General features: G+C 44.8%; 3 protein-coding genes and 1 long non-coding RNA gene across 4 annotated transcripts; 3 read left to right on the top strand and 1 right to left on the bottom strand.

The window, feature by feature from the left end:
• Window positions 1–15,061: 15,061 nt before the first annotated feature.
• Window positions 15,062–54,658, top strand: LOC137084890 (cadherin-1-like). The gene is made up of 13 exons (XM_067451471.1): window positions 15,062–15,160; window positions 40,986–41,100; window positions 47,441–47,676; window positions 49,590–49,730; window positions 49,814–49,969; window positions 50,342–50,489; window positions 50,578–50,750; window positions 50,834–50,962; window positions 51,053–51,238; window positions 51,325–51,569; window positions 53,375–53,520; window positions 53,596–53,820; window positions 54,223–54,658. The coding sequence occupies exons 1-13, from the start codon at window positions 15,113–15,115 to the stop codon at window positions 54,402–54,404; spliced, it is 2,130 nt and encodes a 709-aa protein (XP_067307572.1). The 5' UTR covers window positions 15,062–15,112; the 3' UTR covers window positions 54,405–54,658.
• LOC137085069 (uncharacterized) lies at window positions 16,565–21,650 on the bottom strand. The gene is made up of 7 exons (XM_067451653.1): window positions 20,023–21,650; window positions 19,595–19,714; window positions 18,243–18,457; window positions 17,525–17,840; window positions 17,247–17,415; window positions 17,034–17,166; window positions 16,565–16,858 (listed from the first exon to the last, which is right to left on the bottom strand). The coding sequence occupies exons 1-6, from the start codon at window positions 20,204–20,206 to the stop codon at window positions 17,037–17,039; spliced, it is 1,134 nt and encodes a 377-aa protein (XP_067307754.1). The 5' UTR covers window positions 20,207–21,650; the 3' UTR covers window positions 16,565–16,858; window positions 17,034–17,036.
• LOC137085336 (uncharacterized) lies at window positions 28,948–29,572 on the top strand. The gene is made up of 3 exons (XR_010906970.1): window positions 28,948–29,013; window positions 29,096–29,181; window positions 29,340–29,572. It is a non-coding gene; the product is annotated as an uncharacterized lncRNA (long non-coding RNA).
• Window positions 54,659–71,141: 16,483 nt separating the features above from the next.
• Window positions 71,142–132,506, top strand: LOC137082367 (cadherin-1-like). Its single transcript, XM_067447712.1, has 16 exons — window positions 71,142–71,245; window positions 84,260–84,374; window positions 90,045–90,280; window positions 95,105–95,116; window positions 104,719–104,859; window positions 104,945–105,100; window positions 105,464–105,611; window positions 105,715–105,887; window positions 105,967–106,095; window positions 106,183–106,368; window positions 127,751–127,995; window positions 128,349–128,494; window positions 128,570–128,794; window positions 129,209–129,363; window positions 132,164–132,294; window positions 132,458–132,506. The coding sequence occupies exons 1-16, from the start codon at window positions 71,198–71,200 to the stop codon at window positions 132,504–132,506; spliced, it is 2,295 nt and encodes a 764-aa protein (XP_067303813.1). The 5' UTR covers window positions 71,142–71,197.
• Window positions 132,507–144,179: the final 11,673 nt, after the last annotated feature.

Raw genomic sequence — 144,179 nt, 5'->3', positions numbered from 1 at the left:
AAGTGTTACCATTTTTTCTTTAACAAAGTACTACAGCTGCCCAGATGAAAATGTATAATGGTTCAAAAAAAAGTATTATCCGGACCTTCACTGAGAAGAGAATGAAATTTAGAGACCGGACCTCTTGGAACTTTAATCGAATACCCCTGATCTAAATCATATCATCCGTATTGCTGTGAGTGTCATTCTGATTTCAATCGCCAGAGGACACAGAAACGAACCCCCCACCCCCTTATTTTACTTAAATCAGTCTTTGTCTATGCTGACACTGGAGAAGTGTTGAGTTCTTCCTCTTTCAGGAGCAGAGCTGCAGATTATAGCCCATTTATCAGGGCAGGTGTTCCAGAAGCATCTGGTCTCGTCTAGAATGGGAACACTGAGAAAACCACATAAATCAAATTTTACAAATTCTGACCACAATTGTATCTGATCGATCTATTTAGAGTTTAAATTCCTCTTTTCAACCATCTGGTGGACAACAGCAGTTCCTCCATCTATTTTAATATGGCAAGTCCTTCTTTGAAAAACAAGCATTTTCTTGTCAGAATGCAGTGGAGCTGTGCGATTGTGAAGAAAAATTTGATGACTTGATAAATTATGAGATATGCTATATGATATTATTATTAAGTGTGGTAAATATATGTAAACTATATATAGAAACTAATAGTGATAACCTTCGTGTTTCACATTCATTCTGGGAAAAGAAAGCATCGCTACAACTTCTGAAAGTGAACAGCAGTTAAACGTAATGTCTCAAATCTGACAATATCATTTCAACATCAATGTAAACAAACAAAAATGCCAATATTTAAATACCAAAAACTCAAAAAGCTCAATTTGGTAATATATATCAACCTAAAACTTAACATCAAGACCATCCAGGTAAACCAATACACCTGATACTAGGGGGTTTATGATTATTTTTTGTCATTTTGATTTATCTTTAATTAAAAAATAACTACAAACAATAGGAAGAATGCAATAAAACAAAGATCCAAATTAAATTAACAGTGCTTTTAGTTTTTCAGGCAGGCCTACAATAGATATATTTTAGCATTCAAGTAAGAAACAATTCAGAAACTGAATAATAAAATGTAAAACTAATACCCTGCAAAGTCTTCATATTAATGACTTTGATCTATCAGTGAAAGGTGGTAAATAGTGCATTGTGTGAAGGGGTGGATGACGTCTCCATTAATTCACACATGTAGTATAATCTAATGTGTATTTTAAAGCACTGAATCACAGATAATTTGATTCTAAGCATTTTCAGTCAATAATCGATTTAAATCAACAATTTACGATTTTCAAGATGCATATGCATCGTCAGGATTTGTAATCGATGCATCAAGAAAACAAGTGAATCGTTACACCCTAGTCAGCTGCAAATATGGCTTGACCCCAAAAAAGTTCTCAGTGGTTTACAGTAGTAACAGATGTACTGAAAAACATACTAAAAGTTTACCAAAGTTTGACTCCAAGAAAGTCCCCATTTTCAAAATGGCGGCTGTCAAGTCCTCAAAATGACCATTACTCATTTGTATTCCTCCAAGACCAGGAATACTGGTGCCTGATACATGTTTTGGCCATGTAATATTCTAATTAGCATATATGCATGATTTATATTTGATTATAAGTACAATTATATATTAAAGCAATTGGTTGCAAGCATATTTATGCGAAAAATAAGTACAATTAAGTAATTGCATATTTCTCCTTTCTCATATTATTTTGCCTACACAGCAAACTCCACACTCAAGTGTGTTAAAATAACTTTGAAGCAGTGTTAAAGTTAAGGAGATAATTAAATTATTGAATGGTGATTGACAATTAGTGATGAACACCTGCTGTTAACAAGTAAATTAGCATATTATGATTATTAGTGTTTGCTTTAGTTGAGCTTTTGAACTTTTGAACTTTTTTTGAACTTTAGTTTTACTTTTAAAACATTATTTTTTTTCTGGCTGCTTTAACTGTGTTTAGAAAAACAAACTTGTTTTGCAAAAGAAAGCACAGAGAAAATGTCTTCAGGTGTCATTATATTTTGATAGTGGCATAATCATCATATAGTTAACTGGGGCCATTCTTGGCCCAATCTTTGATAATATTTATGTCACAACATAACCAACAACACCTGGTTTGGATACATTTTCTCTTGTTTTGTCTCAGACACAATCTAATATTAAAAACTAAAACTAAAGTAAACACTGAACACCATAATGGTGACCTAAAAAGGTGACTCTTCCCTTCAGTGATTCTGCTTGTTAACAGCAGGTGTTCATCACTAATGGCCAGTCATTACTCAATTAAAACACTTAATTATCTCTAACTTTAACACTGTTTTAGTGTTACGTTTAACCCTCCTGGCTGTGGACTCAAATAAACTCTGATGAGTGTTAATTTAACACTGTTTTTTTTTTTTACGTGTAATGGTTTCTGTGGTTCATAACCAATCTTTTGATTCCAATAAAGAATTAATTCTGCAAGCATTGCGGTTGACGAAGCGTGCCTGGAATTCGGGCTAGGCAATCCCCACGTGATCCTGAGAACCTGGCCTGGATATGTGCCCAAGGTTCCCACCACTCCGTTTAGAGATCAGGTGGGGAACCTGCAAGCGCTGCCTTTGCACTGCTCTGTCCAGCACGCGCTCTTTGTGCTAACGTAGACAGAATGCAGTTTTTCAGGACCTCAGACCAGCTCTTTGAACAGAAAATATTCAAAAACAGATCATCATAAATGTACTTTTTGCAAACATTTTTGAATATTTAAGATTCAAAATCACAATGTAACTTTTTCACTCTTAATAAGTTTAATCTTTATTTTTCTTATAAAGTCATAATGTTATGTGAATACATGTTATATTAATTTGAATACATTTGACTATTAATTAATCCAGCAGCTCTTAATGTTTAATTGAGTGCATCTGAACTAAAAATACAGATTTTATAGAGTATAAGTGATTTATCATAGGCAATAACACCAATATTCAAAGTGTGTGTGTGTGTGTGTGTGTGTGTGTGTGTGTGTGTGTGTGTGTGTGTGTGTGTGTGTGTGTGTGTGTGTGTGTGTGTGTGTGTGTGTGTGTGTGTGTGTGTGTCGAGAGAGAACAGAACATTTGCATTTGTTAACATAAGCATGAAAAGAAACAATCAATGACTGTGTAACCATAGAAGGGTTTCAAATGGATCACCAGTGGTGATGATCTCTGTGAACCTATGAATCATTCACTGAGATGATCCCCCCCCCAATGGCGAACTGCTGAACCAGTCTCTATGTTTTGTACAGACACACACTTCCTCTTTCAGGGGCCAGCCACTTCCAAAACTTTCACACTCTCTGTTCCTCTCTGGTGGAAAGAGCTGCCAACCTCTAGCCAAACTGCTGAGACCATCACATCTCTCAAGAAGCAGTTAAAGAAACCTCTTCTGCAAGCACTTAAGCACCCACACCATTAAACCAAGACACTCATGCACTTGCACACTTTTCTTCTCTGCATTTCTTCTTTCTTCCTAAGTTGTCAAAAAAAACATCTTGCTTATGTATGTAACCCTCGTTTCCCAAAGGAGGACATTGGCCACAGACCACAGAGCGGGCTCTGTCAAGGGAAAGCCACGTATGATACACATATGGGGTCGCCACAGAGACCACTACATATGGACACCTAGCCTAACAGAGGTGCCATCACGCATACAAGTGTAGGTCTGGCGTCAGACACTCCCCAACGTCTGTCAGGGTTAGATATTTCTGGGGGACTCTACTGAAGTAAAAAAGTGGCATTGCAAGCCAACACTTCAGGTCCTTTGTGAACAGGTCCTTTGTGCCACTGGCCACTGGGGGCAAGTACACAGGGCGATACCGGCTCTTCACAGAGGGTGTAGAAGATATACAGTAGGTGTTGCTTAGCTCACAGCTCTACAAATATCTGTTATTGAGTTCACACATACATATAATTTATAAAGAGTAAATTTAAATGCATATTTGGTGTGCTGTCCGGGGGAGGGCTCCGAGCTTGGACTTTGGCCTGAACCCAGAGTACCCCCTGCATGTAAGTAGTTTAGAACTAAAAAAAGAGCAAAATGTGAAGAAGGGGTGGTGGAGGGATGCTGATAAACTGTCAACAAAATGGAGGTGAGAAGGCTGCGTATATATACACACCTCTTTTGTTGATTAGCTGAGGACTCTCCACTTGTGTGAATTGTCTGAACGAGCTTCTCCTGAACCTTGTTTAGTAAAAACATCATTTAGCGAGGCGTCTTTAGCCAGTGCTCAGGAGGAAACAACACTTCTAGTGTAGTGTGCTCACAACCTGAATGGGCAAGGCACATCTTGGGGCTAATACGCCAAGACAATAATATCCACTATCCAGTGGGCTATACTCTGCTTTAAAACAGCCTTTCCCTTCTGCTGGCCTCCTTAACAGATGAAGGGCTACTCTGAGGTCCTGAAGCTTTGCATTCTGTCCACCAAACACCGCAAAGCATGGATGGGACAGAGCAAAGCTAGGGCTGAATGGACTCTGTGGCTGCCTCTGGCTTGCAGACTGAGAGAGGTTAACCGCTGTGCAGGAGCAGCCAACCCAAATACTCTGCCAAAGTCCTTTGTTTGAGGAGGAGATGAACTGCTGATGATTTGCTGGGAAGTTCATGTTTGTTTTCTTTTTTCTTGTTTTGAGGGTCAATTCTTCTGTCATGTAGTGGCTTTAATAATCGCATGATGAAGAAGGGTATCAGGAAAAAAAAGTCTCTAATTGCGGTCAAGAAATAAATCAACAACCACAAAAACTAAAACTAGAACCGACAAGGGACTAAACATACGTAACAGGGACTATAAATAAAAGGTGAACATAATTAGACAGGTGCATATAATATGTAACCATGAGGACATAATCAGAAAGGAAAGAAACCGAAGCTAAACAGAGCAGGGATACAGGAAATAACGCTTACAAAACAGAATATCAATAATCATCAATAAGAACGTGCATGACAGAACACAAACATTGGGAAGCATGTCTGTGGTCGGATTGATGAGATATGGCTCAGGGGCGGCAGTGGCTCTGGGGTGGCAGTGGCTCAGGGGCGGCAGTGGCTCAGGGGCGGCAGTGGCTCTGGGGCGGCAGTGGCTCAGGGGCGGCAGTGGCTCTGGGGCGGCAGTGGCTCAGGGGCGGCAGTGGCTCAGGGGCGGCAGTGGCTCTGGGGCGGCAGTGGCTCAGGGGCGGCAGTGGCTCAGGGGCGGCAGTGGCTCTGCGGCGGCAGTGGCTCTGGGGCGGCAGTGGCTCTGGGGCGGCAGTGGCTCAGGGGTGGCAGTGGCTCTGGGGCGGCAGTGGCTCTGGGGTGGCAGTGGCTCTGGGGCGGCAGTGGCTCAGGGGCGGCAGTGCCTCAGGGGCAGCAGTGGCTCAGGGGCGGCAAAGTGTAAATACTTTTACCATGTTTTACAGTGATTGTATGCCTACTGTGTAACTGTATTTTGTTGATCTAAGGATTCAACATCTACCTCCCTCAGGGAGCAGAGGAAAGCTCCTAAAAGAAGAACATGAACTTGCTATTGTCAACATGTTGATTGCTGATAATGAAATAAAACTGAAAGGCATTCTATAAAGCTACTCTGAGATGGGTCCTTCATTTTGTGTATTGAATTTCTGCAGCAAAAGAAACAAAATGCATGCATTTACTAAATCCAATGAAACAAAAATGTAGAGAGGTTTCAAAAGACACAATCTATGATCAATAAAATATACTGTCTTTTTTTGTAAGGGCAGACCTGACACATAAAATAATGCAGTTCCCTATATCGAGGGAACTCAACACTGCGTCGTCGAGTGACGACACTCTGGGAACGCCCCCAGCGTGACGGCTCTGAAGTATGAATGAAATCAGCCACCAATCCGATTGGTGCAACGTCGTGACGTAACCGGCGACGGCGTACACGGAAGCTATAAGAAGGCGCCGCCCCAAACAACAGACAGTCTTTGCTCTTCAGCGAGGCGCTCTGTGTGAATATTGTTTGTCTATTTACTGTTGTCTGTCTGAATATCAGTCCCTTTTTCGAATAAGCATGGCAAGCGAGCAATTTAGAAGGTGTGTTCATCCGTGCCCGCGCTTTATCACGGGCTCGGACACACACCAGCTGTGTGTGCAGTGTCTCGGAGCGCAGCACGCTCAGGCGGCGCTTGAGGGTGCCGCCTGCAGCGAGTGTGAGAGGCTGCCGCTCCGGGTGCTGCGCTCACGGCTGGCCGTCTTCACCGAAGGCGGTCAGGCTCGCGAGCCCCGTGGGTCTGGTCCCACGTCTGTTGAGGCAGCGCGGCGGCGTAGATCCTGGGGCTCACAACTGGATCTCGCGACGGGAGGCGGGCATGCTGAGGCATCTTCCCAATCCTCGTCCGATGATTCAGACGCTCTTCCGCCTCGTGAGGAAGCCCGCGCTGCGGCTTCTTCCCACGAGGTTGATAACCCAGTGCTGATGCTGTCTGATTCCGAGGGATCAGATCAGTTCAGCCTGGAGGCGGGCGGAGTGCAGGTGAATTCACCTCTTCACTCTCCCGCTCAAGAAGAGCTGGTGGACGTGCTGACACGTGCTGTGGCCAAACTCAGTATCGACTGGCCACAGGAAGAGGTGGAAGTCCAGCCTGTGAGCAGGTTGGATGGACGCTTCTTCAAAAAGCGGGCTCAGCCGCCACGCAGGGGCTTGCCGTTTTTCCCGGATTTGCATAACGAGTTGTGCAAATCATGGGGAAAACCATACTCGTCGCGCCTATCGACACCCCCAGTTCTCGACTTCGGGTGTGTCGTGGGCGCGGCTGAGGCTGGTAATGGGACGCTGCCTCGCGTCGAGGAGGCGTTAGCGAGCTATCTGTCTCCCGAGGCAGCAGCGTCCCTGAAAGCCCCTGTCCTGCCCACCAAGCCATGCAGGGACACGTCGTCCCTGGTGGGCAGAGCATATCGAGCAGCCGGTAGAGCTGGTAGTTGCCTGCACACCATGGCGGTACTGCAGGCATACCAAGCTGAGCTCCTCAAAGAGCTAGATGAGGGAGAGGGTCCGTCTCCGGACGATATTACAGAGCTGCGGAAAGCTACCGACTTGTCTCTCCGCGTCACCAAAGAGACGGCCCGTGCTATCGGCCGCTCTATGGCTGGCATGGTGTGCGTGGAGAGGCGCCTGTGGTTAAACCTGTCGGGGATGAAGGAGAAGGAGAAATCCTTCCTTCTGGATTCCCCGATAGCTCCTGTGGGTCTCTTCGGCGACGCAGTCAATAGCGTTGTCGAGAGATTCCAGGAGGTGAGGAAACAGTCGGCGGCTTTCCGGCAGTATCTCCCTCGCCGCCAGGGGCCTCCTGTAGCCAGCAGGGAGGTCTCTGGTGGCCAGTCCCGGCCCTCCACCAGCGCCCACAGACAGGCGCAAAAGGAGAGCGTCGCTTCCCGCGCCCCTCCCGAGGGAGCCTGGCAAAGGAGGCGACGTTCTCGCCAGAAGTCTTCTAAGCCGAAGGGCGACTTGAGGGAAGTCCTTCAGGCGAAGAAGGCTTCTGGCAAGCGGTCCTAGCTGCGGCAGGATCGCTCAGAGCTGGCCCTCCCGGGGGCGGACGACCGAGGTCGTTCCGAGCCCGCAGCTCTGGGGAAATCGATGTTGTGTTCCCGCCGTTAACAACGCTTCGGGCCTCATCGGTTTCCCGCGTACGTGCGCCGTCCCAGCCGCCTCGAAATCGACCTGCGGCGGGGCAGCGAATGTGTGCGCACACCGAAAATCCTCCCCGACTAAGCTCTGCCGGGTGGCCGCTTCAGGGGGTCGGGCAGGGGGTTCGGTGGGTACCAGAGACCAGCCTCGAGAGGCTGGTTCCCCTAGCAGAATATATCGGCGCATGGATGTGCCTCCCGAATATTTCTGCTTGGGTCCTGAGTACAGTGGGAAGGGGGTACAGATTGCAGTTCAGAGTTCCACCACCGAAGTTCAGCGGGGTGGTCTGGACTGTGGTCCCCCCGGCCCAGAGGCAGGTTATGGAACAAGAAGTGCAGTCTCTGCTGGTCAAGGGGGCGATAGAGAAAATCCCTCCGCCAGACAGGGAGTCGGGCTTTTACAGCCGTTATTTCATTGTTCCCAAAAAGGGTGGAGGCTTACGTCCAATATTAGATCTGAGGTACTTGAATCGGTCTCTGAGGAGATTCAGGTTCAAGATGCTCACAATTCAAATGATCGTGAATCTGATCCAGTTCGAGGACTGGTTCGTCACGATAGATCTAAAGGACGCATATTTTCATGTCTCCATCCTTCCTGCCCACAGGAAGTTCCTGAGGTTCGCTTTCGGGGGCGAAGCGTACCAATATCGGGTGCTTCCTTTCGGTCTAGCTCTTTCCCCTCGCACCTTCACGAAGTGCATGGATGCAGCTCTGGCCCCTATGAGGCTGCAGGGCATCCGTGTGCTGAATTACATCGACGACTGGCTCATTATGGCAAAGTCGCGCGAGATGGCGATTCGGCATCGAGATGTCGTTTTAGCCCATCTCAGGTGCTTGGGGCTGAGACTGAACACGGCCAAGAGCGTGTTGATACCCGCCCAGAGGACCACGTTCCTCGGGGTGGTATGGGACTCAACCTCGATGCGGGCGAGCTTGTCTCCCGCACGGGTGGGTTCTATACTGGCGGAGGTCTCAGGGGTGAAGCTAGGCCACAGCCGCACTGTGAAGCAGTTTCAGAGACTGCTGGGACTCATGGCAGCAGCATCCAACGTAATTCCGTTGGGTCTGCTATACATGAGGCCCCTCCAGTGGTGGCTAGGAACCAAGGGGTTTTCCTCGAGGGGAAAACCTTTCCGTATGATCAGGGTAACGCGCAGATGCCTTCGTTCCCTCGTTATATGGAAGGATCCGAGGTTCCTGTCCCAAGGGCCTGTGTTAGGAGCGTTATGTTGCAGGAAGATCCTTTCAACAGACGCCTCCCTCACGGGCTGGGGTGCGGTCATGGAAGGCCGGTTCATGAGGGGTTCATGGGGACCCCAACATTCCTCCTGGCACATAAATTGCTTGGAAATGTTGGCGGTTTACAAAGCTTTGAGGAGCTTTCTCCCAGACCTTCACGGCCACCATGTCCTGAAACGATCCGACAATACGTCGGTGGTATCGTATCTCAATCACCAGGGGGGTCTGAGGTCACGCCCACTATGCAGGTTGGCGCTTCAGATCCTCCTGTGGTCCCAGGGGAAACTGTCGTCTCTCAGAGCGATGTATGTCCCAGGGGACCAGAACCAGGGAGCAGATGTCCTGTCGAGGCAGGGGCTGAGGCCCGGGGAGTGGCGGCTCCACCCAGAGGTGGTGGAGGCCATGTGCAAGAGGTTCGGCCCAGTGGAAGTGGATCTGTTTGCTTCCGTAGAAACGACCCACTGCCCACTGTGGTTCAGCCTCAGGCCTCCGGCCCCGTTGGGGCTGGATGCCATGACACAGACGTGGCCGAGGCAGCGTCTGTACGCATTTCCCCCGATCGTTCTGCTCCCGGGAGTTCTAGAGCGAGTCCGCCGGGAGGGCGTCAGCCTCCTATTAGTGGCACCCCGGTGGCCGTCCCGAGCTTGGTTCTCCGACATTGTGGCACTTCTAGACGGAACCCCGTGGCAGGTCCCTCTGAGGAGGGACTTGCTGTCTCAGGCAGGGGGTGTGATTTTCCACCCCAGGCCAGAGTTGTGGAACCTCTGGGTCTGGCCTCTGAGGGGGCACAGTACCTAGAGGAGGGTCTGCCACAAGAGGTCGTTGAGACCATTCTCAGCTCTAGGGCTCCCTCTACGAGGAAACTGTATAGCCTAAAGTGGAATGTCTTCACTAGCTGGTGTAGAGAAAGGGGGGTGGACCCAGTTGACTGCGCAGTCACTTCAGTACTGGAGTTCCTCCAAGACCGTTTCTCCGCTGGTTTGACCCCATCCACTCTGAAGGTGTATGTGGCAGCCATAGGGGCTTTCCACTCGCCTTTGGAAGGGGGCCCTTTGGGTAGACACCACTTGGTTGTGCGTTTTCTCCGTGGGGCTAGGAGATTGAGGCCTGCGGCTCATCCCAGAGTCCCGGCTTGGGACCTGGCAGTGGTTCTGGAAGGGTTGGCTGAGGCCCCCTTCGAACCGTTGGAGTCGGCTGAGGCGAGAAATCTGACCCTGAAGGTAGCATTTCTCCTCGCCATCACTTCTCTGAGGAGAGTGGGGGACCTCCAGGCATTGGCGGTCACGCCTACTTGCTTGGAGTTTGCCCCGGGCGGGGTGAAAGCTATCTTGGATCCCAGACCGGGTTACGTGCCCAAGGTCCCATCTTCAGGGATGGGGTCAGTATTTCTTCAGGCTTTTCATCCTCCGCCTCACGCGACGGCAGAGGAAGCTAGGCTGCACCTGCTCTGCCCGGTTAGGGCATTGAGGATCTATCTAGACAGGTCGGCTCAATGGAGGAAATCGGACCAGCTTCTGGTGTGCTTTGGCCCCCCTAAGAAAGGGTTGCCTGCGGCGAGACAGACTATTAGTAACTGGATCGTGCAGGCGATAGCCACGGCTTATCGGGTGCGCAATATGCCTTCACCCATGGCCGTGAGGGCTCACTCTACGAGGGGCTTGGCCTCCTCGGTGGCCCTCCTTTCGGGAGCCTCACTTATTGAGATATGTGAGGCGGCGGGTTGGGCTAATCCACACACCTTTATAAGATTTTATAAGCTGGACCTCCCGGCTACGCCGGGTGCTAGAGTGCTTGCGTCCTGAGTGTGCCTGGGCTCCAGCTTCACACCAGGATGGGCGTGTCTCGGTGTGGCATAGTGGGTATTGACGTTCCCAGAGTGTCGTCACTCGACGACGCAGTGTTGAGTTCCCTCGATATAGGGAACGTCTCGGGTTACTATTGTAACCCTTGTTCCCTGAGAGGGAACGAGACACTGCGTCTCGTCGCCACACCTACACGTAGAGCGCTCGCTTCATCGCAAAGGCTGTCTGTTGTTTGGGGCGGCGCCTTCTTATAGCTTCCGTGTACGCCGTCGCCGGTTACGTCACGACGTTGCACCAATCGGATTGGTGGCTGATTTCATTCATACTTCAGAGCCGTCACGCTGGGGGCGTTCCCAGAGTGTCGTCACTCGACGACGCAGTGTCTCGTTCCCTCTCAGGGAACAAGGGTTACAATAGTAACCCGAGACGTTTCTGTAATGCATCTGGTGTTAGCGTTTTTATGACATTGTGCTATGATTGACTAAATGTTCCTGTTGGAAGAGAACATGTGTTAGTGTTTTAGTAGACAAAGTGTAGTGTGTTAGTGTATTATTGTATTTTGAAAATTAGTGTTGGAGTTTAGTTTGAAATGTGTGATTTTTGAGCATGAAATTAACTGTTTTGGTAATTGTGTGATGTAGGTGTGTTGGTGCGTTAAGAGTTTAGGAAATGTGTTAAAAGTATTGAAAAAATTATCATATCAATCGTAAAAAACTCTAATATGTAACCATGAGGACATGATCAGAAGGGAGAGAAACCGAAGCTAAACAGAGCAGGGATACAGGAAATAAGGCTTACAAAATAGAATATCAATAATCGTGACAGCAAAGTAGTAGGTTCCTTTAAAAGAAGACTTTCAGAAGAATGCTCGCTGGGCTGAAGAACGTGCATGACAGAACACAAACATTGGGAAGCATGTCTGTGGTCGGATTGATGAGATATGATCCTACATGGAGTGGAATTGACATCGGATTGATGTCTAAATTAGGTGAGATCTGTATCTAAATCCATGGTAAGTGAACTGTGAGAGAACGCAACAAACAGTATTGTAAGGGGCAAACACAATAAAAGTTGTTGGTAGTTAGGTGATTGGTTAAGGTCGTGGCACTGCAGCCAAACTGTGGTTAACTGTTTAACTCCCTCTTTTATCACAACTGTGACCACCACTCTTGGTTTTCCTCTCCTTTGTCCTCACCACATTCTCCCTCTCTGAACCCCTCCTCTTTCCCCACCAACCTGATCCATATTTCCAAACAAAATCATTTCGAACCCTTTTCATTCTTTGTGGTATACTCAGAGGTATACTGTTAGCGAATATCCTGATGCCGTCCACGCTGACGAGAGTTAGTAAGGTATTTTTTTAGCATTTAAGTTTAGGTATTGGGTGGGACTAAGGGATGTAGAAGGTGATCATGCAGAATAACGCATTAATATGTGCTTTATAAGAAAGCCAATGTCCTGGTAATATGCATGCTAATAAGCAACTAGATTATAGTGAGAACTGAAAACCTAAAATAAAGTGTTACCGATTTCCACGTTGAAGAAGGCGGAGCATCTGCCTAAACTTCCTATTATGCAATCATCCTTTTCCAATCTATTCCAGTCAGACTGCCCTAACCAAAAATAATAATCAACTGATGCATGAAAATAAAAATATACATTTTTATTTTGTTTTTAAAGAGAATTTAAAAGAATAAAATTATGATATATAGATAAAATAACAATAACCAAAGACAAGAACAAAGTTAAACAAAAAAAGATATAAAAAGATTCAAAAGATGATGCATAGATAAGATAAGGCGTAATCAGTCGGACGTACAGTGGCTCAGTGCTCATTCAGTAAATGCTCAGCTGAACAGATGTGTTTTGAGTCTGGATTTGAATGTGGCTACTGTTGGAGCAAATCTGATCTGTTCAGGAAGCTGGTTCAGCTGTGGCTGGCATAATAGCTAAAGGCAGACTCTCCTTACTTTTGGAAAGCTCCTTGCTCCTTGCAGACGCACCTTCATATTACGCAATCATCACAGACCAATGGTAGTTTGAAGGTGTTTACCAGCCAGAACAAACTTTTTCCTGAAAGTTCCCTTTGGTAAATGGTTTTGAACTGCTAACAAACTTAGACTTTCAGCTGAAATTGCAGATATATATATACAGGTCCTTCTCAAAAAAATTAGCATATTGTAATAAAGTTAATTATTTTCCATAATGTAATGATAAAAATTAAACTCTCATATATTTTAGATTCATTGCATACCAACTGAAATATTTCAGGTCTTTTATTGTTTTAATACTGATGATTTTGGCATACAGCTCATGAAAACCCCAAATTCCTATCTCAAAAAATGAGCATATCATGAAAAGGTTTTCTAAACGAGCTATTAACCTAATCATCTGAATCAACTAATTAACTCTAAACACCTGCAAAAGATTCCTGAGGCTTTTAAAAACTCCCAGCCTCGTTCATTACTCAAAACCGCAATCATGGGTAAGACTGCCGACCCGACTGCTGTCCAGAAGGCCATCATTGACATCCTCAAGCGAGAGGGGAAGACACGGAAAGACATTTCTGAACGAATAGGCTGTTCCCAGAGTGCTGTATCAAGGCACCTCAGTGGGAAGTCTGTGGGAAGGAAAAAGTGTGGCAAAAAACGCTGCACAACGAGAAGAGGTGACGGACCCTGAGGAAGATTGTGGAGAAGGACCGATTCCAGACCTTGTGGGACCTGCGGAAGCAGTGGACTGAGTCTGGAGTAGAAACATCCAGAGCCGCCGTGCACAGGCGTGAGCAGGAAATGGGCTACAGGTGCCGCATTCCCCAGCTCAAGACACTTTTGGGCCACAGAGAAGCAGCACTGGACTGTTGCTCAGTGGTCCAAAGTACTTTTTTCGGATGAAAGCAAATTTTGCAAGTCATTCGGAAATCAAGGTGCCAGAGTCTGGAGGAAGACTGGGGAGAAGGAAATGCCCAAATGCCTGAAGTCCAGTGTCCAGTCCCCACAGTCAGTGATGGTCTGGGGTGCCATGTCAGCTGCTGGTGTTGGTCCACTGTGTTTTATCAAGGGCAGGATCAATGCAGCTCTCTATCCGGAGATTTTGGAGCACTTCATGCTTCCATCTGCTGAAAAGCTTTATGGAGATGAAGATTTGGTTCTTCAGCACGACCTGGCACCTGCTCACAGTGCCAAAACCACTGGTAAATGGTTTACTGTCCATGGTATTACTGTGCTCAACTCTCCTGACCTGAACCCCGTAGAGAATCTGTGGGATATTGTGAAGAGAAAGTTGAGAGACGCGAGACCCGACACTCTGGATGAGCTTAAGGCCGCTATCGAAGCATCCTGGGCCTCCAGAACACCTCAGCAGAGCCACAGGCTGATCGCCTCCATGCCACGCCGCACTGAAGCAGTCATTTCTGCAAAAGGATTCCCCACAAGTACTGAGTGCAGAACTGAACATCATTATTTGAAGGTTGACTTTTTTGTATTAAAAACACTTTTCTTTTATTGGTCGGATGAAAAATGCTAATTTGGGGTTTTCATGAGCTGTATGCCAAAATCATCAGTATTATTTCAGTTGGTGTGCAATTAATCTAAAATATATGAGAGTTTAATTTTTATCATTAAATTATGGAAAATAATGAACTTTATCTCAATATGCTGATTTTTCTGCTTAGGGCCCCATAAAGGCTTGGGCCAGTCCTCACAGACTTCTGTTTCACTGACTGTCTGAAGTGACAGTGGTTTCAGTTTTGACAAATGCATGTTAGCAATTAAAAAAAAAGGGTGAGAATAACTGTTACGTGGCGTGTAAATGCCAAGACGAAGGAGAGTACAAGACTTCCAAACACAAACGATCTTTATTTACAAACTGGATTTCCAAGAAACATCTAACACTTTACCAAAACTTAGAGAACATCAATGGTGATAATATTAAGACCGGACAAAGACAGAGTGAAAACTAGAAACTTAAATACAAACACTGATGACAGACTAACGAGGAGGAACAGGGGACACAGATGACGGGTCACAGCTGACAATACTTTCTGTGTGGAAAAAGTTGCCTAGCTTTTTTTAAGTAAATGTCACTCCAAAAATTTTTCAGTGTTGTTTCCAGTTAAGTCATAACAATACTGATCTAAATTATAATATATTGCTACTGTACCCTTCATTCACTGAGAAACGTAGGAAGTTTAAATTTTTTGTTTAATAATGTTATATATTTTCTAGTAAATATATTTTTGGAAGCACTTTACATCACTTATTTCACACCCTTTGACAACCCCACCCCTAAAAAGATAAATGTCCCATGTAAGCGTTTTTGTGAAACTCAAGCCATTAAACAGCTGTGCAGTCTTAAAAACCAACAAGGAAGTGAGACCTGAAGGACCTTTCCAGACATTTTCTTCAAATGGACACGATGAAGATGCGATGGGGAATCATTATTTTCCTCTGTAAGGTAGGATTTTATCAAGTCTTTATTAGTGTCTGATAGTGCTCATCATGTAGAGAGAATACGTATCTTTCTTTTTATTTCTTGAGAAAATTATTTTATTTGATGTTATGAATCAAGTGGATAGAGTCAGTTCTGGTACACTGTTAAAAATAAATGTATTTTTACGGAAAAAAACTGTAGAATTTTACAGTATATGACATTTTGATCAGAACTGTGAAATTCCAGAAAAATGCTAACTTTGACATCTAATGTACATTTTCCCAGTGTTTTAACTAATTAAATTTGTTACTGCAAAATAATGACATTTTCTTTTAAATAACAGTAATTGTTGTCTATTGTTATTCTGAAATGTCCTTAAAAAATAATTCCTGTATATTTTTTGGTCAGAGTTGAAAAATGTTTAGTTTTACAGAGAAAACCCGTAGAATTTCACAGTCATATCACATTTTCATCAGAACAGTGAAATAGCACTAAAAATGCATACATTAACACCAAATATAGCCTACATTTTTTCCAGGTGAATTAGGCAGTTACTATGCACTACTATGCAAAAAGCAACAGTTGTGATTTACACAAATATATATATATATATATATATATATATATATATATATATATATATATATATATATATATATTAAGAGAAGAGTGTTTATTAAAAATAAAGAATTAATTGGAAATAAAGTATTTATTTAAAATTATATATAATTTTATGGTAAATGGACTGCATTTATATAGCGCTTTACATTTTTGCCTCACATTCACCCATTCATACACCGACAGCGATGTCAGCCATGTAAGGCACCATCAGCTCGTCGGGAGCAGCTGGGGTTAGGTGTCTTGCAAATTTTCAAATTTTCAATAAGTGTAAATACTAGATGCTATCTATATTGGCAAATAGTTGCACCTTATCATTTTTGTAGATTAACAGGATCCAATAATTATTAGAGTGAAAATTATTATATTTATTAAAAATGTTGCTACCTTGATGTGAGAATAAAAGCCCTTCTACACCGACACCTAAGCCAACCCAATAAATACTTTATTTTTAATAAACACTCTTCTCTTAATAAAGCACTTTATTTCCACTTTTCAAACATTTTGTAAATTTTAATTGCAAATAAATGGCTATTTTTAAATCACAAAAAAGCCAAATCTATAAGCCAGTGGTTCTCAAACTTCTTCGGCGTGCACCCCCATTTAAACCAAATGTACAGGGACATCTTTGTATACTGTGTAACAGAAGTAATGCTAAAAAAAACAAATTAAAATACACTTGAAACAATTTTTTGTAAAATGTTATATATAAAATAAATTATGGCAGCCAGAGTATTGCTGTAAACAACTTCAGCTTTTTATTATATAGCAGACCTTCAAGATCAAACAATGGAAAAACACTTCCCAGCAAAACTCATGTTTTAGAACACAAATTTGTTCAATAATAATAAAAAAAAGTCAACCTGGATTCTGATAATCCATGTCACATGCGGAAAATGGATAAAGCATGTTTCAGAACACAAATGTGTTCAATTAAAAAAAACAAAAAAAACAACAACACTGGGCCTGGACTCTGATAATTTTGAAGTTTATCACATCACAAAGTAATGCAAATGAACAAAGCACTGCACTGATTTACAAAGAGTCGGTTACAAAGAGAAGTCCTGTTCTTCAGCGAAATGTTAATCTTCTGAAAGACCACATCTGTGGGAACACAAACAGTTATAATTAAAACCCAGACCAAAAGAAGAGCAGAAACATCAACAAGCCTTAACCTAATACTCTCAGTTTTTGCCACAGATAATTACATCACATTTATTGGAATTAATTATAAAAATTATTGTCCTTTAGTGCACAACAGACAACAGAGCTTCTATACCGGTTACTCTCCCCAGTCAAATGCAGCAATTTTTGACGTCAGACTCAATCCTCTGGGGTTGACAGAGTACGCTCTCTTTTTCTCTCTCTTTTCCACCTTGGAACCTTTATGAGGATTTATCCTAAAAATGCACCTTTAAAACACAACACAAACAATATCCTTAAATAATTGTTGTATGCTTCTTTAGCCAAAGGAATGCAGTCTATGAATTACCGTTGCAAGAATTCTAGTGTGGCTCCCAGTTCTACAGGGTAACTGATGTTCAATATATAGTAAAGAGAGAACATCAGATACAGGGCTTCTGTAAAACTCAAGAGATGGTCATTTACAATCATCTGGTCTACTGCTACCATGTACACACTGGCTGTCAGTGGGTTCTCTCCTTTGAACAAACACAAAATCAGTAAGACATAATATTTAACACAATGTGAGTTCTGGTCACATGAAACCAGGAATTAATGTGCTGCAAGATCATAGTAAATAATACCCACCACACACTACTATACATGGTGTTGCTGGAAGCTGTTCTGAGCATATATCACTTGGAACAGAGGTGTCTTCTACCATCACAAGAAAGTGGTCTTGGTCATTTTTGAAATGGGTTAGCAGCAACATCACTGCCCCACAAACATGATCCCCTCCAGCTCCATACTTTGTGAGGATTCTCCCTGCTCTGCTTGCTCTTTCTGTGCATTGAAATTGAAAGTACTCCAATATTCTTCTGAACTTACTGGAAGCAGATTCTTCAAAGCAGTTGTTTATGTCAATGCCAGTGAGCTCTTTAAAGTGTGCTTTCATTCCTGCTGGCTGAAAAAGATATGGCCATTCATCAAGTAAATCTTTGGTTTCCTTTCCAGATTGGATGTTGTTTCTTTGATAGGTGTAAGTAGAAGTCATTAAGTCATAGATTGTCTTTACATCACTTTCATTATTTTGAAACATTACTAGCAACTTCTCTTTCTTTTCCTGTTGCAATTCAGATGTTTCTCCAACTAGCAGTTGTGGATCAGAATTTATACAACCATATAACAATTTTCGTTTCTTTGTTGATACTTCTAGAGTACCACAAAGTGGTGTACTAATGGCATTTGCTCTTTTAAAATTGTCAATTCTACACACCAGTTGTTTGAGGAGAGAATCATATCCACTTCCTACAACCTGGGAATTAATCTCATCTCAGAAATAGCCCGACAAATGGTGATTGCATACCCAAAATCTTTCAGATACATATTTTTTTGCTGGACATTTGCTGACTTCCAGGATCTCAGAAGCAACAATGCGGACCAACTGTCTTCTCTCAGAGCAACTTGGCCTTTCACCATTTTGCAACTTTTCCATGAAACTTGCTGGCATTTTTTGCCATGGAACATCAAAACTATAATGCCAGTCATGGTCATAAAATGAAGTTTCACAGCTACTGTCACCTAGAAGATAAGCCAATGTCCACAGGTTACAGGATGAACACTTCATGCAGCTGTACTTTTTTTTTTTTGGGGGGGGGGGGGGGGGGGGGGAATTGCCTATTCCAAAGCAGATTTATTGAAGTTTAATATCAGACAAACAGAGATGGCATGGGGCTTGGTGGGTTGTTCATGTGCCACTATATAGAGTATGCATTTAAAGTGGTGCCCAGACTTGTTTTATGTTCGCAGTGCATTATTGTCAGAGGGGAGACTGTTGTGCATTTTTCACAGGGACCGCAGGACCACAGTGCAACAAATTACTAGCATGAAATGGGCACATTTAACATGTTGCTGGTGATCTGCTGCACTGTGGCCCTGTAGTTGCTCTGAACAATAAACAGCAGTCTTCACACTCAACTTGAGATGGTTTGGCCATTCTTGCACCAGGTAATCACCACAGTGGCACATGTACAGATCACAATGTATGCAATTTCCAAAATCAATGCTTTGAGGCCCCGTGCCATCACAGTTTGATTTGTACCATTAAACTACTCTAGTAAAAATTAAGAGGATCAAAACCTTTCATAATAGTTGTCTTAAAACCAATACCCAAAACTCTTCAAATGTTGACTAGTGTACACTAAATCTGCAGATTTGTATACATATACACATACAGTATACATATACAAACCTGATTCCAAAAAAGTCGGGACAGGTAGCAATAAGCAATAAGTATGTACATTTAACTTTTCTGGCCTCTTATTGGGTCCCAACTTTTTTGGAATGTGTAGCTCTCATGAAATCCAAAATGAGCCAATATTTGGCATGACATTTCAAAATGTCTCACTTTCAACATTTGATATGTTATCTATAATCTATTGTGAATAAAATATAAGTTTATGAGATTTGTAAGTTATTCCATTCATTTTTTTACTCACAATTTCTAGTGTCCCAACTTTTTTGGAATCAGGTTTGTACATATACATATAATGCTCTGTGAACTACACGTGCGGCACAATTTGTTAGCCAGGCATGCTAAAGGCTGGGTATGCTCACATGGCTAATTCTCTGTATATGAATTACAAGAATTGACAAATTACATGTTTTTCTTTCAAAATGTTTGTGGATTGTTTAATGTTGTATCAGCGTTTTACTCACGTCTTCCACTTGAAGAGCTGGATGGTGAAATTGAGCATCCAGGAGCAGGTGAACCTGATGCATCAGAAGTATATTCAGCAGACAAATCATTGGCAGTGTTTTGCAGAGTGGAAGCAATATCTACATAGCATAAACAAAAAAACTGCATTAAAAAACACTGCAGAAACAAGAAACACACTGACACACTGTAATACAAGTAAAGAGTACAGCAAACAAAGTACAGAATGAAAGGGACTGGGGTGTTGTTTTTACAGTTCATCTAATTGTATGCATGTACACAAGTCAACATTTAAAGTGGATCAAACCTTTAATAATAGTTGTCTTGAAACCAATACCCGTTCGTGTGAACTTAATTAACTTTTTGATCCCCTTCAAATGTTGACTAGTGTATATGTATCTAGTGTAAAACCATTGATTTGAAAACTTACTTGGGATTTGGGCTATTAGTTTTCTTGCTTCAATCGGTCTCAGAAAGCCACCTAAATCATCATCTTTCAAAAACTGTAGGTCATCTATGGTCTCCACACCTAGGCTGTTCAAACCCTCTATGGCTAGCTTTGAAGTTAAAGGGTTTGGGAACACAGTCTCAATAAAAGTCAACAATGCATCCATTTCTGTTGGGAGAGGACAGTTTATCCTTTTTACAGATGAACAACGCTGTGCTTCAGAGTAATGACCTTCAGTCCCATAAAACTGTACTCATTTAATGGATAATAATCCAGACAGTCCTCAGCATTTACACAAATTAATTCCTTTGTCGCAGTCAAAATCTCATAAAGTCCATAATCATGCAAATACACTGAGGGGCGGGGAGTCACAAGGAAAGTCATCTCATCATCTTTCACAAAAATCAGCTCAATCTGTCCAAACAAGGCAAATTAAGTTTCCTTTCCTGTACAGGGTACCCTTGTATTCTACCCGTGTTGAAACAAAGTCTGGTTCATTAAGCAAGCTTGTCTCAACAGCTTTGCACACAGCATCACTGTACAAATGAGGAGAGTATGTGGACAAGTCAACACTTTTAAGCTTTGGTGAAAAAAATGACCGTGAGTGAAGATATGCTTGAAGAAGTTGATGGTTGTGTGACAATGTCTTGCATACATTTTTGAAGTTCTGTGTTCTTCTCAGACTTCTTTTGAAGTAGGAATGTTTGCTTTCAAATCTCAATGACCATAAACAAATTAAAGGTCCAAGACTTAAAATGAGTGACGTATAGTGAAGCATGTAATGATGTTTTGGTTTCAAATTTTCACCAGGAAACAGCTCCTTTCTTGTTTCCAGATATTCTGGTATTAAGACATTGAGATATCCAATCTGTGCAGTGGAAATCTTGGGAGCACACACTAGCTCAACCAGTTCTTTCAACTTAAGAGTCAGTTGCCATACAGGGTCTTGTGACTCTACTCTGTCTCCAATTATGACAGGAAGAAATCTGAGGAGACACCAGTTCTCAGCTGCTTGACCACCTAACTTTCTGCCTTTTTCACATATCTGAGAGGGGGCAGAACCAGCATCAGAATCCAGATATTTGAATTGTGCAAGTCTCCTGTTCAGCTGTGTATATGAAAACCACTTCCTTTTTACAAAGGATTCCAAGAAAATGGCAAGATCAATAGCTACAACGCCTTCAAACAAGTCATGGCCAAGGCATGGGGGAAGGCCAGGCTGAGCAACATTAAAATATTTGAGAGAGTTGAAAATGGAGTCAAACTTTAACCCATTTACAACATTTTCTTCGGTCGTCCTTAGAGTTTCCACTGCCGCCTTATAGGACTCAACTGTGCGATTGGGAAAGTCTACACACACATTCTGAAGTTCACTGCGAGATACCAAACAATACCTACAGCAATGCTTGGCAGTACTGAAGTTCTGTGAGTAACCACCGATGCAGTGGGACCCCAAATTATCACCTATAATAGCCACTATTGTTGCACGTACTATGTCACCCGAAGATGTCACAAATCCATGCTCTTCAAGTTCTTTGACATCTGCCAACAACTTAGAAAAAATCTTGGTTTGACCAAAATAGTTAAAGTCTCTCTCATGACACAAAAGTGATAACGGAATGTTATCAATGCATGATCTGTAAAATGGCTCAAAATTGCCAAGTGTAAAATACACTCCAATCATTTTGTGTCTTTTTTTAGCTGACCCAAGGGGATTCACAATCTCAAAGGCATCCTGGTAGAAGATAAATTGGATTGTAATCTCAGGCTGCTTAAACAAGTCATTGGATTTGAATACAGAGCCATCACAGATGTCAGAGAAAACAGAAGAGTGTACATGCTGATGTTTGGTACACTGCTCCCACACCACTGGATCCATTAACATGGTTTTTAAAGTGTTCTTCAATGGAATATACTGTGCATAACGTTGGTTTCGGTTCTCATCACGACCAAGATACATACTTTGTGGATGCACATACGAAAAGTTTTTCTGATAATACTGTCTTCTTTGGTATTCTGTGGAAAGTAATGAATTACAAGCTGAATGTAAATCTTGGCCTTGCAAAGTCTGCACCACAGATTCAATATCAGATTGAGAGAGGGCCGTTTTTGACTTGAGTATTTCCCTGAACATCTTCTGTGTGTACTGATGACAGATATAATTTAATCCACTGAATTCCTCCACAATCATCTGAATGGTTGACGATGGCTCCAGGTATTTTGCTTGTAGCTGCATATAAAACAGGCAGAGATTTTTCATGTACAATGACTGTGTTACATTTCATCAGTGACTCTGTGAATTCACTTTCATCAACCTCATCCTCAGTAACATCAAAAAATGCTGAAGCAGGTTGCTCAGATAAAGTATCCATAATCCGCAACTGTGCAAATGTCGAAGTCCTGTGCTTTCGTGAAACATGGGCAGTGAAACTTGATCTTTAGCTGAACTTTTTGTCACATTTTTCAAAAGGACAACACACCACCTCTCCCTTGGATAAATGTGACCTGAGATGAGAGAGGATATTTTTCATGTCTGTAAATTGTTGTTGACAGTCTGTATTGTTGCAAACAAACGTGCCCGTCGAATCATCAAAATGAGTATGTGGTCTTTTGTGATGGCGATAAACATGAGCTTTGAGAGCATTGTATTTTGAGAATTTACATTTGCATTCTGGGAAACAACATGGAAATTGAGTATTTGGACTTCCGGTGGCGCGCGCTGCAAGATGGCCGCACAGCACTAGGCTCCTGACCAAAACCTCCTAATTTAAGTTTTTGTTTACACATTGAGGAAATATAAAGCCAGCGTTCAATAACTTGACGAGTCAACTTCAAAAATGGCAACTAGCAAAAAATCGATGTCTCCTCAAAAATCGGCTGGGGGATGCAAACGCCTCAAAACGCTCGAAGACGACGTAGCCGCAATTGTTAGCCATGCAATTGAAGCACAGCAGGAGGCTATGCGCGAAATGGTTTCCAGCATGCTGACTGAGGCAATAAAATCAGCCCTAAGCCCCTTTAATGACTTTGTCAATGAAAACAGCGCGGTTCTCCGTTCGTTGAGAGAAGAAATGGATTCTCTGAGTAAAGGTATGGCGTCGGTCACAACGAAAGTGGACGATCTCCAGGGCACTTTGCGGAAAACAAAAAAAGACACAAACCACTGTCTGTCACAGCTTACTCAAATCCAGCGAAAATGCAACGATCTCGAAGACAGGTCACGGCGCAACAATGTCCGCCTGGTTAATCTACCAACAGGAATGGAAGGGGATGATCCAGTTGGGTTTTTACAGAAAATGCTGCCTAAATGGATCCCCGAGCTCACGGCGCGCTCTTCTCCGATCGAGATAGACAGAGCTCATCGAGTATACTCGAATGTAAACTCACCTAAACCACGATCGATGATATTCCGGCTCCTCCGTTATCCCGACAGGCAGGCTATTCTTCAAGGAGCCCGGAAAGCTAAACCCACTCTGCCCGGAGGAGCGCGGCTGGAATTCTATGCTGATTACAGTCATGAGACGGCGCAAAAGAGGAAGGCATTTTCGTCCGTTAGATTCAAGCTTCACCAGAAAGGCGCTGAAACTTTCCTGATCTACCCCGCATCGCTGCGAGTCACACATAAGGGCCAGAAGTACTCGTTCGAATCACCGGATGACGCTGAAAAATACCTCGAGGGTCTGGAAGCTGGGGTACCAACTGCTCGAAGATCTTTAAATTTCCCACTTCAGGAAGAAATGGAAGAGGCTGATTAAAGAGATCAGTAATGTTTATGCTGATAACCTACGTAATACACAGTCCAAAGACAGTGACCTGGTAACTAATCTTTTATTTCCATATTGTTTCCATTCCATTTGTTTTTTGTTATTGTTTTTACGAGCTGATAGGTTGTTATTTCTACGGATTTTACGTTGACCTTTTGAGTTTGAAAATATTCATTCTGTAATTTTAATTTCCTCATTTGTTAAAATGGTAGGAGGCAAATTAGGTGAATAGCGCTTAGACATTGCCTCGCGATCGCCACAGACGTTTGAAAATGGGATATGGGAGTGGGAGGGGGCGCTCAGGCGCATAAAGCACTCAGGTTCTTTGTTTTTCCTTATTTGGATTTATAGTTTGTTGGTAGGTTTTTTAACCAACTCTAAAATTCACAGTTTACTTTGTACGAGTATGGAAATCTTAGATTATGGTTAGAATAAACACACTATCCTTTAATGTCAGGGGATTAAACTCTCCTATTAAACGGACACGGGTTCTAGATATTTTGCACAGAAAAAAGATCGATGTAGCGTTTCTTCAAGAAACCCACCTAACCACCAATGACAACCAAAGAATGCAAAATAGGCACTACATTCCTATAGTATCATCAAGTTGTAAATCTAAAAAAAAAGGCGTGACAATTCTATTCAAACGCAACTCTAGTTTTATCATTGAGAGCACAGGTACCGATGATGATGGTAGAGTAGCATATTGCTGTACGTTAATAGAAGGAAAGAGGTTTGCATTTGTCAATGTATATGCTCCAAACTCTTATGACGCCAGCTTTTTTCCAAATATTGCAAAAATCCTACTATCTCTTCAGGGTTATTCAATTATTATTGGATCTGACATGAATGCTGTGATTGATCCAGTTCTGGATCGTTCAAATTCTGCGGTTTCAGTAGCACAATTACAATCGTCTGCAGCCCTGAGATTGTTCACTAAAGATTTAGATGTGTGTGATGCTTGGCGAATACATAATCCAACAGCTAAAGAATACACTTATTTTTCCCCTAATCACAAATCATTCTCAAGAATTGACTATATTTTAATTTCGTCATCACTTCTTTCAGATCTAATTGATATTGAATTTGTACCACAAAGTGTATCAGATCATAATGCCGTATTAGCTCACTTGCAGATAAATACATCTTGTAAACACTCCAGATGGAGATTCAATACTTTTTTGCTGCAGGATGAGGACTTCATTGCGCAACTGAGAGCAGGACTGATTGAATTTATCAATTTAAACCAAGACTCTGTTTCTAATCAAGAAATGGTATGGGCGTCCATTAAAGGGTTTTTAAGGAACAATGCCATCTCCTTTTCAGCTAGACTTAAAAAGAATTATCTTCAACAGTTATCAGTACTAGAGAGAAGATGCGGGGAATTAGAAAAGGAATTGGGTAGTCATTTTTCCAATGACACTCAACAAAAATTATTAGTTGAAAGGGCTGCTTTTAATGATCTACTCCGAAGAAGAGCAGAATATTTAATGCACATCACAAAACATAAATACTACATAGACGGAAGCAGACCAAGCCGACTTCTTGCGCTTACTTTAAAAAAACATGAGCAACGTTTTAACATCCATGCAATCCAAAGTTCAAAGGGTCTCACCTCACATCCCACAGATATTAACAAAACATTCATGTCATTTTTTGAAAATTTATATACCTCAGAAAAACAACCCAGTACAGACCAGTTAAATAGTTTTTTTGACAAGTTGGATTTAAATATACTTTCAAAGGAGGAAGCGGACAGCCTTGACTCAGAAATTACTTTAGAAGAACTTTATAATGCAGTGTCTTGCTCAAATAAAAGAAAGTCTCCGGGAATCGATGGGCTTCCAGTAGATCTATACCTGGTGGTGTGGGATCTACTTGGCCACATTTGGTTACGTACCATAAATGAGGCCATATTCAAAGGCTATTTTCATAAAGATCTTAATACAGCTCTAATAACGGTTTTGCCTAAACCTGACAAAGATCTTTCTGACTGTTCTAACTATAGGCCCATTTCCTTGATTAATGACGATATTAAAATTTATGCCAAAGTTATTGCCAAACGTCTACAATCAGTAATACATAAATTAATTCATCCAGATCAATCAGGATTTATTACGGGACGTTTGGCTTCAGATAACATTCGAAGAGTGCTACATATCATTGCAGAAGCAGAGGAATTAGAAACACCCAGTGGCCTTCTATTTATTGACGCCGAAAAAGCCTTTGATCGGCTGGAATGGACCTACCTATGGTATACACTTAAAAAATTTAATTTTGGAGACCAGTTTATCAGAATGATACAAACTCTATACACTAACCCCATGGCCAGGGTATCTACTGGTGGACTCATCTCAGACACTTTCAAAATTAATAGAGGCACAAGACAGGGGTGCCCGCTTTCCCCCCTCATGTTCGACTTATCAATAGAGCCTCTGGCTCAGTTTGTTAGACAGTGTAAAATTTGTACCCCGATTAAGTTAGGCTCAACAACCCATTCTATTTCCCTGTATGCGGACGATACTTTATTATTTTTATCTGATATACAACGCTCTCTACCCATTGCCCTCCAAATTATAGAAGAATTCGGCATACTATCTGGGTTTAAAATGAATCACTCTAAAACTATTTTAATGCCCCTCAAATCGAATGGATTTAATTTCTATATTCCACATAACATTCAGGTATCAACACAGGTCAAATATTTAGGGATTGAGCTGAGACCCACTTTGCCCCTTATTTCAAAAGTTAATTACATGTCAATTTTTGGAAAAGTTGAGTCAGATATTTTAAGATGGACATGTTTGCCCTCTTCACCATCTGCCCGAATCTCAACTATAAAAATGAATATTCTTCCCCGCATTAACTTTATTAGCTCTATGCTTCCTCTCCCCCCACCAGTAAATTATTGGAAAAAGCTAGATTCTTTGTTGATAAGATATATTTGGAATGGGAAACGTCCCCGTATTAAATGGTCTACACTTCAAAGAAGTAAAATAAATGGTGGATTGGGCTGCCCTAATTTTAAATTGTATCATTGGTCCTTTATCCTGCTCTCAGTGGTGAAATGGTTTGATCCAGACTCACAGCCTTCATGGAAGCAAATAGAAAAAGAGCGCATTGCACCAATCTGTTTGCAAGATTTTTTATTTTCAGGCCTATCACACAGGAAATGCTCATTATATTACGGTCCTTTACTTTCCTACACTTTGCAAATATTTAAAAAGATAGAAGCCTGTTGTTCACCTAAAATCATATGGCACGCTCAGACTCCTATTTGGCACAATCGGAATTTACTTTCAGGTGGACAACCTTTTGTACAACCATCCTGGGCTAATAAAGGTATTCTAACATTAAATGATATAAATGGAGATGATTCAATCCTAGATTTTCAAAACTTAATTCAAAGATTTAACATTTCACCTAACACTCTATTTTTATATTTTAAATTACGTGCTGCATTAAAGGTTCATAAGGTTCCGTGGGGTGCAAACCTTCAAACACACCCAGTGGTGAAATGGATTGGCAATGTCCCAAATACAGGAATTGTTTCTTACTTTTATTTATGCTTATTAAATTCGAATGCAGGAAATATCCCTAAAGCTAGTGCCTGGCTATTGGATTTGAACATTTCTAACAAAACCATTGAATGGGACACTGTGTGGTATAATACTTTCCATGCATCCACAAACCCTAACCACCAGTTTATTCATTTTAAAGTTATTCACAGGGCATATTTAACCACACGCATAAGACATGCTATGGGTATATCTCCACACCCTTATTGTAATTTTTGTGGACCTGGATGCCTGGACACTCTGTTACACATGCTCTGGGACTGTCCTGATGTGCAAAAATTCTGGGATATGGTGCTTGATGTGTTGTACAAGGTGACTAAGATTCGTTTTCCCAAAGATCCAGTCATTCTACTGTTGAACGACAACTCTGAACTGCCTTTAAACGAGAAGGTACGGAAACTCTGGCTAGCTGCATTGACGGCAGCAAAGAAGTTAATTGTTCAACGATGGAAACCACCTCATGATCTTTCTTCTAAGCATTGGCTGCATTCTTTACTGGAGATATTATATCTGGAACTGTCATCCGCACGAGCTAACCAGGCCAAACCAATGGCCTTGTCTTGGTGGAAAGATTGGATATATAAAATTAAAGAACTGATGGTGACTTAATCTAAAGCAAAAAATTATTATTATTATTACTTTTTATTTTTATTTTATTTTTCTCCCTTCTTCTGTATGGGTGTGTATATTTGTACCTGAGTGCTACGGGTTGGGGGGTAGGGGTGGGAAGAATAAGTTCTCTTTCCTGTACTGCAAAATGTACTATATGCTTGTTCAAAAATAAAAAACACTAAATTACAAAAAAAAGGAAATTGAGTATTTGCTTCATGTCTGTGTAAGATTTGATGACTAACATATCCCTTAACTGTCTTCAGAGAGCAATCACAAAATGTGCACGAATACATCATCATCCATGTGGTTAAAGGTAACACACCTAATAAGATGAAATCCGTTGTCCTTGCATATGAGGGTTGTTAAATGATTGTGTAAGGCAAGCAACCTTCTAAAACAACAACAACAAAACTCTGAAACCTAGCACTTTGTAATGCTACTTGCATCAAACATTAAGAATAAGATTTAAAGCCGTATGTGATTAGCCATTGTAATTGTATTCACCTGTTGCCAATTAACGTTTAAACTATATTGGATGACATGTTAACAGATTTTTTTAAACACTTACCATTCACCACTCGACATCGAGGTCTGTGATTGTTTTGTAGTCACTGTTATTGCATTCATACAGCAGAATATGTTGTCTGAACGGTCACTTTTACACACAAAGCTACTTAACAAAGTCACTCTTGATTTTTGAAAACAAACTGAGGCCTGTAATTAATCCAGCAAACCCAACTCCGCTCCGTGTTTTAGCTTATTTGCCATGTCAATGAGCATGTTTCCCGACCAAAACAAAAACACAGGGATTTTTTCCGTGAGGCCTTTTTACGCTATTTTGGAGCCATGATGTGCCACCTGCAGAATTAGGCTGCTGCTTTGTCTCTTGGCTGATGCCGTTGGGCCGAGGGCAATGATTGAAATGGCGTGCGTGAAGACGGGACAAGAAAGGTCAAAAAATGTCTACCATAAAAGCAAAAGGGGAAATTTCCTGCGACATTGGGAGGTAATCATACTGGGTAAATATGCTGGCATGTAATATTAAACATAAAATTGTAACCAACAAGTGTTACTGTATTTACGTTGTTTTTGCTGTTGCAGTGCACCCTTGGCCTGGTCCTCAGTGGGTGAGGTCACATCACTAAACTGTCTGAAGAAGTAATGTGATGTGGACCATCATAAAATTTGTAAGTGCATTACATATTTAATGAACAAATATTTTTAGTAAAAAAAAAATTGTATGTAAGAAACGCAAGAACATCTAAAAAGAGTAACATGATCAGACATGATAATAAATATAGATGTGTGATGTATGACAAATAACATTTTCTCTCATTTTTTAAAGGCATCAACATGGAGATTGAATTGAAGACCATTGTTCTGTTTGAAGTGTAGCTTGTGGAAGATGCAATGTTGAAATTAATTTGTGTTGTCAATGTTGTATTTTAAGCATATAAGCAATGTTTAGATGATGGTACTGTAGCACTGTTTAAAGTTGTTAATATTATTGTTATTTACAATGGAAACTACTGTAACAGAAGAAAATAAAGAGGGACAAATAAAAAATATTTTCTCTAATGACTTTTTGTGTGACATATAACATACTTTTCATGAACTACATATAAAATTATCTGTAAGCCATAATCGAAATCAAAGTGCTGTACATGCCTTTCAAAATTATGGTTCATCACAGTTATTTTTTTTCAAATAATGGTCAACACTTGTTATTTTAAATAACGGTCAACACATGTTATTTCAATTTACAGTCAAACTCTGTTAAATAATGATTAAAACATGATTTCAGTTTACAGTCAAAACATGCTTTATGAAGTAATGGTATCAACATGTCATTTATATCTACATTCAAATCATGTTTAGTTAAACAACTGCTACACCATGTTTTTACATTTACAGTTAAAACATGTTTTATTAAATAAGGGTTTAAACATGTTACGTGAACTTACAGTCAAATAATGCCATTACATTTAATGGTGTATGTATGTATTTGCAATTATACAGACAAAATATGTTATTTCAGATTATGTTTTAAACATTTTATAGTACTGTATGGTCAATGTTCTTTTTTAATTTTGCTGTGTAAACATGTTACTTCAGTTCATGGGGTTTTACCGTTATTTTCATTAATGGAAAACGTTTGGCACCCTGTGCTGCCATGCATTTGCTCATTTTTTTCTGTGTTTTTTTTTTACAGTGTAGGTCAAGTTAGTCAAACTCGCCTCAGCTGGCTGTCAGCTGATCACGTCTACCTATAGGATACAAAGTCTATCAGCATACATAGGATCCTTCAGTACTGTCAGCATACATAAGATCCTTCAGTACTATCAGCATACATAAGATCCTTCAGTACTGTCAGCATACATAAGATCCTTCAGTACTATCAGCATACATAAGATCCTTCAGTACTGTCCGCATACATAAGATCCTTCAGTACTGTCAGCATACATAAGATCCTTCAGTACTGTCAGCATACATAAGATCCTTCAGTACTATCAGCATACATAAGATCCTTCAGTACTGTCCGCATACATAAGATCCTTCAGTACTGTCAGCATACATAAGATCCTTCAGTACTGTCAGCATACATAAGATCCTTCAGTACTGTCAGCATACATAAGATCCTTCAGTACTATCAGCATACATAAGATCCTTCAGTACTGTCCGCATACATAAGATCCTTCAGTACTGTCAGCATACATAAGATCCTTCAGTACTGTCAGCATACATAAGATCCTTCAGTACTGTCAGCATACATAAGATCCTTCAGTACTGTCAGCATACATAAGATCCTTCAGTACTGTCAGCATACATAAGATCCTTCAGTACTGTCAGCATACATAAGATCCTTCAGTACTGTCAGCATACATAAGATCCTTCAGTACTATCAGCATACATAAGATCCTTCAGTACTGTCAGCATACATAAGATCCTTCAGTACTGTCAGCATACATAAGATCCTTCAGTACTGTCAGCATACATAAGATCCTTCAGTACCATCAGCATACATAAGATCCTTCAGTACTATCAGCATACATAAGATCCTTCAGTACTATCAGCATACATAAGATCCTTCAGTACTGTCAGCATACATAAGATCCTTCAGTACTGTCAGCATACATAAGATCCTTCAGTACTGTCAGCATACATAAGATCCTTCAGTACTATCAGCATACATAAGATCCTTCAGTACTGTCAGCATACATAAGATCCTTCAGTACTGTCAGCATACATAAGATCCTTCAGTACTGTCAGCATACATAAGATCCTTCAGTACTATCAGCATACATAAGATCCTTCAGTACTATCAGCATACATAAGATCCTTCAGTACTATCAGCATACATAAGATCCTTCAGTACTGTCAGCATACATAAGATCCTTCAGTACTGTCAGCATACATAAGATCCTTCAGTACTGTCAGCATACATAAGATCCTTCAGTACTGTCAGCATACATAAGATCCTTCAGTACTGTCAGCATACATAAGATCCTTCAGTACTATCAGCATACATAAGATCCTTCAGTACTGTCAGCATACATAAGATCCTTCAGTACTGTCAGCATACATAAGATCCTTCAGTACTGTCAGCATACATAAGATCCTTCAGTACTGTCAGCATACATAAGATCCTTCAGTACTATCAGCATACATAAGATCCTTCAGTACTATCAGCATACATAAGATCCTTCAGTACTGTCAGCATACATAAGATCCTTCAGTACTGTCAGCATACATAAGATCCTTCAGTACTGTCAGCATACATAAGATCCTTCAGTACCATCAGCATACGTAACCTTCAGTACTGTCAGCATACATAAGATCCTTCAGTACTATCAGCATACATAAGATCCTTCAGTACTGTCAGCATACATAAGATCCTTCAGTACTGTCAGCATACATAAGATCCTTCAGTACTGTCAACATACATAAGATCCTTCAGTACTATCAGCATACATAAGATCCTTCAGTACTGTCAGCATACATAAGATCCTTCAGTACTATCAGCATACATAAGATCCTTCAGTACCATCAGCATACATAAGATCCTTCAGTACTATCAGCATACATAAGATCCTTCAGTACTATCAGCATACATAAGATCCTTCAGTACTATCAGCATACATAAGATCCTTCAGTACCATCAGCATACATAAGATCCTTCAGTACTGTCAGCATACATAAGATCCTTCAGTACTGTCAGCATACATAAGATCCTTCAGTACTGTCAGCATACATAAGATCCTTCAGTACTATCAGCATACATAAGATCCTTCAGTACTATCAGCATACATAAGATCCTTCAGTACTATCAGCATACATAAGATCCTTCAGTACTGCCAGCATACATAAGATCCTTCAGTACCATCAGCATACATAAGATCCTTCAGTACTGTCAGCATACATAAGATCCTTCAGTACTGTCAGCATACATAAGATCCTTCAGTACTATCAGCATACATAAGATCCTTCAGTACTATCAGCATACATAAGATCCTTCAGTACTATCAGCATACATAAGATCCTTCAGTACTATCAGCATACATAAGATCCTTCAGTACTATCAGCATACATAAGATCCTTCAGTACTATCAGCATACATAAGATCCTTCAGTACTATCAGCATACATAAGATCCTTCAGTACTATCAGCATACATAAGATCCTTCAGTACTATCAGCATACATAAGATCATTCAGTACTATCAGCATACATAAGATCCTTCAGTACTATCAGCATACATAAGATCATTCAGTACTATCAGCATACATAAGATCCTTCAGTACTATCAGCATACATAAGATCCTTCAGTACTGTCAGCAGCTATCGTGTTTCTCCAGAGCTCATTTACCCTCCTCCACCCCAGCTCCTCCTCTCCTTCAGTCAGGATTTGGTGTTCTAATTCCCATTGAATCAGACTAAAATTCCTGATTTATTTTGTACATTTAAAAATGAACACTAATGATATCCGCAATACATCATGTCGGTTCTGTTTACCTTATGGGGGGGTTATCTTTGCACAGAACGCAACCATACCGGCAATCTAAAATATATGCTAATATCAATCAATCAATCAATCAACTTTATTTGTATAGCGCTTTTACAATCACGATTGTGTCAAAGCAGCTTCACAGTGTCAAACAGGATAACATTGCAACAAAATTTGATTTGGCTGTACAGTCGTTCTGGAGTGAACAGTGATGTTCCTATTCCACGTCCTTATTTATACTCACACTATGGTCCAGAGCATGGAATGCTTGTCACATGCTTGTCCTGTCTTGTATAGCACATGTGGTGTTTTGTTATTTTGGGCATGTGCTCGTGTCATTGTCTGATCCCTCCCCTTGTTATCTCATTATTGGATTAATTTCCCCCACCTGTGTTCCTTCATTTTCCTGCTTGATTTGTCCCCTTTATAAGCTCCTTGTGTTTTTCAGTCTTCGTCGGATCATTGTCTTGTCTCACATCTCATGGTTCCTGGTATGGGTGGTTTCTAGTTGGGTTTTTGTTATTCTGTATCGGTTTCCCCCTTGTTTTGTGTTTGTTTTATTTTGTTAAATAAATCACTTCTTATTTCTGCATTTAAGTCCTCACTTCAGTTTTTCCATATTTTTTTTAACATAATTACATAAAATAATTTTGCCATAGTTGGCCAAACTTCCTGTCCACCATTTAGATTTTCTTTCAAAACCTACTTTTTTTTTAAATCCTCCTTGACTGTTTGTCTGATTTTCACCCAAAATGAATTGTATCCTCTTCAGACTGTGCTGACAAAAAAAATGATTTTTGTGTTGATAGAAGAAACGTTGTTTCCCTTTCAGTCGGTCACGTTCGACGTACGTCAGAACTGAACCGACGAATGGGATCTTACTTTAGAGACCAATCCTACTTCGAGCATCTAACAACGAGCCAATGAAATTTGGCATGCGATCACGCATTCCACGCTCCGCCCCGCAGCGCGGGTATAAATAGGAAGTGGAATGGTAGATCAGCGCTTTCTACTTCGGAGCCGAACAGTCTTCATTGCTGTTTCTACGAAGAGCTTTCTGACTACGAGTCTTCAATATCCTGTGAAAGAGTTTGCCAGTGCGGGTGATACGGCGCGTCAGCGAGAGACCGTCACTTCAGTGATAGAGTGTGCAAAGAGCTGTTGGTTCGCTGAGCGTTTCCTTACACACACACATTACAGTTGGTTCGCTGGGCGCTCACACATACACATCACTGAGAGCTCACGCAGGCTTGCACTATCGAACTGCGTGGAGCCGCGGTCATCTCCCTGAGTGCTTCAGCACTAAAAGAGCAACTTCCTTTTCACAAAAGAGCAACACGGTTTGACCCTGCGTCTTTTTCAAGATGTCATTCAAGCCGTGTGTTTCTGGATGCGGTCGATTTCTGTCTCCGCTTGACGGACACGTTCGTTGTCTCTCGTGTCTGGGCGGAGGTGGAACACCATCGTCCATCCCCCGATCTAGTGGTCCTCCAGCTGCAAAGCAGAGGGCTACTACTTTGGCTGATGACCTTGGTGGGGACCTGAGGGTGTCGGTCAGGGTAAACCCGACGGGTCTCACGGCTCCTCGGGCCCCTCCCCCCTCCACTGTACCGGTGGAGCTTCCGGAAGGGCGCGCTGACCTCCCACGCGGAGCGCCAGTCGTCTCTTTTGGGGCTCCGGCGGAGGACCAGATGTCGGTTGCTGCATCGGGGGATGAGCTAATGGGTTCCGAGGATGAAGACTCGGCTGCGTTGCCCCCTTCGGGTGTGACAGCGTTGCCCGAGTCTGACCCGGAACTTACGGCTATGCTTGCCCGGGCCGCCGCAAGTGTCGGGCTTGAGTGGAACCCTCCACCACGTCCCGAACCTTCGCGGCTGGATGATTGGTTTCTCGGGACGGGTCGCGCTGGTTCTCAGCGTCCCGCCCCGGTGCCTTTCTTCCCGGAAGTGCATCAGGAGCTCACGAAGTCCTGGGTAGCGCCGTATAGCGTACGCCAGCGATCGACTGACTCCTCCATCCTCACCACTCTCGATGGTGGTGCAGCTAAGGGTTACGAGGGGATCCCTCCAGTCGAGCGGTCGGTTGCGATGCACCTGTGTCCTAAGACCGCTGCGGACTGGAGGCACGCCCCGCGTCTCCCCTCCCGGGCGTGTAAGTTCTCGTCCGGCTTGACGGGCAAGGCTTACACAGCCTGCGGAGAAGCTGCATCAGCTTTGCATGCCATGGCGCTCCTGCAGGTCCACCAGGCCAAAGCGCTCATGGAACTGCACGAGGGTGGTTCCGACCAGGCAGTTATGCAGGAACTGCGAGCCGCGACGGACCTCGCCCTCCGGGCGACGAAAGTCACGGCCCGCTCCCTGGGTCGGGCGATGTCCACCTTGGTGGTCCAGGAACGCCACCTGTGGCTGAACCTGACAGACATGCGGGACTCGGACAAGGTTCGGTTTCTAAACGCCCCTGTCTGTCAGGCCGGCCTCTTCGGCGACGCCATCGAGGACTTTGCCCAGCAGTTCTCGGTGGCCAAGAAGCAGACGGAGGCCATCAAAAACATCCTGCCCCGGCGGCCCGCTGCTGCCTCCACCCAGCCGCCCGGGGCAGCCCCCCAGTCTGCTCGTCGCCGAGGGCGTCCTCCAGCGTCCGCCTCCGCCCCTGCCAAGCCCAAGCAGCAGCCTCCACCCGCGAAGCAGGGCGCCGGACGCAAGGGGGCCGCCCAACCCGTCCAAGGGCCCGCCAAACCTGCCGGCAAGCGTAAGGGGAAGCGGCCCTGAGACGGGCAGCCCAGGGAGAAGAGGAGCTGCTCTGAGGGAGATGATGTCCGCATCCCTCCCACCCCCCCGGAGGAGGACCGGGGGGGCAACACTGGTCACAACATCTCTGCCGCTGGCTCTCCGGAGTCCAGCGGTACCCACATTTTCACCAAAAGAGCAATTTCCTCTCTCTCTGGGCCCCAAGAGGGTCAGGTTGGCAGTGTGCGACGCCCACGGGCCTTGTCACTCCTTTCCTACCCTCCCGTCGCCAGGGGGCAGCTGTGTGGGCCTCGAGGACGCCCCCGGGCCTTCTCACCCACACACTGCCTCTCTTGTGAGCACTCAGTCAACACTCCGGGCCGCCCACGGGCCTTCCGGGTCGGGGCTGAGTGCTTCACTTCCCTGCCTCCGGGCAGTGGACAGCAGAGTGGGCTCCGAGGACGCCCCCGGGCCTTCTCACCCACTCTCTGTCCAAACCAGGAGTGCTCAGGCAACACTACGGGCCGCCTCCGGGCCTCCCGAGTCGGGCCAGAGTACTCCGCTTCGCTGCCCCACCCCGGGCACGTCTGTGGTGCCGTTGGTCCCGCTTGTACGGTCTCTGGGGGCCTGGCTAGGTCTCCCCAGGCCGTCTCGCTGGCTCATCCGTACCATCAGACTCGGCTACGCGATTCAGTTCGCACGCCGGCCACCCAAGTACAAGGGCATCCTCTTCACCTCCGTGCGAAGCAGCGATGCTCAAGTCTTGCGGTCAGAGATCGAGGTCCTACTGGCGAAGGACGCGATCGAGCCGGTTCCTCCAGCCGATATGAAGACGGGGTTTTACAGCCCCTACTTCATTGTGCCCAAGAAAGGGGGTGGGTTACGGCCAATCCTGGACCTGCGAGTTCTGAATCGGGCCCTGCACAAGCTCCCGTTCAGGATGTTGACGCAGAAACGCATTTTCCAATGCATCCGTCCCCAGGATTGGTTTGCAGCGATCGACCTGAAGGACGCGTACTTCCATGTGTCTATTCTCCCTCGACACAGACCGTTCCTACGCTTTGCGTTCGAGGGGAAAGCATATCAGTACAAGGTCCTGCCCTTCGGGCTGTCCCTGTCGCCCCGCGTCTTTACGAAGGTCGCGGAGGCAGCCATTGTTCCACTCAGAGAACGCGGCGTTCGGATTCTCAACTACCTCGACGATTGGCTGATCCTAGCCCAGTCGAAGGACCAGTTGTGCGAACACAGGGACCTGGTGCTCAGTCACCTCAGCCAGTTGGGCCTTCGGGTCAACCGAGAGAAGAGCAAACTCTGTCCCACACAGAGGATCTCTTATCTCGGTATGGAGCTGGACTCGGTCAACCGGACGGCGCGCCTCACCGAGGAGCGAGTCCAGTCGGTGTTGAACTGCTTGAATATGTTCAAGAGCAGGACAGCGGTCCCACTGAAATTCTTTCAGAGGCTCCTGGGGCATATGGCATCTGCAGCCGCGGTCACGCCGCTCGGATTGCTTCATATGAGACCGCTTCAACGCTGGCTCAATGGCCGAGTCCCGAGGTGGGCGTGGCAGAGCGGTCAGTACCGGGTCCCAGTGACTCCTTACTGCCGCCAAACCTTCAGCCCGTGGTCCAGCACTTCGTTTCTCCGGGCCGGGGTGCCCCTAGAACAAGTGTCCAGGCATGCTGTGCTATTCACGGATGCCTCCACCACGGGCTGGGGGGCCACGTACAACGGGCATGCAGTTGCTGGTCTGTGGACGGGGCCGCAATTGCATTGGCATATCAATTGCCTCGAGTTACTGGCAGTACATCTGGCACTCCGCCGCCTCAAGGGGCCGCTGCGTGGCAAGCATGTACTGGTCCGTACGGACAGCACCACGGCCGTTGCGTACATCAACCGTCAGGGTGGTCTACGCTCCCGTCGTCTGCTCCAACTCGCCCGCCACCTCCTCCTGTGGAGTCAGAAGCAGCTGAGGTCGCTTCGGGCCATTCATGTCCCTGGTGTGCTGAACCAGACAGCCGACGAGCTCTCTCGTCAGCCGACACCTCCGGGAGAGTGGCGACTCCACCCCCAGGCGGTCCAGCTGATATGGGACCAGTTCGGAGCCGCACAGGTCGACCTGTTTGCCTCTCCGGACTCGACCCATTGCCAGTGGTACTATTCCCTGACCGGGGGTACCCTCGGCACAGATGCACTGGCGCACAGCTGGCCCCGGGACCTACGCAAGTATGCGTTTCCCCCAGTGAGCCTTCTTGCACAGACTCTGTGCAAGGTCAGGGAGGACGAGGAGCAGGTCTTGTTAGTTGCGCCGTATTGGCCCAACCGGACCTGGTTCCCGGAACTCACACTCCTCGCGACAGCCCCTCCTTGGCCGATTCCCCTGAGGAAGGACCTTCTTTCTCAGGGACGGGGCACGCTATGGCACCCGCGTCCAGACCTCTGGAATCTTCATGTCTGGTCCCTGGACGGGACGCGGAGGTTCTAGATGGACTACCACAAGCTGTCGTAGATACCATCGCTTCAGCTAGAGCCCCCTCTACGAGGCGCCTCTATGCTCTGAAGTGGAACCTGTTCGTTGAGTGGTGCGCTTCCCGCCGGGAAGACCCCCGAAGGTGTTCGATCAGAGTCGTGCTTTCCTTCCTGCAAGATGGGTTGGAGAGAAGGCTGTCTCCCTCCACCCTCAAGGTATATGCTGCAGCAATAGCAGCGTACCATGATGTAGTAGAAGGTAAGTCCGTGGGGAAGCACGACCTAATCGTCAGGTTCCTCAGAGGTGCGAGGAGACTAAATCCTCCTCGTCCATCCTCGATACCCTCTTGGGACTTAGCTCTAGTGCTCAGAGCACTTCAGAGCCCTCCCTTCGAGCCTTTGGCGTCTTGTGAGCTTAAGATCTTGTCAATGAAGACAGTGCTCCTGACGGCTTTGGCCTCGATCAAGAGGGTAGGGGACCTGCATGCACTTTCGGTCAACGAATCGTGCCTAGAGTTCGGGCCAGGTAACTCTCACGTCGTCCTGAGACCCCGGCCCGGATATGTGCCCAAGGTTCCTACCACTCCCTTCCGGGATCAGGTGGTGAACCTGCAAGCGCTGCCTTCGGAGGAGGCAGACCCAGCCCTGGCTTTGCTGTGTCCGGTCCGCGCTCTTCGCGCTTACGTTGACCGGACCCAAAGCCTTCGGACCTCAGAGCAACTCTTCGTCTGTTACGGAGGCCAGCAGAAGGGAAAGGCTGTCTCCAAGCAGAGGTTAGCCCACTGGATAGTGGATGCTATAGTCTTGGCCTACCAGTCCCAAGACGTGCCTTGCCCGTTCGGTGTAAGAGCTCACTCCACTCGGAGTGTTGCTTCTTCCTGGGCGCTGGCGCAAGGCGCCTCGCTGACAGACATATGTAGAGCTGCGGGCTGGGCGACACCTAACACGTTTGCTAGATTCTATAGCTTACGTGTAGAGCCGGTATCTTCCCGCATCCTCGCCCCCAGTGGCCAGGAGCGCTAAGTGCCCGTTCTAAGTGTCGGCTTGCGAAACGCCACTCCCGCCCTCTGGGCCGGATACGTGCGTCTATTGTCTCCAGTTGTGTTCCCCGGGAAACCGGCTAACCCTGTCGAGCTCCTCCGTCACCCCTCCGGTGTCAGACGTTGCGGACCGTCTGACGCCAGGCCTGCACCCGTATGCTTGTGAAACGTGGCTGTAGGCTGGGTTCCATATGTAGCGGTTCCCTCACGGCAACCCCATATGTGTATTCTTCCACGGTATCAGCTACCCTTCGGGCTAGCCCCGTGTCTTTCCCTCGACAGAGCCCGCTCTGTCGTCTCTGGGCGTGTTCTTTCCCCCCTTCAATCAGGCTGGAACCACCCCAGAGACTGCCATATGTTGCACTACCCTGCCAGGTTAGTCCTTATGTGTATTCTGCCACCTCTCCTTCCCTGAAGGACGTGGCCCCGCAGCGTACCCTCTCTCTCAAGTACGAGGTAGGCACGCTTTCCCAGCGTTATCCAATAGTCATTCTGAGTGGGTCTTGCAGAAACAGCAGTGACTGTACTCCCTGCTTGGAGCCCTGACTTCCGTACCATACTAGACGGTGCAGTGCGCTCAAGCAGGACGCTGGAAGGGCCAGCATCCTGGCGTTTTCCATAGGGATCCCATTCGTCGGTTCAGTTCTGACGTACGTCGAACGTGACCGACTGAAAGGGAACGTCTCGGTTACGTATGTAACCCTCGTTCCCTGAAGGAGGGAACGGAGACGTACGTCCCGTCGCCAGATGCTGTGCTTCCGCTGGGAGTCCGGTCACCTTTCGGCTCCTCAGTAGGAAAAGCGCTGATCTACCATTCCACTTCCTATTTATACCCGCGCTGCGGGGCGGAGCGTGGAATGCGTGATCGCATGCCAAATTTCATTGGCTCGTTGTTAGATGCTCGAAGTAGGATTGGTCTCTAAAGTAAGATCCCATTCGTCGGTTCAGTTCTGACGTACGTCTCCGTTCCCTCCTTCAGGGAACGAGGGTTACATACGTAACCGAGACGTTTTTGTGTTTTTTTATGCCACAGCGACAGATTTGAGGAAATATGCCAAAAATGACTATGCTGAACTATGCTTTGGCAAAGTGTTGCAGTTGGTCTGATGCTCCCAGCCTTATTGGCATGGCTGGCCCCAATAATTGCTGCTTGCAGATGTTTTTGAATTTAGTTTAATTTTGAACTTGAACGACTTGAGAAAAGTATGTAAATGTGCAAACTGGCCTGTAATTACATAGAGTTAAGGCTGTTTTTATATTAAGTCAAGTCAACTTTACTTATATAGTGCTTTTACAATGACGGTTGTTTCAAAGCAGCTTCACAGTATTAAACAGGAAAATAATGCAACAGAATTTGATTCAGTTGTACAGCAGCTCCGGAGAAAACAGTGATGTTATCAGCTTATTTAATTTTTTTTAGATAGTGACAATGTTGGCAGATCAGTATTATAGGCTATACAATTAATTAAGACCTAAAAAAATAATTTTATTTGGATATTTAGTTGAAAAACTTAGATCGAAATTTTAGTGTCCCCAATTGATCAAGCCAAAGGCAAAAGTGGCAAGGAACCAAAACTCCATCAGTACATCATGTTTGTATCCGAGTGAGACAAGAATTCATGTCATTTGAAAGAAGTTTTGTGCCAAAGTAAAAAGGAATGCAGTTGTGCTGGAAGTGATTAATAATAAAAATACCTTGCATTTCAAGTGTATATATGTTACATAAAGAGATTTAATATTGTTTCAAATTAGGCATTTTTGTGTGACTATGCGGGGGGGTCTTCATGTACACCTGGCTTTGAGTCGGAGTTGCTGGTTTTTAAAGTGGACAAAGATGACCTTCACCAAGGAGAACGACTAGGAAGAGGTAGGCTGATCTCTTTAAACTAAAAACTGAAGCAAATTAACAGTAAAAGTTTAGAATTTGGTTAACTAATTTGTCTACGCAATGAGATCTTAACTGTGATTTGAACATTTCATTACATTTTATACATGTATTGTATCTACTAAATTTGCTTTCATCAGTGTTGATTGAACACACTCAGCTTCACTGAGCTTCATCCCTGCATACACGTTACAGCTGCATTGAAGCTCACAATAAGTGTTAATTAATGATGTATATCAATGATGCTTCATGAGTAGTTGATGCTATGAGTTCAACAATTGTCTGAAGCTTGTATAGAATCACACCAATTTCTTGACTGATGACACTAGCTCCACCATCCAAAACACTGCATCACCTGTGCCTCAAAAATACATGCCATTGTTCTTCAGATGTTTCTTATTCAGGAAGCAATTTATCTGACCATATTTTGTTAGAATTTCCTGGGACATTGTTCTCGTCGTAACCATGAAGTGGACACACGTGTTAATGACTACAGAACAGAAAAGCTGGTATCATTACGTTTTTAAAAAGTATTGACTTGGCAACCCTTTTTTACTGGCTAATCATGAAGTTGATGTTCTGGTATTTTTGACAACAATATTTCAGATCATTGTCACAGAGTGTGTTCCCATAGCATCAGCTACTGACACAGCATCTTGTTTCCCACTCAGAGAACGTCTCGGGTTATGTATATAACCCTTGTTCCCTGAGAGGGAACGAGCACTGCGTCGAAGCAACGAATTTGGGGATGCTCAACGCATCTGAAGTATGAATGAAACTACTCCAATCCTGAATCTAGTCCAGTCATGACGTAGATGTGACAGCATACCCGGAAGCTATAAAGGGGACCAGGCACAATTAGGACTGGAGTACCCTGCCGCCAGGTGTTGCAGGGAGGTGTAAGCTGTAAAATCTTATAAACATGTGCTGAGTAGCCCAACTGGCCGCTTCACAGATGTCCTGCATAGGGACTCCGGAGAGAAGGGCCACCGAGGAGGCCCTGGTGGAATGGGCCCTCAAGGCTATAGGTGAAGGCAGATTTTGCACCTGATATGCCAAAGCTATAGCCTGCACAATCCAATTACTGATAGTAGGGGTTGATGCAGGCAACCCTTTCTTGGGTGAGCCAAAACACAATACACACAACAGCTGGTCTGATTTCCTCCACTGAGCTGGCCTTTCCAGATAAACCCTCAAGGCCCGAACCGGGCACAAGAAGAACAGTCTCCCTTCTTCCGCCGTCACGTGGGGCGGGGGATGAAATGCCTGAAGGACCAAGGACCTGACCACACTGGACGGGACCTTAGGCACGTAGCCAGGTCTAGGGTGCAGTACGGCTTTAACTCCTCCGGGGGGAAAACTCCAAGCAGGTTGGCGTAATGGCCAACGCTTGAAGATCCCCCACTCTCCTAAGAGAAGTGATAGCTAGGAGGAACGCCACTTTAAGCGTCAGATTCTTGGTTTCCACCGACTCCAGTGGTTCGAAGGGGGCCTCAGCCAGACCCTCGAGTACCACTGCTAGATCCCATGTCGGTACTCTGGTACAGAATACAGGCCTCATTCTCCGTGCCCCACGGAGGAAACGCACAACCAAATGGTGCCTAACCAAAGGCCCATCACTTAACGGAGCGTGGAAAGCTCCAATAGCTGCCACATACACCTTAAGTGTGGACGGGGTAAGCCCTGCAGTGAATCGATTTTGGAGGAACTCCAACACTGAAGCCACTAGGCAGTTAATTGTGTCCACCTCACGTTCTCTACACCAAGTGATGAAGACATTCCACTTGAGGCTGTGCAATCTCCTTGTAGACGGGGCCCTAGAACTAAGTAGGGTCTCTATAACATCTGCTGGTAATCCCTCCTCTATCTGGCCCCTGAGAGGTTCCATATTTCGGGGCGGGGGTGAAATATTGTGCCCCCTGCCTGCGATAGGAAGTCCCTCCCCAGAGGGACCTGCCACAAGAGACCCACCAGCAGAGCTATTATATCCGAGAACCATACTCGAGTCGGCCAACGAGGAGCCACCAGAAGGAGACTGACTCCTTGTTGCTGAACTCTCTCCAGGACCCCTGGGAGCAGAGCGATAGGGGGAAATGCGTACAGACGCAGCCTCGGCCATGCCTGTACCAGGGCATACAACCCCAGCGGAGCTGGATGAGTGAGGGAGAACCACAGTGGACAGCGGGACGTCTCTCGAGACGTGAACAGATCCACTTCCACTGGGCCAAACCTCCTGCATATCGACTCCACCACCTCCGGGTGGAGCCGCCATTCCCCGGGCCTCAGCCCCTGCCTCGACAGTATGTCTGCCCCCTGTTTCTGTATCCCTGGGATATACATTGCCCTGATGGATAACAGTTTCCCTTGTGACCAGCGGAGAATGAGATGCGCCAATTTGCATAGGGGGCGCAATCTCAACCCCCCTTGCGGTTTAGGTACGCCACGACTGCCATATTGTCCGAACGGACCAGAACGTGGTGCCCGGATTTGTGCCTGGTGGAATGACTGTCCTCCCATGGACCCCTCGCAAAGCGGCCTTCAATGACCGTGCCCCAACCAGTGAGGGAGGCATCTGTTGATGTTCCAGCAACAGTATGCTCCCAGCACTGGTCCTTGGGACAGAAACCAAACTTTCTTCCATATACCTAGAGCACGAATGCATTTGTGCGTGACTGATCATATCGAACGGGTTCCCTCTGGGGGAAAACCCTTTGGTCTTCAGCCACAACTGTAGGGCCCTCATGTGTAGCAGGCCGAACGGAATGATGTTGGACGCTGCTGCTAGATGCCCCAAAACTATCTGGAAGCGTTTTACAGTGATGCTTTGGCCCAGCCTTATTCTTGAGACTATCGCCAGAACAGTCTTGATTCATGCGGGGGACAGTTGCGCCCGCATCGAAACAGAATCCCATATTATTCCCAGAAATCTCGTTTTCTGGATTGGCGTCAACATGCTCTTTTTCGTGTTGAGTCTCAGCCCCAAGCATTGAATATGTGCTAGAAATACATCTCGATGTCGAACTGCCATCTCGTACGACTGAGCCAATATTAGCCAGTCGTCAATATAATTCAGTACACAGATGCCCTGAAGTCTCAGTGGAGCCAGAGCTGCATCCATGCATTTGGTGAATGTGCGAGGGGAAAGAGGTAGACCGAACGGAAGCACCCGATTTTGGTACGCTTCGCCCCAAAAGCGAATTTCGGAAGCTTCCTGTGGCAAGGAAGGATGGAGACATGAAAATAGGCGTCTTTAAAAATCTATCGTGACGAACCAGTCCTTGGGCTGGATCTGACTCACGATGGTGGGAATTGTCAACATCTTGAACCTGAATCTCCTCAGAGACCGGTTCAGATACCTCAGATCTAAAATCGGCCGAAGCCCTCCATCCTTTTTTGGAACTATAAAGTACTAGCTGTAGAACTCAGCCTCCCTCTCTGACGGTGGGACCCATTCTATGGCTCCCTATGTCAGCAAGGATTCTACTTCTTGTTCCATTACCCAAACCTGCTCTGTACCCTATTTCTACAGTACGCAGGACCCATGTGGATATATTCGGAAGGCATTTCCATGCGGCGAGATAACCTACTAAGGGAATCAGCCTCTCGAGGCTGTTCTCGGGTGTTAAATGAACCTCGTTTTTCACTCACTGAGGCGGATGCCCGGCAGAGAGCAGAATACGATTTTCGGTATTTGGACACTCATGCTGCCTAGTCGCAGGTATTTCTCGAGGCGACGTGCCCGTGAGAAAACGATGTGGCCCGAAGCGTCGGTGACGGCGGGATTACCATATCGTTTCCCACCGAGAGTGATGCGCGAGAGGCGCTCTTAGATGTCCCACCGCAGCTAAGACTTCTTCCCAGCAGCCTTTTTAGCGAGAAGGATGTTCCTTAGATCGCCCTTTTGCACAGAAGCCTGCTGGTGAGAGCGCCTCCTCTGTTGCCAGGCTCCCGGAGGAGGGGCTCTAGAGGCGACACTCTCTTTTTGCACCTTTCGGTGCGAGGAGCTGGCTGACGGCTGAAGCTGCCCACTGGTGGCTGCCTTCCCACACTTTGGCCGACGAGAGAGGAACTGTCGAAAGGCGGCTGATTGTTTCCTCGCCTCCTGAAACCTGTCGACGACCGAATTAACGGCGTCGCCTAACAGGCCAGAAGGCGAGATCGGGGAATCCAGGAGAAAAGTTTTATCTTTCTCCTTCATCCCTGATAGATTTAACCATAAATGTCTCTCCACGGTCACCATTGAGGCCATGGAGCGGCCGATGGCATGGGCCGTCTTCTTGGTGACGCGGAGAGAGAAATCAGCAGCCTTTCTCAGCTCGAGGATGTCCTCTGGAGAGGGACCCTTACCCTCGTCAAGCTCTTTTAGGAGGTTGGCCTGGTACGCCTGCAGAATAGATAATGTGTGCAGGGAACTACCAGCCCGACCCCCTCCACCATATATGCCCTGTCCACCAACGTCGATGTGTCCCTGCATGGCTCGGTGGGCAGTACCGGGGCTTTTAGGGACGATGCCGGTTCGGGTGACAGATAACTCGCGAGAGCATCATCCACCCGCAGCATTGTCCCGTAGCCGGCCACACGCAGCCCCAGAACGTTCGCATAATCTAACACTGGGGGGTTGGAAATACACGTGGAATATGGCCTGTTCCAGGACCTGCACAACTCATTATGCAGGTCCGGAAAAAACGGCAAGCCCCGGCGAGGTCTCTGAGCCTCAGTCACCTAAGTCAGCACCTCGATTAACCTCCTCTTGGGCGGGTGGATGAGGTGGTGACATATGTCCCGCTCCACCCGCCTGGTTGTTAATCTCGTCCGGATTAACAGATCGATGAACTGAACCGTTACATCTCAGCTCGGACTGTGGAGACACAGAAAAGAGTGGACACCATCGGAGGACAGACTGGTGAACTTCTACGGATTATGACCGGTCTGGGTATGAAATTGGACGAAATGTCCAAGTCACTCCACGAACCGGACGTGCGCCAGGAACACTGAGGATCAGTGACTGATTGATTGATTATGATCCGGACAAATTACCGAAGATCAACTAAAATGGATTAAAATTGCTTCATTTCACCCTGCAACCCCCACCTTCTCCCTTTCTCTCGGTTGGGAGGTCAGCTTGACAGCTGGGTCTGCTATCGTTCCCCGTGCACTGCCTTATCTCCCTTCAAGGGCAAGCCACAGAACTGAACTGTAAACATCTTAAGTTATGGCTGACATTCTCACAACACAATCTCAGACTCTTACTCGCACCATACACACCCACCCCGATCCCCCCCTACATCCGTCTGCCTCTTCCCCCCTTCCTCCCTTACCAAATCCAAACAAAAAATTCCATCACGTGACCACGTGTGCTGTGTTATGTTATGTTGTGTTTCTTGTATGTACGTATGCTATGCTTTGCAAAATCTGCATTTTTTTCTTCGGAGAGCGTGTGGCAGCGCTGGTAAATGGCTGCAGCCCGGAGGCTTGCTCCAAAGACACATTTCATGCAGTGTACTTGTACATTTGTTATGACAAATAAACTTCTATCTCTCTCTCTATCTATCTCCTCGGACCCGGAGAGGATCAACATCGGATTCTCCACCCCGGGAGAAGAAGCCGCTTCGCGGGCTTCCACATGAGGTGGGAGAACCTCTGAACTGTCAGAGGAAGATTGAGAAAGTGCCTCGGCAGTCTCAATCTCCGCTGAAAAATCCAGTTGGGAGCCCCATGATCTGCGACGCCGGGCTGCTTCGGCGGCCGCGGGCCCAGAACCACGGGGCTCACGTGGTTGGCCGGCCTCGTCAAAGACCGCCAACCTACACCGCAGCACCCTGAGCGTCAGCAGCTCACAATGACTGCAGGTGGCTCCCTTGAGAGCCGCATGAGCATGCTGAATGTCCAGGCACTGAACACAAAGAGAGCGTGTGTCCACTCCCGAAATGAACCAGGGACAGGGGTGCACACACCTCTTGAATTCGGTCGCCATTATTCTCTTTATGACAGTCTTTTTTAAAATATATATATAGGGACAAACAACAATAAATATACAGACAGTCTTTCAAACACACACAGAGCGTTATGCTGAAGAGCAATAACTGACACTACAATGCGCCGGGCTCCCCTTTATAGCTTCCGGGTATGCCGTCACATCTACGTCATGACGTAATACCAATCAGGATTGGACTAGTTTCATTCATACTTCAGATGCGTTGATGCTTAGGGAGCATCCACAAATTCGTCGTTTCGACGCAGTTCTAAGTTCCCTCGATATAGGGAACCAGGTTTACATGTGACAAGATGCTTATTGTGCCAATTGAATGTCTTTTTCTGACAGTAATTTTCAATACATGCAATGGAAGTACAAGAATGCACTTTCAGTCCATTGACAAGTGGTTTGATGTGAACAAGGATGGGACTGTAACACTCAAGAAACAAGTGACTCTTCATGAAGGCCACAAGGTGTTTTCTGTGCATGCTTGGGACGCCAGTGGCAAGAAACACACAGTATCTGTCAGAGTTGAGCGAGTTCACCATCATGAGGACCATCACATGGATATCTATTCTTCACAGGTACTAGCATGTTCCTTCAAGAAACTGCTGTCAGTACAGCACAAGCTTCCTGTTTGCTTTTGTTTCTATTGCTGCCTTGTTTGTTTGCCTTATTAATTTCTCACACCTGTTCCTCATTAGCCCTCTGTTATCTTGTGTATATAACCCTCAGTGTTTCCTGTGTTGATTGTCAGTTTTTTGCCCTTGTAGTATGACTGTTTGCTTAGTGTTCTCAGTTCTGTGCCTTGTGTTCCCCTGGTGTTTTTGTTATTATTTTGACTCTTATTTTTATGAAGTCTTACCCTGCATTTGGAAGTTCTCCCTCGTTGTTGAGTTCACCCAGTGTTACAGTAAGGCCATGATTGAGAACAGGGTATTCCAGAAAGCAGGTTATGTGACAAAAGCCCCTTTCACACTGCGATTCCGGCAAATACACGGATAATGCGACCCGGCATTTGTTCCCGGGCCGCTAGATTTGGTCCATTCACACTGCCAGCGAAATACCGTAATATGTGCGCTTTCACACACAACCCGTAACGGTCCCGGGTCGAGTTGACACGTGACATCCGGATGTGACGTATAACGGCGAGCGATCTCCGCTTCAGCGCGGATAGTAAGGAGCTCCGTGGTCTCGACTTGTGTCCAGTTTGCGCTCATTTCTGCTTGTTTAATTTTAGTTTCTTTTGTATACGAACACTCTCTGCGTTTAAAACACCGACTAGCTCTTCTGGCACTGCAGGGTTGTGTTATTGAAAAAACAAGCCCTAGGAGTCGCACGATAACTACGTACACGTTGCGGCATTAGTTTCGGCTTTTGTTCACACAGCGCTCGTCCCGGGTCGAATTCGGTAATCAATGTCGGGACGTGGTTGCTTTCACACAGAAGGCGACCCGGCGATGTTCCGGGAATATTGCGGGTCCGACGTGCAGTGTGAAAGGGGCTATACATATGTTTAATTGTAAGTTAGCAGACATCCTCAATTTTCGTTTCTAAAAATGGAGGTAACTTTCAGGGTATGTAGCAATTCACTCCATGAACATAACCTGCTTCAGAGCAGCTCATGTTCCATAGTTTGCTTAAGAGGTATTCAGATGTGTTTTATATAATTACAGTTTTTTTCAATCGCTAACAAGCACTTACCCATACTTCAGAAACTTTTTTAAAACTCTTAACACAGACTAACACCTACAAAACACAGTTAGCCAAATGGATAATTTTCTTATCACATATTTTGTTAAATATATACTAACTAACAAAACAGAACACATCTTTATCTGCACAAACGAACTTTACCAAAACAATGGAAATCTGACTCAAAATGGAATTATTCTATCAAATAATAACACTTTTTTAACTTCACAAGGTACATGCAGTCAATCAAAGTACAGCAGGATTCAAAATACTGGCTATTGTTAACATTAAGAAAACTCCATAGACTTTTATGTTTCAGTTTTACCAGTATTTGCATGCAAAACATGCAATCCACCGTTTTTACACTAAATTTCTTGGTTGGGAACTGTATGTCCACAGGTACATTGTGTGTGTACTTGATAATATATTACATTGTGTCCCCACAATAAACCTGAGATCAGCAGCCAGCGCTCCCCACAATGTAAATGGATTTATAAACATAATAAATGATTGAAAATGTAAAAATGCAGATTGTTTCCTTTGATGGGTAGGTTTAGGGGCACTCTGTGTGTGTTTGTGTGTGTGTGTGTGTGTGTGTGTGTGTGTGTGTGTGTGTGTGTGTGTGTGTGTGTGTGTGTGTGTGTGTGTGTGTGTGTGTGTGTGTTTAAGCCTGGCAATAAAGTTCATTCGGATTATTATTCTGAAGATGCAAAAATTATCCAAATATTTGATAACTTGCATGCTCTTTTTAAATCTTAACAGAAATGTTTTGTTGCTCATTGCCTTTCACTTGCCTTTCCAGATGGAGTCTCTCTCTGATGATCTGGTTCTGACATTTCCAAAGTCTTCGACGGGTCTGAGGAGAGCAAAGAGAGGTTGGGTTATTCCTCCGTTCAGTGTACTTGAGAACAGCAAAGGTCCTTTCCCAATAAAGCTGGCTCAGGTGAGTGAAAGTCATTCAAAATGTTATGGCTGAGAAGAGGTTTTTCTGTTATTGACTTAATTCTTATTTCTTTCTGTATTTAGATCAAGTCGGACTATTCTATAGAAATTCTGATGCAGTTCAAGATCACCGGTGAAGGGGCCGATCTGGACCCTAAGGGGACTTTTATTATAGACAAACATTCTGGGTTTGTGTCTGTGACTCGGCCACTCGACAGAGAAACAAAAGCTTCATACAGAGTAAGTTGATTTAGTGCCTTTTAAAATCAACAGTTAGTTCTTAGTGTATTTCAGCATTGGATTGTCTGCTCATTCTTAATTCTTTAAAAGCTGTGATCAGCTAATTGGATAAAAGGCCCCAAGAAATGACAGAACCATTTTTGTTTTGTTTGTTTGTTTTTTATATTTGCAGAGTGTGCCTTTTTTGTATTTTATTGTAATTTGAATATCTACTAAAAATTCAGTCAGTTTTCGTTAGGAGTAAACTTGCATAATCATGTCTCAAAGCTAACAAACATGGACCATTTATTACATATTAATAAACAATTCAAATTTCAAACAACCTCAGATATTTGCCTCTTAACGTGCCTTTATTTCTTCTCCTGTCTTTAGCTTGTCGCTCATGCCTCTGGAGCTGATGAGCCTTCTATAGCAGAAAGTCCAATGGAAATTATTGTAAATGTGATGGATGCAAATGATAATCCTCCTATTTTTACACAAAATCCATTCAATGGAGAAGTTCCTGAAGCTAATATAATAGGTAGGTGTAGGTGCAGTTTCTCAGTGAAATGGTTTCAGCCTCTTCATCTCGTTCTGCCTAATCAGTCTTTATTCTTCTCTCTCTGAAGGTCAGGAGTTTATGACCGTCACAGCCACTGATGCAGATGATCCAGAGACTTACAATGCAGATCTCAGATACTCAATAATCAAGCAAGAACCAGAATTGCCAAATCCAAACATGTTTCAAATCAACTCTTTTACTGGAGGAATTTCTGTGAATTCTGAAGGCTTGGACAAAGAGGTGAGAAATCTGAGGAATGATCTCGCAGTGGTGAAGGATAAGTTAATGTAAACAAACTCATGTGAAATCATCTTCCCTTTCAGAAATGGTCCAAATACACTTTGACAGTTGTGGCTGCTGACATGGAAGGAAAAGGTTTGTCAACCACTGGCACAGCTGTTATTACTGTGACTGACAGCAATGATAACGCTCCTCAGTTTGAGCAAACCACGGTAATATATTAATATAACACTCTGAACATAAATATACAAGTGTTTTAACTTTATTAATACTTGTATGCTCCACACATCTCTTTGTTTTAGCACACTGTATCCGTCCCAGAGAATCAAGTAGGAGCTGTAGTGGCCACACTCACAGTTACTGATGGAGATGAAGTTTGGTCTCCGGCCTGGTCAACCAAATATCGGATTATTAGCGGTGACAAGGCCGGGTTTTTCAACGTCAGTACTGGACCCAGCCGGCTGGAGGGCATCATCACCACTGTAAAGGTACTGTGTGTTGCTCATGTGTTTGCACAGGCAGTTGGTTATAATGATTTGCCTTTAGTAAAATACACTTTCTCTTCCACATTTAGCCCCTGGACTTTGAGAAGACCAAGCAACACATTCTGTCTGTGATTGTTGAGAACGATGATCCATTTGTCGGGTCTTTGCCCACTTCCACTGCCACAGTCACGGTGAATGTTCTAGATGTGAATGAGCCTCCAGAGTTTAATCCAAAAGAGAAGGTTATTACCAAACATGAAGATTTAGCGATTGGTACTGAACTGGTTACTTATACAGCCACTGATCCAGACGTCAGAAAAGCACAGAAGATAACGTAAGAAATGTTTTCCTCTCCAAGATAATTAAACCACCAAAATTTGCATTCAACAATTCTGAAATTCTGATAAAATAGGCTTGCATTGATTGACATTTTTTCAGCCTCACTAGTAACCTCTAAGATCGATTGATTGATCTTAAGCCCTATTCGGACTGGATTAGTTTAACATGGGGACGTGGGGGTGAAGTAATTATTACCAGAGGTTCTCTGTGATTTTAGTTCCATCCGAATGTGCCATCTCGGTAATCATTACGGACTTAAGCCCTATTCGGACGGGATTAGATTAACATGGGGACATGGGGGTAAAGTCATTTTACCTCAGGACGTCTGTAATATTAATGGCCAATTCGCACGGGATAAGACATCTCAGTTAAACTAGCAGAAGTGGGAGGAGTAACTCGCTTTACGCGCACCTCCTTGACGTCATGTGTGTATGACGTTACCGTTATAACGTGAGCAAACACACAACCTGAGTGCCAGTCTGAACTCCGTCTCCAATATATATGTGTGTTTTAATAAACAGTTCGGTCCAGTCTAACGATTCTGATTGGATTATGTTGGTAATAGACACTTTCCTAGAGCTAAAATGTGTTGTGCCTCTAATAAGTGCTTTTGATTTTCTTTTTGCTTTAAATGATATGCGGAAAATACTGGACATTTTCCACAGATTTGTCCCACCACCTACAACGCAACCGAATGCTTCAAGCGCCTCCAAGGTCGCAAAATGTGCTCTTTGTTTAACTTTTAAACAGGCAATGACGGAATTTTACCATACATTTTTACAGTGGGTCTATTCGAACGGGATTAGTATTAACTGAGGTCATTTTTCCAGACCTTTTTACAGAAGGTAAAAGTCTCGGTAATCTTTACTGACATTGTCCGTAATGATTACCGAGATGGCACATTCGGACGGGACTAAAATCACCGAGAACCTCTGGTAATAATTACTTTACCCCCACGTCCCCATGTTAAACAAATCCAGTCCGAATAGGGCTAATGTCAGTGAAGATTACAGAGACTTTTACCTTCTGTAAAAAGGTCTGGAAAAATGACATTGGGTAATACTAATCCCGTTCGAATAGACCCGCTGTAAAAATGTATGGCAAAATTCCGTCATTTACGGTTTAAACGTTTTTTAAAAAGTGCATTTTGTGAGCATGGAGGCGCTTGAAGCATTCGGTTGCATTATTGGTGTTGGGACAACTCTGTGTCAAACGTCCAGTATTTTCCGCATATCATTTAAAGCAAAAAGAAGAGCAAAAGCACTTATTAGAGGCACAACACTTATTTTAGCATTAGGAACGTGTCTATTACCAACATAATCCAATCAGAATCGTTAGACTGGACCTAACTGTTTATTAAAACACACATATATATTGGAGACGGAGTTCAGACATGCGCTCATGTTGTGTTTGCTCACGTGATAACAGTAACGTCATACACACATGACTACATGGAGGATACCGTTGTGCGTAAAGCGAGTTACTCCTCCCACTTCTGCTAGTTTTACTGAGATGTCTTATCCCGTGCGAAATGGCCATTAATATTACAGACGTCCTGAGGAAAAAATTACTTCACCCCCACGTCCCCATGTTAAACTAATCCCGTCCAAATAGGGCTTTAGAAACTGCCTATCAGCTTCAATGTCAAATCTCTTCTACCCAGAATTCAAACTACAGCATGCCTGTATATTCTTTGGACTTAATAGTTTTAAATGTCCAGGCAAGACTTTTTCAAACCAACATTAAGTTGTTCTTGCTGAACATTTCTAGTTTTAACCTAATATATTTGGTTCCTTCCAGGTATAAAGTGGCCAATGAGCTTACCAGCTGGGTGAGTGTAACTCCGGACACTGGAATTATCAAAGTCAAGAAAGAACTGGATAGAGAATCTAACCTTGTGAAAGATGGAAAATACACAGCTATCATTTTGGCGGAGGATAATGATGGTAATTTCAGTTTCTTTTTTAAGAGTAGACTTCTTGCTGGCATGGCCTTTTTCTAATGTCTGTGTTTGTGTGCAGCTGAAGCGCCAGCAACTGGCACAGGAACCCTGGTTATTAATTTGGTGGATGTAAATGACAACGGTCCCGTCATCAATGAAAGGACTATAAGCATTTGCAATCGTGGTTCGCCTCCAGTGCTTCTCTCTATAACGGACAAAGACGGACCTCCTTTTGCTGGTCCCTTTACTGTTGACACCCAAGGAGAAACCAGTAAAAATTGGACCACCTCTATGAATGAAACATGTGAGCAATTACTAATGTTTTAAGGAGAAATTAATATCATTCTTGGTAACACTTTACTCTAAGGTTTCATTAGTTTGCATTACTTAATATATTAACTCAAATGAAATAACCATGAGCAGTACGTTATTGTATTTGTTCATCTTTGTTAGCATTAGTTAATATAAATCCAGCTGTTCATGGTTTGTTCATGTTAGTTCACAGTGCATTAACTAACAAGATTTTAATAAAGTATTAATACAAGTTTAAATTAACATTAGCAAAGATAAATAAATGCTTCATAAGTGAAGTTCATTATTAGCTCATGTTACCTAATGGACCTTATTGTAAAGTGTTACCTCATTCTTTAGTTACACATTGAAATATCTGGCTGGCTTGCTAATCATTTTAATTTTCCAATTTTAGTTACCGGTGTCTTTCTGAATCTGAAGTCTAAATTGAAGGCGGGCGACTACAATGTTATCCTGAGAGTTCTTGATCAGCAAGGACTGCCTCGGGAAAACACCATTGAAGCATCAGTGTGTGACTGTGAAGGAGAAGCAGACAACGCTCCCTGCCCAGTAAACCTTACATTCTGTCTGCGATGAATCAGTTATAAACCCTTTTTTTTTTTTTTTTTAGATCTATGTCACCTTATTGCTGTAGTTATTATCTAAATGATTTTGTTTTCACATTTTGAATTTTTTTTGCAGTAATCTCACAACAGATCGTCATATATGTGCTGTTTTTTCTGTTGATGTATTACAAGAGTCAAAATCACAATGTAACCTTTTCACTTTTTTGATAAGTTTAGTCTTTATTTACTAATAAAGTAATAGCCTTTCGTAATGTTATGCACATTAAACTTTCCAATTTGCATATGCTGTTGGCTGTTCATTTGAATACATTTGTTCAACAATTGATCCAAGTGATCTTAACGTTTAATCAGTAAATCATTTAGTACATCTATATACAGCTTTTATTGAGCTAATTTCCAATTCCCGAAAAGATAAACAAATGACTGTCATGACAACTGTCAGAGATTATAAATCAAATGAGAATGACAGGTGTCAGAGGAGAACACCCGAACATGTGACAGGATGGATAATATTTGTCTGTATTTGCGATACTCAAGCCAGTGTGAAAGACCAACGGGCTCTCCATACGCACTGCGTATAACTACACGAGCAGCGTCAGCAGTGTCAGATATTAGGAGACAATTTGGCCATTTCTAATTATTCTTTTCCCACTCAGTGTCTGTGGTGGTTACGGCCCTGTGCTGAAATCTAAACAGGGACAGTAATAGGTGAGCACCAGCCAATGAGATTATCGTTTGAACATTAGCTTCTCCTTATTCATAAAGGCTGAGTCATTTCAAATGAATGCCGTTGTTTTACAGGAATAATATTATATATGTATTTCAATATAATAATATATTGTTTTAATATAATATGTCTCCAAAAAGATAGTAATAGCAGCCATGTATGACCCTATTGGGGGCTTTTTTTTCCATGAGGAAAATAGCTTATAAATCAAAATAAATGAACGTTTTTTTGATGTTTAGAATTGGGAGATAAATAATGTCATCGGCTAGTCAAACTATCTAAAAATTCTTACATTAAAAAAATTTACTAGACAAGTAAAAATGATTGTCTTGTTTTGGGGAAAAATAACTCAAAATGAAGAGAGATTTTGCTTAAAATAAAATAAATAATCTGCCAATGGGGTGAGAAAAATAATCTTGTTTTCTGTTTGAATTAAGATTATTTTTCTCACCCCATTGGCAGATTATTTATCTTATTTTAAGCAAAAACTCTCTTCATTTAGAGTTATTTTTCCCAAAACAAGACAATAATTTTTACTTGTCTAGTAAATACTTCTTGTTTTAAGAATTTTTAGATGTTTGAACTAGAAACAAGACAAAAATACTGAGTAAGAAGAGCATTTTTTGCAGTGTACCCGAGTGTGTTTGGTCAAACTCTACAAACCCAACAGAAGAGGGCAGACTTGGCTTCAAAAACAGCACTGTAAAAGCTTCAAACACATCCAGCGGCCTATTTGACGAGGTGAATGTGTGTTTTTTTCATACTAAAGGTTATACAGTTATAGGTGTAAATTGAGGTTTATTTCAAATATTCTTATATTCAGGGGAAGAAGCAGTCAGAAGGCTTGTTCTGGGAAAGCCATTACACTTAAAATAATTTAATACCTCAAATAAGAGACACTATTTACTCTTTCACTACAGCTGATATTTCTCATGGCAGGTTATTTTGAAGTCAGTTTCTGTATAATCACATATCTTTTCACATTTCATTTAAATGATGTTTGTACAATACACAGTATCATTTTCACCACAGATAACAGTTGTTTCATTCAAAGTAACTGCTTTTCATAATGCGTTTACTATTAAACTTTTCATTTGCATCAATTAGTTTAATTCATTTCCATTTAATCCTGTTTTAATGGTTAATCAGTTAATCATTTGGTACACTTACAGATTTATGTCGATAGATTTCATAGACCTGGTTTTTAATTTTCAAAATGGATTATCATATACAGTATAATAAAATGAATGCGTTACAGTTTAAGCAGTTTATCTCAGATAACAAATTGTATATAGATAAAACTATAAACATGAGCCTGTATTAGTGTACCATCTTTATTTCTCAATCAAGGCTGATTTAAAACGGGTACTTTCTCTTGCATTGTTTGTTAATGAATGATCTGATTGTTAAAAGATTAAGAACTGAAAGAATTAAACACAAATATGTTCTCATTACATAAAAATATTGTGATTTAATCTCTACAACATAACAGCACGATGATCTTTCATAGTGCTTTTGACCCTCTTAAATTTAAATTTTGTTAATTTAATAGCAAACAATGCAAGATACAGGTTTCACATCACCCTTGGTTCTCACAGGATATTACTGTACTTTTATTATACAGTTAGTGCTAAACAAGCTGACAAAAAGCTATAATAAAAATGTATTTACACCATTTATACAAGTGATAAACACAATCGAAGAACAACTTCAAAACTAATTGCACCCAATAATGTTTTATTTTACAGTATTTTTGACAGCAACACTGCGGGTGTATTGTGAAATAAAACAGAGTTCTTTGTACAGAGAAAATCTCAAAATATATAATATGCCCTGTAACACCAAGCCTATCTTCAACTTTTGACCATAAATTCTCTGTAACATCACTTGAATATCCTTGCACCCTGGCAAAAACCTTCCGGCAGGACCAATAAAGGCTTGTTATTGTTATTGCGTGACATGCTCATGAAGATGGCGTTGTTTCCGGTCATTTCAGTCTGTTTATTATTGGTTTGGTGACAGAATCCTGACATTACTACTGACTTGCGGTTTAGAGTTCGATCAGGCTTTCATCTGTGTGTGTGTGTGTGTGTGTGTGTGTGTGGTGTGTGTGTGTGTGTGTGTGTGTGTGTGTGTGTGTGTGTGTGTGTGTGTGTGTGTGTGTGTGTGTGTGTGTGGTCCTGGACAACATGATTAAAGAACACTCAAGTGAAATGTAGGCCATTAGATGTGTTTGAAGCTTTTACAGAAACAAATGTTTTTTTTTTTTTTTTAAGTCAATACTGCCCTCTTCTGTACCAAACAAGCACACACACCGCATTTATATATGTGTTTTTCTGGTAAACCCTATGTTGTAGACAAAATATGGAAATGTTTTGGTCCCTAAAAATCATACTGATGTTTTTTTTAAATGTAAAAATGCGTTATAAATAATAGTGTTGTGTGATGGGTAGGGGTAGAGTAAGAGGAGAGAATATACAGTTTGTACAGTATAAAAACCATTACGTCTATAGAGAGAACACATAAAGATAGTGAATCAGACATTAATAGCACATTGCATAAGTATTCATACCCTTTTCTGGGACATTTCTCATTTCACCGGTTCATCTGTGAGATGTTTCTGGAATGAATCTGTAGCAAATTCAATTGAACAGACATGATTTGATACCAAGGAAATAGACTTAGAAAAAAGAGAATACAGAGACAACAGAATAAAGTGTGTTTTGTCTGTGTAAGCCAATATTTAAAGGCTCACTGAAGTGCCTTGAAACACTCTGAATTATTCAATGTGTTGACGTAATTTCCACTGAAACCGGAGAAGGGACGGGACATATTGATCACCCTTCCAAATTTTTAAAACAGCAAATAGTGTTTAGTTTACATATCACAGCTCGGCCAGAGACGTTAAGCTTGGTATAGCCGCAGTTTCCCTCTCCTCCATATCGCTTTAAAATACAGCATTCTGTGCAGAATTCAATGGCTCCGATAAGTTTCCGACTTGATCACATGATCTGCTCTGTTCTTTCATGTCCCTGGACCAGAGCGGTGGCGGTTCACTACAACCTAAGCCACAAATAGGCTAAGGTTGAATCACCAGGCAGAACAGCAGTGTCAGAGGCAGGGCAGAGAGAATCGTCAAAACAGGCATGAGGAGTTGACCCAGGACTTCTCCTCCGGACGGTACCCTCCCAGTCTACCAGATATTGGATTTGGCGCCCCCGACGTCTGGAATCTAGCAAATTTCGCTCTTGAAACGCCTCCTCGCCTTCCACGATCATGGGTGGGGACCTGTGTCACTCCATTCCTGTTCCACCCTCGGACCACCGGCCGGTTTCAGTAGGGATACATGAAAAGTGAGAGAGATGCGATAAGTGGCAGGTAGCTTAAGACGGTATGACACAGCATTAATCTGTTTGGAAATTTTGAATGGACCCACGTACCTGGGACTGAGTTTCTTGGACAGTTAGCGGAGACGGAGATCCCTTGTTGATAGCCATCCCCACTGTCCTTGGGTGTAGTTAGGATGTGGACGTCGGTGACGGTCAGCTTGTTCTTTGACTCTGTGTGTGGCTTGTTGCAGGTGGACGTGTGCTTGATTCCAGACAGCTTCACTGCACTAAAACCAGTGTGTGTCTCCAGAAGTGTCTCCAGCCCTTCTGATTCTGCTGGCAGTACATTTGGAGAAATTTGGTGATCTCTTGGTTTAATCGTTCCGTTTGCCCATTGGATTGGGGATGATAAACTGAAATGAGGCTTACGTTCACATTAAGCAGTCGGAAGAACGCAGTGCATACCCTGGATGTGAATTGGGGACCTCGGTCGGAAACGATATCCTCAGGAAGTCCATAATAACAGAATACATATTGAAACAGGTGTTCAACAGTCTCGAAGGCTGCATGGAGCTAAGGCAGAGGTATTAGTTGGCATGCTTTAGAAAATCGATCAATGACAAGAAGTATTGTAGTGTTACCTCAGGAGTCTGGTAGGTTGGTAATGAAATTGAAGGCTATGCGAGACCAGGGTCGTTGTGGGATGGGTAAAGGTTGTAGCAATCCTGCTGGTAGTTGTCTGGGTGTTTTGGCTGGTGCACATGTGTGACATGTGTTCACAAAGTTATTGGTGTCTGTTTAGAAATTGTCCCACCAGAATCGGTTCCTCATTAGACGAATCGTTGTAGCCATTCCTGGGTGACCAGAGCTTGTGGAAGAGTGCACCCACCTTTTCTCTGAGGCCCAGAGGAATAAATATTTGATCAGCTGGACATTCTGCTGGCGGTGGGTCCTGTGCGTGTAGTTGAGTAATTTCTGACATAATGTCCCACCGAACTGGTGCTAGAATTACGGCAGGGGAGATGATATGGTCCGGAAGGGAATTCGGCGGAGTGGAATCATACTGTCGTGATAGTGCGACCGCTTTAATGTTCTTGGAGCCTGGAAGATACATGATAGTGAGTTAAAACGAGTAAAAAAAAATAGTGTCCACCAGGCCTGTCTGGGATTTAATCTTTTGGCTGACCGTAGGTATTCTAGGTTGCGGTGATCGGTTAACAATAGGAATGGATGTTCACCCCCTCCAACCAATGCCGCCATTCTTCAAGCACCACTTTCATTGCTAAAAGTTCCCGGTAGCCCACATCGTAATTTTGTTCAGCGAGTGGGAGTTTTCTGGAATTGAAATGCGCTTGGAAAGAGCTTCGGTGGATTACCTTGCCATTGGGACAGGATGGCTCCAATGCCTGTATTGGAAGCGTCAACTTCTACTACGAGTGGTACACTAGGGTCAGGATAATGCAGGATAGGAGCAGATGTGAACCGTCTCTTCAGCTCAGTGAATGCTTGGATTGCATTGGTGGACCAGCAAAGCTTGTGGACTCCTCCCCTTGTCATGGCTGTTAGAGGGGCCGCAACCGAACTTAAGTTTCTGATACAACGTGTAGAGTATAAAACACCAGAAGGGACGGAAGAAAGAGAGAGAGAGACGGACTGCTGACGTACGCTCAGAGATCCCCGGATGACAGTAACCTGGAAGTGTTTACGACGAAGCATTGAGTTGCACAGTGGTGCATGTGTATGTATGTATTTGAGTTAACTGAGAATAAAATACATCAGCAGTCCAGCCGACCCCTGTGTCCTCTTCCTTTCTGTCTACGAACTACTACACTGGTGCCGAAACCTGGGAGGAAGTAGGACCACCGCCGCCGTCATGCAAAGTTCGTCCTCCACGCCATTTGCGGACATTATTACCTCCCTCGCAGTCCTGCACCGCGAACAACACCAGGCCCTGCTGGACCTTAAGGCGGATCAGGAGAGGTGTTTCCAGGCCATCGTTCAGGCCCAGCAGGAGGACCGCGAGAGGTTCTCGAGCTGGGTCGGTCAGGAGGTTCGCGCCGAGGCCACTGGGCAGTCCGCCGCTCCAGTGCACTTACCGCTGCATAAAATGGGACCCCAAGACGATCCGGAAGTTTTTCTGGAGCTCTTCCAGACGTCGGCGGAAGCATGCAGGTGGCCCCGCGAGCAGTGGCCGGTGCGCCTCATTCCCCTGCTCTCCGGTGAAGCCCAGGTGGCCGCGCAACAGCTTCCTGTAGCGAACCTCCTGGTCTTCGACGATCTGAAAAGGGCCATTATCCAGTGGGTCGGCCGGTCGCCCGAACAACATCACCAGCACTTCCAGTCTCTGGACTGGGGCGATGCCGGTCGACCCTTCGCGTTGGCCCAACAGCTCTGTGACTCCTGCCGCAAGTGGCTCCTGGCCGAGGGAAGCGACGTTGATCAAGTGATCGATCTGGTGGTGCTGGAGCAGTTCATCGCTCGGCTGCCCAAGAGGATGGCCGAATGGGTCCAGTGCCACGGCCCCATGTCGCAGGACTCGGCCATCAATCTGGCGGACGAACAGATGGTGGCGTGCCCAGGGGTCGGCGTGCCCACATCTACTAATTCTCTCTCTCTTCCTTCCCCTTCTCTCTCGCCCTGTCCCTCTCCCTACGTCTCGGCAACCAGGCCCTCCCCGGGTCCCGGATGTCCCCCAGGTCACCCCCGGTCAGGCGGGCGAGTACCAAATACCTGTGAGTATCTGGGTTGAGTTAACTGAGAATAAAATACATCAGCAGTCCAGCCGACCCCTGTGTCCTCTTCCTTTCTGTCTACGAACTACTACACTGGTGCCGAAACCTGGGAGGAAGTAACCCGGTTACCTATCCGGCCTTGGTGGATTCAGGGTGTAACCAGACCTCAATCCATCAAAGCCTGATTCAACCGGGGGCATTGGATACAAGCCGCGTGGTTAAGGTGCGGTGTGTGCACAGGGATGTGGTGGAATATCCGGTTGTCCCAATCACCATTCAATTTCGGGGGGAAAAGCATAGTGTCGAGGTGGCGGTTAGTCCTCACCTCCGGCATCCAATAATTTTGGGTGCGAATTGGCCCGCATTTACGGTTTTATTGGGGTCGTTATGTGTGGATGCCGCTTGGAGAGATAGGGCCCGGAAGGAGACCGTGCGGGTGCAGCTTGGGGAGATGGAGTCAGGACAACGGGGTTCGGACTCAGAGGAACCGACCGTGATCGAGAGACTATAATTCTTTCGGACCGAGATGACTTTCCTCTTGAGCAGTCCCAGGGTGAGACATTAAAACATGCGTTTCGACAGGTCCACTCCATCGATGGCCAGTCTCTCCAACCTGCCCTCCCACTCACCTATCCAGATTTTGCCATTCTAAAAGATCGGTTGTATCGAGTGACCCAAGACGCTAGGACAAAAGTAGATACAACCCAATTGTTAGTTCCAAAAAGCCGCAGGGAAATGTTTTTCCATGCGGCTCATGCGAATCCGATGGCGGGACATTTGGGACAGGCGGCAACACTAAATCGCCTCATGACCCGTTTCTTCTGGCCGGGCATTCATGACAACATGCGCAGGTGGTGCGCGTCGTGTCCGGAATGTCAGTTGGTGAACCCACCGGCCGCCCCAAAAGCACCTTTGCACGCTCTTCCATTAATGCAGGTCCCCTTCGAAAGAATTGCGATTGAACTCATCGGGCCATTAGAGCGATCGGCACGAGGACACCGTTTTGCGTTAGTCACAGCAGATTATGCAACGCGGTATCCAGAAGCAGTAGCCCTCCGCAACATTTCCGCGAAAAGTGTTGCAGATGCCTTGTTTCGCCTTATCTCCCGGCTGGGAGTTCCGAAAGAAATCCTCACCGATCAGGGCACGACGTTTATGTCACGTACGTTACGCGAACTATACGGGTTATTGGGTATTAAATCGATTCGAACTAGCGTCTATCACCCACAAACAGATGGCCTGGTCGAACGATTTAATCGCATCCTTAAATCCATGATCCGGAAGTTCATGCAGGAAGACGCCAAAAATTGGGATAGGTGGCTAGAGCCCTTGTTATTCGCTGTGCGAGAGGTCCCTCAAGCCTCCACGGGGTTTTCCCCCTTCGAGCTCCTCTATGGACGCCAGCCCCGAGGGGTTCTGGATGTCCTGCGAGAAACTTGGGAGGAGGGGCCATCTCAAGGCAAGAACAAAATTCAATATGTGCTGGACCTGAGAACAAAACTCCACACACTGGGGCGGCTATCACGGGAGAGTTTGTTACAAGCCCAGGACCGCCAAAGCCAGCTGTATAACAGGGGAACTAGGCACTGGAAATTTGCACTGGTAGAGAAAGTACTTGTATTACTCCCAACGTCGAGATCTAAATTGAAGGCTAAGTGGCAGGGACCATTTGAGGCCGCACGACAAGTCGGGAATCTCGATTATGAGGTAATACAGTCCGATAGGAACGGGACCCGTCAGATCTATCACCTCAACCTCCTTAAAAAATGGAATGAGGCTGAATCAGTGATGTTGGCGTCGGTGGTTGGGGGGGAGGATGATCTCGGTCCAGAGGCGAATATCAAACCACAATCCCTCGCTCTGGCCCCTGGGGTAGATCACCTCTCGCCGTCCCAACTCACTGATTTAACGAAGTTACAGGCGGAGTTGTCGACGTGTTCTCGCCTCTACCGGGCCGTACTAACCTAATTCAGCACCATATCGAGACCTAGCCGGGCGTGGTAGTTCGCAGTTAGCCATATCGCTTACCTGAGCATAAGAAAAAAGTAGTTCAGGACGAATTGGGCGCTATGCGGGACATGGGAGTAATAGAGGAATCCAACAGCAACTGGGCGAGCCCGATAGTTTTAGTTCCGAAAACGGACGGCTCAGTCCGGTTCTGCGTGGATTATCGCAAAGTGAATGCTGTGTCGAAATTCGACGTGTATCCAATGCCACGAGTTGACGAGTATTTGGTTTGGCTAGGCACGGCTCGTTTTTATTCGACATTGGACTTAACAAAGGGCTATTGGCAGATCCCCTTGTATCCATTGTCCAGGGAAAAGACGGCTTTCACAACGCCGTTTGGATTACACCAATTTGTCACCCTTCCGTTTGGCTTGTTCAGGGCACCCGCTACCTTTCAGGTATATGCAGCATCTGAGGGCTGTCCTGAGGTCGCTGAGGGGAGCGGGACTCAAGGCCAACCCAAAAAAGTGTGCGATTGGGCGTGTGGAAGTAAGGTATCTGGGTTTCCACTTGGGGCATGGACAGGTGCGTCCCCAAATTGATAAGACCGCTGCGATTGCGACCTTCCCGCGCCCCAAGACCAAAAAGGAGGTAAGGCAGTTCTTAGGACTGGCAGGATATCATAGACGGTTTATTCTTAATTATTCGGACCTCACCAGCCATTTGACTGACCTTACTAAAAACGAGGCGCCAGATACGGTCCAGTGGACAGAGCCGTGTCAGCAGGCCTTTTCCCAGGTTAAGGCTGCTCTGTGTGGTGGGCCATTATTACACTCCCCTGACTTTTCTCTCCCTTTTCTGTTGCAGACTGTCGCGTCGGACAGGGGGTTGGGCGCGGTCCTGTCCCAGGAGGTGGAGGGGGGGGAGCGGCCGATGCTGTACATTAGCCGGAAGCTCTCGAAGAGAGAAGCTAAGTACAGAACCATCGAGAAGGAGTGCCTTGCCATCAGGTGGGCCGTTCTCACCCTCCGCTATTATCTCCTGGGGCGAGAGTTCACCCTCTGTTCGGACCACGCTCCGCTGCAGTGGCTCCACCGCATGAAGGATACCAACGCGCGGATCACTTGTTGGTATCTAGCTCCTCAGCCTTTTAAGTTCAAGGTGATCCACAGGCCGGGTGTTCAGATGGCTGTGGCCGACTTCCTCTCCAGAAATGGGGGGGGGGGGGGTGTTCTGCAGGCCGGACAGCTCCACGGCCTGAGACGGGCGGTGGGGGTGTATGTGTGTATTTGAGTTAACGGAGAATAAAATACGTCAGCAGTCCAGTCGACCCCTGTGTCCTCTTTCATCCTGTCTACGAACTACTACAATCATCAATATACACATTTAGGCATTGGTTTAACATGTCTCTGAAGATGTCGTTGATGAAGGATTGGAATACTGAAGGACTATTGGACAGTCCAAAGGGCATCACAAGATATTTATAGTGCCCGTTGCTCATAGAAAAGGAAGTTTTCCATTCACCCCCCTCTCGAATGCAAATGAGTTGTAGGCTGAGCGCAGGTCCAGCTTAGAGAAAATTTTGGCAGTTCTTAATTGTCCTAATGCAGCTGGAAACAATGGCAGTGGATATCGGAATTTCACTGTGATGTCGTTTAAACCACGATAGTCAATGCAGGGATGGAGCCCTCCATACTTCTTTCCTACGAAGAAGAAACCTGCTGCTGTGGGTGACGTGGATGGTCCAATTAACCCCATAGCCAGTTCCTCTTCGATGTAGGTTCTCATCGCTTGATCCTCAGGTTCAGAAAGGGGAAAGATACAGCCTCTGGGTGGCATGGTACCTGGCAGTAGATTAATGGCACAGTCGTTGGCAAGTTGTAGTGGCAGTCGTGATGCTTTCACCTTGCTCAAGGCTTCTTGGAGATCAGAGTATTCCTGTGGTACCCCCAGAGTGCTGTTAGATTTGTTGATCTTGATCGTAGTCCTGATGGGTGTTAGATCTGTGACATGCAGACATTTGGGATGGCAGGCAGGGCTCCATCGGGTGACTTGTCTTTCTTACCAGGAAATTTGTGGATTGCGGTCTTGTAGCCAGGGGAAGCCCAGGATGATGGGGTGGAGGGACTGATGTAGAAACAAATTATTTCTTTGTGTAGAATTCCCACTTGTAAAGAGTGGTTAGTGGTGGTGTGATGTACATGACCGGTCCCCAGGGGGCGCCCGTCTAGCGCTGCCAATACCAAAGGAGAGTTGCAAGGGATTAGGGGGATGCTGTGTTGCCGTACAAATCCTTTATCAATAAAATTACCGGTGCGTGGTTACAAAGCAGACCTTGTATCGATGGATAGTGGATGGTATCTCGTTGGCTTATGAGTCTAAAAATATCAGCTGCCCGTTAGGCATCAAAGCCCATTCTACTAGAGGCATGGCCTCTTTGTCTCATTCAAACGGCCCGACTCAGGTCTGGCTCGTGTTGGAACTTCATGATATCATGTTACGGGCTCACTTAGGTCGGCTTGGATATGGTGTCTCCGGGCTTCAGAGCCTTTAAGCAAGCACAGCGCTTTGCATTAGTTCCCCATAGCATTAGCAAACACAATCCGAGAGAACTCTCGAAAGGGAACACTTCGTTTACTAACATAACCTGAGAAGAGGGGACGACTATTGCGTCTGTTTGCCGTGCTTTGCTTTTCAGGAGTCGCTTCAGTCGATTAACCTGCCCTTACGAAACAAAAATATATTGCAATATACTAGAATTTATATTGCAATACATTAGAAAATATATTTCAATGTATCAGAAACTTCCTCATATATTTGAAAATATATAGCAATATATGGATGGACAACCTATTGCTATATATTGAATCATATATTAAAATACATTGATATACAAACAAAACTGAATTATTTCATGTATGTTTATTGAAACAAAGTATTTTTTATGAGTTAAGCAAGCTCCTGCATATGTTTACAGAGGTTGATTAACAATAGCCCAAATCAGATGGTGCATGACATTCAATATATTTTCTATATTTAGAAAGTATTTCTATTAGGGCTGGGACTTTAATGCGTTAATTAAGATTAATTAATTACGTGACTTTAACGTGTTAATTAATTACGCAAAAAAAAAAAAAAAAATTACCACACTTATTTTTGCACCGCGGAACGTTTTTCAATGAATGAGTTTCGACGGACCAATTATACTGGAACACCAACTAGCGCTCGGAGTCACGACAACAACAAACCATGTGAACATGAACGAAGCTATGGAGCGAAGAAGCTGATGAGACTGCTTTGCTTGGCCCCGTGGATGGGAAATTTTGTTTTAAAAAACGAAAGAATGGAAGCGTCGTCAAGAGCATGGTTGTGAGCAAGCTATACAACAAGGAATTTGAGTATCACCGCAGCACATCGAGCCTCAAATATCACAAATATGCTTTTGCTAAACTTAATGGCAAACATTGCGCTGGACTGAAATAAATAAACAATATTTTGTTGATTAAGCTTATGTATTCAGTCATTATTCAATGGTATACTAAAAATACATGTGAAAAATTACTTCTCATTGTTCTCAGATCAAATATTTATATGCAATTAAAATACGATTAATTTCGATTAATTAATTACAAAGCCTCTAATTAATTAGATTTTTTTTTTTAATCGAGTCCCGGCCCTAATTTTTATATTATATTTTAATCTGTTATATTTTAAAATATATGACAGACAGTGTACATTAAATTATTTCATATATATGATAATTATATACTATGTAATATAAATCAATATATTTAAGACATATTCCCATATAAATCTGATTATATTATCCAGTACATTGAGGTATATTATCTCATATAATTTTACATATATATTTACATATATATATACAATGACTCTTCCAATATATAATTTCATATATTGTAGGATATATTTCAATATACATAGCAATATATTGAATAGTATAATAATATGTATATATTCAATATATGAAAACAGCAATAATTGCAGTATTGTCCCATATATTGCAATATATAACTTGCATATATAATATATTATTATATAATATATCATATGATATATTACCATGTAAATTTCACAATATATGGAGACACATGAAATATATTGTCAACTAATATATTGAGAAATATATTTTTGTTGCGTAAGGGTGACTAACCTGGCGAGACAGGGGGTTATATACCCTTGGGTATGCTAATTCTGTTGCCCCTTGTGGCGGGAATTTAGTAGGACATGAATGGTCCGTCCCGCCCGGCGGCCTCACCATAGGTTGCTGCAGTTGCAGCGGCACAGCCAATCAGCATGCAGCAGCTTCCTGCTGAGAGCTTTGCAGCTGCACTGCGTGTTATAAGGAACATTTTAGAATAAAATTTTGGCTTCAATATCTTGAGGAAAGTTATTCCCCCCATAGCGTTAGCAAACTCAATACTCGTTCCCTCTTCTCAAAGGAACCGAGGTTATGTTAGTAACTGAATCGTTACCGATTTCCAAGTTGAAGAAGGCGGAGCCTCTGCCTAACTTCCTATTATGCAATCATCCTTTTCCAATCTCTTCCAGTCAGACTGCCCTAACCAAAAATAATAATCAACTGATGCATAAAAATAAAAATATACAGTTGTAAAGAAAATTAAAAATAATAAAATGATGATATATAGATAAAATAACAATAACCAAAGACAAGAACAAAGTTAAACTAAAAAAGTTATAAAAAGATTCAAAAGATGATGCATAGATAAGATAAGGCGTAATCAGTCGGACGTACAGTGGCTCAGAGCTCATTCAGTAAATGCTCAGCTAAACAGATGAGTTTTGAGTCTGGATTTGAATGTGTCTTCTGTTGGAGCACATCTGATCTGTTCAGGAAGCTGGTTCAGCTGTGGCTGGCATAATAGCTAAAAGCAGACTCTCCTTGCTTTTGGAGAGCTCCTTGCAGACGCACCTTCATGTTATGCAATTATCACAGACCAATGGTAGTTCGAAGGTGTTTACCAGCCAGAACAAACTTTTCCAGAAAGTTCCCTTTGGTAAACGGTTTTGAACTGCCAACAAACTTTATATATATATATATATATATATATATATATATATATATATATATATATATATATATATATATATATATATATATATATATAATTTAAGTTACGGTCCAATTTATGTTACGGCCCAGGTCTAGGGCAGGACCGCAACATAAATGACAACACATGTGAAGCTGTAGGGGGTGAGTGCCTTATTTATTTTGTAGGGCACTTGGCCCCCACCTTTTTCTCCTGTTTTTGGATAGATAGGGAGGTAGGTTATGTTGCTGTATTTTGGTTTCTTTATTTTTGATGCACAGTGGAGTTAGGTTATTAATGGGAAGTTAGTGTTCTTTTGTTTATTGTTTTGGCATTTACTCACCCCTGATCATTTGCTTCCGTTATTTTGCTTATTTACTTTATGTTCTGTTGGTGTTCTCAAATGGCTGCCTCACAAAAGACTTGATACAAAAAAAATCTAAGAAACCGAGTAAATAAAATGAGTACTTGAACAGCCATTTTGTGTTGTCATTTATGTTGCGGTCCTGCCCTAGACCTGGGCCGTAACAATATATATGTATATATATATATATATATATATATATATATATATATATATATATATATATATATATATATATATATATATAGTATAAGTATGTAGTTTTTTCAGGTAAAGAAGTATGAAGAACAAAAAAGTTAATAGGTTTTGGATGTGGTCATTGAATGCATGTTGTGTGAAAGCAATACAAAAAATATATATATATTCACAGATTGGTCTGCACAAACTTCTGTTTTGCTGAATGTGTGAAGAGTTTTGATGATTACAAATGCTGTATTATGCATGCTTTCAAAAACATGCATTTTGAAACCTATTTCAAGGGTTGCGTTCTTAGGCCACCAAAACACTGTTGTTGTGTAAATGAACGGCCGGAATGCCTATTTTTGTTTTTTTCCATTTTTTTTCCATTCTTGTGAAAGTTAATAACTAATGAATTTTTACAATGGAAATGAATCAAAAACTTACTTAAGCCTGTCATTTGCTTTCTTTTAGAGCTGCTGTATAGCCCAAAAAATATTTTGCATTAATTTCCTTTTATCACTATAAAGCTGCTTTGAAACAATGTATTTTAAAAAGTGCTATATAAATGAAGGTGACTTGACATGCCATCAGGGATACACCACTATTCTTTACATGAAGTGCCATGGGATATTTATTGACCACAGAGAGTCAGGACTTTGGTTTAATGTCTCATCCAAAGGATGGTGTTTCTACAGCATAGTGGCCCATCCCTTTACTGGGGCATTGGACCCAGACAGACCACAGGGTAACTAACCACCCTCTGCTGACCTCACTAACAACACCTCTTGTGTGCGTGAGACATCATTTGGCATTTGTGAACAGATTAGCATCGAGAACAAGAGATAAGAATGAGGTTTTGAAATGGTGACAAGCAGAAAGTGTGATCAGTTTAGTTTTTTTTTTTTTTTTTTTTGTACTAAGAGGAAATGTACACTTGATTAAAATAGCACGAAGGCCAATAAAAAGAAACTCTTTAAAACAACCTGAGTGTTTAACTTTAATGTTAATGTATTATTGTTATCTTGTTAGTGGTCCAAGTTATTTTATTTGTAGTTAATTGTTCTGCACATTTGCACATTGCTATTTTTTTTTTTTTTTAAATTTAACCAAGAGCTATTAAAGTGTTTGACTTGTTTACAGTCTGCTGGTTTATTTGGCTACTTTTCAGTAAACCACATTAAGTATACCACTTACTGTAAGACTTTGAAAATGAAAGTGCAAATTAACACCTGGCCACTCTTCTGGGTTTGATACTGATACAGTTTAAAACCTTATAAGAAAAAATATTATGTAAAATGATGACACTGATGTAAGCAACACAGCTACAACTAATAAAAATGATAAAAGGTGTGTTAGAGTTATAGTGTGCGAATTATCAAGCATTGTCAATAGTCAATCATAGTGACAGCACAGAGGGGCCCCCAAATAAATCCTGCTTAGGGCCCCATAAAGGCTTGGGCTGGTCCTCACAGACTTCTGTTTCAGTGACTGTGTGAAGTGACAGTGGTTTCAGTTTTGACCAATGCGTGTTAGCAATTAAAAAAAAAAAAAAAGGTGAGAATAACAGTTTATAGATTTTTTTTTTTTTTTTGGGGGGGGGGGGGGGGGGTACTTTGGTATAGAATGATTCTTGTTTGCAATTAAAAAAAGAAAGAAAAGATTAAACTTCTGTTTTGATCAGAATGTTTTGAATAGGCAGAAAATGGTAAATGATGTATAATAGTGTAATGAATACTTAAAATACCCCCGCCCCCACCTCCCCCACCCTTTCTTTCATTATTGTTACTCACAACACTGTTAAACTTGTTACTTTAAAACTTTTTTCTGGAATTCTTTAGTTGTGAGCCCAGAAACTGCCCTTGAGGTTACTGAAAATAACAGATACAGCTTTCTAAAGATATCACAGACTTCCTTAAGAAATATCAACAATGTTCACTTGGGTTTTGTAATTGGATGCAATGGTAATCTGAGTGAAAGATACAATCTATAGATGAGTATTGCCAGTGCAATTTACTTGTGTATTTTACATTAAAAGTTCTAGTAAGTAAATATTACTTAGAATAGCCCGAGTAAAGATTACAAGCACTTTCTTTGTGGAAAAAGTTGCCTAGCTTTTTTTAAGTAAATGTCACTCCAAAATTTTTTCAGTGTTGTTTCCAGTTAAGTCATAACAACATACTGATCTAAATTATGAAATATTGTTACTGTACCCTGCATTTACTGAGAAAGGTAGGAAGTTTAATTTTTTTGTTTAATAATGTTATATATTTTCTAGTAAATACATATTTGGAAGCACTTTACATCACTTATTCCACACCCTTTGACAACCCCACCCCTAAAAAGATAAATGTCCCATGTAAGCGTTTTTGTGAAACTCATTAAACAGCTGTGCAGTCTTAAAAACCAACAAGGAAGTGAGACCTGAAGGACCTTTCCAGACTTTTTTCTTCAAATGGACACGATGAAGATGCGATTGGGAATCATTATTTTCCTCTGTAAGGTAGGATTTTATCAAGTCTTTATTAGTGTCTGATAGTGCTCATCATGTAGAGAGAATACTTATCTTTATTTTTATTTATTGAGAAGATGATTTTATTTGATATTATGAATCAAGTGGATAGAGTCAGTTCTGGTAGGTCAAGTTAGTCAAACTCGCCTCAGCTGGCTGTCAGCTGATCACGTCTACCTATAGGATACAAAGTCTATCAGCATACATAAGATCCTTCAGTACTGTCAGCATACATAAGATCCTTCAGTACTGTCAGCATACATACGATCCTTCAGTACTATCAGCATACATACGATCCTTCAGTACTATCAGCATACATACGATCCTTCAGTACTATCAGCATACATAAGATCCTTCAGTACTATCAGCATACATAAGATCCTTCAGTACTGTCAGCATACATACGATCCTTCAGTACTACATAAGATCCTTCAGTACTGTCAGCATACATAAGATCCTTCAGTACTGTCAGCATACATAAGATCCTTCAGTACTGTCAGCATACATAAGATCCTTCAGTACTACATAAGATCCTTCAGTACTGTCAGCATACATAAGATCCTTCAGTACTGTCAGCGTACATAAGATCCTTCAGTACTGTCAGCATACATAAGATCCTTCAGTACTGTCAGCATACATAAGATCCTTCAGTACTGTCAGCATACATAAGATCCTTCAGTACTACATAAGATCCTTCAGTACTGTCAGCATACATAAGATCCTTCAGTACTGTCAGCGTACATAAGATCCTTCAGTACTGTCAGCATACATAAGATCCTTCAGTACTGTCAGCATACATAAGATCCTTCAATACTGTCAGCATACATAAGATCCTTCAGTACTGTCAGCGTACATACGATCCTTCAGTACTGTCAGCGTACATAAGATCCTTCAGTACTGTCAGCATACATAAGATCCTTCAGTACTGTCAGCATACATAAGATCCTTCAGTACTACATAAGATCCTTCAGTACTGTCAGCATACATACGATCCTTCAGTACTATCAGCATACATACGATCCTTCAGTACTATCAGCATACATAAGATCCTTCAGTACTGTCAGCATACATACGATCCTTCAGTACTATCAGCATACATACGATCCTTCAGTACTATCAGCATACATACGATCCTTCAGTACTATCAGCATACATAAGATCCTTCAGTACTGTCAGCATACATAAGATCCTTCAGTACTACATAAGATCCTTCAGTACTGTCAGCATACATAAGATCCTTCAGTACTGTCAGCGTACATAAGATCCTTCAGTACTGTCAGCATACATAAGATCCTTCAGTACTGTCAGCATACATAAGATCCTTCAGTACTGTCAGCATACATAAGATCCTTCAGTACTACATAAGATCCTTCAGTACTGTCAGCATACATAAGATCCTTCAGTACTGCCAGCGTACATAAGATCCTTCAGTACTGTCAGCATACATAAGATCCTTCAGTACTGTCAGCATACATAAGATCCTTCAGTACTGTCAGCATACATAAGATCCTTCAGTACTGTCAGCGTACATACGATCCTTCAGTACTATCAGCATACATAAGATCCTTCAGTACTGTCAGCGTACATACGATCCTTCAGTACTATCAGCATACATAAGATCCTTCAGTACTATCAGCATACATAAGATCCTTCAGTACTATCAGCATACATACGATCCTTCAGTACTGTCAGCATACATAAGATCCTTCAGTACTGTCAGCATACATAAGATCCTTCAGTACTACATAAGATCCTTCAGTACTGTCAGCATACATAAGATCCTTCAGTACTATCAGCATACATAAGATCCTTCAGTACTACATAAGATCATTCAGTACTGTCAGCATACATAAGATCCTTCAGTACTATCAGCATACATAAGATCCTTCAGTACTACATAAGATCATTCAGTACCATCAGCATACATAAGATCCTTCAGTACTATCAGCAGCTATCGTGTTTCTCCAGAGCTCATTTACCCTCCTCTACCCCCAGCTCCTCCTCTCCTTCAGTCAGGATTTGGTGTTCTAATTCCCATTGAATCAGACTAAAATTCCTGATTTATTTTGTACATTTAATATGAGCACTAATGATATCTGCAATACATCATGTCGGTTCTGTTTACCCTTTGAGGGGTTATCTCTGCTCTCCCTATACTCTTATCCATGCTAGGCTGCATGGATGTGCAGGGAGTTCTGTGCACAGAACGGAACCATACCGGCAATCTAAAATATATGCTAATAGTCAATCAATCATATTTTAGGGTAGTGGTCCTGACAGAAATGCACGTTCTTTAAGATGTTTATTAAAGTTGAGAGTTAAGGGTTAAAAATCTAAACATCATAACATCTACAACTTAACATCCATCATAACATCCAAACTTCTAAGGGGAAATAGTGTCATCTGTGTTGTTGTTGCTGCCGCTTTTATTTCATATAATGTGTCACTTTTATGTTGCCGAGGGTTGATTTTATCAAAACTAACAGGCTTTTTGGATATTTTGTTGTATGAAGGTCATATTAAAACTTTTTTTTACTACCTCTTCTTTTATTTATTTACCATTGTCCCAGACCAAAACATTCAATCTTAAAACATGAACATTTAAAAATATGAATTATATAGCCTACATATATTTTTGATAATAGCATACACATGAGTTCTGAAACTATGGCTCCTTTGCTCTAAACTTTCCTCTCAGTTGTAACCGAAACAGGTAAAGAATCAACTCGAGAGCTGTTGCAACATCAGGGACACTGGGCAGGATAGAGAGGTGTTCAATAAATAACAGCTGCAAAAGATCTGCATGACAATAAAATACCTTGATTTAAGAGCAAATATTTATCAATGGACAGCATGCCCAACCTGTTTACCATATTTTGTCTTATGATTTTATGATAAAGCAAACTCATGACGTACATCTATCACTAGGACACATTTCTCAATACTTGGTCACTTTTTCAAAACTTCACACAATTCTTATTACAAGTTTTAGTTTGGTACATTAGAATATTTCTCATCCAAAATGCACTAAAACTACCAAACACTTCATACAAATCGAATCAAGTCATTCTTCCATAACTCTAGCATTCATTGCTTATTCAGCTTACAAGGGCCATGCGCCGCAGGTCAAGCCAAGTCACCTTTATTTATATAGCGCTTTTACAATTCTGATTGCTTCAAAGCAGCTTCACAGTGTTAACCCTTTAGAACCTGAAGCTAAAAAGGGGCGTTTTCACTATTATTATTATTATTTATTTTTTTTGACTGTAGAATTATAACAGAATGTGCTAACCTTAAGTGCAAGGTGTTCTTTTTTTAGAAGACAACTGGCTTTCAAAAAAAATTACAGTTATTGACCCTCACTGTATGTGGTCAGTTTGAAAATAGAATTTAAATAGGCAAAAAAATGCAAAAACGGGAATACATTTTACTGCTTTTTATTTGAGAAAAAATCAAAAACCCACTGAACGAAAGAATCAAACACTTTTAACTTGAAGAATAAACTATAATACATATATACAAGTCTTTCTGTGACACTGTGTTGCAGAGTTTTCACTCAGGAGCCTTTTTCTTTACCCCACGGTCCCTCTGAGGTGGTGTTGTGGAGGGCTTTTGTATAAGCCACACTGGGGAAAAAACAAAATAAGCTTGTATTTCAAACTCACAATATATTTTTACATGTATTTTCCATTATAAAAGAATACATTAGTTAAAACAAAATTGTAAAAAAATTAAACAAAAATTTAGTTATAAATACAACCAAATAACAATGAAGTAATAATAAAAATAATTACTTACACACATGCCAACACATTCATGTACACATATCACACACATGTAAACACATGAACGGATACACATGCATGTAAACACATGAACACATGCAAACAAATGGATAACATGCATGCAAACACATGAACAACACATGCAAACACATAAATGTAGTGCATGTAAACACATGAACACATGCAAACACATGAATAACATGCATGCAAACACATGAACAACACACGCAAACACATGAATAACATGCATGCAAACACATGAACAACACACGCAAACACATGAATAACATGCATGTAAACACATGAACACATGCAAACACATGAATAACATGCATGCAAACACATGAACAACACACGCAAACACATGAATAACATGCATGCAAACACATGAACAACACACGCAAACACATGAATGTAGTGCATGTAAACACATGAACGCACACATACACATGCAACGCATACGCGCATGTACACACACACACACACATGCACACACACTATGATGCGCGAAACAGTGGTATTTTGAACTAAAACATTGAATCTATGCCTATTTCACTGACATTTCTCACAGTTTCAGCATAGAAAAGACAAGCTTCACTAACCAATCCATGTCTAGATCAAGGATAGCAACAAATGCCTCCTCAACATCTGAATATGCAGTCTCTGGGTCTGAAGAGTCCCTCTCAGCCACCTTCCAAGTGTCAAAGATAAACTAAATAGCCTCCTATCTTGTATACACTGTCTTCGCCATGTTTTGTCCATTTTAAATTGTGTTTTGTAATCTAAAAATCCTCTAAAAGGATGTCTACTTTCAGGAGCAATTTAAATTATGATAATGCAAAGGGTTGAAGGGTTACAGTAACTTCAATACAGCGTGGTTGGCTGTGTCGTCGACGACACGTTTGGTTTTAAAGGGTTAAACAGGAAAATAATGCAACAGAATTTGATTTGGCTGTACAGCCGCTATGGAGAAAACAAAGACGTCATCAGCTCATTTTAATTACTATATAGTGTCAATGCAGGCAGATCCGTGATATAGTTGAATATTTATTTGAATTTTTAGTGTCACCAACTGAGCAAGCCAAAAGCCAAAGTCAACGGTGGCAAGGAACCAAAACTCCTTCAGGGCATAATGGAGGAAAATAAACCTTGGGAGAAACCAGGCTCAGTAGGCGTGCCATTTCTCCTCTGGCCTATTAACACACAGTGTATGATTATTATTCTGGCAACCTTACAAGTCAGAAATCAAATTAGATAGGAAGTATTCCCCATTCCATCTGACCTAGTTAATGCAGCCTAACAATCATTGATTGTTACAACTGATTTGAATAATATAAATTGATATTCTATGTGTATGCCATAGTAAAGAGTAGGGGTGTCCCCGATTAAGGATTTACACATTCGAATCAGAATATTCGAATCTCTCTATGGTCGACCAAAAGTCGAATCATCTGTGTGTGTGTGTGTGTGTGTGTGTAAACCATAGACTGGAAAAAAAATAAACAGTATAAACGGGTTGGGAAAGGCAGGACACTAGTCAGCAGGAGGCTAAGACTATTTTTATTTTACTTTACACACGGCACCACTTGTAATAAAGTGATCAAAACTAGGCTACACTACACATTCGTAAATTAACCGTTCATAACATTTAAAAGCCGCGATCGAAACAGAACACACAAATATATAAAAGAACATTTTGATGAATAAACCTAAAAAAATACCTGCCTAGAGAGGAAAAGAACACTTTGAGTGCGTTTATATGCACGTTCTTAAGCCGATTGTGCCTGAAGGGAGTCTCACAGCGCACTGAAGCTCATGTCACCTAGTGACCAACGTTAAATAAAATCAGGTCCCAGCCAGAGAAACAAAACAGACAGTCAATGTGTGGATACAACAACTAGTCTTTATTGGGACAGCAAGCACTACTAGGAACAGTGTTACTTAAGGGGAAACAAATCAACTAAAATTAGGTCTCTGAAGCCGTTTGGAAAGAGGTTAAAGTTCGGTGACTTCACAGCAGTTCGCTCCAACTGTCCTCCCTCCAAAAGAATCAAACAGACACGTCCAGAAGATCACGGCAGTCGTCCGACCCACAGGAGAAAGTTATGGCACTCTCAGCAACAAACAGCAAATGCCGTGGGAGATCCCGGTGTCACCGAGGCAGTCTTCGCAGCAACACTGGGCCCAGGAGCCCAAGATGGATAATCCAGAGGCTAGAAGAGAGCACCAAGAATGACCACTAACGTCACAGATAGCAGGTCACACTTACACTGTAGTACAATAAAATATAATGACGGCCCTTCAGGCAGCATTGGAGAGCGTTGAGAAAGGTTCGAGGGTTAGAGAGCGTTAAGGGAGGATCGAGGATAGCCACAGTCGGCGGGACAATGCCATCCACTGGAACCATCAGATAGGTATTGCTGAGGCTAAAAACAAGTGATCACCATGAACACCAACACCACAGAAAATGGACCCCCATTCACAATATTTGGTAATAAAATATAATTACGGCCCTTTAGGCAACATTAGAGAGCGTTGAGAAAGGTTTGAGGATTAGAGAGCGTTGTGGGAATCCAGCTGCAGTATACCGGTGGTCAACCAAAGATGCCTGGGAACTTGGGCTTCATGTGCAGAGCAGGAAAGTGCACTCAACACAAAATGGCAGCAGATTAGCCGTCACCACCCACTCTGTTCCAGAGAACCAGTTTTTATCTCCTTCAAACTAAGCATGGCCAGCTATTAGACAATTAGTCACTAATTGCCATTATCAGCAGCAATGCAGATGCAATAATAAAGTTACTCAGTCACAGGAAGTGTCATCCAAATATGGGCAGAAAGGTGGAGCATGGTGACAAGTACTTATGAATTAATTAAGTCACATTAGCAGGGGAGGAAGCACAGTCCAAATATGGGCATAGTAATAAAACAGGAAGCAGGTTGCCAGGTTTGTCCATGAATAAGTGTCTAAAAAGGGCCAAGCAGGGCAAATTAAGAAATAAAACCCACTACAAATTTGATGCACAGTACATAACCACTACAATTCAGAGTGCCAATATATTAATGCACACAGTAAACACCATCACACATAACACTGCACACAATAAGGCCCAAATGTCTCTGATTAAAAACAAACAAAAATACTGAGTCAACCTATGACACTCAGCGCCGTGTCTCAGGGATCTCACACCGGACTGAAGCTCAGCGCCGTGTCTCAGGTATCTCACTTCAGGCAGACGTGAACATTATATACGCACAAGCTCAATTTTGAATTGACTTCTGACAGAAGAGCTGCATGGTGAGTGTATCTTATAGCACAGGGTGAAATCAGTATGTACATTCACGATTTGAGGGAATTATACATTTAATCGCCACGGACAGGCGTTGAATGCTGCTGTCGGTGTATATGTGTTCGAATTTTAAAAGCGCGGCGCGTCCGGTGCGAAGCTCAGTGCCCTTAAAGGGGCGATCACTCAGCGCCGCGACACATCTTTATAACACTAATATTGAGCACCCCATGTTGCCAAAATGGTATGATCCTCGTTTCATAACACCCGCGAAGATTCGACCATGAGATCAGTGGTCGAATCCGGTCCTGCATATCGATGCATCGAATCTTCGACTATTAGGGGTCACCCCTAGTAAAGAGATGCGTTTTTAGTCTAGATTTAAACTGACAGAGTGTGTCTGCTTCCCGAACAATGCTAGGAAGACTGTTCCAGAGTTTAGGTGCTAAATAAGAAAAGGATCGACCGCCTGCAGTTGATTTAGATATTCTAGGTATTATCAACTGGTCAGAGTTTTGAGACCGCAATAGACGTGATGGAGTATAATGTGCTAAGAGCTCACTTAAGTACTGGGGAGCTAAACTATTTAGTGCTTTGAGTAATTAGCAAGGTTTTAAAATGTATAGAGCCAGTGCAGTTTTGACAGAGCAGGGTTAATGTGATCATACTTCCTGGTTCTAGTAAGAACTTGAGCAGCTGCATTTTGGACCAGCTGGAGTTTGTTTTTTAAGCGAGCAGGGCAATCACCCAGTAGAGCATTACACTAATCTAGCGTTGAGCTCATGAACGCATGTACTAACTGTTCAGCATTTTGCATTGAAAGCATGTGCCGTAATTTAGAAATATTTTCAGGATGGTAGAATGCAGTTGTCACAAACACGCCAGGCTCCCACATCACCAAATCACAGCGCACGCTCTCACCTGAGTATTAACCACACACACCTGTAGTTCATCACCACCACAATTATCAGGATTACAAAAGGCACACACACCCACGCAGTCACTGTCCGGTCTCGTTAAGAGAAAGGTACTAACCTCTTCTGCTTACCTTAAGGACTCATTCAATGTTACCTACCCGCCTCCAGAGTTTACTACCCAGTCTCCAGTGATCTCCAGTGTCCAGGGTGTGTGTGTTCGACCACTCCAGCGATCCCTTCAGTGATTCCACGTGCACCATTCCACGTGCACCCTGAGCAAGAACAAACCCGAACTCTCATCAGCCCATCTGCACCCTGTCAAGTTTCCTTCTATACTGGTTGTTCAATAAACCTGATACTCACCATCTTGTCTCCATAGACTCTGTACCAGTAACAGAAGACCGGACCACAACCGTGAGCACCAGTATGAGTCACCCGGATCCCTTCCAAGAACTGGTGGATGCTGTTCGCCGCGGCTTACCATCCAGATCACCATCACCTATGGCGGCGAACACTTCTGCATCCACCAGCACCTCTTCCACGTCACCCCTGTTTGCCAGTTCCATGGCCAAGCTAGCGCCCTTCTCTTGATCGGCGGAGGATTGCAATGAACTGAGCGGCAAAGCCTTGCGTTGGGCCGAAACCCTGTATGCCCAAAATAATTCCATTGTGCAATCGCTATCCTGTTTCAGGATTCCTCATTTAAAGGAAGTCTTCGGGAAGCCCACATGGGATGCCTCAGTGGGTGAGCAATTATATAATTTAAAGCAAAATAATATGTCTGTAAATGAGTATGCCTTGCCGTTTCGGACCTTGGCAGCCACCAGCGGATGGAACAGGAAATCCCTTCTGACTACCTATCAAGGATTGGATCCCTGCGTGTGGCTGCATCTCACTGCATACAAGGATTCCATCGGACTAGAACACTTCACCCAGTTGTCCATTCGCTTTGCCAGTCGTATGCAGGCGTGTCTCGAAGAACACCAGGACCAGTGTCTGAGCCTGCCATCCCTCCGTCGACCAGAATCCGTCCGCCCTCCAGAGTCTCCGAACCCATGCAACTGGAAAAGACCAGACTAACCCCAGCAGAACGGAGAAGACGGTTGGCCAATGGGCTATGTTTGTATTGTGGAGCTTCGGATCACTACATCGCCAAGTGCCCTACATGACCGCCTTTGTGACCCCTACCGGCCACTATGAATATCTGGTGATGCCCTATGGCCTAGCTAATGTCCCCTCCATATTCCAGGACTTCATCCACGAGGTGCTCTGGGAGTTCCTCCACAAGTCAGTCCTGGTATACATCGATGACATCCTGATCTACTCCCGGAGCCTGGCCGACCATCACCAACACGTTGCGGAGGTCCTGCAACACCTGAGGGAGTTCCAGCTGTATCTCAAGGCAGAGAAATGCTCCTTCCACCAGCCCTCAGTGCAGTTCCTTGGATATAACATTGACAGCAGTGGCATCCGGATGGAAAAGGGGAAGGTGGAGGCCATCAGGACCTGGCCAACACCTTCCACTATCAAAGAACTCTAAAGCTTCCTAGGTTTTGCAAATTTCTACTGAAGATTCGTCCAGAACTACAGTAAAATTTCCAGTCCACTCACTCATCTCCTGCGCAATAAGCCCAAGTCTCTGTCCTGGAATCCAGCGGCCACGAAGGCCTTCGAAGACCTGAAGGAAGCCTTCACCACCGCTCCCCTCCTAGTCCATCCCAATCCCGCCAAACCCTTCATCGTGGAAGTTGATGCATCCACTACCGGAGGGGGAGCGGTGTTGTCACAACAGCAGGGGACGCCCAGTCAACTCCATCCATGTGCCTTCTTCTCCCTGAAACTATGACATCGGGAACAGGGAGCTACTTGCCATCAAGCTGGCCCTGGAAGAGTGGAGGCATTGGCTGGAGGGATCCCAACGTCCATTCCTGTTACTTACTGATAACAAGAACCTTGAGTATTTGAGAGATGCCAAGCGACTCAACCCCCGCCAAGTTCGTTGGGCCCACTTCTTTACCAGGTTCAACTTTTCAATCTCCTATCGACCCCGTTCGAAGAATGTGAAGGCGGATGCCCTCTCGCGCCTTTTCACCTCCGAGGAACAGCCTGAGCGGTCCGAACCCATTCTGCCAGACAAGATATTCATGAGTCCCATCACCTGGTCCGAGGAAACCCTGCCCTCCTCCAATGCCTCCATCAACGCCCCGCCAGGCTTCCCACCAGGACTCCAGTACATCCCCCGAACACGGCGCACCCCGCTTATTCACACCAATGAAACCCTCTCGTTGCTACAGGATCACTTCTGGTGGCCCAACATGGCAGGAGAGGTCAGGAGGTACGTGAGAGGGTGTCGGTAGTGTGCCATCTCGAAGAGTCCCTGACACCTCCCTGCCGGTAAGCTCCTTCCACTGCCCGTTCCGAGTCAGCCATGGTCACACCTAGGAGTGGACTTCATCACTGTGTCCGATGGACACCTGTGTCCGATGGCTATACCTGTATCCTTGTTGTTGTGGAGAGATTCTCCAAGTGATGCCGGCTCATCCCCCTGAAGGGCCTGCCCATGGCCTTAGAAACCGCAGTTAAAGTTTAATGTGATCTTTCGGTATTACGGAATCCCTGAGGACATCGTGCCGGACAGAGGCCCACAGATTATCTCTCGAGTCCGTAAGGCATTCTTCTCGCTCCTAGGTGTGACCGTAAGTCTATCATCTGGTTACTATCCGCAGAAAAATGGGCAGACGGAGAGGAAGATCCAGGAGATCAGCAGATTCCTCCGTACCGTCTGTCATGGTCACCAGAATTCCTGGAACCAGTTCCTGGGTTGGGCCAAGTATGCCTAGAACTCCCCCCGACAAGTGACCACTGGACTAACACCCTTTCAATGCGTGCACGGTTACCAACCCCCATTGTTCCACTGGTTGGGGGAACCATCAGATGTACCAGCAGTCGACTACTGGTTCCGGGAGAGCGAGAGGGTCTGGGACTCAGCTCATCACCAACTCCAGCTGGACAGGACAGCTGACCTTCAGCGTTCCAACACTCCCATCTTCCAGCCGGGACAGACGGTATGGCTGTCCACAAGGGACATCAGATTGCGCCTTGATTGGCCCCTACACGAAGCAGATCAACCCCGTCCCTTACCAGCTCCAGCACCCACCCACCTGAGTTTCAGATACACCCCACTTTTCCCGTCTCACTATTAAAGCCTCGCCACCCTTCTGTTTCTCCCTCCACAGAGCCTGGGGTTACCGAGGAGACCTCCCTCCCACTCATCATGGAAGACGGCACCGCCTACACTGTGAAGGAGATCTTGGACTCCCGGCACCGTGGTGGTCTCCTGGAGTACTTGGTGGACTTGGAGGGCTACGGACTAGAGGAATGCTCATGGCTACCCAGAAATGATATTCTTGATCCAACCCTGCTTGAAAATTTCCATGCCTCTCATCCCGACCTGCACCGGACCACCACGACGTCGGGGTCCGCGGCCCTCAGGAGCGGGCTGGGGGGGGGGGGGGGGGGGGGGTAATGGGGGACAGGACACGCAGGCTCCCACGTCACCGAATCACAGCACACGCTCTCACCTGAGTATTAACCACCCACGAAGGAGGGAACGGAGACATACGTCAGGTCACCAGGTGCTGTACTTCCAATGAAAGACCAAGTCACTAGTTTTGCTCCTCAGCAGAAAAGCGAGGATGCGGTATTCCATGTCCTTATTTATACCCACACTGTGGGCCAGAGCATGGAATGCGTTGTCACATGCCTGTCCTGTCTTGTATAGCACATGTGGTGTTTTGTTATTTTGGGCATGTGCTCGTGTCATTGTCTGATCCCTCCCCTTGTTATCTCATTATTGGTTTAATTTCCCCCCACCTGTGTTCCCTCATTCCCCTGCTTGATTTGTCCCCTTTATAAGCTGCTTGTGTTTTTCAGTCTTCATCGGATCATTGTCTTGTCTCATGTCTCATGGTTCCTGGTTCCTGGTATGGTTGGGTTCCAGTTGGGTTTTTGTTATTCTGTATTGGTTTCCCCTTGGTTTGTGTTTGTTTTATTTTGTCAAATAAATCACTTATTATTTCTGCATTTAAGTTTTTCATTATATAAACGTGATATGCGTTAATGGTCATTCGCTCATTTTTAAACACTCAAAGTAGATTGGTCTCTGAAAATGATCCTAATTAAATAATTTTGCCATAGTTGGCCAAACTTCCTGTCCACCGTTTAGATTTTCTTTCAAAACCTACTTTTTTTAAAAACTCCTCTTTGACCGATTTTCACCCAAATTGAATTGTGTCCTTTTCAGACTGTGCTGACAAAAAGTTTTGGGTTTTGTGTTCATAGAAGAAATGTTGTTGTTGTTTTTTTATGCCACAGCAAAAAAAATTTTTGAGGAAATATGCCAAGAATGACTATGCTGAACTATGCTTTGGCAAATTGTTGCAGTTGATCTGATGCTCCCAGCCTTATTGGCATGGCTGGCCCCAATAATTGCTGCTTGCAGATGTTTTTGAATTTAGTTTGATTTTGAACTTGACTCGACTTGAGAAAAGTATGTAAATCTGCAAACTGGTCTGTAATTACATAGCAGCTTCACAGTAAACAGGAAAATAATGCAACAGAATTTGATTCAGTTGTACAGCAGCTCTGGAGAAAACAGTGATGTTATCAGCTTATTTTAATTTATCATATAGTGACAATGTTGACAGATCAGTATTATAGGCTATACAATTCATTAAGACCTGATAAATTAATTTTATTTGGATATTTAGTTGAAAAACGTAGATCGAAATTTTAGTGTCCCCAACTGATCAAGCCAAAGGCAAAAGTGGCAAGGAACCAAATCTCCATCAGTGCATCATGTTTGTATCCGAGTGAGACAAGAATTTGTGTCATTTGAAAGAAGTTTTGTGCCAAAGTAAAAAGGAATGCAGTTGTGTTGGAAGTGATTAATAATGAAAATACCTTACATTTCAAGTGTATATATGTTACATAATGAGATTTAATATTGTTTCAAATTAGGCAGTTTTGTGTGACTATGCGGGGGGGTCTTCATGTACACCTGGCTTTGAGTCGGAGTTGCTGGTTTTTAAAGTGGACAAAGATGACTTTCACCAAGGAGAACGACTAGGAAGAGGTAGGCTGATCTCTTTAAACTAAACACTGAAGCAAATGAACATTAAGAGTTTAGTATTTGGTTAACTAATATGTCTACACAATGAGATCTTAATTGTGATTTGAACATTTCATTAAATTTTTATACATGCATTGTATCTACTAAATTTGCTTTCATTAGTGTTGATTGAACACACTGAGCTTTACTTAGCTTCATCCCTGCATACACGTTACAGCTGCGTTGAAGCTCACAATAAGTGTTGATTAATGATGTATATCACTGATGCTTCATGAGTAGTTGATGCTATGAAGCTTGTATAGAATCACACCAATTTCTTGACTGATGACACTAGCGCCACCATCCAAAACACTGCATCACCTGTGCCTCAACAATACATGCCATGGTTCTTCAGATGTTTCTTATTCAGAAAGATATTTATCTGAACATATTTTGTTAGAATATCCAGGGACAGTGTTCTCGTCGTAACCATGAAGTGGACACACGTGTTAATGACTACAGAACACAAAAGCTGGTATCATTACATTTTTAAAAAGTATTGACTTGGCAACCCTTTTTTACTGACTAATCATGAAGTTGATGTTCTGGTATTTTCGACAACAATATTTCAGATCATTGTCTCAGAGTGTGTTCCCATAACATCAGCTACTGACACAGCATCTTGTTCCCCACTCAGGGAACGTCTTGGGTTATGTATATAACCTTTGTTCCCTGAGAGGGAACGAGTACTGCATCAAAACGACGAATTTGGGGATGCTCCCTAAGCATCAACGCATCTGAAGTATGAATGAAAATAGTCCAATCCTGATTGGCGCTACGTCATGGCGTAGATGTGACAGCATACCCGGAAGCTATAAAGGGGAGCCCGGCGCATTGTAGCGCCAATTATCGCGATGAAGCGATACGCGGTGTGGCGACGAGATGCAGTGCTCGTTCCCTCTCAGGGAACAAGGGTTATATACATAACCGGAGACGTTCCCTATATCGAGGGAACTTCGCACTGCATCGAAACGACGAATTTGGGGAACGAGTACCCACTAGGCCACACCAAGGATACGCCTGCCCTATTGTGAAACTGGAGACCAGGCACAATTAGGACAGGAGTACCCTGTCGCCTGGTGTCGCAGGGAGGTGTAAGCTGTAAAATCTTATAAACGTGTGCTGAGTAGCCCAACCGGCCGCTTCACAGATGTCCTGCATAGGGACTCCGGAGAGAAGGGCCACCGAGGAGGCCCTGGTGGAATGGGCCCTCAAGGCTATAGATGAAGGCAGATTGCGCACCTGATATGCCAAAGCTATAGCCTGTAAAATCTAAATTACTAATAATATGGGTTGATGCAGGCAACCCTTTCTTGGGTGAGCCAAAACACACTAGCAGCTGGTTTGATTTCCTCCACTGAGCTGACCTCTCCAGATAAACCCTCAAGGCCCGAACCGGGCACAAAAGGGAACAGTCTCCCTTCTTCCGCCGTCACGTGTTGCCGAACTCTCTCCAGGATCCCTTTTTTAGTCAGCACCTCGATAAGCTCCTCTTGGGCGGGTGGATGAGGTGGCGACATATATCCCGCTCCACCCGTCTCGATGTTAATCTCGTCTGGCTCCTCGGACCCGGAGAGGATCAACATCGGATTCTCCACCCCGGGGGAAGAAGGGATTATGGATGGATAATTTTCTTGTCACATATTTTGTTAAATATATACTTACTAACAAAACAGAACACATCTTTATCTGCACAAACTAACTTTACCAAAACAATGGAAATCTGACTCAAAATGTAATTATTCTATCAAACTTGTTTTAACTTCACAAGGTACATGCAGTCAATCAAAGTACAGCAGGATTCAAAATACTGGCTATTGTTAAAGGGTTACTTCAGTGATTAGCATATGGCCTTGTATCAGTAGAAACCCTGGAGTATATTCAAATGATTGTGCTTTCCCCCCTCATATCCCCCTGAGACAAGAGATTTATGCATTTTATTTCTGGAAAAATTCCTCCTATGATGCAAATTGACGATATTTGCATCATAGGAGGAACGTTTGGCCAAAGGCTAAAGACTACAGCCAGCAGAGGAAGCAATATCCGCATGTTTTGAATCTGCGCATGGGGGATGGGAGATAACACTCAGCTTGCAGGGAGAGCTCAGCTACAGGCACTCATTTAAACGGAGCTATGGTGAGCAATGTAAATTCTTCTAACTTCTCAAATTAATTTCTATGAAAGGTAAGCTTGCAAAGGCATGAACTGAAACGCGTGCCAGACTGAACTCGCGTTGTGAATGTATGCTGTGAGTGTAGTCGTGATTACCTCAGCTCTCATCACCAGACCTCATCAGCTCATTTTTTTCACTCGTGCAGTTAGTGCTCAGTGCTGTGAGACTCGTGCGGCGACTCACTCATTATATTGAACACACACGTTCAGTTTTTAATTGTAGTGTCTTCTCTAACTCAGTCACTGTAATCAAGTTGGTGGCTTTGGGAATGGCCTCATAGGGCAGCGAAGCATTCTGGGAATTGTAGTCTTTCATCCCCATGAAACAAAAATAATTTTTTTGTCTTTTCTCAGTCTAGAAGGCACCAAATAAAAAAATAATTTCACATTTCTACTACATTGAGGATCCAGTTTAAATACAGATTCATCTTCCCAGCGCTGAAGTACTCCTTTAACATTACAAAAACTCCATAGACTTTTATGTTTCAGTTTTACTGGTATTTTCATGCAAAACATGCAATCCACCGTTTTTACACTAAATTTCTTGGTTGGGAACTGTATTTTTACAGTGATGCTTTGGCCCAGCCTTATTCTTGAGACTATCGCCAGAATGGTCTTGATTCGCGCGGGGGACAGTTGCGCCCGAATCGAAACATAATCCCGTATTATTCCCAGAAAACTCATTTTCTGGACTGCGCTCTTTTTCGTGTTGAGTCTCAGCCCCAAGCATTGAATATGTGCTAGAACTACATCTCGATGTCAAACTGCCATCTCGTACGACTGAGCCAATATTAGCCAGTCGTCGATATAATTCAGTACACGGATGCCCTGAAGTCTCAGTGGAGCCAGAGCTGCATCCATGCATTTGGTGAATGTGCGAGGGGAAAGAGATAAACCGAACAGAAGCACCCGATATTGGTACGCTTCGCCCCCGAAAGCGAACCTCAGAAACTTCCTGTGGCAAAGAAGGATGGAGACTTGAAAATTTCTTTTAAATCTTTTAAATCTATCGTGACGAACCAGTCCTTGGGCTGGATCTGACTCACCATGATGGGAATAGTCAACATCTTGAACCTGAATCTCCTCAGAGACGGGTTCAGATACCTCAGATCTAAAATCGCCCGAAGCCCTCCATCCTTTTTTGGAACTATAAAGTACCGGCTGTAGAACTCGGCCTCCCTCTCCGACAGTGGGACCCGTTTATGGTGCCCTTTGTCAGCAAGGATTCTACTTCTTGTTCCATTACTCGGACCCGCTCTGGCACCACTGCAGTCCATGTCACCCCATTGAATTTTGGAGGGGGGTGATCGAACTGCAGTCTGTACCCTATTTCTACAGTACGCAGGACCCATGTGGATATATTCGGAAGGCATTTCCATGCGCCAAGATAATCTACTAAGGGAATCAGCCTCTCGAGGCCGACCTCGGGTGTTAACTGAACCTCGTTTTTCGCTCCCTGAAGCGGATGCCTGGCAGAGAGCAGTATACGATTTTCGGTATTTGGATACTTGTGCTGCCCAGTCGCAGGTCTTTCTCGAGACGACTGGAGCACCACATGCCCGTGGGAAAACAATGTGGCCCGAAGCGTCTGTGACGGCGGGATTACCACATCGTTTTCCCCCCGAGAGCACCGCACGAGAGGCGCTCTTAGAAGTCCCCCCGCAGCTAGGACTTCATCCCAGCAGCCTTTTTAGCGAGAAGGACGTTCCTTAGATCGCCCTTCTGCACAGAAGCCTGCTGGTGAGAGTGCCTCCTCTGTTGCCAGGCTCCCGGAGGAGGGGCTCTAGAGGCGACGCTCTCTTTTGTCACCTGTCGGTGCGAAGAGCTTGCTGACGGCTGACCCTTCCCAGATTTTGGCCGACGAGGGAGGAACTGTTGAAAGGCCGCTGATTGTTTCCTCGCCTCCTGAAACCTGTCAACGACCGAATTAACGGCATCGCCGAACAGGCCAGAAGGCGAGATCGGGGAATCCAGGAGAAAAGTTTTATCTTTCTCCTTCATCCCTGATAGATTTAACCATAAATGTCTCTCCAAGGTCACCATTGAGGCCATGGAGCAGCCGATGGCACCGGCCATCTCCTTGGTGACGTGGAGAGACAAATCAGCAGCCTTCTCAGCTTGAGGATGTCCTCCGGAGAGGGACCCTCACCCTCATCAAGCTCTTTTAGGAGGTCGGCCTGGTACGCCTGCAGAATAGATAATGTGTGCAGGGAACTACCAGTCCGACCCCCCACCATATATGCCCTGCCCACCAACGCCGATGTGTCCCTGCACGGCTTGGTGGGCAGTACTGGGGCTTTTAGGGACGATGCCGATTCGGGTGACAGATAGCTCGCGAGAGCATCTTCCACCCGTGGCATCGTCCCGTAGCCGGCCTCACGTGCCCCCAGAACATTTGCATAATCTAACACTGGTTGGAAATACGCACGGAATATGGCCTGTTCCAGGACCTGCACAACTCATTATGCAGGTCGGGAAAAAATGAGGTGTCTGAGCCCGGCACGAGAGAAACCGATCCTCCAGCCTGCTTGATGGCTGGATTTCTTGTCTCTCTTGTGGCCAATGGATGTTTAATTTGGCCACGGCTTGAGTCAGCACCTCGATAAGCTCCTCTTGGGCGGGTGGATGAGGTGGCGACATATATCCCGCTCCACCCGTCTCGATGTTAATCTCGTCTGGCTCCTCGGACCCGGAGAGGATCAACATCGGATTCTCCACCCCGGGGGAAGAAGCCGCTTCGCGGGCTTCCAAACGAGGTGGGAGAACCTCTGAACTGTCAAAGGAAGAATGAGAAAGTGCCTCGGCAGTCTCAATCTCCGCTGACAAATCCAGTTGTGAGCCCCATGATCTGCGACGCCAGGCCGCCTCGGCGGCCGCGGGCCCAGAACCACGGGGCTCACGTGGTTGGCCAGTCTCGTCAAAGACCGCCAACCTAGACGGCAGCACCCTGAGTGTCAGCAGCTCACAATGACTGCAGGTGGCTCCCTCGAGAGCCGCATGAGCATGCTGAACACCCAGGCACTGAACACATGAAGCAGGGACTCGGGTACAAACACCTCTTGAAATCGGTCGCCATTATTCTCTTTATATCAGTCTTTTTATATATATATATATATATATATATATATATATATATATATATATATATATATGGACAAACAAAAATAAATAGACAGACAGTCTTTCAAACACACACAGAGCGTTATGCTGAAGAGCAATAACTGACGCTACAATGCGCCGGGCTCCTCTTTATAGCTTCCGGGTTTTCCGTCACATCTACGTCATGACGTAATACCAATCAGGATTGGACTAGTTTCATTCATACTTCAAATGCGTTGATGCTTAGGGAGCATCCCCAAATTCATTGTTTCGACGCAGTGCGAAGTTCCCTCGATATAGGGAACCACGTTTACATGTGACAAGATGCTTTATTGTGCCAATTGAATGTCTTTTTTCTGACAGTAATTTTCAATACATGCAATGGAAGAACAAGAACGCTCTTTCAGTCCGTTGACAAGTGGTTTGATGTGAACACGGATGGGACTGTAACACTCAAGAAACAAGTGACTCTTCATGAAGGCCACAAGGTGTTTTCTGTGCACGCTTGGGACTCCAGTGGCAAGAAACACACAGTATCTGTCAGAGTAGAGCGAGTTAACCATCATGAGGACCATCACATGGACATCTATTCTTCACAGGTACTAGCATGTTCCTTCAAGAAACTGCTTTCAGTACAGCACAAGCTTCCTGTTTGCTTTTGTTTCTATTGCTGCCTTGTTTGTTGCCATATATTTATTTCTCACACCTGTTCCTCTTTAACCCTCTGTTATCTAGTGTATATAACCCTCAGTGTTTCCTGTGTTGATTGTCAGTTTTTTGTCCTTGTAGTATGACTGTTTGCTTCGTGTTCTCAGTTCTGCACCTTGTGTTCCCCTGGTGTTTTTGTTATTATTTTGACTCTTATTTTTATTAAGTCTTACCCTGCATTTGGAAGTTCTCCCTCGTTATTGAGTTAACCCAGTGTTACAGTAAGGCCATGATTGAGAACAGGGTATTCCAGAAAGCAGGTTATGTGACATACATATGTTTAATTGTAAGTTAGCAGTTATCCTTAATTTTCGGTTCTAAAAACGGAGGTAACTTTCAGGGTATGTAGCAACTCACTCTATAACCTGCTTCAGAGCAGCTCATGTTCCATAGTTTGCTTAAGAGGTATTCAGATGTGTTTTATATAATTAAAATAACCCATATTTCAGAAACTTTTTCTAAACTCTTAACACAGACTAACATCTACAAAACACAGTTAGCCAAATGGATAATTTTCTTATCACATATTTTGTTAAATATATACTTACTAACAAAACAGAACACATCTTTATCTGCACAAACGAACTTTACCAAAACAATGGAAATCTGACTCAAAATGTAATTATTCTATCAAACTTGTTTTAACTTCACAAGGTACATGCAGTCAATCAAAGTACAGCAGGATTCAAAATACTGGCTATTGTTAATATTACGAAAACTCCATAGACTTTTATGTTTCAGTTTTACTGGTATTTGCATGCAAAACATGCAATCCACCGTTTTTACACTAAATTTCTTGGTTGGGAACTGTATGTCCACAGGTACAGTGTTCACATGTTCACATTCAAAAGCATTACAATAAAAAGCAATTCAGTGTTTTTGTTTTTCTTTACTCTTTACTGCAGGAGGTACAGTAGATACACTGTATGATAGAACAGAAAAAGGTTTAAAAAAAAGGACTAAAAAACGTACAGTAACAAAATTACTGTATCTACTTTCTGCAATCTTTAGGGTTAGGTGACATGTTTTCATCAACATCACATCTGATATTACCAAAGACAATGCACCTGGGATAAAACTACTTACTGTAAATCCTCTAATATTGGCCTGTATTCCATTAGCGGCCGGGACTCCAACATTGGCCGGTCTCGCTGTCACCGAAGGTAAATAAAGGCCGGTCTCTAATAGCGGCCGGGGCTATTATTAGAACCAATGTTTTTCTGGGCAGGCCTCAACATCAGGGGCGTATAATGACAGGCCCCCTCAGTTTATTATACAAATATAATAATATTTGTTAAATAACAGTTGTTTAAATTATTTTAACATAATTACTAAATTATTATAACATCTCAAATACTGGAATAAATAAAAATTGTTTTTTACAGTCTATTTTTTTTTTTGCATGATGTTTGATTGACAGCTGTGTTGAGGCAATAGGCTGTCTCATGTATGTGACGCGGCTCGCGCCTGTGACTTCATGAAGTGTGTTTACCTATTGACTTAACCTGTAATTTGCAGTTGTGTGATAGAGAAACAGCAGCGAGGCAAATATCTATAAAAAGGACTTTGTGTTGACGTGGGAGAGAACCCATCCATCAGGCCGCAAGTAACGTTAAGACTTTTCAATTGCCTGCGCAAGGATGCGAACAGACGCGTAGCGGAACATGAGGAGGACGAAGAGGAGCTGTACAATAATGAACTTGTTGTAAAGGCTGGCACGAGTGATGAGGAGTTTACAGGGAGAGATGAAGAGGAGGAGGAAACTGAGGAGGGTGAGGATTAAACAGAATTGGAGGATTTTTTTACTTCAAACCAAACGAGACAGGAATGGTTAAACTTTGGAGCGGTAAGGTGTCTGTTGCCTTTTGTTATGAATCAATAACCTAATTATCACCGTGTATGGTTAAGTGTTTACAGTGCACTTCTGGTAGCCTATGTTTGCTACGTATTTGTTACCATATTTCTACACTGGAATTTAGCCTAAATTACTGGTATTTGTTGTTAATGTTCTGTATGCATACCATAATGTTATGGTAACTGCACGTTTTCAATAAATGAACCTAGTATTTTATAGGTTGAAATAGATGCAAAATCTAATTTTTATTCATTCTACTGGTACTTTGATTTGCTTAAATAGAAATTGAGGCCTGTCTCTAATCCTGGCCTCCTTCCAATAAAGGCCTGGACCGTGATGCACTTGAGTAAAATAAAAGTCCGGGTCTATATTAGAGGATTTACGGTAGTATGTCGGGTCCACCCTTGGCAATTGTGATGTGATGTCCCTGCCTCCTGATGTGATGAACTGTGATGTCCCTGCAGCCAGCATCCATGGCTTCAAGGAGGGACATCTGGTCATGTGGCTGATGGTCATAAACCTTCCACCTCCATGCAGAAAAGAACTCCACTATGGGGTTGAGGAAAGGTGAATAGGGCTCCTTAACTCTCTCACTATTCCTCTCAAAGGGAACGGTGTAGAGCTGCTTCATCCGCACTCTGTGTTTGGACAATGTCCGCGTAATGGTTGTGAGGCTAATGCTATTGATATTGTCAAAAATCTCATAGTCCTCTACAATTTCAACTGACAGTTGAACCTTCTCTTTCTTCAACGAGTAGGCTAACGTCAATAACTTGATACGTGGATATGTGAGTATTGCTTTTAATTTACCTTAGCTGATACTCAAATATTCAAACAAGCTACAATTTCCGTGTCTATGTGACATTCATTTGTTCTTTCAGTGGAGCGGCTAAGTGATATAATCGTTCAGTTTATGATACAAGCGTGAAAATTGGCATGAGCAGTCTCTGATGGTCACTAGACAATAAGCCACCCACAGCTACTTGAAATTCCAAGATGGCGGCCATTTTTTAAGATGGCCACCACCTTAGTGGATGGCATATATATATACGCAGCAGTCTTACCTTCGTTCTGTTAACAGTTTATCAGCATCCCTCCTCCACCCCTTCTCCACATTTTGCTCTTTTAGTTCCCTATCTCGAGGGAACTTCGAGCTGCGTCAAAACGCTAGGGGACGCCTCTGCGTGCCATGTCATGAAGCACTTGTGTAATCAGTCCAATAGCGGGACGATACGTCACGGGCGGGTGACGTCATCGACCAGGAAGCTATAAAGCATGCCCGGACCAAACAGTCACTAGCTTCTGTGTCTTCACAAGCGCTCTGTGTGAATTGTATGTCCATTTATTGTGTGTGTGTTCAAAAAAAGAAAGAAAGAAAGAAATATGGCAAGTCAGTATAGGTGTTGTGTTCCTCCCTGCCCACGTTACATCACGGGTGGGGATACACACGTCCTAATGTGTGATGTGTTTGGGGCTCGAGCATGCCCAGCTCTCGAGGGGGTCGGCTGCGAGCATTGCGAGAGACTCCCAATGCACATATTAAGATCACGCCGGGCACTCTTCGAGGAGAGTGCTTTGGCTCGCGGTCCTCAGGGCTCGGGTCCCGCTGTTGCCGAGGCGCAGCGAAGGCTCGCGTCCTGGGGATCGCAGTTGGATCTAGTGGCGGGGTTAGAGACGGGTGATCCCCTATCTCTGCCTTTACCCGCTGGATCTCATGCCTCAGTTAGCGAGCTGGAAGCACGCTCTGCGGTTTTCTTCCGCTCGCGCTGAGGCACAAACGCAGCAGCACTCCAGCTCCGAGGAACTGGATGTTGCTAGCGCTGATGATGATCTGCCAAAAGAAAACGACACACACACACTCATAAAAAGAGGTGCTATTGGTGTAACTCGCGCTGTGTCCAGGTTAAGTTTAGACTGGCCGGCCGAGTGTCAAGAAGTTCGCCAAAAAATAAATAAATATATAAATAAAATAAGAAAGAGAAAGAACAATATATATGGCGAGCAGACAGTATGTTTGAGATTACGAGGGGCTGAATCTAGTGGCTCGGATCTCGCGTTTGCCGAGGCAGCGTGTAGATCACGGGTCTACAATATAGATTCTATGACTCGATCGCGGATCTCGCGCTTGCCAAGGCAGCGTGTAGATTACGGGGTTGAGTTTAGTGGCTCAGATCGCGTGTTTGCCGAGGCATCGCGTAGATTATGGGTCTGCATCTATCGTTCAGAAAGGGCGACGATGTCTCGCGGGGAAGAGACGCTTGCGAGCTATCTCTCCCCCGAGTCCACATCGTCACACAGCCCCACAGCTGCCCACAACAAGCCGGTAAAAAAAAAAAAAAAAGTCGGCTTTGGGGGTAGGGCATATTTGGCAGCAGATCAGGCGGCTGCCGGTTTGTATACGGCGGTTGCCCTGCAAGCATATAAAACAAGCAGACCTGCTGGGGGATATTGATATTGAGATGTGAAATATATATATATATATATATATATATATATATATATATATATATATATATATATATATATATATATATATATATATATATATATATAATAAATAAATAAATAAATCAAAATGTCCCTCTGGGGCTGTCGGGCGGGGCAGCCTCAGCCGAGTACATCCTTTCTCAAACCTACACCGAGCAAAACAAAGAGAGAGCGTGGCCGCTCGGGCTTTTACAGCCGGTACTTCATAGTTCCAAAGAAGGATGGAGGGTTAAGGCCTATTTTTAGATCTGCATCAGCTAAACAAAATGCTCACGATAAAACAGATCGTGTGTCACGTCAGGTCCGAGGACTGGTGTGTCACAATAGACCTAAAAAATGTATACTTCCACATCTCCATCCTTCCGCAGCACAGACAGGTCTTCAGGTTTGCTTTCGGGGGCGAAGCTTACCAGTATTGAGTGCTGCCATTCGGCCTAGCTTAATCACCCCACACTTTCACCAAGTGCGTGAATGCAGCTCTGGCTCAGGTGCGACTCCAGGGCATTCGCGTGCTCAACTATATCAACGATTGGCTGGTGTTAGCATAGTCGAAACAGTGGGCGTTCAGCATCGAGATGCTGTTCTCGCCCATATGAGAGTGTTGGGGCTAAGGTTGAACGGAAAGAAATGTGTGCTGGCACCTATAAGCTGCAGAGCACTACTTTTCTGGTGGTAGTCTGGGACACGAAAATAATGTTGGCTCGGCTATCCCCTCCCAGGATAAAAACGATCCTGGATACCGTGAACCAGATAAAGCTAGGTCAGTCACTCACTGTGAAACACTTTCAGAGAGTGTTAGGGCTGATGACAGCAGCGTCCAACGGGGTACCTTTTGGCCTGTGGTACATGAGACCCTTACAGTGGTGGCTCAGGACCAAGGGGTTCTCCCTGAGGGGAAACCCTTTTTCGCTTGATCAAGGTCACGCGGCGCTGCCTACGTGCCTTAGTGAAGTGAAAAGATCCTTGGTTCCTGTCCCAAGGTCCAGTTCTGGGGGCTCCTTGTCGTCGCGTAACGCTAACGACGGATGCCTCCCTAACTGGCTGGGGAGCGGTCATGAGTGGCCGCTCGGCCCAAGGTCTGAGCGGCCGTCAGCTCTCCTGGCACATAAACCAGCTGGAGCTGATGGCTGTGTTTCAATCATATAAAATCAAACACTTCCTCTCAGACCTGCGGGGCCGCCATGTGTTAGTTCGGTCAGACAACACTTCGGTGGTCTCGTATATAAATCACCAGGGGGGGTTGAGATCGCGTCGGGTGTGGAAGCTGACGCATCATATGCTAACATGGGCCCAAGGCAGGATGCTCTCGCTCAGGGCGATGTACATCCCGGGGGTCCTGAATGTACCGGCAGACTCCCTGTCGAGGCAGGGAGTGATGCCGGGAGAATGGAGACTCCACCCGAGGTGGTGGAGGAGCTGTGGATCCGCTTTGGGCGAGCCCAGGTGGATCTGTTTGCGTCTCGAGAGACGACACACTGTCCAGCATATTTCTCCCTCACGCATCCAGCCCTGCTGGGGCTGGACGCAATGGTACAGACGTGGCCGAGGCCGCGTCTGTACGCCTTCCAGCCTCTGGCATTGCTCCCAGGAGTGCTGGAGAGTGTCCGCCGGGACGGGGTTCAGCTTTTATTGGTAGCCCCGCTCTGGCCGGGCCAAGTATGGCTCGCCGACATTATGTCTCTCCTAGAAGGTCCTCCCTGGAAAATCCCAGTCAGGAGAGATCTTCTTTCGCAGGCCGGGGGGGTCAGTACTGCACCAGCGCCCGGAACTGTGGAAACGGTGGGCTTGGCCCCTGAGGGGGCCCAGTTCATAAACACGGGTCTATCTACTGAGGTGATAGAGACCGTGTAGCACTCCAGAGCACCATCCACAAGGAGACTTTACGCACTCAAATGGAGAGTTTTTGTCGCCTGGTGTACGCACCAGGCTTTGAACCCTGTTAACTGCCCGTTCGGTTCAGTTCTTGAGTTCCTACAAGAAAAACTCTCCGCAGGGTTATCTCCGTCAACACTGAAAGTATATGTGTCGGCGATATCTGCTTATCATATTACATTAGATAATGCATCATTGGGGAAACACCCTTGGGTCATGCGTTTCCTTCGTGGTACTTTGAGGCGCAGACCTGCGGCACGCTCGAGGGTGCCTACTTAGGCAGTGGCACCCTCTTGTCTGGAGTTTGCACCAGGAATGGTAAAAGCATTTCTCTTCCCGAGGGAAGGATATGCTCCCAAGGTCCCGACTAATGTGCCGGGACCAGTAATGCTGCAGGCTTTCTGTCCGCCTCCGTTCACTAGTCAAGACCAAGAGAAGCTAAATCTGCTATGTCCGGTCAGGGCCCTAGATGCATATGTCCACAGGGCTGCCCTGTGGCGAAACTCAGAACAGTTGTTTGTGTGTTTTTGGGTCCCCGAGCAAGGGAAAACCGGCTTCAAAGCAGATGCTTAGCAAGTGGATAGTCGAGGCTATTTCGCTCGCTTATGAGTCGGCCGGACATCCTTCAGATGAATATCTCAGAATGGGTCCTGCTCACATTATAAAAAGGGTTCGGGTCACACCCACCCGTGTTCAGCAGGGTTACTCCTACGGTAGTAACCCCCGAGCAGCCTCTGGTCATGGAACGAGAGGTACAGACTCTTCTGCGAAAAGAGGCTATACACGGGTCCCTCCCCTCTGCAGAGAGTCAGGCTTTTACAGCCGGTACTTCATAGTTCCAAAGAAGGATGGAGGGTTAAGGCCTATTTTTAGATCTGCATCAGCTAAACAAAATGCTCACGATAAAACAGATTGTGTGTCACGTCAGGTCCGAGGACTGGTGTGTCACAATAGACCTAAAAAATGTATACTTCCACATCTCCATCCTTCCGCAGCACAGACAGGTCTTCAGGTTTGCTTTCGGGGGCGAAGCTTACCAGTATTGAGTGCTGCCATTCGGCCTAGCTTAATCACCCCACACTTTCACCAAGTGCGTGAATGCAGCTCTGGCTCAGGTGCGACTCCAGGGCATTCGCGTGCTCAACTATATCGACGATTGGCTGGTGTTAGCATAGTCGAAACAGTGGGCGTTCAGCATCGAGATGCTGTTCTCGCCCATATGAGAGTGTTGGGGCTAAGGTTGAATGGAAAGAAATGTGTGCTGGCACCTATAAGCTGCAGAGCACTACTTTTCTGGCGGTAGTCTGGGACACGAAAATAATGTCGGCTCGGCTATCCCCTCCCAGGATAAAAACGATCCTGGATACCGTGAACCAGATAAAGCTAGGTCAGTCACTCACTGTGAAACACTTTCAGAGAGTGTTAGGGCTGATGACAGCAGCGTCCAACGGGGTACCTTTTGGCCTGCGGTACATGAGACCCTTACAGTGGTGGCTCAGGACCAAGGGGTTCTCCCTGAGGGGAAACCCTTTTTCGCTTGATCAAGGTCACGCGGCGCTGCCTACGTGCCTTAGTGAAGTGAAAAGATCCTTGGTTCCTGTCCCAAGGTCCAGTTCTGGGGGCTCCCTGTCGTCGCGTAACGCTAACGACGGATGCCTCCCTAACTGGCTGGGGAGCGGTCATGAGTGGCCGCTCGGCCCAAGGTCTGAGCGGCCGTCAGCTCTCCTGGCACATAAACCAGCTGGAGCTGATGGCTGTGTTTCAATCATATAAAATCAAACACTTCCTCTCAGACCTGCGGGGCCGCCATGTGTTAGTTCGGTCAGACAACACTTCGGTGGTCTCGTATATAAATCACCAGGGGGGGTTGAGATCGCGTCGGGTGTGGAAGCTGACGCATCATATGCTAACATGGGCCCAAGGCAGGATGCTCTCGCTCAGGGCGATGTACATCCCGGGGGTCCTGAATGTAGCGGCAGACTCCCTGTCGAGGCAGGGAGTGATGCCGGGAGAATGGAGACTCCACCCGAGGTGGTGGAGGAGCTGTGGATCCGCTTTGGGCGAGCCCAGGTGGATCTGTTTGCGTCTCGAGAGACGACACACTGTCCAGCATATTTCTCCCTCACGCATCCAGCCCTGCTGGGGCTGGACGCAATGGTACAGACGTGGCCGAGGCTGCGTCTGTACGCCTTCCCCCCTCTGGCATTGCTCCCAGTAGTGCTGGAGAGCGTCCGCCGGGACGGGGTTCAGCTTTTATTGGTAGCCCCGCTCTGGCCGGGCCAAGTATGGCTCGCCGACATTATGTCTCTCCTAGAAGGTCCTCCCTGGAAAATCCCAGTCAGGAGAGATCTTCTTTCGCAGGCCGGGGGGGTCAGTACTGCACCCGCGCCCGGAACTGTGGAAACGGTGGGCTTGGCCCCTGAGGGGGCCCAGTTCATAAACACGGGTCTATCTACTGAGGTGATAGAGACGATGTTGCACTCCAGAGCACCATCCACAAGGAGACTTTACGCACTCAAATGGAGAGTTTTTTTTTGTCGCCTGGTGTACGCACCAGGCTTTGAACCCTGTTAACTGCCCGTTCGGTTCAGTTCTTGAGTTCCTACAAGACAAATTCTCCGCAGGGTTATCTCCGTCAACACTGAAAGTATATGTGTCGGCGATATCTGCTTATCATATTACATTAGATAATGCATCATTGGGGAAACACCCTTGGGTCATGCGTTTCCTTCGTGGTACTTTGAGGCGCAGACCTGCGGCACGCTCGAGGGTGCCTACTTAGGCAGTGGCACCCTCTTGTCTGGAGTTTGCACCAGGAATGGTAAAAGCATTTCTCTTCCCGAGGGAAGGATATGCTCCCAAGGTCCCGACTAATGTGCCAGGACCAGTAATGCTGCAGGCTTTCTGTCCGCCTCCGTTCACTAGTCAAGACCAAGAGAAGCTAAATCTGCTATGTCCGGTCAGGGCCCTAGATGCATATGTCCACAGGGCTGCCCTGTGGCGAAACTCAGAACAGTTGTTTGTGTGTTTTTGGGTCCCCGAGCAAGGGAAAACCGGCTTCAAAGCAGATGCTTAGCAAGTGGATAGTCGAGGCTATTTCGCTCGCTTATGAGTCGGCCGGACATCCTTCACCAATGAGGGTCCGCGCCCACTCCACTAGGAGTATGGCTGCCTCTATGGCTCTTATTTCGGGAGTTTCATTGTCAGAGGTATGTGATGCGGCTGGGTGGTCCTCTCCGCATACATTTGTGAGGTTTTACAATCTAGATGTAGCCTCTAAACCGGGGTCCCGGGTGTTTCTGGGTTGATTCACACATACAGACATTTGGGACTCTGGCGGCGTGGGTATTGAGGTCTCCTAGCGTTTCGACGCAGCTCGAAGTTCCCTCGAGATAGGGAACGTCTCAGGTTACGTATGTAACCATGGTTCCCTGAGAGGGAACGAGACGCTGCGTCGAGATGCCATACTCCCGGTATGCCTGTGATCGATTTGTTCGACTTTTCCAGAAGCTAGTGACTGTTTGGTCCGGGCATGCTTTATAGCTTCCTGGTCGATGACGTCACCCGCCCGTGACGTATCGTCCCGCTATTGGACTGATTACACAAGTGCTTCATGACATGGCACGCAGAGGCGTCCCCTAGCGTTTCGACGCAGCGTCTCGTTCCCTCTCAGGGAACCATGGTTACATACGTAACCTGAGACGTTCTAACCACTCACACGGGGGGCGGGGGCTGTGTACTCTGGGTTCGGGCCAAGTTCGAGCTCGAATCCCTCCCCCCGGACAGCACGCCAAATACGCATTTATATTACTCTATATAATTATATATAAGTGTGAACTCGTGAAATCACGTTATTATTCATGGAGTTGCGCTTTTGTGTATTACAGTACCATCATAACGTTATTTCTTTTAATGTTACCAGATTTACTCTGATCCTTACCATTAAGAAAAGTGTTCCCAACATCTTCTGGTCAGGTAAATGACAAATATTTTTTTCATTGTCTAACTTGCCTGGTTTCGGACTTGCATTTCTCCTTTGGATTTGTTGATATTTCCTGGAAATGATTCCGGTTACCGACCTCATCACCCGGCTTTCGAATACGATTTTCTGAAATCTACAAAACCCGGTTTTGTTCCCTTTCGAAGGGGAACTCAAGCTGCATCAGCTGACGCTACGGGGAACGCCTTCAGCGTGACCGGTATCTGAACTACTATCAAATCACGGCAATCCTATTGACCGGCGACAGCCTATGATGTCATCAAGGTGTGACCAGGAAGTATATAAGGGCACCTCGCAAACATGACACCAGCTTTTTCGTCTTCAAGGACTGTTTTGTCTGAATGCGTCAAGTCAAAATGTAATCCAAATTCATTTGATTTCTGCCTGGAATTAAAAGCGTGCACAGGCAAGCTCTTATGGAGTTGTTTGTTTGTTTGTGTGCAACGGGAGCGTTTGTTAAACACAGTATAAGATCGCTCCGCTCTCGTCTGACTCTCTTCCTGAGGGAAGAGGATTGTTGCATCTGAGACTAGTGACATGGTCCCACTCACGAGGCTGAGCGTGGACGCACGTCATGGTTGCCTCGGATGGAGCTCACCGATCATCACAAGAGGGCGGTTCCCTCTGGCGATCTGGCGGCTGATGAGATCTATCAGAAATGCTCTTAGGGATGGCTGGGGAGAAGATAAACTAGTTTGCAGCCATCCTGAATGTGTATGCGGAGCCAATGAATGTTATGGAACGCGCTGCAAGCAGGCTGTGGCTGCCATGTGGGCGTGTTGAGGAGAGATCGCTCATATTAGCCTGAACGATCGATTTCTCCCCGGCCATAAAATCATCGGCTCAGTTGAGCTTTCCATTCCTTTCTGATCTCCTTACTGAGATCGGGAAGGCGTGGAGGAACCCATATCCAGTATGTGCTGACATCAGCCGTTATGAATGCTGATGTTTGGAGGATGAGTGGTTTGGGTAGGTGTTCTTGCCACGGGTTGTCGTTAAGAATAATCTCCGGTCCGGGTAGGCGGGAACACTGAGAGCTCCAACCCTGCCATCTGAGCTTTTTCAACAATAAGTTTTCATTAGATGGCAGGGAATACACGGCAACGGGTCAGCCTGGTGCTACTTCATACACAATGTCGGTGTTACAAGTATACATTGAGGATCTGCTGAGGGATCTCAATCAAGACAAAAATAAATAAATAAATAAATAAATAAATAAAACCCCTTATGCAGGGCGGCGGACATGCGCCACACCAGCGATAGCAGCGCCTGAGGGTCAGCTGAGGAAAGCGTGTGCGGTGGTGTCTGGGGACCCGAACGCCACTGAGATCGGGTCCCAGGCAGGCTTCTGTTGTTGATGGCCTCATGGGCCTCCCTGAGGGGGCCATTTAAGCCTCTTCCCTGTGGCCTTTAACAGCTAGCCTCAACGGTGCCAGGTAGAGGCTCCTTCGGGCCTCCCTGGGGGGAACGAGTGCCTTGGACGGGAACACATAACTGGCTTTATGCTGACAGCTGGTTAAGGTTGCCCGCTGTCGGATCCTGGCCTTAGCCGGCAGTACCAGAGGGCGGGCTCATGCCCTAGCATGACGAGATGCTGTTTCTGCTGCGTGGTCCCTTCAGGACAGGGACCTGCCAGCCTACAGCATGGTTTACCTTCCAACTTAAGAGCTCCCCTCAGCAAGGGTCGTCTGCGAGCTTACAGTTGCCTGAGCCTGATCAGACGGTCAGCTAATATGTACCATTTAGGGCTGAGTAAGGATGTACCTTTTCACTTTTGTACCTTAGGGTTCCGGCCCAGTGACAGAACTGTACCTTTTTTGGGTTCTCTGACAGTGTAGGCCTCCTGAGCACCCCTGTAATATATGTGTTCAGTAGATCCTAGGATCGAGCAGAAGAAACTTCCCTTGCTGGCAAGGGTTATAAAGCAATATGCTGAGTACTGCTCTCCAGGATTCCCGTCTCCGAGTTCCGGTTTGAGGAAGACACTGCCAGTTTGCAGTCCCTCGGGCTGGATGCTCATGAGTAAGCAAAAGTCGGGAGGCTCTGTTTCTAAACAGACAGGGTTGGCCAAGCCGGGGGTCCCACATAAGTGATGCCAGGTCAGGCCTCCCTAGTGGCATTCGGTGAAGGATTTCCTGACTAGTGGCTGGCTGGGGCGCCCTCGGGCCCCCTAGCCACATTCCCTTAAAGGGACCCCTTCTGTTGAAGTAGTTGGTCCCAGTCCTTTGAGCAGCCGAGGGTAAGAGACCTGAGTTAAAAATTTGATAAGATTCTCTCTTAGGCATATAGCTTGGGCTATGACCTTGGGGAATGCTGTCACTGACAGCCTAGTGTGACCAGAGGGGGAGTGGTTCAGACTTTTCATCGAACTCTTGTCCGGGCAGTTGTCACTGCCAGTAAGGGGCATGCACTCCCCTCAAAATCTCAAAGTCCTCTACAATTTTAGTCAGATTTTTTAAAATTTCATTATTTAAGAGCTTTCCTCTTCTCCCAGAGAGTGGAAGACGTTGTATTCTTTAGAGGGTATTCTTTCAAAACATTTTACATATGCATTACTGTATGACCTTATTGACATATTGACATGTCAAGTGAGAATATAATTATTATCAGCTGAGATATATAATTTTTTTAACTGATATCATTGCTGAAGCAGGGGGTTTTATACTGTATCTAAGGTTTGGAATGTTGTTTTTGCTATTGTGGGATGTTGTGTGTTAGCATTCGTAAATACAACAAAAACAATCATAATTTTGTTGGGAGGTATAGCTTGTCTGTTAAGAAAATGTAAGCATTGTGGAAATGTGTTCACTCACTGCATATTGTGTGAAAACGACATGAAATGTGTGAATGGTATGGCCACAAAAGACTGATGCTGTGCTAATTGTGTTTAGAGTTTTGAAAATGTGACAACAGATTGAACAAACGCTTGTTAGCGACTGAAAAAAACACATTTAATATTATATATTAATTCTGAAAAAAATATGCAATTCAAAAATATTTATTTTATTGTCAACTCACAAAGGGATCTGAATTTTCACTAATTAACATAAAAAAACAATATAATCATTATTCTCAGTGAATCAAGATTACTTATTAAAGGAAACCCCTGGAAAAACTATTGCATCGACCAAATAGTGCATTAATTGTGCATTAAGTGGGCTGAGCATTAAGTAGGTTATGTAATTCGCAATTAAACAAGAAAAGAAGAGTAATGGCACGCTTTTTCTTAGTGTCTGTTTCCATGGTGATTCGTTGCTCTGTTGAGAATGTCTTGTAAGTCAACCAGGAACATACTCTTAGTTGGCTGAGCATACTCCCAGAATCAGCATACCTCAAGTATGCAAGTTTTGTGTTAATCAGCTGAGAGTTCAAGGTGTATATGACAGTAAGTTAACCTTGCTTTCTGCAATACCCCCTGATGTGTGTGACTGTGTATATAAGGAAAGCACCAGGCCCAGATGGTTTCACCAGCCTGTCGTCCATCCTGTGTTGATCAGCTGGTTCCTATCTTCACACAGATCTTTAACAGATCACTGGAGCTGTGCAAAGTCACTTCCTACTTTAAATGCTCCAAACTAAATTCAAAACTTACAGGAGTGAATAACTACAGGCCTGTTGCTTTAACGCAGTGTTTCTCAAACTTTTTCTGCCATTCCCCATTTTGGAGTTAGGGACGGGCCCCACCTGTCCCCAGTAGCCCCAACAAAATAGGAATTATCTAGGCTTTAAGTTTGCCTCCATGAAACGTGAGAAGTAGTCAAGAGAACTCCTAAGTCACTAAGACCAAATCACAAACAATCATCGTTGAGGCAATAGTTAAAGTCCCCCACTGTGCAATAAACGTGCAATACAGAACACTATTTATATTTGAATTTATTTAGCATATCATACCTATTATTCACATTCCCTTGCCTTTGTTTATAAAAATACACGCATGTTATAACAAATTAACTTTGTGTGTGTGTGTGCGCGTGTGTGTGTGTGTGTGTGTGTGTGTGTGTGTGTGTGTGTGTGTGTGTGTGTGTGTGTGTGTGTGTGTGTGTGTTTGTGTGTGTGTGTGTGTGTAAGCTTGCAGAAATGTTTTGTTGCTCATTGCCTTTCACTTGCCTTTCCAGATGGAGTCTCACTCTGATGATCTGGTTCTGACGTTTCCAAAGTCTTCGACGGGTCTGAGGAGAGCAAAGAGAGGTTGGGTTATTCCTCCGTTCATTATACTTGAGAACAGCAAAGGTCCTTTCCCAAGTAAGATTGTCCAGGTGAGTGAAAGTCATTCAAAATGTTATGGCTGAGAAGAGGTTTGTCTGTTATTGACTTCGTTCTCTTATTTCTTTCTGTATTTAGATAAATTCTCCCTATTCTAAAGAAACTCGGATGCAGTACAAGATCACCGGTGAAGGGGCCGATCTGGACCCTAAGGGGACTTTTATTATGGACAAATTTTCTGGGTTTCTCTTTGTGACTCGGCCACTCGATAGAGAAACAAAAGCTTCATACAAAGTAAGTTGATTTAGTGCCTTTTAAAATCAACAGTTAGTTCTTAGTGTATTTCAGCATTGGACTGTCTGCTCATTCTTAATTCTTTTGCAGGCTGTCATCAGCTAATTGGATTAAAGGCCCCAAGAAATGACAAAACCGTTTTTGTTAGTTAGTTTTTTTTTTTTTATGTTTGCAGAGTGTGCCTTTTCTGTATTTATTGTAATTTGAATATCTACTAAAAATTAAGTCAGTTTTCTTTAAGACTAAACTCGTATATTCATGTCTCAAAGCTAACAAACATGGACTAAAAATATACAATTCAAATTTCAAACAACCTCAGATATTTGCGTCTTAACGTGCCTTTATTTCTTCTCCTGTATTTAGCTTGTCGCTCATGCCTCTGGAGCTGATGAGCCTTCTATAGTAGAAACTCCAATGGAGATTTTTGTAAATGTGATGGATGCAAATGATAATCCTCCTATTTTTACACAAAATCCATTCAATGGAGAAGTTCCTGAAGCTAATAAAATAGGTAGGTGTAGGTGCAGATTCTCAGTGAAATGGTTTCAGCCTCTTCAGCTCGTACCACCTTTATTCTTCACCTTTATACCATCTTTATTCTTGTCTCTCTGAAGGTCTTGAGTTTATGACCGTCACAGCCACTGATGCAGATGATCCAGATACTTCCAATGCAGATCTCAGATACTCAATAATCAAGCAAGAACCAGAATTGCCAAATCCAAACATGTTTCAAATCAACTCTTTTACTGGAGGAATTTCTGTGAATTCTGAAGGCTTGGACAAAGAGGTGAGAAATAACATTTGATGAATGAAGTGGTTTCAAATTATTTAATGTTAATAAACTCATCAGTTATCTTCCCTTTCAGAAATGGTCCAAATACACTTTGACAGTTGTGGCTGCTGACAAAGAAGGAAAAGGTTTGTCAACCACTGGCACAGCTGTTATTACTGTGACTGACAGCAATGATAACGCTCCTCAGTTTGAGCAAACCACGGTAATATATTATAACACTCTGAACATAAATATACAAGTGTTTTAACTTTATTAATACTTGTATGCTCCACACAACTCTTTATTTTAGCACAATGTATCTGTCCCAGAGAATAAAGTGGGAGCTGTAGTGGCCACACTCACAGTTACTGATGGAGATGAAGTTGGATCTCCAGCCTGGTCAACCAAATATCGGATTATTAGCGGTGACAAGGCCGGGTTTTTCAGTGTCAGTACTGGACCCAGTCGGCTAGAGGGCATCATCACCACTGTAAAGGTACTGTGTGTTGCTCATGTTTGCACAGGCAGTTGGTTATAATGATTTGCCTTTATTTTTATTTTATTTTTTATTTTTTTGCCACATTACTTCCTGCTTCGCCACTGTTCGGACGCTCTTGCTTACTGCCCCGCACTTTGCTCTATCGCTTCTATATTTTATCTCATAATTTTAACTTCAGCAAATAAATCGTCGGCGTGATGACATCATCGACCGGAAGCTATAAAGCGTCCGTGAAAACAAACAGGAACTAGCTTCTAATAAAGCCTGAAGTAAGTGATCACGGGCACGCCGGGAGTATGGCAGGGCGACGCAGCATCTCGTTCCCTCAGGGAACTAGGGTTACATACGTAACCGAGACGTTCTCTTTTGGGGAACTCAAGCTGCGTCGAAACGCTGTGAGAACGCTTATACCCACATCACCATGGGACCAAGTCCCTCGTATGTGTGAAGCCGAAGCGCACACAACTACGAGAGTACCTGCGCCCCAACTGTAGATGCCAAATCTAACTCGTAGAATCTGACGAAGGTCAGCGGTGACGACCAGCCTGCCGCATTACAAATGTCTTGGAGGGAATCCCCCGACAAAAGGGCTTTAGAAGCAGCCATACCCCTGGTAGAGTGCGCCCGAACAGCCAGTGGAGACGGCTGCCTCATAAGCAAGTGAGATGGCCTCGACCACCCACTTGCTCATTCTCTGCTTAGACACTGGAGCCCCCTTTTTCGGGGCTCCGAAACAGACGAACAGTTGATCGGTCTTTCTCCACAGGGCAGCTCTGTGGACATATACGTCTAACGCCCTGACAGGGCACAGCAGATTTAATCTTTCCTGGTCTGACGTCAAAAAAGGAGGAGGACAGAAGGCTTGTAGAGTAATGGGGCCCCTTGGGCTCGTAGGAACCTTGGGGATGTAACCTGGTCTGGGATGCAGAAAAGCCTTTACCATACCAGGCGCAAACTCTAGGCATGAGGGCCCTACTGACAGGGACTGAATATCTCCTATTCTCTTTAGGGATGAAATGGCCAAAAGGAAGATGGTCTTTAGGGTGAGGAACTTCTCTGAAACCTCCTCTAAGGGTTCAAACGGAGGCTCAGACAAGCCCCGTAAAACAATGGCCAAGTCCCATGCCGGGACCCTCGAGTGCATAACCGGCCTCAACCTTAAGGTACCACGGAGGAAACGTGTAATCAGAGGGTGTCTCCCCAAAGACACTCCACCCAAAGGGACGTGGAAGGCAGCCAGGGCCGCCACGTACACCTTTATTGTGGAGGGGGTCAACCTTGCCGAGAACCTTGCCTGCAGGAACTCCAGCACTGTACCAACTGGGCAGTAAACTGGAACCCACTGGCGTTCTCTGCACCATGCTGAGAAAAGTTTCCATTTCAAAGCGTACAGCTTCCTCGTGGACGGAGCTCTGGAGTGAAGGATGGTCTCTACGACCTCGGCCGAGAGACCCTCCTCTATGAGCCTGGCCCCCTCAGAGGCCAGGCCCACAGTTTCCACAACTCTGGGCGTGGGTGCAGGAATCTCCCGCCCGCCTGAGAGAGCAGATCCCTCCTGGTCGGAATCTCCATCGGAGAGCCTTCCAGGAGAGATATCAGGTCCGAAAACCATACTCTGGTCGGCCAGAACGGAGCCACTAGAAGTACGTGGGCCCCGTCCCGGCGTACCCTCTCCAGAACTCCTGGAAGCAAGACAATCGGGGGAAAGGCGTACAGGGGCAGCCTCGGCCACTCCTGTACCATGGCGTCCAACCCCAGCGGGGCTGGATGCGACAGAGAGAACCACTGAGGACAGTGAGAATTCTCTGCCGAAGCAAACAGGTCTGTCTCTGCTTTCCCATACTTTTGCCATAGGAGCTCCACCACCTCGGGGTTGAGTCTCCATTCCCCGGGCCTCGGCCCCTGCCTCGACAGGATGTCTGCTTCCTGATTTAGGACCCCTGGGATATAGACTGCTCTGATGGATAGCAGTTTCCCCTTGGCCCACAGGAGGATCCGACGTGCCAAATTGTACAAAGGACGGAACCTCAGACCCCCCTGATGATTTATGTAGGCGACCACCGATGTGTTGTCTGTCCTGACTAATACATGATGGCCCCTGAGGTCGGGCAGAAACTGTTTCAATGCAAGAAACACAGCGAGCATCTCTAGCCGATTTATGTGCCAGTGTCGCTGGTGTTCCTGCCATAGACCCTGGGATGAATGGCCACTCATGGTTGCACCCCAGCTTGGAGAGAGGCGTCTGTCGTTAGCGTTACGCGATGAACATGAGCCCCCAACACGGGACCCTGAGATAAAAACCCCGGGTTTTTCCACATGACCAGACTTTGATCGTGTGGAGCGGGTTTCCCCTCGGGGAGAACCCTTTTGTTCTGAGCCACCACTGTAGCGGCCTCATGTTCAGTAGGCCAAAAGGTATCACGTTGGACGCTGCTGCCATGAGACCTAACAGTTTCTGGAACTGCTTCACAGTGACGGCCCGGTCTAGCTTCGGTTCTTTGACTGCTGCCAGGATCGATGTTATGCGCGTTGGCGATAATTGCGCCCGCATAATTACCGAATCCCAGTTCACACCCAGAAAAGTGGTTCTCTGAGCCGGAGAAAGCACACTCTTCTTGGCGTTCAGCCTCAACCCCAATTTCGACATGTGTGCGGGAACAGCATCTCGATGCTGAACCGCCATCTGTTCTGTATGCGCTAGAATTAGCCAGTCGTCGGAAGGATGGAGACATGAAAATATGCATCTTTGAGGTCTATGGTGACAAACCAATCCTCCGATTTGATCTGCGATACCATCCTTCTTTGGCACGATGAAGTAACGGCTGTAAAACCCAGACTCCCTGCCGGGAGGAGGAACCCTCTCTATAGCCCCCTTTCGCAGGAGTGTCTCTACTTCCTGTGCCATTACCAGATCCTGCTCCGGGCCCACCTCTGTGGGTAGGACACCACTGAAGGGAGGTGGCCGCCCTTTGATTTGGATCGCGTACCCCCTTTCGATTATCTGCAGGACCCAACGAGATATATTTGACAGACATTTCTACTCGTCTAGAAACCTAGACGAAAAACTAGAAAATCTAGACTGCTCGGGAGCCCCCCGAGGGGGGCGCGGACCACCCTCGAGTGGCCCGCGGAGACCGACTGCGCCCCGGCATTGCGGCGGGGTTGGCAGCGCGGCCCCCAGAGCAGGGGTAAACACCGTTTCCCTACGGGGGGAACCACCCTCAGCGTCCTGACGCTTCTGGCGTCAGGAACGCTTAGACGAGGCCTTCTTAGCGATTAGGACTGTCCTCAGATCAGCCCTGCCCCTCGAAGGCCTCGCCTGAGAGCGCCGCCCCTCGTCCCCGCGCTGAGGGGGAGTTCGGGTGGCGACGCTCTGTTTCTGTTGAGCCCTGTGTGAGGAGCTCGTACTCGGCTTGGGCTGCTTCTCAGCAGCAGCCCCAGGGACCTGGACCCGGAGAGGGAGAAACTGCTTTAGCGCCGCAGCTTGTTTCTTTGACTCCTGGAACCTCTCGGTGACAGTGTGTACTGCGTCACGGAAGAGGCCGCCAGGAGACAGTGGCGCATCCAGCAGGAAGCTTTTCTCCCTCTCCTTTATCTCTGTGGGGTTGAGCCATAAATGCCTCTCCGTGGCCACCAAGGCTGCCATAGAGCGGCCCACACATCTGGCCGTCTCCTTGGTGGCCCGGAGAGCGAGATCTGCTGATGTTCTCAACTCGTTAATCCTTTCTCCCCCCACTTCGTCACGTCCATCTAGGTCCCTGAGCAGGTCAGCCTGATACGCCTGCATAATTGCCATCGTATGCAGGCATGCGGCAGCCTGACCTGCTGCCAAGTACGCTTTGCCCACCAGTGCCGACGTTGTTTTTAAGGGTCTGGTGGGCAAAGTTGGGGCCTTCAGGGACGATGCCGAGGAAGGCGAGAGATGGCTCGCAAGCGTCTCTTCCACCTTTGGCATCGCCCCATAACCATATTGTTTCAGCCCGGCGATGTTACTATAGACCGAAGTCTGCGGGCTGAATACTCTATATGATGCCGGTCTCCTCCATGATCTTGCCACCTCAGTGTGCAAGTCATGGAAGAACGGCAGGCCCCGGCGCTGAGGTTCTGAAGCGCGAGAGGGCAGGAATCTCTCATCTAGCTTGCTAGTACGCTTTCTTCCTGCCTCTGATCTTTCAGTGGGCTAGTCGATGTTTAATCTGGCCACTGCTCGCGTCAAAACCTCAACAAGCTCCTCACTCGCAGGGGACTGAAGTGGCGAATCTTCAGTCGCGATGCTCTCAACTTCCACCTCCTCGGAGCTGGATAGTTGGAGCACCGACGACTCTCTCGGGGGGGAAGAAACCGCAATGCGTGCTTCCAAGCCCCGAGAAGAGCCGCTGGATGGTGCAGGTGAGGGCAGAGATAAGGCAGCGCCCGTCTCTAACCCCTCTGCAACATCCAATTGTGAACCCCACGACTGCAGCCTCCACTCTGCCTCTGCAGCAGCGGGACCAGAGCCGCGGGGAACACGAGCCGAGGCACCCTCCTCAAAGAGTGCCCGGCGGGAGCGCAGCGTTCTCAATGGTAGCCTTTCACAGTGCTTGCAAGCAGCCCCCTCGAGGGCTGCCTGGGCATGCTGTGCTCCCAAGCAGGCAACACAAAGAGCGTGTGTATCCCCACCCGTGATGTAGCGTGGGCAGGGATGAACACACCTCTTGAACTAACTGCTATCACTCGCCATTTTTTTCGATCTATTATTTTCTCTTTTTTTGTTAATATGAGGATATATTTAACAAAAGGGTGGAAAAATCTTCTAAATAGACAGACAAAAACACCAAATAGACAGACAGGTTCACACAGTTCGCTTGCTGAAGGCACAGAAGCTAGTTCCTGTTTGCTTTCACGGAAGCTTTATAGCTTCCGGTCGATGACGTCATCACGCCGACGATCTATCGATCTTCCGATGGAATGGTTCTACACACGCTTCACGACACATTAACGCAGAGGCGTTCTCACAGCGTTTCGACGCAGCTCGAGTTCCCCGAAAGGGAACTGAAAGTTCAGCCGTTCATCAGTGGACCACTGCCAGCAAGAGGAACAAATAGGTTATCAAGGTTGCTTGGGCTTAATTCATGGCTGCAAAAAACCTGTAACATGAATGGAGTGAATTTCATTGATAACTTCAATCTCTACTGGAGTCAGAGACAACTGTTTACATCTAATGGCCTCCATCCAAACAAACTTGGTGCAAGAGTGCTAAAGGACAATATTTATTTTTCCCTTCATCATCCTTCAGCTGTGTGTTTTAACCCACTCAACCTGATACAGAGTATGGATGACCACAGGACTTCATTTCAGCTCCTGAATGGACATTCGGTTGACACATCCCAAAAGGACACTGATAACACTACGCAGCCACAACAATTGCTCATGGACACACTCCCAGCTAAGCCCTGCCCACAGAGCTCACCACAGACTGACTGTGATGGGTTAGAACTGCTCCAAGATTCAGCACCCAAAGATGACTTTCTTGAAAATGGACAGCAAAGCCAGGACAACATACTTCAGCTTCCAATAACACCAGAGCAACAGCCCCTCTCACCGGATATGTCATTCCTCTCTCCAGCATCCCCGCATCTGGGCTTCTCAGAGAAAATGGAGGAACTGATTTTTGTTGGAACTAGACTATCACACTCAATTGCTGCAAGCCCCCAGATATCAACCAAAAAGCGTCGAGCCCCACAACCACCAAAGCCTGTGGGCCCAGCTCGCCCTCGCCCTCCTCCTGTGAGATTTCTTCGGTCACAACGCCAGGGCCCACACCATCCTCCATCTGTTGTAGGTGAACCAAAAACATCTGATTCCAGCTCTCAGTGATGTGTTTTGGGTCCCCGCTATGATAACAGTAACTTTATCAAATGTTTACAAAACAAGTGGGAACCCAGTGTGCCTGCCTCTTTCTCTATCTCTGTTCTGTTACGTGAAAGAAAGTCTAAGGCCTTGTCAGGCCGTTTAACAAACCAAAATAATCTGCTGCCTGTCACGGAACTAAGACTAATGTAGGTGAAAAAGTGAATACTGTTAAGTTAGCACTTTTAAACATCTGTTAAACACTTAAGAACAAATCATTTCTAGTCAGCGACTTAATAACCACTAACAACTAGGGATGCACCGAAATGAAATTCTTGGCCGAAGCCGAAACCGAATAATAATGAAATGCTTGGCCGAAGACCGAAGGCCGAATACCGAACGCGGTGTTTCGCATTTTTTCCATTTATTTGGCAATTTTTTTTTACCATTACAATAATTAAATAGTAAAAATTTCCTTTTTACTATTTTGTGTTGCTTTTCAGAGAAATAAATCAAATAACAAAAATACAATTTCAAAATATTTATTTAACACTGAATTTTTTTTTAACATTCCAGCAGATATTATACAAACTAAGCACAACATAACTTAAAATAAATAATTAGTAAAATAAAAAACATATTTTTATTTGGCCATCTTAGAAGCCCCCCTTCTTGAATAGCCTATGTTAGGCCTATAACTGACTGCTGAAAGAATGTAACTCTGTATGTCTACAACAACAAATGTGCATTGAATAGTGCAAAAAATGTGGATGAACCCACAACAAATAAATAACTGTCTTAGACATAAGCCTACTTAGCCTACTTCTTCAGGAAAAGTGGCAGGTTCTTCTTTATGAAAAGTAGCTTCTCTGCTTTCTCACATGAAAGTCGGTTCCTCTTCTCATCGATGACATGAGCACTAAATTTCAGCACTAAACAGTGCTTCCACACTGCTGACATGTTTGCTGCATAAAGCACGCAGCTCTCACTCTACGTGGGTTACTTTTTGATCGCGTCATTAAAAACGTCATTGTTCGGCCAAAATTATTCGGCCTTTTTACTTATTCGGCCGAATGCCGAAAGTGCTTTTTTTGGCTATTTTCGGCCGAATAATTTCGGTTGCCGAATATTCGGTGCATCCCTACTAACAACCTAGATTTTTTGCTTCTAAATGAAACATGGTTAGAAGAAAACTGTAGTGCAACAGTCCTAAATGAAGCAGCCCCTCCTAACTTTCCTTTTATGAGTGTTTGCAGAGCAGTTAGGAGAGGTGGAGGTGTTGCTGCTCTTTTTAAAGATGTCTTTCAATGTAAGCAAGTGTCATTTGGTGAATATTTGTCTCTAGAATATCTGGGTATTGTGTTAAAAGGTGCTCCACGCATCCTGCTTATCATTGTTTACAGGCCTCCAAAGTACTCTCCAGCCTTTATTGAGGAATTTACAGAACTGTTATCAATAATTTCCTCTTAAGAGTTTGACAGTTTTGCTATTGCTGGGGATTTTAACATTCACATAGACAATATTGAATCCAGTACAACAAAAGAGCTTATGACTGTTCTTAACACTTTTGATTTAACACAGCATGTAAATGGACCCACACACAATCGTGGACACACTCTAGATTTACTTATCAGTAAGGGTCTAAACATTTCATCGATTGTTATTAAGGATGTGGCACTGTCTGATCATTTCTGTATTTTCTTTGACATATCAATCTCTCCTGCCATTGAAGCTAGATCTGTCACTGTCAAAAAGAGATGCTTAAATGAGAACACTAATGTGCTGTTTATGAAGGCTTTATCTCTAAAACCAAGCATATCTGCAGACTGTGTTGATTTTCTCCTTGACTCCTTTAACTCAAAAGTTAAGAGTGTAATTGATGATATTGCTCCTCTGAAAGGCAGGAAAAAGAGTGGCAAACAAAAGGCACCATGGAGAAACTCAACAGCAGTTCAAATAATGAAAAGACAATGCAGAAAATCTGAACGAAAGTGGCGGAAGACAAAACTTGTAGTCCATTATAACATCTATAAAGACAGCCTTCATGCTTTCAATGTTGAACTAGGCAAAGCTAGGCAGACCTTCTTCTCAAATATTACAAACAAACACATAAACAACACGCGCATTATTTTTGCTACTGTAGACAGACTAACAAACCCCCTGAGTCACATTCCCAGGGAAATGCTCTCAGACAGCAAATGCAGCGTGTTTGTTTCATTCTTCTCAGTGAAAATCAAAAATATCAGAAAGGCAATCAGCACATCCTTGAGTTGCTCTGGGGTCAGACAGATCAGACCAAAACCTCAGAAAATTACTATGTCTGATTTCGAAACAATTGACGGTAAAATTTTAGAAGACACAGTACAGCATCTTAAAACATCAACCTGCGCCCTTGACTGTCACGCATACACACAGAAGAGGAGACGCTGGTGATTGTCGAGGAACTTTATTAGAGAAGAAGTACACCAAAAGGCAGGTAAGCAAACTTAGCTCGTAGAAGTACAGATGATCGTAGATACAGGCTGATGAAGGTTTCGGCTGAAGAGGAACGTGAGAGTAGTCGGGTAGTCATTGACGAGACCAGACAGAGAGTGATGGTGGCATGAGTATTTATGGGCAGTGCTGATTAGGTGCTGCAGATGAGGTGAATCAGAATTCAGGCGAACCTGATCGTATAGGTGGAGTGATGAGATCTGGTGCTGGCGATCTTACTGGCTCTGTTACAGTACCCCCTCCTCCACGGGCGGCTCCTGACGCCCGACGACGGGGGCGGCTTCTAGCCCTGGGTGCCGGACGATCTGGGTGGTTGTCGTGGAATTCGGAAAGTAGCGATGGGTCTAGAATGTCCTTCCGAATGACCCATGACCGTTCCTCTGGTCCGTATCCCTCCCAGTCTATGAGGTACTCTAGTTGGCCGCCTCGTCGTCGCGAATCCAGGATGGAGTTCACCGTGTAAATGGAGCCTTCTTCAAATTCCACTGGAGGAGGAGGCAGGTCATCAGCACCAGATCCTGTTGGAGAGGAGACCAGAGAATTATTATGGGGTTTTAATAGAGAGACATGAAAGGTAGGTGAAATACGATAATGAGGAGGGAGGTTGAGTCTATATGAGACTTCATTGATTTGTCGTTGGATGGTGAAGGGGCCAAGGTATCGAGGGCTCAGCTTGCGGCAGGGGAGACGGAGACGGATATCCCGGGTGGAGAGCCAGACCTTTTGACCTGGCCGGTAGTGGGGAGTCGCAGATCTTCTAGTGTCAGCCTGTCTCTTATGTCTCCGTACTGCCCTCTGCAGATGTACATGTGCTGAGTCCCAAACCCTCTCACTAACCTCAAACCAGTGGCCCACAGCTGGAACGTCTGATGGTTCCCCTGACCAGGGGAACAGAGGTGGTTGGAAGCCGAGTACGCATTGAAATGGTGTTAAACCTGTGGTGGACTGACACAGTGAGTTCTGTGCGTACTCGGCCCATGGCAGGAATCGGCTCCAGCTGTGCTGATGGTTGTGGCAATATGACCTCAGGTAACGGCTGATCTCCTGGATCTTTCGCTCAGTCTGTCCGGTGGTTTGTGGGTGGTAGCCTGAAGAGAGGCTGACCGAGACCCCCAGGAGTTGGAAGAAGGATTTCCATACCCGAGAGTTGAACTGAGGCCCACGGTCGGATACCACCTCTTCTGGAATGCCAAAGTTCCTGAACACGTGATGAAACAGAGCTTCCGCTGTCTCCATGGCGGGTGGTAGACCCTTGAGCGGAATGAGACGACAGGCCTTGGAGAATCTGTCTACAGCGACGAGTACACAGGTGTGACCATCAGAGGAGGGTAAGTCGGTCATGAAATCTACACCAATATGGGACCATGGTCATCTAGGAATTGGCAGGGAAACTAGTTTTTCCTCGGGGAGGCGACGGGGGTTCTTGGAAATGCCGCAGTTGGGACAGCCTTTCACAAACCGAGCGACATCCTGGGTCATATTGGGCCACCAGTAGTGGTTACGGAGGAGTGAGAGGGTTTGTTGGCTCCCTGGGTGTCCAGAGCCCGGAGATGAGTGTACTGAGTTGATGAGGGTAAGGCGTAAGGAGGTAGGAACATACACCCTACCCTCAGGACCTACCGGCGGAGCTGGTTCGGTGCGACTGGCCTCTGCAATCTGTTCTTCTAGATCCCATTGATGGGACTGGCAATGATGGCTGGGGGGAGGATGGGTTCGGGAGAAGATGGACCGGAGTCGATGGAATGGAGACGAGATAATGAATCTGCTTTGATGTTCTTTTCTCCCGGTCTGTAAGTAACCTTGAAGCGGAAACGTGTGAAGAAAAGGGCCCAGTGTGCCTGCCTTGGATTAAGACGTCGAGCCTCCCTTAAGTATTTTAAGTTTCGATGGTCGGTAATTACTTCGAATGGATATCTGGCCCCCTCCAGCCAGTGACGCCATTCTTCGAGGGCTAGTTTGATGGCCAATAACTCTCGGTTCCCAATATCGTAATTTTGCTCCGCCGGGGACAGCTTCTTTGAGTAAAAGGCACATGGATGGAGTTTTGGAAGGTTACCTTGCCGTTGGGAAAACACTGCCCCTACTCCAGCGGTATATGCGTCTACCTCGATGATGAACGGTAGTTCTTGATCGGGATGAACCAAAGTGGGGGCAGTGCAGAAGGCTTCCTGGAGTTGATGAAAGGCAGTCGTGGCCGTTGGGGTCCAGGATAGAGACTTGGGCCGGCCCTGTAGCAGTGAGGTGAGTGGTGAAGTGATCTTACTGTAATTCTTGATGAAACGGCGGTAGAAATTGGCAAAGCCGAGAAATCTCTGAAGTTCCTTTACTGTAGAGGGTCGGGGCCAGTCGTGGATAGCACGTACCTTCCCCTGGTCCATTTCGATGCCTTGGGCAGAGATGATGTAACCCAGGAATGAGATGGTGGACTTGTGGAACTCACACTTCTCCAGTTTAAGGTACAGGTGGTGTTCCCTTAGTTTTTGCAGGACCTGCGTAACATGATGGCGGTGGTCGGCCAGGGTCCGGGAGTAGATGAGTATATCGTCAATTTAGAGGATGACAAAGCAATGGAGGAACTCCCGGAATACCTCATTCATAAACCCTTGGAACACAGAAGAAGAGTTAGCCAAGATATTCATTTGATTTTACATCATTACAAGATATTCATAGTGGCCTGTAGGTGTGATGAAGGCGGTCTTCCACTTATCCCCTTTCTGTATCCGAATAAGATTGTAGGCGCTATGCAAGTCCAGCTTGGTGAAGAAGTGGGCTCCTCGTAGCTGTTCTAGGGCAGATGGGACCTGGGGAAGTGGATACAGGAATTTCACTGTTTGGGAGTTGAGAGCTCGATAATCAATACAAGGCCGCAAGCCTCCATCCTTCTTGGCCACAAAAAAGAAACTGGATGCAGCAGGAGACGTAGATGGTTGTATGAACCCTTGAGCGAGCGTTTGCTCCACATACTCCTCCATGGCCTTTTGCTCCGGGATGGACAGAGGATAAATCCTTCCTTTGGGTGGAATGGCCCCAGGCAGCAGATCAATAGCACAGTCCCATGGCCGGTGTGGTGGAAGTCTCGTGGCACGTTGCTTGCTGAAGACATCCTGGAATGCCTGGAATTCGGGAGGTATTTCAACTTGCAACGGGGATTCTGGACTTTCGATGGAAGTTGAGTTGACATCGAGAGAGAGGTTGTCCTGCAGACGGTTGATGGTGGGCACCATCTGCGGAGGATGTACTGGTGGAAGCAATCACTGCCCCATTTTAAGATGTCACCAGTAGCCCAGGCAATTTGTCGGGAATGTTGCTCCATCCACGGGCGTCCCAGGATGACGTCGGCCGTTGATCCCTCCAGCACCATAAAAGATATTTGTTCAACATGCAAACATCCAGTCTGGAGTGTGACAGCAGGCGTACAGTGGGTGATGATGCCACGGCCCAGCGGCTTACCTAGAATTGTGTTAATTCTCAGGATCTGCGGGCAGGGGATCTTCTTGAGGTGGAGTCGGCGGCAGAAGTCCCCCGAGATGAAATTCCCCACAGATCCAGAGTCGAGGAGGGCCTTGGCTGAAACAGAATGATGGGTGGTAGTTACTATGACCGCCGTACGAGGTAAACCAGAAATCCTGGGTAATAGAGCTACTGCACTTACCGCTGGACGCGGTGGATGTGTAGGACAGTCAGAGATTAGATGGCCATCGGAACCACAGTACAGACACAAATGTTGTGTGATACGTCGTTGACGTTCCACGCGGGAAAGGTGGTACGAATCGATCTGCATGGGTTCTGAGCAGGGTGCTGGAGGGCTAGATGAAAGAGCAGAGGTTGGGGGATGCAGCAGGGTTTCATCCAGATGGCAGGCGTTGAGATGTTGGGAGATACGAATTGACTTCTGAACAAAGCTTTCCAATCCTACAGTATCATCATAGATGACCATTTGGGCACGAACAGATGGAGAGAGACCCTGTCGGTAGGCTGTTAGCAGGGCCACTTCATTCCAACCACTTGCAGCAGTGAGAGTACGAAATTGTAGTGCATATTCAGCAACGGTGGACTGGCCCTGACGGAGTTTATAGAGTTGGTCATGTACTGAAAGGGCACTGGCTGCTTGTCCAAAAACCTCTTTAATATGGGTGGTGAATGCAGTGAGAGAACGTGTGACAGGAGCATTGGCTTCCCACAGTGTTTTTGCCCACTGCAAAGCTCTACCCGACAGTAGGGAAATTATATAAGCAATCTTAGATCGTTCAGTAGGAAATCGGTGGGGCTGCATCTCAAAATACAGGGAACACTGCAGAAGGAACCCGCTGCAATCCCCCGCCGCGCCACCGTAGGGCGCTGGTTGGGCCATGGGACTCGCGACACCCTCCAGCAATGAAGACACATCCGTGGCGGGTGTTTGGAGAGACTGCCGAAGTGCCGTTACCAGTTCTGCGAAATGATCGGGAGATGGATTCGCTGCGGCGCCGTCTTCCATAATCTTTACGGTCTGGTCTTCTGTCATGCATATACACAGAAGAGGAGACGCTGGTGATCGTCGAGGAACTTTATTAGAGAAGAAGTACACCAAAAGGCAGGTAAGCAAACTTAGCTCGTAGAAGTACAGATGATCGTAGATACAGGATGATGAAGGTTTCGGCTGAAGAGTAACGTGAGAGTAGAGAGTAGTCGAGTAGTCGGGTAGTCATTGACGAGACCAGACAGAGAGTGATGGTGGCATGAGTATTTATGGGCAGTGCTGATTAGGTGCTGAAGGTGAGGTGAATCAGAATTCAGGCGAACCTGACCATATAGGTGGAGTGATGAGATCTGGTGCTGGCGATCTTACTGGCTCTGTTACATTGACGCACTCCCCACTTTTATTTAAAGGCGCCTTTCAGGACACTCAAGGACACCGTACAGACAAGATATAAAAGATAATAAAATAAAGCAAACAAAACAACTTACACATGAATCAATCGATCAATCATATCATTAAAAGCTAATCTAAACAGATAAGTTTTTATCTGAACTTTAAATTGGGAAATTGAATCTGACTGTCGAATGAGTAATGGTAGAGAGTTCCATAACTTGGGACTAAAACGACTAAAAGCCCTACCACCAAAAGAGCTCAGCTTGAAATTTGGAACAGACAATAGTTCTGCCTTAGATGATCTCAGAGAACGAACAGGAGTATACAGATGAAGAAGGTCGGAGAGATAATCCGGTGCCAAATTGTTTAGAGCTTTATATGTAAGGAGTATAATTTTGTAATGTACGTGGTAACGGACAGGAAGCCAGTGCAATTGAAAAAGAATAGGAGTGAGATGATCAGAGATACGTGTGCGGGTAACAATCCTGGCTGCTGAATTCTGAATTAACTGCAATCTGTGAAGATGTTTTCAGGAATATCAAATAAAAGAGAATTACAATAATCAATCCGGGATGTAACCAAGGCATGAAAAAGTACTTCGGTGTTGTGTTGAGAGAGTGAAGAACGGAGTCTAGCAATGTTACGTATATGAAAAAATGCAATGTGTGAGATATTATTAATATGTGAACCAAAAGAAAGTAAACCATCAAGTATAACCCCCAGGCTTTTCACTTGGGTGAAGTTAACCAGACAGTTATAAATAGCCAGATTGAAGGATTGGGCTTTGGATAGAACAGATTTAGTACCAACAAGAAGGGCCTCAGTTTTGTTGGTATTTAACTTAAAAAAAATTATTAGTCATCCAGATGTTCACATCCTGTAAGCATTTATTAAGATTAGAGGGGGGATGGAAATCGTCAGGCCTTGTAGAGACATAAACCTTTGTGTCATAAGCATAAAAATGGAAGTTAATACCATAGGATTTAAAAAATGTGACCAAGTGGTAAAATATAAATAATAAATAAAAGCGGACCCAACACTGACCCCAGAGGAACACCATGAATGACTGAGACAGGTTCTGAATGAGCCCTCTTAATCTGAACAATCTGTTCCCTTTCGGGGAACTCGAGCTGCGTCGAAACGCTGTGAGAACGCCTCTGCGTTAATGCGTCGTGAAGCGCCTGTAGAACCATTCCATCGGAAAAAAGATCGATCGGCGACGTGATGACGTCATCGACCGGAAGCTATAAAACGTCCGTGAAAACAAACAGGAACTATCTTCTGAGCCTTCAGCAAGCGATCTGTGTGAACCTGTCTGTCTATTTGGTGTTTTTGTCTGTCTATTGAAGAGTTTTTCCACCCTTTTTGTTAAATATTTCATATATATTAACAAAACAAAGAGAAAATAAAATAGATAGAGAATTATGGCGAGTGAAAGCAGTTTTAAGAGTTGTGTTCATCCCTGCCCACGTTACATCACGAGTGGGGATACACACTCTCTTTGTGTAGCCTGCTTTAGAGCGCAGCATGCCCAGGAAGCCCTCGAGGGGGCTGCTTGCGAGCACTGTGAGCGTATGCCACTGAGAACGCTGCGCTCCCGCCGGGCACTCTTTGAGGAGGGTGCCTCGGCTCGTGTTCCCCGCGGCTCTGGTCCCGCTGCCGCCGAGGCGGAGCGGAGGCTGCAGTCGTGGGGATCACAATTGGATGTTGCAGAGGGGTTAGAGACGGGCGCTGCCTTATCTCTGCCCTCACCTGCACCATCCAGCGGCTCTTCTCGGGGCATGGAAGCACGCATGGCGGTTTCTTCCCCCCCGAGAGAGTCGCCGGTGCTTCATCTGTCCAGCTCTGAGGAGGTGGACGTTGAAAGCATCGAGACTGAAGACTCGCCACTTCAGTCCCCTGCATGCGAGGAGCTCGTTGAGGTTCTGACGCGAGCGGTGGCCAGGCTTAACATCGACTGGCCAACCGAGAGATACGAGGCAGGAAGTAAACGTGCAAGTAAATTAGACGAGAGATTCCTGCCTTCTCGCGCTTCAGAGCCTCAGCGGCGGGGCTTGCCGTTCTTTCACGACTTGCACACTGAGGTGGCAAGATCGTGGAAGAGACCGGCATCATACCGCGTTTTCAGCCCACAGACTTCGGTCTATAGTAACATCGCTGGGCTGAAACAGTATGGGTATGGGGCGATGCCAAAGGTTGAAGAGACGCTCGCGAGCCATCTCTCGCCTTCCTCGGCATCGTCCCTTAAAGCCCCGTCTTTGCCCACCAGACCTCTAAAAACAACGTCGGCGTTGGTGGGCAAAGCGTACTCGGCAGCGGGTCAGGCGGCTGCATGCCTGCACACTATGGCAATCGTGCAGGCATACCAGGCTGACCTGCTGAGGGATCTGGACAGTAGCGATGCAGTGGGGGGAGATATTATTACGGAACTTCGTTCTTCTGCCGATTTAGCTCTCCGGGCCACCAAGGAGACGGCCAGATGTGTGGGCCGCTCTATGGCAGCCCTGGTGGCCACGGAGAGGCACTTATGGTTGAACCCCACTGACATCAAAGAGGGGGAGAAAGCTTTTCTGCTGGATGCGCCGCTTTCTCCTGGAGGCCTCTTCGGTGACGCAGTCCATACTGTCACCGAGAGGTTCCAGGAGTCCAAAAAGCAAGCTGCGGCGCTCAAGCAGTTTCTCCCTCTCAGGGTCCAGGTCCCTGGGGCTGCTGCTGACATCAAGCAGCCCACGCCGAGTACGAGCGCCTCGCACAGGGCAAAACAAAAACAGAGCGTCGCCACCCGAACTCCCCCTCAGCGCGGGGACGAGGGGCGGCGCTCTCAGACGAGGCCTTCGAGGGGCAGGGCTGATCTGAGGACAGTCCTGATCGCCAAGAAGGCCTCGTCGAAGCGTTCCTGACGCTAGAAGCGCCAGGACGCTGAGGGTGGTTCCCCCCGTAGGGAAACGGTGTTTACCCCTGCCTACGGTACCCGTTTTCCCTGCGGCACCCTTTGGGGGCCGCGCTGCCAACCCCGCCGCAATGCCGGGGCGCAGTCGGTCTCCGCGGGCCACCTGAGGGTGGGCCGCCCCCTCCTCGGAGGGCAGGAGAAACAAAAGGACAATGAGGGTAGTCCCCTCCGAAGGGAAACGGTGTTTACCTCTGCCTACGGTACCCGTTGTCCTGCAGCGCCCTCAGGGGGCCGCGCGGCCAACCCCGCCGCAATGACGGGGCGCAGGCGGTCCCCGTGGGCCACTCGAGGGTGGTCCGCTCCCCCTTCGGGGGGCTCCCGAGCAGTCAAGTCAGTCGTTCCCTGCCGGTCCGCCGCTTCAGGGCACTGTGCTTGTTGCTCAAAGTACACCAGAGGCCAGCCTCGAGAGGCTGGTTCCCTTAGTAAATTCTCTAGACGAGTGGAAACGTCAATCGAATATATCTCATTGGGTCCTGCAGCGGTGTCCTACCTACAGAGGTGGGCCCGGAGCAGGCTCTGGTAATGGTACAGGAAGTACAGACACTCCTGCAAAAAGGGGCTATAGAGAGGGTTTCCACTCCCAGCAGGGAGTCTGGGTTTTACAGCCGTTACTTCATCGTGCCGAAGAAGGATGGGGCTTACGCCCGACATTAGCTTCCTTTCGGTCTAGCACTGTCACCCCGCACATTTACCAAGTGTGTGGATGCAGAACTGGCGCCGTTGCGTCTGCAGGGCATCCGCATACTGAGGTATATCGACGACTGGCTGATTCTAGCGAATACAGAGCAGATGGCGGTTCAGCATCGAGATGCTGTTCTCGCGCATATGTCGAAGTTGGGGTTGAGGCTGAACGCCAAGAAGAGTGTGCTTTCTCCGGCTTAGAGAACCACTTTTCTAGGTGTGAACTGGGACTCGGTAATAATGCGGGCGCAATTATCGCCAACACGCATAGCATCGATCCTGGCAGCAGCCAAAGAACAGAAGCTAGGCCGGGCCGTCACTGTGAAACAGTTCCAGAAACTGTTAGGTCTCATGGCAGCAGCGTCCAATGTAATACCTCTTGGCCTACTGTACATGAGGCCACTGCAGTGGTGGCTCAAAACAAAGGGATTCTCCCCGAGGGGAAATCCGCTCCGCACGATCACAGTCACGCGGCGATGCCTACGTGCTCTGGTCATGTGGGAAAACCCGGGGTTTCTATCTCAGGGTCCTGTGTTAGGGGCTCATGTTCGTCGCGTAACGCTAACGACAGATGCCTCTCTCACGGGCTGGGGGGGCGACCATGAGTGGTCGCTCATCCCAGGGTCTATGGCAGGAACATCAGCGGCACTGGCACGTAAATCGGCTAGAGATGCTCGCAGTGTTTCTTGCATTGAAACAGTTCCTGCCCGACCTCAGGGGCCACCATGTGCAGACAACACATCGGTGGTCGTCTATATAAATCACCAGGGGGGTCTGAGGTCCCGTCCGTTGGACAAATTGGCACATCGGATCCTCCTGTGGGCCCAAGGGAAATTGCTGTCAGTCAGAGCAGTATATATCCCGGGGGTCCTGAATCAGGAAGCAGACAGCCTGTCGAGGCAGGGGCCGAGGCCCGGGGAATGGAGACTCCACCCAGGAGTGGTGGAGCTCCTATGGAAGGTATATGGGAGCTATTTGCTTCGGCGGAGAGTTCTCACTGCCCGCAGTGGTTTCTCTGACCCATCCAGCCCCGCTGGGGTTGGATGCCATGGTACAGGGGTGGCCGAGGCCACCTCTGTACGCCTTCCCCCCGATTGTCTTGCTTCCAGGAGTTCTGGAGAGGGTACGCCGGGACGGGGCCCAGGTACTTCTAGTGGCTCCGTACTGGCCGACCCGAGTATGGTTTTCGGACCTGATATCTTTCCTGGAAGGCTCTCCGATGGAGATTCCGACCAGGAGGGATCTACTCTCTCAGGCGGGCGGGAGATTCCTGCACCCACGCCCAGAGATGTGGAAACTGTGCGCCTGGCCTCTGAGGGGGCTAGGCTCATAGAGGAAGGTCTCTCGGCCGAGGTCGTAGAGACCATCCTTCACTCCAGAGCTCCGTCCACGAGGAAACTGTACGCTCTGAAAGGGAAACTTTTCTCAGCATGGTGCAGAGAACGCCAGTGGGACCCAGTTAACTGCCCGGTTGGTACAGTGCTGGAGTTTCTGCAGGCAAGGTTCTCGGCAGGGTTGACCCCCTCCACAATAAAGGCGTATGTGGCGGCCTTGGGTGCCGTCCACGTCCCTTTGGGTGGAGTGTCTTGGGAAGACACCCTCTGATTACACGTTTCCTCCGTGGCACTTTAAGGTTGAGGCCTGTTATGCACTCGAGGGTCCCAGCATGGGACTTAGCCTGTGTTTTGCGGGGCTTGTCCGAGCCTCCATTTGAACCCTTGTAGGAGGTGTCGGATAAGTTCCTCACCTCAGGACTATATTCCTTTTGGCTATTTCATCTCTCAAAAGAATAAGAGATATTCAGTCCCTGTCTGTAGGGCCCTCATGTCTAGAGTTTGCGCCGGGGATTTCTACATCCCAGGCCGGGTTATGTCCCCAAGGTTCCTACGAGCCCACGGGGCCCCATTACTCTTCAAGCATTCTGTCCTCCTCCTTTCACGACGTCAGACCAGAAAGGATTAATCTGCTGTGCCCTGTTAGAGCACTAGATACTATGTCCACAGAGCTGCCCTGTGGAGGAAAACTGATCAGCTGTTTGTCTGTTTCGGGCCCCCTAAGAAGGGGCCCCAGTATCTAAGCAGAGGATGAGCAAGTGGGTGGTCGAGGCCATCTCACTTGCTTATGAGGCGGCCGGGCAGCAGTCTCCACTGGCTGTCCGGGCGCATTCAACCAGGGGTATGGCTGCTTCTAAAGCACTTTTGACGGGGGCTTCCCTCCACGATATTTGTAAACGCGGCCGGATGGTCGTCTCCTTTAACCTTCGTCAGGTTCTACGAACTAGACCTGGCATCTACTGTTGGGGCACAGGTACTCTCGTAACCGTGTGCGCTTCGGCTTCACACATACGAGACACTTGGTCCTATGGCGTTGTGGGTATAAGCGTTCTCACAGCGTTTCGACGCAGCTCGAGTTCCCCGAAAGGGAACGTCTCAGGTTACGTATGTAACCCTAGTTCCCTGAGGGAACGAGACGCTGCGTCGCTTTGCCATACTCCCGGCGTGTCCGTGATCACTTACTTCAGGCTTTATCAGAAGTAAGTTCCTGTTTGTTTTCACGGACGCTTTATAGCTTCCGGTCGATGACGTCATCACGCCGACGATCGATCTTTTTTCCGATGGAATGGTTCTACAGGCGCTTCACGACGCATCAACGCAGAGGCGTTCTCACAGCGTTTCGACGCAGCGTCTCGTTCCCTCAGGGAACTAGGGTTACATACGTAACCTGAGACGTTTTCTGTCACTTAAATAAGAAATTAACCAAAGTAGTACATTATCAGCTATACCAATGCTAGCCAATCGTTCCAGTAATACTGAGTGTTTGATGGTATCAAAGGCAGCACTAATATCTAAAAGAATAAGAATAGACAGAAGTGTTCAAAAGTGTGTTTAACTGTTTAGAAACAGATCTCCTAGAAGTGGTGAACTCCTCACTTCTCTATGGGACTTTTCCAACCACCCTTAAAACTGCAATAGTTAAGCCTCTTCTGAAAAAGAGAAATCTGGATAACTCCATACTGAGCAACTACAGACCAATCTCAAATCTCCCCTTCATAGGCAAAATCATTGAAAAAATTGTTTTCAATCAACTAAACAAATTCTCAAAAAAACAACTCAAACGGATTCTTTGACAATTTTCAATCTGGTTTCTGACCGCATCACAGCACAGAGACAGTGCTCATAAAGATTATAAATGATATTCGCTTAAATACTGATACAGGCAAAAGATCAATTCTGGTACTACTGGACCTCAGTGCTGCATTCGACACTGTTGACCACAACATACTTCTTGACAGGCTGGAAAACTGGGTTGGGCTTTCTGGGATGGTCCTCAAATGGTTCAGATCATACTTAGAAGGGAGAAGTTATTATGTGAGTATAGGTGACCATAAGTCTGAGTGGACATCCATGACATGCGGAGTCCCACAAGGGTCAATTCTAGCACCACTCCTGTTTAACCCGTATATGCTGCCACTGAGCCAAATAATGAAAAATAACAATATTGCTTACCACAGCTATGCTGACGACACCCAGTTCTACTTAGCACTGTCACCTAATGACTACAGCCCCATTGACTCCCTGTGCAAATGCATTGATGAAGTTAACAACTGGATGTGCCTAAACTTACTTCAGTTAAACAAAGACAAAACTAAAATCACTACATTTTGAAACAAAGATGAAATTCTCAAGGTGAATGCATATCTTGAGGCTAAAGGCCTGATAACAAAAAATCAAGTCAACTAAATCAACTAAATCAGCATACTATCATCTGAAAAATATTGCAAGAATTAGATGCTTTGTTTCCAGGCAAGACTTAGAGAAACTGGTTCATGCTTTCATCACCAGTAGAGTGGACTATTGTAATGGCCTTCTCACCGGCTTTCCCAAAAAGACCATTAGACAGCTGCAGCTCATACAGAATGCTGCTGCCAGGATTCTGAGCAGAACCAGAAAATATGACTATATCACACCAGTCCTCAGGTCTTTACACTGGCTTCAGTTACATTTAGGATCGATTTTAAAGTACTACTACTTGTTTATAAATCTCTCAATGAGCTAGGACCTCAATACATCGCTGATATGCTGATTAAATACAAACCCAACAGATCACTCAGATCAGCAGGATCAAGTCAGTTAGAAATACCAAGAGTTCACTCAAAGCAAGGAGAGTCTGCTTTTAGCTATTATGCCAGCCACAGCTGAACCAGCTTCCTGAACAGATCAGATGTGCTCCAACAGTAGCCACATTCAAATCCAGACTCAAAACACATCTGTTCAGCTGTGCATTTACTGAATGAGCTCTGAGCCACTGTACGTCCGACTGATTGCACCTTATCTATGCATCATTTTTTACATTCTTTTTATAACTGTTTTACTTTACCTGTTCTTTACTTTGGTTATCATCATTTTATTATTTTTAATTCTCTTTACATTGTATTGCTTTTTCTTATGCATTTTTTATCCCTATTTTAATTCCATTCTATGTAAAGCACTTTGAATTGCCATTGGGTATGAAATGTGCTATATAAATAAACTTGCCTTGCCTTTAGTAAAATACACTTTCTCTTCCACATTTAGCCCTTGGACCTTGAGAAGACCAAGCAACACATTCTGTCTGTGATTGTTGAGAACGATGATCCATTTGTCGGGTCTCTGCCCACTTCCACTGCCACAGTCACGGTGAATGTTCTAGATGTGAATGAGCCTCCAGAGTTTAATCCAAAAGAGAAGGTTATTACCAAACCTGAAGATTTAGCGATTGGTACTGAACTGGTTACTTATACAGCCACTGATCCAGACATCGAAAAAGCACAGAAGATAACGTAAGAATTTTTTTTCCTCTCCAAGACAATCAAACCATCAAAATGTCATTATTGCATTCAACAATTCTGACTAATTTCTCTAGAGATTTCCAGATATTGTAGAACAACAAAAATCCCATAGGCTTGATGTGATTTTTCAGCCTCACTAGTAACCACTAAGAACTATCTTAGCAACTGTCTATCAGCTTCAATGTCAAATCTCTTCTACTCAGAATTCAAACTACAGCATGCCTGTATATTCTTTGAATTTCAAATAGTTTTAAAGGTCCAGGCAAGACTTTGTCAAACCAACAATAAGTTGTTCTTGTTGAACATTTCTAGTTTTAACCTAATATATATTTGGTTCCTTCCAGGTATAAAGTGGCCAATGAGCTTACCAGCTGGGTGAGTGTAACTCCAGACACTGGAATTATCAAAGTCAAGAAAGACATGGATAGAGAATCTAACCTTGTGAAAGATGGCAAATACACAGCTATCATTTTGGCGGAGGATAATGATGGTAATTTCAGTTTCTTTTTTAAGAGTAGACTTCTTGCTGGCATGGCCTTTTTCTAATGTCTGTGTTTGTGTGCAGCTGAAGCGCCAGCAACTGGCACAGGAACCCTGGTTATTAATTTGGAGGATGTAAATGACAACGGTCCCGTCATCAATGAAAGGACTATAAGCATTTGCAATCGTGGTTCGCCTCCAGTGCTTCTCTCTATAACGGACAAAGACGGACCTCCTTTTGCTGGTCCCTTTACTGTTGACACCCAAGGAGAAACCAGTAAAAATTGGTCCACCTCTATGAATGAAACATGTGAGCAATTACTAATGTTCTAAGGAGAAATTAATATCATTCTTGGTAACACTTTACTATAAGGTTTCATTAGTTTACATTACTTAATATATTAACTAAAATGAAATAACCATGAGCAGTACGTTATTGTATTTGTTCATCTTTGTTAACATAAGTTAATATAAATCCAGCCGTTCATGGTTTGTTCATGTTAGTTCACAGTGCATTAACTAACAAGATTTTAATATAGTAATAATACAAGTTTAAATTAACATTAGCAAAGATAAATAAATGCTTCATAAGTGCAGTTCATTATTTTTACATTTTACATTTATGAACCTTATTGTAAAGTGTTACCTCATTCTTTCAGTTACACATTGAAATATCTGGCTGGCTTGGTATACATGTGTAATTATTATAATGTTCCAATTTTAGTTTCCAGAGTCTTTCTAAAACTGAAGTCTAAATTGAAGGCGGGCGACTACAATGTTATCCTGAGAGTTCTTGATCAGCAAGGACTGGCTCAGGAAAACACCATTCAAGCAACTGTGTGTGACTGTGAAGGAGAAGCAGACAATGCTGCTTGCTCAGTAAACCTTACATTCTGTCTGCGATGAATCAACCCTTTGCCCACTTCTGCTGTGTAGAGAACAATGTTATTTTGTTATTTTATTTTTTAAATTTGCTTATTTTTTTATTTTTTGCAATTAGTTACACCTGTCACCTTATTGCTGTAGTTATTATCTAAAGGGTTTTTTTTTTCTCCAAATTTTAAAAACTTTTTTGCACTAATCTCACAACAGATCGTCACATTTGTGCTGTTTTTCAAACATTTCAGAATCTTTTCTGTTGATTTATTACAAGATTCAAAATCACAATGCATCTTTTTTACTCTTTTGATAAGTTTAGTCTTTATTTACTTATAAAGTAATAGCCTTTCATTATGTTATGAACATTAAACTTTCAAATTTGCATATGTTGTTGGCTGTTCATTTGAATACATTTGAAAAAGGTGGTCCCCTTAAAGGTGGTCACCAAAATCACCAAAACAAACACGCCCCTACCCCCAAAAGGGTCTCGGCCCTATTTTGGGGGCCCTACTACACCCAAGGATGACTTTCTGGAAAATGGACAACATATTTTCAACTTCCGATAACACCAAAGCAACAGCCCCCCTCACCAGACATGTTATTCCTATTTTAGCAAACCAATATAATCTGCTGCCTGTTACTTGTCAAACTACTTGTCAAACTACGACTAATGTTAGCGCTTTTAAACAGCCGTTCACCTAAGTACAAATCATTTCTAGTCAGCGACCTAATAACCACTTGCAACCTATATTTTTTGCTTTTAAATGAAACGTGGCTAGAAGAAAACTGTAGTGCAACAGTCCTCAATGAAGCAGCCCCTCCTAACTTTACTTTTATGAGTGTTTGCAGAGCAGTTAGGAGAGGTGGAGGTGTTGCTGCTCTTTTTAAAAATTTCTATCAATGTAAGCAAATGTCATTTGGTGAATATTTGTCTCTAGAATATCTGGGTATTGTGTTAAAAGGTGCTCCACGCATCCTGCTTATCATTATTTACAGGCCTCCGAAATACTCTCCAGCCTTTACTGGGGACTTTACAGAACTGTTATTAATAATTTCCTCAGAGTTTGACTGTTTTGCTATTGCTGGAGATTTTAACATTCACATAGACAATACTAAATCCAGTACAACAAAAGAGCTCATGACTGTTCTTGACACAGGATGTACATGAACCCACACACAATCATGGACACACTCTAGATTTACTTATCAGTAAGGGTCTACACATTTCATCAATTGTTATTAAGGATGTGGCACTGTCTGATCATTTCTGTATTTTCTTTGACATATCAATCTCAGCTGCCATTGAAGCTAGATCTGTCTCTGTCAAAAAGAGATGCTTAAATGAGAACACTAATGTGCTGTTTATGAAGGCTTTATCTCTAAAACCAAGCATATCTGCAGACTGTCAGACACAGCCGAGGACACAGGTGGTTAGTACAAGGATTATTTAACAGAGGTAACGGACACAGGGAAAACTTACGCCGGCTTCACACTGCACGCGTAAGCAGGGCGTATTTTTTTCGGCGCTCATGTTAACAGATGAGTGCATTCACACCAGCAGTAGAGGCAGTGCAGCGGCGCGTAGCAGGAGCAGAGCAGAAGCGTCAGTGCCGCGATCGTTTCGGCGCCAGGTCTATTTTTGACGCGCTGCTCACGATGAATTAAAGCCACAGTGCATTGTTCTGATCAAAATTAACCTGGTTAACATGAAAAATAACACATTTAACCATTAAATAATTTAGTGAAGTGTTCCGTGTGTTTCTCAGTCACCATATGACATCCGGCGCTGTGGAAAAAGAAAGAAAGTTCTACACAAAAACCGAAGTCACTGCCATAAGTTTTTGCCTGAACTACAAAACTAATTTTAAATAATGCATGCCAGTTTAGCTTAAATTAAATATGAATTAAATTATGTATATATTATAACTATACGCTGGCATAAAAACAGAAACGATAAACAAAAGCACGTGGTGTCACAGGCAGTGTTCTTCAGAGTGCACCTGAAAAAACATGACACTTGTCTCATCGTGAAGGTTGAGAAGCACACAGTTCTCTATGATCCACACAATTTGCTTTATAAAGACTTGCAAGTGAATGAAAGCATGGGAGGAAGTTGGTGAGCGTGAGCGGCTCTGGGTGCTGATGGTAAGTCATTTTAAAGTGTTTTTGACAATCTTTCGTTGTCTCACGAACGAACAACTAAAAACGGATAGGTAAATAGAATATACACACATTAATATAGCACACATACAGTATAGACATGTAGATAGACTATGATGTGCGTTATTTTGTCATTTTTAAAAAAACGTTTTTAGATAATTTGCTCATTTAGCCTACAATATATCATTAAGAAGTTTCCTCTTAGTTATTACAGTCATTTATGAATTATCTTTAAGAGGTTTATGATGGGTAATGCATGTAAATTTGATGCCTATCCTATATTTCAAGACAATTTCCTGAAGTTTCTCTTTTTAGCAGTGTGCTTTTCATGGACATATAGTGCTATGGCCTTTCTTCTATCAAAAAACTCACACTAAACGAAGTAAAAAGACATCAGAAACAAGTGAAACGATTTTTAAAAAATACAATTAGCTTCATGATAAATCTTTGCTTTATTTCCATTTCAAATACATTAAAGAGAAATGCAAAGGTATCCATTAAAGAGAGTACTCTGTACACAACTGCGCGTGACAACTGCGCGCCACAAACGCTGCCTGTGTGAAAGGAAAAAGTGCGCGCGCTGCTACTGCTTTACACACGCGCTGCTTCAGCGCTGCCTACGCCCTGCTTACACGTGCAGTGTGCAGCCGGCGTTAAGGTGAATCTTGACACAGAGACGATGGACGAGAATGGTGATCACAGTGACGAAGAAGGAGACGAAAATGAAGAAGGTGATGAGGATGACGAAGAAGGACGAGGATCAGGCTTCAGGTAGGGACAGGTAGTCATGGTGTTAATTGATGCTTGACCAGACAAGGACTGTGAGGATGAGAAGTGTCTTTATAGTGTTGCTGGTGATGGTGCATAGTTGTTCAGTATTCCGGTGATTGTGAACCCCCCCGTTGTGATGTGGTGTGAGTGTCCGTGTCAGAAGGTGGCTGTGCGGGCGTGACAGTACCCCCTCCTCCACGTGCGGCTCCTGACGGCTGGGACGGGCGGCGATGGGGTCTGCCACGGCCCAAGGAGTGGGTCATTCAGGGTGGTCATGATGGAACTGTGTCAGAAGGTTGGGGTCCAGTATGTCGTTCCTGGAGATCCAGCACCGCTCCTCAGGACCGTAGTCCTCCCAGTCCACCAGGTACTCTAGCCGAGACGCCCGCCACCATGAGTCAAGGATGGCCCTCACCCGGTAGACATTGGTGTCCTTGTCGATGGTGGGAGGAAGAGGAGGTACAGCACCATCACGAGGATCTGTGGGGGAAGGAGACACAGGGTCAGTAAAGGGTTTGAGGAGGGAGACGTGAAATGAAGGTGCAATCCGGTATGAAGGGGGAAGGTAAAGGCGATACGTCACATCATTCAGCTGCCTGTCGATGGTGAATGGTCCGATATACTGGGGACTCAGCTTACGGCACGGCAGCCAGAGATGGATGCCCCGCATGGACAGCCAAACCTTTTGGCCCAGCTGGTACTGCAGCATGGGTCCTCTTTTGACATCAGCTTGGCTCTTGTGTCTCAGAACTGCCTGCTGGAGTTGCACGTGAGCTGAGTCCCAGACCCTCTCACTCTGGCGGAACCAGTAATCCACCACTGGGACCTCCGAGGGCTCACCCGACCAGGGCAAGAGCAGTGGTTGAAAGCCGAGGACACATTGGAACAGGGTGAGCCCTGTGGTGGACTGCCGTAGGGAGTTCTGGGCGTATTCGGCCCAGGGCAGGTACTGGCTCCAGCCTTCCTGGTTCTGGTGGCAGTAAACCCTCAGGAATCTCCTGGATCTTCCGTTCAGTTTGGCCATTGGTTTACGGGTGGTAACCGGAGGATAGGCTGACAGATACCCCTAGGAGACGGAAGAATGCAGACCACACACGAGAGATAAATTGGGGTCCTCGGTCGGATACGATGTCTTCCAGAAGCCCAAAGTGTCAGAAGACTTGAGAGAAGAGTGCCTCTGTGGTTTCCAACGTGGTGGGTAAGCCTTTGAAGGGGATTAACTTGCAGGACTTTGAGAATCGGTCGACTACTAGGATACAGGTGAATCCCTGGGAAGGAGGCAGGTCGGTCATAAAATCGATCCCCAAATGGCTCCAGGGATCGGAAGGGGAACAAGTTTACCCTCGGGGAGTCTCCTAGGAGTATCCGCAATTGCGCAGACTGAACATCCCTTGACGAATCGGGAGACGTCCCGAGGCATGGCAGGCCACCAGTAGTGATGGTGTAAGAATCCAAAATAATCAAAGATATTGGATATTTGGAATTGAACAAAGACATTTGTTTTGCTGTTTTCCACCCCCCCCCCCTTCTCTTATCAGTGGGGCCGTTTGGGATTCCTAAAGACAAAGAGATGTTGAGGGCCTGTAGGCCAAATGTGTGCCACACCTGTAGTGCAGTGGGGGAAGTTTGGTCTGATTGGTCAGTTTGAATGTCTCAGGGTTTCAGTCACATGGTCAAGGGATAGATAAAAGAAGATTGCAACTGTTGCTGGGGCTCTCTATTTCTCTGGCGGTCTCTTCTATGGTCTCTCTCTCTCTCTCTCTCTCTCTCTCTCTCTCTCTTCCTATCTTTCTCTCTCTTGCTTTCTCTCACTTTCTATCTCTCAGGTAACATTATATACATGCTGGGTACGATTAATGGTATAAGTTTTTATCATCTCATTCATCTATTTTGTAACTATTTTAAGTGTAACCATAACCAGATTTTGTCATTAAAATCTTTCAATTATAAATGATTTGCTAACCAGTTTTGATTTGGTATTGACTTTGAAGTGTTACCTATTGCAATATAATATAGTCACATGAAAGCAATGCTCTCCCACATATTTTGCTATTGTAACTGCATTTTTTTCCGTCGTTGGTATAAGTTGTAGTGGGTGGTTATAGACAAGAAATGTACAGTTGGGACTTCCGGTTATGGTGGCCACCTGAGAAGACGTGCCACACTCCGCTTTTGCTATTACCATTTCTACTAAAAAACACTCACATTTGCATCAAAACGTGGTAGAATAGTGCTGGTGTGAATACTACAATGTCGAAGTCTGGCAAATCAACCAAAGAAAGTAGTAAATCGACAAAGCAGCCGAAGCTAACTGATTACCAGTTCCTGATACGCAGTGTGTGGTGATACGCAGAAAAATAACGAAGAAGTTACGGAAGATGAGGCCAGCGGTAGTGGAGAAGGGACACTCGAAGGTGGGAAGGCAGAAGCAATTCTGGCTGCTATAAACTCCATGAAAACTGAATTTTCTTCAAGATTTGACAGGATTGTGGCGGCGATAGAAAGTATGAGGAAAGATATAAGCGACTGCACTGAACGAGTGTCGCAGGTGGAACTGCGACTTTAAAACGCAGAGGACGATGCAGCCCAATTGCAAGTGAAAGTAAACAAGTTGGAGACAAAAAATAAGACTCTGGAGGATAAACTCTTGGACTTGGAAACCAGATCCCACTTAAATAACTCGAGACTGGTAGGCCTGCCGGAGAGTGCCGAGGGGCGGGATCCATGCTCCTTTCTGGAGAAGTGGATTCCAGAGGTACTGGATTCTGTAAGCCTACAATCCTCGGGTATTATTGAACGAGCACACCGAATTGGACCAACGAGGGACTCAAAGGCGCCACCGAGAACATTGATAACGCGGTTCCTAAACTACAAGGATAAACAAGCAGTCATCGCAGCTGTACGGGCTAAAAAAGACATTCGGTACAAAAATCAGCAAGTAAGGTTTTATGCTGACTTGGCCACCGGAATTCACCAACTGCGGAAACAATTCGACTCAATCCGTCAGGAACTGCGCACCTTGGGGATCCGACACGGAGTGATTCACCCTGCCAGGCTGTTGGTAACGCACAATCAACAAACCCATACCTTCAGAACACCGTACGAAGCGCGAGAGTTTATCAAGAAAATCCAGAACGACCCTGAGGGGCGCTCAAATAAGTGGTAGAACATGTGAACACGGCAACAGGACTTTATAATGTTTGTTTGGCCAGAATTTTGAAAAAAGGTAACGTTCTGAACTTGTGTATAAAAAAGAAAAAATGTTGGCAAATAACATTATACACTTTACGAGTAGGTTGTCATTCCCGTATATGGGACATAGTAGTTAAAACGCTGCAGATGAGTGTTAATTTTCGTTAATGAAGCGGCAGCAAGTGTTCAGAGGATAATATAGAGTGGTTTGACTGATCCTCACAAAGTGTGGAACGGGCATCAGCTATATTGGGAGTCAGATGTTTATAGGGGAGTTCTCACAGAAGTGGGAAAAGGGAGGAAGTTCATGTTCAGGGTGCCGCATGCAGGTTCAGGCATCCAGGTTTTTCATGTTTCCATGTGAGTTTAATTTTATATTGCAAGGTAATCTATTTTTATCATTTGTTAGAACTGTCTCAAGGAGTAACACTTAATTTTGTATCTTGGAACTGCAGAGGCCTACAACAACTTAGAAAAGTCAAACAAGTCATGAATAAATTAAAGGAAATGGACTCTAAAAGAAACACACCTTTTAGAAAAGGATGCAATAATAATAAGGAGGAGATGGCAGGGTAGTGTATACACAACATCATTCTCATCCCAGGCCAGAGGAGTTATGATCCTCATACATAAAACAGTCCCATTTCAAGTGAAAAAATGTACTCAAAGACAAGTTTGGAAGATATTTAATAGTCCAAGGCTCCCTACTATCAGAAAATTTAAACTTAGTAAATTTGTATGGCCCCAATGCAGATGATCCTACGTATTTTGTTGATCTTTTTCTTATTCTCTCAACATTAACAGGATTATTCATAAAGCAGGGGATTTCAACTGTACATTGAATCCCAGTATGGATAGATCTACAGGAGTGGATCAATCACATAATAAGTGTAGAGCAGTTATTCTTCGTTTTATCGACGCATTTAGTCTGTTGGATATTTGGAGAGAATTGAAACCACATGCCAAAACCTGCTCTTGCTACTCAAACATATTCAAGACATATTCTCGAATGTATAATTTTTTAATTTTTTTTCAGAATTATGGTCCAAAATCCACAACAGTTTTTATGACAATATCGTGATCTCGGATCATGCCCCATGTTGTATAGAATATGTAGATAAAAAATTGACAAAAGACCCAGCTAGATGGCATTTCCAGCATAAATGGCTACAAGATGAAAAAATTGTGAAATATATAGAAAAGCAGATAGAAGAGTTTTTTTTAAATCAATACTACTCAAACTTCTGCAAGTAACTTCCACTTCCACTTCCTGATCTCACTCAGAGCAGACGTGTTTTCCCACTGCTCCCGCTCCGCTCTAGCGTTTGCTCTTGTTTTGGTCTTGTCAACTTTTTTTTTCTCTGACCCCCTGCTTGCTGGACTCCTGAAAATACTGAAAATGGAATTGATTAACTGGTCACTCAGCGCAATTGACAAGATTTTCCCACAATGGATGGGTGCCCCGGGAGAACCCATCTGCCCGGACGGGACCTTCACTGCGGGCTACATGCGGGACGCCTGGAACAACTGGCAAGTCCTGTGCCTGGAAGCCCTGTCCGTGGAGGATGCAGAGGATATATTCATATTTGTATTTTTGATAGCGGGGTTCCTATTTCTCGGCCTTGGGATTGCCCTGACATATCGGAAGATTTGTAAGACAGCTGCCAGCAAATTCACCCAGCCGCTGTCTGTGGAAATTATAGGATGCTTCGGGGTTGTGCGTGACCGACAGAAGGTATTAGATCAGAAAGTGACACAGATCGATGAACTGAACCGTTACATCTCAGCTCGGACTGTGGAGACACAGAAAAGAGTGGACACCATCGGGGGACAGACTGGTGAACTTCTACGGATTATGACCGGTCTGGGTATGAAATTGGACGAAATGTCCAAGTCACTTCACGAACCGGACGTGCGCCAGGAACGCTGAGGATCAGTGACTGATTGATTGATTATGATCCGGACAAATTACCGAAGATCAACTAAAATGGATTAAAATTGCTTCATTTCACCCTGCAACCCCCACCTTCTCCCTTTCTCTCGGTTGGGAGGTCAGCTTGACAGCTGGGTCTGCTATCGTTCCCCGTGCACTGCCTTATCTCCCTTCAAGGGCAAGCCACAGAACTGAACTGTAAACATCTTAAGTTATGGCTGACATTCTCACAACACAAACTCAGACTCTTACTCGCACCATACACACCCACCCCGATCCCATCCCCCCCTCCATCCGTCTGCCTCCTTCCCTCAATTCCTCCCTTACCCAAACCAAACAAAAAATCCCATCACGTGACCACGTGTGCTTTGTTATGTTATGTTGTGTTTCTTTTATGTACGTATGCTATGCTTTGCATAATCTGCATTTATTTTCTTCGGAGAGCGCGTGGCAGCGCCGCAATTGGCTGCAGCCCGGAGGCTTACTCCAAACGTATTTTCGTTGCTGTGTACTTGTACATTTGTAATGACAATAAACTTCTATTCTATTCTAAGTACAAAGTGGGAAGCTTTCAAAATTTTCCTTAGAGGATATATTTTTAGCTATACAGCCTCAAAATCAAAAATGCACGAGAGGAGAGAATACAATTGGAACATAAAATAAAGACACTACAGGACAAAATCTATGAGAAAAGTGATCCACAGAAGGAAAGCGAGTTACTAATTTTGAGGGCTGAATATGATAAATTGTCAGCTTTCAAAGCGGCCTCCAGTCTTATGAGATTAAAACAAGCATTCTTTGAGCAAGGAGATAAAACAGGTAAATTATTGGCATGGCAAATTAAACAGTTGGAGGTCAAAACATCAGTCACAACGGTTATATCCAATGAGAAGGTTATAGTGGATCCTATAGAAATAAATGATGCATTTAGAGGCTATTATAAAGAATTGTATGAGGCAAAAAAATGATACTAATTCAAAAAACTTAAATAGGATTTTAGATGGACTGCCTATACCTCATCTTCCAAATGAACATAAAGACGACCTGGAGATGGAGATAAACAAAGAAGAAATAGGGAATGCCATTGATAGTATGAAGTCAGGAAAAAGGGCAGGGCCAGATGGTCTTCCAGTAGACCTATATAAAAAATTAAAAAATAAATTGATAACTCCACTTTTGGAAATGTTTCCAGAGGTATTTCATAAAGGCAGTTTTCCAACTTCTATGAATGGGGCTCTAATTATCTTATTGCCTAAAGCAGGTAAACCCACAAACAAATGTGAAAACATGAGACCCATAAGTTTGTTAAATTCCGACCTGAAGATAATATGTAAACTCTTAGCAATACGGTTACAAAAGATATTGCCAAATATTATTAATAAAGATCATAATGGTTTCATAATGGGAAGGCAGGGTTTCCATAGTGTAAGAAGGGTACTGAACATTATTCATACTAGCAAAGAAGTATCAGATACAGCACTCCTATCTTTAGATGCCGAAAAGGCCTTCGATAGGGTTGAATGGCCCTATCTTTTCAATATTTTAGAAAGATTTGGAATTGGAAATAATTTCATAAAATGGGTTAAGGCAATATACAAAAATTCAACTGCAGAAATCTTGACAAATAGAAATATTTCAAAACCAATAAAAATCAGTAAAGGATGCCGGCAGGGGTGCCCACTCTCTCCTTTGTTGTTCATTCTTGCCATTGAACCTCTTGCAATTGGTGTACGTTTGCATCAGCAGTTCTGTGGAATAAAAGTAGGGCCAACAGAACACAGAATATCCTTGTATGCTGATGACGTTATTTTATTTATGTCACATTTAAGTAAAACAATTCCAACTGTGTTACAGCTAATTAAAACATTTGGTGATATCTCTGGATATAAGGAAAACAACACAAAATCTTCTATATTACTGCTTAATTCAAATGATAGAAGGAATCCAATCCCAGAGGTAATTCAATTCAATACTGTAGAGCAGTTTAAATATTTGGGAGTAAAGATTTTGCCAAGACTGGAAAATATTGTGTGGTGTGACAGGCAGCGGGGCGAGGGACCGCGAGAGCGGGCTGGTGATTAAGGTTCAGGAGTGCCAGCTGCGTGGCACTCATGAACCTTAATCACCGGCCCGCTCTCGTGGTCCCTCGCCCCGCTGCCTGTCACACCACATATTGTTTATGCAAATTATGAACCTTTAATGATGGAAATTAATGAGTCAATTGATAGATGGATGTCACTACCAGTATCCATAATTGGGAGAATTAATATTTTAAAAATGAATATATTACCCAAACTACTTTATTTATTTCAAAATATTCCACTTCCACCACCTTTTGATTTGTTCTTAAAAATGAAAAATTTGTTTGTCAGATTCATATGGAACAATAGGAAGGCAAGACTTCGTTTGTCTTTATTATACTTACCATTTGAGAGAGGGGGCTTAAAATGTCCAAACTTATTGTGGTATTACTGGGCTGCACAGCTGAGGTCTGTTATGTTCTACTTCTCAACAAGTGAGTCTCCACATTGGACTGAAATGGAATCTCACAATCTAACCCTACCTCTTCCCTCATACATATTCTCAGACACAGCAAAAAAACTACAGAAACAAACTAAAAACCCAATTGTAAAACAAATGTTACGGGTATGGTATGATGTACAAAAATACTTAAAAGATTCTAATTCAATATCCCAGTATAGTCCAATATGGGGTAATCGGTTCTTTGTACCAGGAAGAGCGGATGCTACATTCAAATTGTGGCAATCGAAGGGACTTAGAATGATTCAAGATCTTTATTTGATAGATTCTGATATTATGATGTCTTTTGAGGAGTTGAGGCTTAAATTCAGCCTCAATATGAAGCATTTTTTCAAATACCTCCAGATTAGAAGCTTTGTTAAAGCAAATCAAGATAATGTCCTTACTAGACCCCAACATTCATCTTTGAAAAAAATAATGATAAAGGATAATTTGAGAAAGGGTATTATATCTGAATTCTATGGGTTGCTGACATCACACTCATCTGAAAGTTCACGTTATAAGTTGGACGCATGGAAGGAAAACTTGCAATTTGAAATTTCGGAGGAGGATTGGAAAGCAGCTTGCAGTAAGGCTCAAACTATGTCTATAAACACACGCCTTAAACTTATTCAATATAAATGGTTAATGCGGACATATGTAACACCGGTGGAATTAAATCGATATAATAAAAACATACCAGACATATGTACAAAATGTATGGAAGCAAAAGGAACTTGGTTTCATTGTATTTGGCAATGCAGGAAAATTAAATCATTCTGGGAAGAAGTAAGAGTAATAATTGAGGGGATAATTTCAAAACAAATTTTACTGGACCCAAAGCTTTTTCTCTTGGGCATATACCCAGAGAAACATAATTATAGTAGAGATGAAAGAGCGTTTATAGACCTCAGCTTGCTTTATGCCAAAAGATGTGTCGCTTTGTTGTGGACAAAAATTCACAGACCAAGTAATATTCAATGGATAAAACAGATGCTGTCAAGCCATCCTTTAGAAAAAATCACTTACATATTAAAGGCTAAACAGCATATATTTGAAAACATATGAAGCCCCTTTATTAATTACATTAAGGATTTGAATTTAACTGATGAAGAAGTGGAAGATTAATCTCTGTGGACTCTGTCTCTGTATGTTTCTATGTTTGTGTTGTGTCTTAGTACATGGATCTGTCTCTCTTTGTGTCTGTCATGTGTTCCTCTTGTCCTGCCTCCTTGTTTGCTGTTACCACACCCCCTTGTTTAGTCTGGTCTAGTCCTCGTTTCACTAATTGTGCTCACCTGTTCCTCATGTGCTCTGGTCCCTTTATATTGTGCTACCTTCCCTCTTGTCTTTGCTGGTTCGTTGCATTTGTTTGCGTTTGTTTGTCCGTGCAAGCTTCTAGCCCAGTGTCTAGTCAGTTCTAGATGTAGTGTCTCCTGTTTTTCTAGCTTTGGATTTATTTTCAGTTTTTTCTTTGTTCCTGAGTTTTTGAGTCTAGTGAAGTTTCTGTCTTTATTTTGCTCATTTTCTTCAGGTTTTATTTTGGCGTTTCTCTCTAGCCTTATTGTTTAGTTTTCTTGATTTTGATAGCTTACCTTTTTTTTCCTGTTTTCCACTTTTATTTCTCAGTTCAGTCTTTTTATAGAGATTGGTTTTGTTTTATTTTTCCATGTTTTCTAGCTCCAGTTATTATTTTAGTTTGTTTCATTTAGTCATAGTTCTTAGTTTGTCTGTTGCTTCTTGTTGTCTTGTCTAGTGTCTTGTTGTGTGTGTGTCCTGTGTTGTTTTTCCCTGGCCGCTGTCTCCACTATCTGTCAGCCAAGAAGGGAGCTGATTCTGTGAGACCATCAAGCCTCTGGTTCCTGCCTGGATTGGTCCACCATCGCCCTGCCTGGTGTTGCCTCACAAGCGTTCGTCAAGTTCATTGGCTGCCTGGACTGGTCTCAGTGGTCATCCTCCCCTGCCTGTCGTCGTGGTGGTGTCTGTCCCCTGCCCTGGTGTTTGGACTGTCACTCATCCACTACCCTCTTGTGTCTTGTTGATCTGTCTTATTAATAAACTGTCCTTGTCACTCTGCATCTGGGTCCTCCACTTCCTGATCCTTGACACTCTGTGGTTTCAACCTTGCAGAATTTATAAATCCTTCAACATATATTTTTATTTTTGCAATTTGTATGAGTATAATAGTCAATCTAGAATAGATGACCTTAAACTAAAACAGAGGGAACATTTTTGTTTAGTGTTGTTTTTGTTTGTTTTTCTCTTTATTTTATTTTTTATTTTTTATGCAGCAATCCCATGATTGTATGGAATTCGAAAGCATGTACATTAATGTAAAAGGCTGTATTCAAAGTGTTAAAAAGTGAAAATAAATTAAAACATTGTGGCAAAAGAAATGTACAGTTCCCTTTCGAAAGTGAACTGGCGCTGTGTCAGCTGACGCTACGGGGAACGCCTTCAGCGTGACAGGTTTCTGAAATCGCTATCAAATCACAATTCTACTGACCGTCGGCAGCTGGTGATGTCATCACCGTGTGACCAGGAAGTATAAAAGGGCACCGTGCCAACATGACGCTATCCTTTCGTCTTCAGGGACTGTTTTGTCTGGTTCGCTAGAAAGTCTTTCTAAAGTGAAATGAAGTGCACACGTAAATCCAAGGGAGCGTACAGGAAGTACGCTGATCCGTGTCCCAGGTTTCTCACGCCTGAGGACACGCACACATTTTGTGTGCTCTGCCTGGGGGAAGAGCACGCGCGGGAGGTTCTCTAGGGGGCTTCCTGCGCAAACTGCGAGCGTTTTCCGCTGAGGACGCTCCGCTCTTGCTTGGCCTTCTTCTCGAGGGAAGAAGAGCCAGCATCTGGGAGCGGTCCCGCTCATGCCGAGGCTGAGCGGCGCCGTTTGTCCTGGGGCTCCCAGATGGATCTGGCTCATCGTCTGGAGAACACAGTGCTCGCAGACGATCAGCCAGGTCGCGAGAGCAGGCTGACGGAGGAGGAGTCGGGTGGAGACTCCTCCTCTTCGTCAGCCCGTGCTTTTCCAGTCGATCAAAGGACGGCTGTGGATGAGGAGGAAAATGAGGCTGAGGCCAAATCCTCCCAGCCATCCTGCCCTGTATGGGGAGCTGCTGGATGTGATGGGGTGTGCGGCGCTGAGACTTCAGCTGCCGTGGCAGAGAGCCAGGGGAGAGACCGCCCACCCTGACAGATTAGGCGATCGGTTTCTCCCCGACCATAGCCGCCCAGCTCCCGGGAGCCTTCCATTCCTCCCCGACCTTCACAAGCAGGTCGTGGGGGCATGGAAGAAACCCTACTCGGAGCGTTTTAATTTTGCTGATGTCGGGGGATTGGCCGAGGCAGGGTATGTGTCGATGCCGCCCATCGACGAAATGTTCGAGAACTATCTCGCGTCCGGACGGCCATCGACACTAAGAGCTCCAGCCCTGCCATCGAAACCATTAAAAGACGACTTCACGTCTTAATGGCAGGGCATACACATCGGCGGGTCAGGCGGCGGTGGCCTTGCACACGACGGAGAGGCATATTTGGCTGAACCTGGTGAACATCGGGGTGGAAGAAAAGGCCTTTCTCCTCGATGCCCCGGTCTCGCCCTCTGAGCTTTTTGGCACCTCCCTTGAGGCGGTGCGGGGAAGGTTCAGAGAGGAGAGGGCGCGCTCAGCGGCGTATAGAACGTGTATTCCGCTGAGGTCCAGGGTGGCGCCCAGGCAGGAGGGTGTCCCTGGCCCATCAAGATCCGAGGATCATCAACAAAGAGGAAAAAATGGGCCAATGTAGTAGCGTGGCCTCTCGTGCGCCCCCTCCGTGGAGGAGTAGGACGTGGAAGAGGCGGGACACCCGCAACAGGAGGAGGGACATCAGGGAGAAGAACCGCTTCCAGCGCCGGAAGCGAGGTGGTGAGTCTCCGCCGCCGAGGGCGTGGAGAACGTGAGGTTGTGTCCCCTCCTTTGTTTTCTGTTGTTTTCCTTTCTCTCCCCGGGAGCGCTTTACATCAGGCCGCGCGCGGCGATGATGAGCGAGTGGTGTGTGAGAGCGCCCCACCCTCAGGTTAGTGCGCCGAAGCATGCATGTTACATGAAGCGATGAGGCACTGAAGACAGCGGGTGAGTACCCTTTTAGAAGAAACATTCTTCTTTTCAATGCCGTATGTTTGGACTCTATGCTTCTCTGAGGGATATTTTGTCTACAAAAGAGGGAAGTAATGTAACAGTTGGAGATGTGGGCC

This window comes from Pseudorasbora parva, chromosome 1 (genome assembly GCF_024679245.1).
Source record: "Pseudorasbora parva isolate DD20220531a chromosome 1, ASM2467924v1, whole genome shotgun sequence".
NCBI classification, from domain to species: domain Eukaryota; kingdom Metazoa; phylum Chordata; class Actinopteri; order Cypriniformes; family Gobionidae; genus Pseudorasbora; species Pseudorasbora parva.
The sequence above is the reverse complement of the archived record's forward strand: the minus strand, read 5'-3'. Positions and strand labels throughout refer to the sequence as shown.

Excerpts from the sequence above, each read along its gene's own strand:
- LOC137084890 (XM_067451471.1), top strand. The coding sequence starts at position 15,113 with ATGGACACGATGAAGATGCGATGGGGAATCATTATTTTCCTCTGTAAG. Across the intron at positions 49,970-50,341 it reads AAACAAAAGCTTCATACAGA|CTTGTCGCTCATGCCTCTGG; the intron begins GTAAGTTGATTT and ends TCCTGTCTTTAG. Across the intron at positions 50,963-51,052 it reads CTCAGTTTGAGCAAACCACG|CACACTGTATCCGTCCCAGA; the intron begins GTAATATATTAA and ends TCTTTGTTTTAG.
- LOC137085069 (XM_067451653.1), bottom strand. The coding sequence starts at position 20,206 with ATGGATGCATTGTTGACTTTTATTGAGACTGTGTTCCCAAACCCTTTA. Across the intron at positions 17,841-18,242 it reads ATGTATCTGAAAGATTTTGG|CCAGCAGGAATGAAAGCACA; the intron begins GTATGCAATCAC and ends TATCTTTTTCAG. Across the intron at positions 17,167-17,246 it reads ACACTAGAATTCTTGCAACG|GTGCATTTTTAGGATAAATC; the intron begins GTAATTCATAGA and ends TGTGTTTTAAAG.
- LOC137082367 (XM_067447712.1), top strand. The coding sequence starts at position 71,198 with ATGGACACGATGAAGATGCGATTGGGAATCATTATTTTCCTCTGTAAG. Across the intron at positions 106,369-127,750 it reads GCATCATCACCACTGTAAAG|CCCTTGGACCTTGAGAAGAC; the intron begins GTACTGTGTGTT and ends TTCCACATTTAG. Across the intron at positions 128,795-129,208 it reads CACCTCTATGAATGAAACAT|TTTCCAGAGTCTTTCTAAAA; the intron begins GTGAGCAATTAC and ends TTCCAATTTTAG.